Source organism: Mirounga angustirostris, unplaced genomic scaffold (assembly GCF_029215605.1).
Source record: "Mirounga angustirostris isolate CCGP_5_RB_7025 unplaced genomic scaffold, mMirAng1.0.hap1 SCAF_4, whole genome shotgun sequence".
In the NCBI taxonomy this organism is placed as follows: Eukaryota; Metazoa; Chordata; class Mammalia; order Carnivora; family Phocidae; genus Mirounga; species Mirounga angustirostris.
Genome location: NW_026991712.1, coordinates 145174189 through 145288888, shown reverse-complemented (window position 1 = coordinate 145288888; position 114700 = coordinate 145174189). Strand labels below are relative to the sequence as shown.

Genomic DNA, 114700 nt, shown 5'->3' with positions numbered 1-114700 from the left:
AGATGTCTCCTCAAGTGCCTTCCTGTTTTCTCAAATACATAGAACATGAACAGCTGCAAGTTGGCTTGGAAAACCAGTGACCCTCTTTTTTAGACTCCATGATGGAAGATAGGTTAAGAACAATCTTCTTAGGTTGGGTGCCATTATGACAGTCAAGTAATTTCCTTGGTTTCCAACCAGGCCAATTCAGTGTTAGGAATCAAGTAGTACAAATATTTATTTTGGTTCAAGAGTCTTTTTCTGTCTAAGGTATAATCATTACTCTGGAATTTTCTGTTCTTGTTGAGCTCCTTGAAGTATTGTTTTTGTTAGGTTGGTTTTATTTTTTGTTGCTGCTTTCCAGTTTTGAGATATAATTGACATACAGCACTGTGTAAGTTTAAGGTATTCAGCATAATGATTTGACTTACATGTATCGTGAAATAGTTACCACAGTAAGCTTAGTTAATATTTATCATCTCATAAAGATGGCAAAAAAAAAAAGAAAGTTTTCCTTGTGATGAGAACTCTTAGGATTTTCTTTAATAACTTTCAAATACACCATACAGCAGTGTTAACTGTAGTCATCATTGCATCCCTAGTACTTCTTATCTTATAACTGGAAGTCTGTACCTTCCACCACCTTCATCCAATTCCTTCTCCTCCCACCTCCAGCCTCTGGTAACCACAAATCTGATCTCTTTTTCTATGGCTGTTTTCTTGATTGTTTTTTTACATTTCATATAGAAGTGAGATCATACAGTATTTTTTTTCCTCTCATTTATTTCACTCAGCCTAAAGCCCTCAAGGTACATCCAGGTTGTTACAAATGGCAGAATTTCCTCCTTTTCCATGGCTAGATAATATTCCATTGTACATATATTCCACACCTTCTTCACCCATTGATGACACTTAGGTTGTTTCCACGTCTTGGCTATTGTAAACATTGTGGCTCAAGACGAAACCCAAGAGGGAGACAAACCATAAGAGACTCTTAATCTCAGGAAACAAACTGAGGGTTGCTGGAGTGGTGGGGAGTGGGAGGGATGGGGTGGCTGGGTGATGAACATTGGGGAGGGTAGGTACTATGGTGAGCGCTGCGAATTGTAAGACTGATGAATCACAGACCTGTACCCCTGAAACAACTGTTAATAAAAAAATTAAAAAACAAACAAAAACCACTGTGGCAGTGACATGAGGGTGCAGATATCTCTTTGACATAGAGTTTTTGCTTCCTTCAGATATCTTCCCAGAAATGGAATTGCTGGATCATATGGTATTTCTATTTTTAATTTTCTGAGGAACCTCCATACTGTTTTCCACCGTGGTTGCACCAGTTTGCATTCCCACCAACAGTGTAAGAGGGCTCCTCTTCCTCCACATCCTCACCAGTGTTATCTCTTGTCTTTCTGATGCCATCCTAACAGGTGTAAGGTGATATCTCACTGTGGTTTTGGTTTGCACTTCCCTGATGATTAGTGATGCGGAGCATCTTTTCATAGACCTGTTGGCCATTCATATATCTTCTTTGGAAAAATGTCTAGTCAGGTCCTTCGGTGTTTTTTTTTTTTTAATTTAATTTTGTTAATGTTAATCACCATACATTACATCATTAGTTTTTGATGTAGTGTTCCATGATTCATTGTTTGCGTATAACACCCAGTGCTCCATTCAATATGTGCCCTCTTTAATACCCATCACCAGGCTAACCCATGCCCCCACCCCCCTCCCCTAGAACCCTCAGTTTGTTTCTCAGAGTCCATAGTCTCTCATGGTTCGTCTCCCCCTCTGATTTCTGCCCCCTTCATTTTTCCCTTCCTACTTTTTTTTTTTTTTAACAAGCTGGGTTATTTGGTTTTTTACTGTTGACTTGTGTGAGTTCTTTATATATTTTAAATATTAACCCCTTATCAGATATAGGATTTGCAAATATTTTTTCCCATTCCATTGGTTGTTTTTTCATTTTGTTGATCATTTCTTTCGCTGTGAGTTTTGCCTATTTTGAACTTCCTAAAAATGAACTCACACAGTGCATATTCTGATGGGCCTGGTTTCATTCACTCTATAGTCTTTCTGTGAAATTCACCCATATTGCTGTTCATAATGGGGGGTTGTTCATTTTCATTGTTAAGTAGTGTTCCTCATGTGACTATTTAATTATCTACTTGATTGTTGATGAGAATTTGAGTTGTCTCCAGTCTTAGATCGTGCATCTGTAAGCAATTTTGTACATGTCTTTTGGTGAGCATACATACATCCTTCTGTTGGTATATATTTAGGAGAGGAATTTCTGGGGGATAGGGTATGTGTATTACTGGCTTTAGTAGATACTGCCAACATTTTCCAAAATGGTTGTGCCAATTTACCTCCACACTTGCAGTGCATGAGAGTTCTAGTTTTCATGTCTTCACCACGTTGTACTATCAGGTTGCTTTTTTTTTTTTTAAAGTTAGAAAAGGAGGTCACAAGTATGTAGTGATATCTCATTGTGATTTTAATGTACCTTTCCCCATGACTAACAGAGTTCAGCATGCTTTTATGTTTATCTCCCATTTGCATATCCTCCGTTATGAAGTTTTAAAAATGGGTTGTCTCTTTTTCTTTTTTTTTTTTTAAAGATTTATTTTTAGAGAGAGAGTGTGTGTGTGTATGCTTTTGTGCGCATGAGCACAAGTGTGGGGAGAGGGGGTAGGGGCAAAGGGAGGGGGAGAGAGAATCTTAAGCAGACTCCTTGCTAAGCACAGAGCCTGATGCAGGGCTCGATCCACAACCCTGAGATCATGACCTGAGCCAAAGCCAAGAGTCAGATGCCCAACCGACTGAGCCACCCAGGCGCCCCTCTTTTTCTTCTTCTTATCTACAAATTGTTTTGGTGTCAAAAGAAAACTACCAGGGCCTCCCTGTTACTAACATTCATCTGTCATTTCTGGGGCCATTCCTTCCACGTCTTCATTTAAAAAGAGATGTGGGGAATCCAATTGTGATTGTGTGCACGCAAGTGTTTTTGAACACTTTGCAAAGGGCTGTTAAAGGCCTGATTATCATCATTGGAAGGGTTCTCACAGAAGCTGTTTTTTTTTTTGTTTGTTTTTTTAGGATTGGATGTTTTAGAAGGGATGCTTATACGAGGTGGGGAGAGGGTCCACATGAAGGGCCTCAAAGTCTTTCTGATTCATTCATGTTCGCAGAACGCTTTATACAGGTCCCTCCGTCCCCTATCACACCACCATCATTATTTGCTACTCATTTGTCTCTTCTAGACCTGCATTTGGCAGGGCTCTTCATTTTGTTGAGGCAGGGAGTGATGCAAACAGGCTTTGGCCCAGGGGAGCTTCCTACCCTCAGGACAGGTCCTCCTACTGACACCTCTCATAGCTTCCTCGACTTTCTTCATAACATTCACTCATCTTGGGGTGTATGGATGTCTCTGTCGTTGGAGCGTCCGATTCTTGATTTCGGCTCAGGTCATGATATCAAGGGCATGAGATCGAGTCCCGCTCAGGCTTCATGCTGGGTGTGGAGCCTGCTTAAGATTCTCTCTCTTCCCCTCCCTCTGCCCCCCACCCCACTCTCTCTCTCTAAAAAACAAAACCACTCACTTGTCTTAGTTCTTAATTACAAATGTGTCTGATTATTTGATTTTATAAATTCTCCTCTAGCCTATAAACCTCTTAAACCTGAGATCCTGTTCCTTTAATCCACTACCCTACCTTCTGTTTGCTAGTGCTCAGCACACACTAGGTAATGAATACTAGTCGGTAAGTAATTGAGGTGGTTTGGATCTGCATTCGAGTTGCCTGTACGATGGCATGGCTCCACCTTTCCTTAAGTTTCCAGGAAATGGGGTTACTTCTTCTTGAGACCAGTTGAGTCTGTCAAGTGCTACTGGAAAGTTGTGATGGGAAGACTGGAGGATGAGCAGTATGGGGACACTTGGGTTTTGGTCTCCCAGCCCCTCCCCTAACTTGCTGTGTGTCCCCCTTCACCCTGCCCCCCACCCCCCGCCCCCAGTAAGTCATTTTGTCTGTCTGGACCTTTGTTCCCCTCGATTTGAAGGGGAAATTTGGACTCTGACCTCAAGGATCTTCCTGGCTGCATCCTGGAGCCCAACGAAACATTTCTGCTTACAGGAAAATGCTGGGCAAGTGCTAAGCTAGTATCAGGGCCTGAGCGGGCTTGTCTAGAAGTGAAGAGCAGGCTGACCCAGGTGGCAGGAGCTATGAGCCACACGGGCTTATTCCCATGGCCTGAAACCAAATGGAGTTTGCCTAGCTGGATTTTGAAATTGCTTGTTATCCAAGGCTCCTTTTTTTCCCTTCCATTTTCTCTTTTGAACAAGAATGTTTGTTATTCTACACCTGTCCCATCGCTGAATTTTGGGAACAGCCGACTTGTTTCACAGGCTCACATGGAGAATAATTATGCCTCAGATCGGATTAAACCCAGAACCTCATCCTTATCCGACTTAGATGATTTCGTTTCGATGATGAGATCTGAGACTCTGAAGTTAAGATTTAGGTAAGATTTTGGATCTGAATTGATGCTGTAATGTGTTGAAACTCTGTGGGATGTTGGGATCCAGTGAAAGTATTCTGCATGTGTGCTGGATGTGAACCTCTGGGGCCTGGAGGGTGAACTGTGGTAGGCAGCAGGATCTGCCCTCCCCACATGATGTCCATGTTTTGTTTTGTTTTGTTTTTTTAATTTTATTTATTTATTTGACAGAGAGACACAGTGAGAGAGGGAACACAAGCAGGGGGAGTGGGAGAGGGAGAAGCAGGCTTCCCGCTGAGCAGGGAGCCTGATGCGGGGCTCGATCCCAGGACCCTGGGATCAGGGATCATGACCTGAGCCGAAGGCAGATGCTTAACGACTGAGCCACCCAGGCGCCGCAAGATGTCCATGTTCTAATCCCTGGGGCCTATGCATCTGCTATGCAACATGCCAAGGGGGAATTAAGGAGCAGAGGGAATGAAGGTTGCCAATCAGCTGACCTTAACACAGGTAGAGAATCCTTGGCTATCCAGGTAGGCCCAACGTAATCACCAGGGCCTAAATGGGGGAGAGGTGGCAGAAGCAGAGAATCAGAGAGGCAGAGTGAGCAGGACGTGGCCCAATGCTGCTGCCTTTGAAGATGGAGAAAGCAGGCCACAAACCAAGGATGCAGATGGGTCTCGAGACGCTGGAAAAGACCAGGAAACAGCCTCTGCCCTAGAGCCTCCCGAACTGTCAGATACTAAAGTCTATGCTGTTTTAAGCTACTACGTTTGTGGTAACTTGTTACAGCAGCAATAGGAAATGAATACAAGGCCCGGCCAGCAACTGACTCCTCCAGGATCTCAAACAAGTCATTTCATCTTTGCATTGCTGCGTAGTCCTCATTTCTCAAAATAAGAACTGCCGATGAAGGGGAGATTTCCAGCTTCCCGGCTTCTCCCAGGCTGGGCCAACACAGGGACAGAAAGCAAGGGCCGACTGCCATCCTCCCTGGAACGCCCTCCACCCTCCTTCCTTTGGTGTATAAAGGGCTCCCTTGGGAGCTCCCCAAGCACACCTTATCTGGAGTACTGCTCCTTATCTGCCTTTGGGGGACCCACAGCTCCTCCCTCCTCGACAAAACCCCTTTAGAATACAAAAGCTCTTTAGAACTGCAGGAGACAGAGCAGAGCCGGAGCCTCTCTGGGCAAACAGGCTTTCAGAGATGAAAGAGCCGCCCAGACAGCCATGGCGATCCATGGCCACCATATTTCCCACTGGAAGGATCGGTGGTGCCCTGAGGTAAGGCTGGCCCATTCAAAGACCTCAGATCGCCCACAGTCCCCCTTCCTCCCACCACACACCTGACACAGCACATCCCTCGAACATTCTAGGATTACAACTCCTTCATTAGTTGTGTTATGAGCTTTTATTTAAAAAGCACATTTAATACAAGGATAGTTTCGCAGATACAAGTTTTCACTTTGTATTCTACAAAAGTCTTTGAATATTATTCTCTTTACAAAAAATGGGAACCTTACAAAAATACTGACACTTTAATGTTTTCATACAGTTTTCTCTAGTTGCAGTTATTTCTTTCACTGTAAAACAAGGTCTACCACGGAACTACAATATTTTAGTTGATATTAAAAAAAATTAACTCAATGCTTTTTTAAGCAGCTAATGTAAATAACACAGGTCGAGACACAGTTTATAATCATAGTGGATATAGCTAAAATTGTTTCAGAAATAATATCTTACATAGTTAACTTTTAATGTTTTATACATTATTTATATAATATTTATATATAAAAATCATAGCTTGCTAGGAGTTGAAATGAAAGGACGACTTCTGTAGTGAGGATGTGCATGTGGTTGATCCATGTGGTTACATTTAGCCCTCTGAAAGGTCTGCATCCGCCATCGGAAAGCCTTTTTTCCTTCCTCCTTTCCTCGAAGGTTCAGTAGAAAGGATCCCTGTCTACTGCCTAGAGTGGGGCCTTGCTTAGAAGGACACTTATGGAGAGAGGATGAGAAAAACTCTACGGAGATTTAACCCATGTGTTCTGCCCAGCAGAACCTACCAAGAACTGCCCTAGAGATCAACCCCAAGACAACAGTGCTTTACACAGCTTAGCAAGAGCAGCCCCCACGGAGACCCTCGTCAGCTCCGAGATCTGGAAGGGTAGCCTGTCAGGCATGAGACCGTCTGCTACTCTGGCTCATTCTGACTTCGAGTAGCCAAAAGGCTGGTTGAGTTTTTCATTCTTGCCCCTTCGCCCCCACGTCTCTTGGGTGTAAGGCTACTTTCCATCAGCTGGTGGCAGAGCACGCCTTCGCTCTGTCGGGACCCTCCCAGGAAACCCTGGTGGGCACACAGCAAGGGCTTCGAGGGAGCAGCAGTGAGCGAAGCTAACTGTTACCGAAAGTGTGCAGGTGCTGGGTGACTGGTGAACACAACCGCGGCATCCCGCAGCTGACGTCCCCCCCATCACCGCGTGATGCGGCCAGAGAAGACCAGGGAGGGCCAGCACCCTCGATCTCTTCTGAAATGGTGCTGTTTGTGAAATTCACTCATCCACAAAGAGTCTCCTAACCACTAAAGTGAGGGGCTGTGGTTGCTGGCCTGTGGGCCGCGGGAGTGAGGGCCGAGGCCTCAGGACTAGGAGCTTGCACTCAGGATCGAATCACCTGGCTTAGAAAACTTGCTCCTTCCTTGTATTTAGGTTCCTGAACCGAAGTCACAGTACAGAACAGAGTGGGGTGGACGGAGGGACACGAGAGAGGAGCCCCCCAATGGCTATTCTCTTGATTCAGGGCTATTTCTGCCGTTGCGTGCTACGAAGTGAATCTGAGCTTTTCTCACAGGCCTGGGATTCCTCGGGTCACAAGGCTGACTGGCAGACTCTACGCAAATCATTTTAGTGTTTGTTCCAGAACAAGCCCGTGTTCACTAGAACATGAACACTTAAAACCAATTGCACATCCAGGATTTCGGCACTTGGTGTTAGTTTGCTGCTGTTTCCACATAGGTGAACGCTACCTATTTTGGAAGGCCACAGAGTAAGACTTTTTTTTTTTTTTTCCTTTTTAAAATTGGTTGGGCAAAAAGTTTTTCCCTACATTCTACTGTCTGATGAGATTGGAGAGCAGCAAGAACTTGCTGTCAGCAGTCATTTTATAAAACAGCTCAGGAGGTGGGCGGCACCTACACCATGTTGTGGTGATTGTTCCTGTCAATAATGTCCACAGGTGAAAGAATTTCCTTCCGGAGAGCCGGGGGAGGCAGGGACAGTGTCGTCTTGGTCTTGAAGAGGTCGGACACAAAGAAAACCTAGAAGCACAAAATCAGACATCCAAATCAACAGCCGACATCGGGGGTCTGGGGATAGGCAAAGGGAAGGTCATAGGAGCATGGACTTTGGGAAAAGGGGACCCTAAACCATAGATCTTTGAATAGGGAAGGATCACATAAGGATCATGTATATATATATATATATATATATATATATTCCAACTTGTGTTATACAGATAGGGAAACTAGAGCCCAGGGAAGGATGGTGACATGCCCCACGTTGCACAGCCGTGGTAAGAGTAGAACTCAGTTCTCTGGACTCTCAGTCCAGTGCTCCATATCCGAAACCCTACTTCCTTTATTTCTCAAGGCAAAAGAATAGCGATGAAAAATAAGTTCCTAAACAAGGAAGCAAGTCATAATTAGTCACACTCATTAATCCACTATACTTTCCTTTTCCTCATAAAGAAATCTAGGGTGTGACCACAAGAGATCAGCTGACATGAATTCCTATCAGCAGGACTGGAGAAGGAAGCAGTTGCGACCACGTTTTCCTGAAACCCAGGGAGCTCAACAATTTGATGGGGGTGAAGAAGCCGGGGTTTTGTGGCTGAGGGAGTCAGCAACTAACCCGGAGGAGAGGTCAAAGAAAACTCCTATCGCTCCTTCCCAAAGTCCTTCCTCCTCGTGAGCATGAGACCTCACCCAATCTTAGAATCACTGAGGAACATTTACTGAACACCCGACCTGCAAGGCTACGGGGATGGCTCGCGCGTATAGTTCCCGTCTCAATTAGCTGACGATGACAGATTCAAGAACTTGATGAGTTGGCGGAGTAAGAAAAATTTGTGCTTTGTATTAGATGGCAAAGTAAACATGCAGACATCCATTTGAGCCACTCAGCAACAGGAGTTTGTATTGAGTAAACCATAATAAGAGGCAGCTATCAGTCGTGTCTTTTAATAGGAAACACATGGCTGGAATGGAGACTAGAACGCAATTCCAAATTTCCTCATGTCTAGCAGCTTTCTGGATTGAACAGTCCTTGTCCCACAGTGGGTCATGCGCTCACTAATAATGACGGTACTTTGACTTCATTCTGGACACAGTATAGGCTAGCAAGCGAGGTTCTTAATTTAGTAAGACTTTGCCAACACCAAGGCTTGAGGCAGCCAAGGCCCAGCTGTAGTAGGGACTTGGATCACCTGTTGAACCAATTTCCAAAATGCCCTTTCTGTAGAAATAGAGCAATCAACAAAAGGACCACAAAAATCACAGCAAGAAGCTGGCGATGCTGGTTACTCAGGAGCTGCAGTGACTAGAAGACAAACGGGAAACAGAGACTTACCAGCCACTACGGAACCGTGACACCTTTTGCATTTTGTTCCCGTGCCACAGATCATCTACTCAAACATTTGCAGTCCAAGCTCTACTGAATATGCCATTTTACAAAGGAAAAAAATTAGGCCTTCTGTCCCTTTCTTTTCCAAGGAGGTATAAACAGTGAAATAACTGAGAGCCAAAGCAAGGAAAGATTTGTTCCCAACCCTGCTGGGGAGTGCCAGGCCCCCTGGCCGGGAATCCTTTATACACGCTGGAGAAGAGGCTTTCGAGTGCTCCCGGGATAAGGAAATACTAATGAACATGATTAAAGTTAAACGTGGAGACAATTAAACTTTTCAAGTCTTGCCTGACAGGTGCAGAGCCAGCGTCCCCACCTCTACCTGGAAACCACCCTCCCCTTCCCCCTTAACTTTATATCGGACGAAGGCTTCCATCAAGCCCTCCATGGCTGGCTCTCAGCTGCACTTATTCCTGCCCAGCAGCTGCCCGCACCAAATAAGGGCTCTTACTGCTCTCGTTTCTCAGAGATCTTTCTCCCAGCTTTATCCCACCTGCCGAAGACAAATATAGCAGGGGACAGGCCCCCAGCCCCCAACAAACATCTTCCCTTCAAGATTCTGACACCACCTTAATCTATTGGCTTATTTCCCAGTTTAATTTTCTGAGCTCATATCTACTGCATATTAGGGTTTCCGTTTCCCAGCTGCAAGATAGGGATGATATCGAGGTTCAAGGCAATAATGTACTTGAGGAGACCTAAACCTGCGTCTGGAACATACTTCAATAAAAAACGTTCCTTTCTGTGATGCTCTGGGCCCCGAAGGAATGACCTAACAGGCCTTGAGCAAGCCACGCTCCTCATGTGTCCCAAACCTTGCTTGTCAGCTTTTCTTCCTAGATGGGAGGCCTCTTGGGGATGGAATCCGGGCCCTAATGATCCTACATCACCCACAACACTTAGCATTGAGCCTTGCCCACACGAGGGGCTCAGTAAGTGTTTGTTGTTGAATTTCTAAACTCCTCTCTACTGGAAGCAAGCACTCTAGCCTTCGATCTTATCGGCACAGGCAAATCCCCCGGACTTGAGGGGAACCACGTGCTCATACCCTGCATGTGCACGACTGGGCGGTGGGATGAAAAGTTGAGTGAGGTCCAGCAGAATCCCCCTTTAAGCTGCATTTCGCTTTCAGCATGAGCTTGAGCTTACACAAACACTTTTTTGGGATCATGAAACCCGATCCTGTCAGGACTCAACAGGGCTCAGTTTTTCTAACGCTTGAACAGCAAAACACAAAAAGGACTAGCAAAAGTGAAAACTTCGCTCGGAGCAGCTCCGTTTCCTGCAGAAGGTGATCTCCACCCAAAAAGAAAACCCAGAGGCCCAGGCGGGGAAGGGTCTCTACAAATGAGGTAGCTATCTGATGTCTAGGGGACTGCTCCCAGCCTGCAGCCCCGCGTCCACAGATCTCTGTGTAGGAAAGCGCACAGTAGATAATAAACAACAGTGTCGGCAAGCCAGACATCTATACCCTATGCAGCAAGAACAGTTCTTGTTTGCACTGCCCGAAGCATTTGCCTTCAATTCCATTTCTCCGGTTCTTTGCATTTTATAAACTGCTTTTTCACAATGAACATCTGCTCTGTGCCAAGCCCTGAGATTATAAAGATTAAGTATATGTAAGAGTCCTTTGCCCTCCAAAGGAGCTCACAGGGCAATGAGGGAGAGATCCAGGCAAACAGACAGCTACAATGCAGTGTTAAAGATCATGATAGAGGGGGGCACCTGGGTGGCTCAGCTGGTTAAGCGACTGCCTTCGGCTCAGGTCATGATCCTGGAGTCCCAGGATCGAGTCCCACATCGGGCTCCCTGCTTAGCAGGGAGTCTGCTTCTCCCTCTGACTCTCCCCCGTCTTGTGCTCTCTCTCTCATTCTCTCTCTCTCAAATAAACAAATAAAATCTTAAAAAAAAAAAAAAAAAAAAAAAAAAAAAAAAGATCATGATAGAGGGAAGCCAGGGTGTTCAAGCAGCCCAGAGAATGTGGCACCTAACCCAGACTGAAGGGGACAGGAGGGGCTTTAGAAGGCTTCCCCCCAAGGAGGTCTATTAGATGAGCTCAATAAGGGTAAGTGGGAGTTAGCCAGGTGGTGAATGCCAGGAATGTTGTTCGAGGCAGAGGGGCGCAGGAGTGAGGGAGGACGGCACGTTCAGGAGCTGCGGGAAGGAAGCTCAGTCTGACTTGGGCCAAGCAGTCCATAAGGCTGGAGAGGAGAGCGCCAGATCTTGAGAAGCCTCCCAGGACACGTTAAGGAATTTGGACCTTACCCTCATGGGCCTCAGGAACCACTGTCAAGGCTGTCATAGGGAAGCAGCCTGTTGAGAAGACCGTATCTAAGAGGCAGAAGGAGTCGAAAAGGGAGCGGGGAACCCGAAGGCAAGGGCGCCAGGTAGGACCTGCAGCATCTAGGGGAGGGTGAGTCCACCGCATGGCTCTAGCACAAGGGAAGACAACACGGATTTCTGAACCACTGAGAACGGACTGCGGTCAACAGAGGTGCTGTGTATGTGTGTGGGTGGTTATGTGTGCAGGGGAGGCCATGCTTTCCTTTCCAGTTCTGCATTTAACTCTAGAAATCTGTGCACTTGTTCCCACCAAAACTCTTAAGGTTTGGGTAACCACACCAGCGGAAGAAAATCCTAGCTCTGCTTTCCTCTGCCTTCTACTATTTGGGGTCCCTCTAGCAGTACCGAGGACCCAAGCCCTCAGGACAGTGGAATCCTTCGACCGAGAGCAAGACTACGCGCAAACAAGGCAATTCTAGGCGAGAAATCCCGTTCACGGTTATGAGAAGGTAAGAAGCCTACAGATAGTCCCCTTGCAAACGGTGACTATCCTTACTGGACCACTGTGTACTGGCAACCAGCTTTGCCCCTAGAGCAACACAGACTGGTCTTCAAATCCAAGCTTTGCCATCTTTAGTAAAATACCTAAAAGAGGGACACAGTACCCACCTCCGAGCATTCCTCTAAGGATGTGTTGTAACAAAAGGCACATGCGTGACAATGTGCCTGGGGCCCAGTAAGAGATTAAGAAATGGGATCCACTGTCACTGGCTCGTGTGTTCAGTGCCCACCTATACAAAGTCACTTCTCTTCTCCCGCCCCTTGTGGGGGAAGGCAAGAAACAAGAGAAGGAGCTAGAAAAAAAGAAAAGGACAGAGAAGGGGAAAGAAGAATGATTCAGAATTATAAGCCAACAGGTAGAAGTCAAGCCAGACAGGAAGACCATATGCAGGTGGGAGTTTTCCACAAGACAGATAGAATCTGATCTCGAAGTCCTGTAATTTCTGAGGCTATTTCGGGGAATGAGTCAGCATAATCAAAAAGGAAGACGCCTCTGATATCCTGTCGCCGGCGCTCTCCGGCTCGAGACACGAGCCCCCCGGAGCCCACACAGCCCAGCGCCGCTGGGGTGCTGCGTGGCTGGGGCTCACCAAGAACCAAGCCAGCCAGGAGCAAGCATTCTGGTCTGTCGCCAGGTTTCCACTCCCGTTGCTGGGAATGGCCAACTCAGCGAATTCTGAGGGTCATGTTGTTAAGGGTAGATTATGATGACAAAATTGTTCTTCACATGTTTCTGGAGTCCTTGAGTGTGTCAACTTCTGAGAATGTGTAAGTGAACACCTTGAAAAGAGGAATCGCATCCTCATACATTGAGATTTTTATAAGCACCAACCACCCCCCGGCCCTGAGCTTAGATGCCAGCACAGGGTGGATAAATATAAAAGGAGAAGAATGTTGGAATCCTACAACCAGAAGAAAACGGCAAGTTGTCCATTCTAGTATTTCTCAGAGGGCCATCCTCAGATCATCTATTTCAGAATCAGCTGGGGGCCTCTTGATAGAGCAGAGGCCTGGGCCCCCTGAGATCTACTGGAAGCGTGGCCTGGAGTCTGCCTTCAACAGCCCTATAGGTGTCTGCCCTGCAGACTCAAGTGAGGAGAACCATCAGAGGCCACTCTGTACACATGAACAGATGGGCTCAGATCCTACATCTGCTGCTTAATGGCTGAAGGTCTTATACATCTTGTCATTGCTTTGAGAGTAGCTCCTTTATCTGAACCCTGGATTTCGTGATACCTTCCTCAAGCTGCCCGTATTTTCTCTTTGCTACCCACACAACTTTCAATGACCTCCCGTCTTAGCCCTAGGCATAGGCTTTCAGGCATAATGCTACACGATATTTCCACTTTAGACTATGACCTACTCAAGCCCATGAACTACTCAGAGCCCAGAAACTGTAGCCCTCAATATATTCGAATCCACCCCACGTGAGGATAGAGACCATGTGCTGGGTTTTTTTTTTTTTTTTTAGGACTTTATTTTTAAGTAATCTCTACCCAACATGGGTCTTGAACCTAAAACCCCGAGATTTAAGAGTCACATGCTCCACCGACTGAGCCAGCCAGGCGCCCCTGTGTTGCTGCTTTTGCAGATATCCCCATGCGTTGGCCCCTGGATTTCCTTTTGGCATCCTGCTCTATCATAATAAACAATCTCATAGATTAAAGGAATCATTTGCTTTGCAGGAGAAAGCCTTGGGACCTGGCTCAACCTCATGCCCAAGTGTAAGTGCTGTCTAAAGAAAAGCCATCCTTGGCAGCCCTGTCTTTTGACTAAATGAGAGTGACCCAATTGCAATCATCACTTTTTGACCTCAAAAAGGGCCTCCAGTGGCTTTTGGTACTGGGAACTTGCCAGCGTCTCTGTTGAATGATTTCCTGGTCTATATGCGAGGGAACTTGACGGGGTGGAAAGAGTGTCACGCTTGGAGTCAGACAGAAGGATCTGGTCCCCAAACTGCTCCTGCTGTGTCACCCAGGCCAAGCCACACTCTCGTTGGGGCTTGAATTTATCCAAAGCTAAGAGGTTTGTGACTTCAGATGATCGATTTGCCTTGTACTTCTGTGCAAACATTATTTAAAAATTCACCTTCACATAGTTACTGTCAGGCTTCCATGGAAGAATTTATGTGAAAACACTTTCTACCCATAAAGGGTCATTCATATGCTGCCTCAGTTACCATGGTTCACGCCCATCCCTGCTCCTGAGGGATGTGGAGGAAGTTAGTCCCACAAAAATAAGGAGGGCTCGGAGCAACAGAGGAGAGGCAGTGGGCGCCGTTCTGGAGGAGGAGAGGGATCTGTGGCTGCCCAGGGGCCTTCCAGGAAGACACTTCTAGGTTATGATGAAGGAGGGTTTCCGGGAAGGGTTGCACTGGGCGGACAGCTCTGCTAGTTGGGCACTCGATCCAGGAGGAGCCGGGGTTCACGAACACCGTACAGAGACACATGACAGAGGCTGGAAAGAAGCAGGGGCCCTCACTTCCAGAAGTCCTACCTTTTGAAGCTTCCTAGGATCAGAAGACACACTGGATTCTCACTGTTCTCATCCATCCCTGTGTCTCTGCAACATTCCTTCTCCTTTGTAGCTCATAGAAAATGTCCCCTGGTCAAGGTTCCGTCTCCTCGAAGAATTCTCTCTAGCCTTCCAACACCCCCAGGAAGAACTATCCCCCCTCTTGTGTGTCCCCGCTGTCCCCACTAGGTCAGTGTTTTTCAAACTGCATGTCACAAGTCATTAGTAAGTTACAAAATCCATTGACTGGGTGGTCACTACCAGCATTTTTAAAGGTTGAATAAAAAATATTAGAATGTATCACACACAGTAAGGGTAAGTCTTATCTGGTGAAATGTTTCAGTTATGTGTGGGTGTCTCTATTGGATTGTGATGGAAAATGTTCTTATCATGGATCATGGTCAACTCTGGGGAAGCTCCTGCATGAAAGCTCTTTAAGAACCAACTCTTCTTAGCTCCAAATCTTTAAGACAAAATATAGTACTTCCCCTTGACACATTCCATCTCTGTTGCACGTGCCAAGCATGAGCATCTTTTATTCATTGAATCCTCAATCCAAAGATCGTGGGAGGTATGATTATCCCCACATCACACAATGGGGAAAGGTGGCTGAGAGGAGGTGACATGCACAATATGCCTAATTAACAGATGGCTAGTGAGACTTCCCTTTTGGAGTCTCTGCCTCATCATTCATCCCATTCATCTCAGCAGTGCAAAGAGAAAGGAGATTTGAGAAGGACACTGCAGAGAGTGGAGGATACAGTCATCATCTGTTGGGGCCAAAGCTTGTCTCCACTTTAGCTTCCTTCTCTCACCCATATCCACGGTCCTGGCACCCCTACCCACCTGAGAGTGGGCGCCCTGAGGAAGCAAGGTCTCAGCCCCAGGGCCCACTGGGCAAAGAGCTAGACTCTTGCTGGGCCAGAAGAGACCTGCAAGGTCATTTCATCCATTTCCCTTTGCCCAGGCTGCAGTGGGATAAATCCAATGCGAAGAGATGGGAATCTTCCATTAGAGAAGGAGATCTCACAGATTCTTGGCATAGACCAAGCATGTTTGGAGTTCACAGTCTTAGTCCTGTGAGAGAGAATTAAGAGGGCCGGGATCTGGTCCCAACTCTGCACTGTGTGTCCTCGGGCATGTCACACCCTCTCTGTACCCATTTCCTCTCGAGGGGTGTCACCACGGAGCTCTTCTTCACACTCTTGTTCTGCTTGTCTCTTCTCCCAAGGTCACCTCACTGGGGCAGAGACAAAGAACACCCTCGCCCTCGCCTACATCCTGGAGGAAGACAGCAGCAGACAGAAGAGCAACTGCTAGCGGGGCTACACCCCCAGGGAAGAGGAAAACCAGGGAAGTCTCTGCTGTGTGTTTATGACATTCGAGCGCAGCTGCTTCCTCTGCCGACCCAACAGCGATGGCGCCCTGGCCCTGCCCTGCCCCGTAATTTGCCATCTGCCAGGGGGTCAGGGAGGAGGTGACCAGATAGGCAAGTTGTCACCAGACAGGAAATGAACTGATGTTTGTTGCCTCATCTGAGTCCCTGGGTTACTCCAGGCGTGGGTCTGGTAAGCTCAGCTGTAGAGCTCCTGTGTTGGTAGGGATGTAGGGATGACTGGGGGGGAGCGGGGGGGCAGGAGGGGGACCGTTAAGGGTCAGTATGTGCCTGTGTTTGCATTGGCTCGTCTGCCTGTGTGTGTCTGTGCTTCTCAGTGCTGGGGAGAGAGAGAGAGAGGATGGCCGTCTACGAGTCTGGGTGCTACTGGGTCTGTCCATGTGCCTCTGGGTCTCCCTACCTCCATCCACATGTATGAAGAAGTACATCAGTGCGCAGGCCTATCCGACCCTACGTGCCCACGTTTCTGTTCAGTCCCTGACGCCACAGAGGCTTTCTGTTTGTGACAAGTGCCATCATCTTTCCTCTCTGGAAAGGGTTCAACGAGAGAGCAGTTGGCAGGGAGGAAACTGAATCGGTTCCTGCTTGGCACGTGGTTTTTGTCTAGACACATTTGCTTGCCGGGACAGGACTTACTCTGCACAGACCTAGGTGAAAGTGCTAAGCTGTCGTGGCCTGTTGCCCAAGGCTCTGCAGTGACTCAGCCAACATTCTAGGGTGATGCACTGCACCCACCGGGGACTTACAGACAAGTCCCCATCCCTGTGTAGAGGCCCCCTTCACGGGCACTGCAGGGAGACGGTTCCATCTGAGAAGGGAGGTCGAGCTTAGTCACTACAAAGTCAGCTACACCTTTGAACTTCTGTGGGAGAAGGTCCCAGAGCTACGGGGCCTGCAACATCCATTTGCCGGATGAAGAAACTAGGCTCGGAGGGGAACTGTCTGGCCTGAGGTCACAAGCTCATTCATCACTCATTCTTTAACCAAGGCTCAGCAAGCGCCTATTGTGCCGGCCGCTGCACTAAGCGTGAGAACGAATCACCAGAAGGTGAAGCCATGGGTTCTGCTATTAAGACGCTGGCCGTCTAGCTGGGGAGATGGACATTTGGGCAGTCAACCACAATAAAACCAGGCTGAAGGCCACAGCAGGAAGACCATGCAAAGGGCCATGGGAGCAGGAGGAGAAAGTCAGACAATTCTGTCTTCAGGGAAGAGGGAAGGGAAGGTGTGGCAGGTGAACAATGGTCCCCCGAAGATGACTGTGTCCTAATCCCCAGGACCTGCTAATATGTCACCTTCCATGGCCAAACAGACTTTGCAGATGTGATGAAGTTAAAGACCTCAAGATGGGCAGATTCTCCTGGATTCACCAGGCAGACCCAGTGAGTCACCAGAGCCCTAAGAGGGAGGCAGAGAGTCGGAATCTCAGAAGATGTGGTGATGGAAGCAGAGGCCAGAGAAAATGAAAGATCTGAAAAGGGAGGAAGGTGCCATTGGCTAAAGAATGCAGGCAGCCTCCAGAAGCTGGGAAAGTCAAGGAAACAAATTCTCCCTCGAGCCAACAGAAGGAACACAGCTTGCCAACACCTTAATCTTAGCCCGGTGAGACCTATTTTGTAATTCCAAACTCAAGAACTGCAAGAAAGTAAATCTGTGTTGTTTTAAGCCACTAGGTTGGAGGTAATTTGTTTCAGCAACAACATGGGAAACACGGAAAGTTCCACCAGCGATGGGGTGAAACCGAAGCCATGCTCCATCAAAGGGGGACCGCCATCCAAAACAGGAGCTCAGGGTGTGGGAAATGTTGAGAAGTCTGGAGTGCCTGGAGGTGAGGGGTGTCAAGTGGAGGAGACCAGGCCCTTGGGTCTCACAAAACTGGCTCTGTCGACCACCTGCGGGCAACCCTGGCTTCTCTACCTTCTCTCTGTGGTACTCGATCCTTCACGTCCCTTCCTCTTTAGAGAGGATGATCACGGGTACAGGGTAGAACGGCATTTTCAGGGGACTGCGGATGATCTGTGAAAAGCGCTTATCATCACGGCTGGCACACGGAGCTCTCCATACGTGTTTGCAAATGTTACTTCTCTGTTAAGGTGATGGGGAGTCCAGTGAAGGCCGCTCAGGTGATCAGGCAGAGGGGGAAATGGATTCTGGGGTTCTTGGCACCGGGGCAGTGGCCTTGTACCATCCTGTGCTGCCTCATCCAGCTGCTCGTCACCAACCCCAGGAGACGCCCCTGTGCTCTGTGTTTCAAGATCCATTCCCTACAGCCACATTCAGAGAGGAGTGCTTGGCTTTTCCTGGGATTCGCTGGGACAGCCAGCCCTGGTTCTCGAGGGGGAGTTTCTGCCACAAGACACAAATAGAGGAGAGGCCGCGGGCTCTGGCCTAGGCCACGAACACCACCACTGCGCAGCTCCAGGAGAGCACTGAGGCACTGTGCCACCTGTGTGGCCGCGGCCCGCCACCCGGCCCCTCCCCCGGCGACCACAGGGTGCTCACATGGCCTCTGGGTTGCCCAGACCCATCTCCAGCTCAGGCCGGGGTTGAGCTTTGCTGGTCCTCCTCACACTCAAAGCCAGGATGACACAGCTCTTGTGATGAGCAATCGCCCACTGCCTTCTCTCCTCCACGCCGAGCACTCTTGGGCTCTTGGGCTGACTAGCCACAGCGTCTTGCCCTGGCCTCTCTGATGGCGTCCGTGAAGTGGATCGCCCCGTGTTGTGATGCCAAGCCTGTCAGGACCACGAGCTCCTGAGTACCAGGCCGGGTGTTAGGCATTTGGAGAAAAATAGTAAATAAGACCAAACCTCTGCCCTCATGTGTCCACAGCTAAGTAGGCCAAAAACAGGGAAAGATATTTATCATCCCTTTCCAAACCGTCTTTACATTGTCAAACAGGCTTTTAAACTCGAAGTAATGGGGGCGCCTAGGTGGCTCAGTCGGTTAAGTTTCTGACTTCGGCTCAGGTCATGATCCCAGGATCCTGGTTCACATCAGCCCCACACTGGGCTCCCTGCTCAGTGGGGAATCTGCTTGTCCCTCACCCTCTACCGCTCCCCCGCTTGTTCTCTCTCTCTCTGTGTCAAATAAATATATAAAATCTTAAAACAAACAAACAAAAACCCCCAAAAACTCAAAGCAATGACCAGATCAGCCCAAAGGGTAGGGAAGGGCCCTGTGACACCCTTAAATGATGCTCCTTAGGCAGCTGTCTATGCTGTTCTGCCTCAGGTTAACCCTGGCTGGCCTTCAGCTCCAGCGACCACCCTTCCTTGCCCAGTGCACAGGGCAAAGCTCTGGAGTCAGGGGGTATGTGGGGACAGCCATCGACCAGTTCTGACCTTGGATGCCTTGGTTCATCTCTCTGGAGTCTCAGTTACCTCATCTATAAAATGGCTCCATGTGTCTAAAAGGAGCCAACGGGTAAACGATCTAGAATGGTGCCAGCACCGAGTCAGGGCTTTACAAACGCTAGTACCAAATTCCTATCCCAAATTACAGTCAGCCAGAGCCAAACAGGATAGAAGTCAGACCCCTCACTTCCCTCCTTGAAAACAAACCGGGTCCTCCCGGACACCGTCTCACTGCACATGGCGAGTGCTCTAGGATATGCAAGAGGACGGCTACGAAGGACTCCCTGCACCTCTTTAAGTTGGGGGTGCAGGAGACTAACGAAGGCAGCACAGCATGGAGAAGGAAACACAGCAGTGGGCCAGGGGGCCGTCGGCCTGCCGAGAGCACAGCTCAGAAGGGCCCAGTCCGCAAAGGGTGACCTCCGCCTGCAAACACCGGACCCCTGCTGTCACCACGCGTTAAAGGGCCAGTGACAGCTGCCCCCATGAATGGTCTGCTCCCACAATTTCGCTCCCCTCTGGCCTTGACTGGAACAGGAAGGAAGGAAGGAAGGAAGGAAGGAAGGAAGGAAGGAAGGAAGGAAGGAAGGAAGGAAGGAAGGAAGAAATGAATAAAGCCATCGAAACAGGCAGTGCCTTGGCAAGCCGCTCAGACGCGATTTTCTCCGTGGCACCCGCTCTGATGGCCCCGGCCCCCCGCCCCCTCCCTTGCCTCCGCAGCCCGCACCCGACCCCGTCTGCAGCCGACGTGCACTGCGTTCCAAGTGTTGTGCTGGCCGGCCGTGCGAGCAACCAGACTGGGATGTCCTCGGGAGCAAGGGCCCTGCCTTACTCATCCCTCTGCCTTCAAGAGAATGTCCCTTGCAGTGTTCTCAAGGAAGGCAGCCACCCACTGATTCTCGATTTTTGTTGATTAAAACACACATTTACTTACTCTGAGCTAGATTCCCTGAGAGGCGCTGGTGAGACAGGGAGAGCAACACATATGTCACCTATGGTCCCTGTCCCTGGGGAACTTTACAGTCAGTCTCAAGGGAGACACACATCTGCAACGTCAGCACAGGGTGACAAATGCCATTAGAAGGAGTGCAAGAAGCTATCGTCGGGAGACACGGGGCCGCAGTTAGGCTTAGAAGGGAGGAAAGGCCGAGGGCGTGTCTAGATCTCTGGATTGTTCACGAGTCCTACAGTCGGTGGGACGAGGATTATACAAACAACACAACCCGTGTGCGTGGTGCCTAAACATCCAGCCGTTACTGTGCTCTGGGATTCCCACGGGCCTGGCGTGAGCGCCCTTGAGTGGGGCCCAGGAAGGCACAGGATCAGAGCAGGTGCTCCTCACGGTTACTGAATAAGCCCCTCAGAACCTTTCATAGGCAAGTAAAACAGAGATTCTTTAGGAGATGGAGGCTCAGGGAGGTGAGATGCCTTACGCCGCACTCACTGAGAGTCAGGGATGAAGTGTGAGAAAAGGGTAACCCGGTCACCTGGGGCAAATGAGAACCTGGCATCCCAAGGCCATTCTCTAGGCTCTTCTCTTGATGAACAAGGCCCTTCGGGCTAGCCAGGAGATGGCTTAGCCTTGACCTAACCCCCTCTTTTCTAGCCAACACCAGGTTTAGAGTCTGACCAAGTCACCCTAAAGGTCACAGTGGGAAGGGTAGAAGTTTCCCAAGAAGCTAAGTTCTAGTGAATTTAAGTGTCCGCCATATCAGCATGTGAGCACCAGATGAGTCAGGGACGAGACTCTGCTAGTCACTTGACATGTGACCTGGGGCAAATTTCTTCCCCTCTCAAACCCTAAATGTCCTCATCAGTAAAGTGAGCAAGGTGGACATCTAAGATCTCTTCCAGCTGCAATGTTTTATGAGCCGTGATTAGACAGAAGACAACTTTTCTGCTGAAGGAAAACTCACAGGCTGGAAGGAAACAGAAAGTACTGTCCTTTTACTGAAGGGGTCCTAGGGTGGGGTGACTTTTGGTACACTGGGCAGAGAAAAAGATCGAGAGCTCGCTAGCTTTGGTTGCTGAGCTGGAAACATGCAACAAGCAAGCCGTCTGGGGCGTCCGGGGCTTTGCTTACGGACTGAGAAAAAGCTGTTACTCACTATGCAGCAGGCCACCAGGGCTCCTTGAGCAAATCCTGCCAGCACATCGCTGGGATGGTGCTTGTGGTCGGACACGCGCGACAGTCCCGTGTAGAAGGCCATCATGATCAGGGTGAACTGCAGGAGGGGCCGGAGCAGGCGGGCCCCTCGCCAAGTGAAGCGGGCCTGCAGGTACAGCTGGAGAGAGGAGAGAAAAGGAACAGAAACTAAGTGCATTAGAACACCAGGTCCACCCACACTCCATTTCCACTAAATGGAACCATCTGGACCGTCGGTGGCATGGTGCACAAAGAGCATTCAACCTGGATATGACCTCAGCTCAGTTACTTACACCTGGAGCCTTAGTCCCCATACTAAAATAAATAAATAAATAAATAAATAAATAAGGAAAATGAGAAGAGCTGAGGAATGCCTTAGAGCGCACTGCCTGGCACATTCGAGACACTTCATAAACGTGCGTTCCCTTTTATCTTCTTCATGATTGAAACAAATGAAAGCGTAGTAACCAGGGGAGTAAAGGTTTCTTTTCTGCAATCCATGACAACTCATGCACTGCATTTGTGTGCTTCCCTGGAGATCAGGGCAGCACCATCCCTACACTACGTGCTGCTTAGGACCTTCTTAGAAATAAAATGCAGGATCGATAGGAGAGGTTCTCGTGATAGTCACAAGGGGATGTTTCTGCTTCAACAGAAAGCACCTCTACCAAACAACAAGTTTCTAAGTCACCACTCCCAACTATGGATTTTTGTGCTCGAATATAAGGAAACACATAAACCAACCAGACAATGCTGGAGAGCTTTCACATACAGGCTGACAGACACTGGGCTGGGTGGAGTAGAAGAGTAACCTGAAGAAAAATGGAAGAAAAAAAAAAAAAACACCTCTGGCCGAAGCAAAGAAGTTGAAATGACGTCAACTGAGCATTGTCCCTCAGAGTTATCTTGCTGCAGTTTCCGTTCTAACCTCTGGGCACAACCTACTTCCCAGGTTCCTGTGGGAACTTGGGAAAGGAGGGGGAAAAGGCAACTGGACAAGGGGAACTTCCGATGACCAATCAAAGGCAGGCACTGGGGGTGACCAGGAGAAAGGGGAAGAGAGCGGAGGGGAGGAGCTGATGGCTCGAAGATAGACCTGGGACAGAGGCAGAGGCAGGCCTCAGCCCTTCCTGAGACAAAGGGACACCTTCCTCTGGGGGACAGGAAGGAGCAAGCCAGTGACTGGTCCTGAGGCAAAAGACAAGTGGAAGTTTCTGGAGCCACCCTTGCTAGTGGGGGAAGACAGCCTAGCACTGACTCCTCAAACTCCCTGGAAGACGATTTCCAAACCCAGGCCTACACAACAGCAGACAACTTTATAATCATTATGAAAGTCTATGAATGCATTCTCGGGCAATCTAAGAATAACAAATGAAAAATAATAATAAAGAATGCACTGATGCTGGCTGCTAAACAGCGATAAAGGTCAGCAGTTTCTCCTATGTAAAACAACCAGTTAAAAATCTGTAAGAAGAGGTAAAACCCTCACAGCAGCCAACGTGATTCTATAAACAGTAATTAGCTTACCAAGAACTACATAGGACCCTGTATGAAGTAAGGGACATAAAGGACAAGTTGAATAGACAGCTAGAATTTTTATTTATAAACACTCAACTTAAAAGCTCTTAAAGTTGATACGTAAATCCCATCAGATTCCTAGGGACATCCTAAAAAGATCTGGAGGAAAAGACTTGAAAGAAATTATGCTAAAAATAATCTAAAAGGCCAAAACTGTACAACTAGCCAGAAAACCAACCAACAAACAAATAAGCCAGGCACTCCAACAGATGCTAAGGACACAGAAATGGGAAGCTGTAATTCCTGCCCTACAGAGTGTTCGTTCATTGGGGGAATCCATGAAAACAAGCAAGGGCACTTACTGGTTTCCTAGGAATTACGAAGAAAATTGGGGAGCCAAGGTCAGTTACAGGGGAACGGGCACTTGACTTGAGTCCTAAAGATGAATCTGCATTTGCTAGGAGTTGAGGGGACAGCGGTGAGGGGTGTGTATTCCAGGCAGAGCAATGGCCTAGAAAGAAGCCAGAGTTCTGGAGAACCTCACAGCTTTCAGTACAGCTCTTCAGGGTGCGGGTGGGGGTACTGATAACCACAGGGCTACAGAGGCAAAGTGGGGCTCAGGAAGGGTGTGAATATCAAACTAAGGAACCTGGTTTTTACTTAGTAGGTCAGTCTTTCTCAAACCATACTCCGTGGAGTACTAACGATCTTTTAACCAAAGATGGTAAATGCTCTATAGGAAATCCTTAATTTTACTACTGACAATACTTACTGACGTTTACAGAGTATCTATTGAATCACAATTGGGAAATGTTACTGTAAGCAAATGCTGAAAAATTAAATGATTTTAAGCAAGGCCCTCAGTACCATAAAAAATAACCTGGAGGTCAAAGGCTACCCCTCGTTTGCACAGAAATGAGCCAGCAGTGGATTCTGCAATCGTGAATCAAAAGATCCTTTCCTTCCAGGAGTGGGGATGGGATGACACTGGGGTAGCTCCCACTTAACACAAGTCTCGGGGCAAAAGCAACAGTCTGTTTGCATTGTGCCTCCCGTTATCTGGCCTTCCTCCAGCATTTTGGCAGTAGACAAGGGCCGGGTCAGGGACAGAAAGAACACCGGGGGCTCATCAGAAAAATCTCACCGAGCCTTAGGTTTTCTCACAAATAAAATAATCTGCAGACCCTCAGAAAAGGCTTGTTTAAAATCCTCCAACTCGGGGCGCCTGGGTGGCTCAGTCATTAAGCGTCTGCCTTCGGCTCAGGTCATGATCCCAGGGTCCTGGGATCGAGCCCCGCATTGGGCTCCCTGCTCGGCCAGGAGCCTGCTTCTCCCTCTCCCACTCCCCCTGCTTGTGTTCCCTCTCTAGCTGTCTCTCTCTCTCTCTGTCAAATAAATAAAATAAAATCTTAAAAAAAAAAAAAAAAAATCCTCCAACTCCTCCCTGCCCCTCCGTGCAGAGTTTAGGTCATGGGCCTTGGAAATCAGGGTGGGGCAGAGGAAGGGTGGGTTTCCCAACCGGACATGGCACACATCTCCCCTTCCACTGACTCAGATACTAAAGGCTGGAGCTTAAGTAAAGAAAAAATAAATAAATAAATACAGGAGAGGAACTTGAGGAGAGAGGAAGAGACCAGTAACCAGGAGAGCTTCAGGAAGGGAGTGCTTATGAATGAGAACAGAGCAGGGGCCACGGACAAAGAATGCCCTGCAGAAGCAGTCAGATGTGGAATGGCCAGCAGCACGCTGAAGCTTGCTTCTCGCTATCCATCCGTAACCAACACATTGATCCAGGTCAAGGTCTCAGGACTGACCTTGACGTCTGCAGCTGGGGCTTCAGGGGGAAGTAGAGAAGCAAGAGTAGCGTGAACTTGAGGGGTGAAGCAGCCCTGACTCTATCACTTCCTAAGTGGATGGTCCCTCAACTTCTCATCTGGGAAACAGGTACAAGAGTATCTCTTTCTCCCGGTTGCCAGGATCAAATGAGACACACAGGACCGGGCACTCAAGGTGCTCTTCAGAAATCTGCATCACCCTTTGCCTTGTTGAATGAGATTTCCTCATTGACTGTGGTTGATTTCACCAAAACAAGATGATTACTAAAGCAAAAGATTGCACAATGACCTTCCACATCGTGCCTACTTCATATCTGAGAAGCTGGTCGCAATAGGCTTTGAGGTTGACCAAAGGATCTGGTAAGTTCTTCCGTGCCCCACCAATCCTACTGCTAAATGGATTGGCTTTTGCTGGTTCATAGCCCAGTTCTTGGGAGGCTCTCCGTACCAGAGGCTTGGGCCTCACCGTGACCAGAGAGAACTTTCTGGAGCACCCTGCTCCCTTGGAAACCTGCACCTGGGGACAGGACAAGGGGCAGGAGACTGCATTCATTCCCACTGCACAGGAGGAAGTCACACTCCGGACCACAACGATACTGTGGTCCTTGTCCTGGACCAAATAATAAGGAGACTTGTATGGAATTGGAATTTCTGCAGGGCCTCAGGAAAAGTCCTAGGCATCCTGCAAAAGAGTGGTTAGGAAAGAGCTAAGCAGAGCTGGACAAAACCAGAAAGGCTGAATCGCCTTGACCTCTCACAGAGGTCAACAGCCCTGAGGTCCTGATTTACCTGTCTTTACTTCCCCATCTGCCTGAAGGTCTCTGGGCTGGCAGAATCCACTTCTAAGCGTCAGTGTAACATTGCAGAAAAGGGTCTGATTTGCAATCAGAGCAAAACCAAATTTGAATCTTTGCTCTGCTCTATGCCATCTGTAGAATGTCACTCTGCTTCTCTGAAGTTCTGCTTTCTCTTATGTAATGAGATTCGTTCATTTCAAAAGTAAACACAGGGGCGCCTGAGTGGCTCAGTCGTTGGGCATCTGCCTTCGGCTCAGGTCATGATCTCAGGGTCCTGGGATCAAGCCCCACATCGAGCTCCCTGCTCCGCAGGAAGGCTGCTTCTCCCTCTCCCACTCCCTCTGCTTGTGTTCCCTCTTTCACTGTGTCTCCCTGTCAAATAAATAAATAAAATCTTAAAAAAATAATAATAATAAAAAATAAACACCTGTCGCGAGCATCTATTCTGCTCAAAATTGTGAAAGACACACTTATAAAGTTAACTCCCTCCCTGAAAAAAAAAGAATATCAAAATTAAAAATGAAGTCTCGTTCTTATACTAAGATGTTTCTTCCAATTGCTAAAATAAAACGGCTGACTATAGACAGGAATGAAAGTTGCGTGTCCCCCCGCGAGCCCCGATCCCCAAAAGGATGTTATGTGAAAGTCCCCAGCACACCGAATGCACTCCATAAATGGAGTTCTCTCCTCCTTCCGGGTCCTAGCTTCAAAACTGGGGTCCTGTGGAATTCCAACAAAACCTCTTTGGAGAGGTCTGGCTGAACTCAGGCCGGCTCCTCTGGTCTGAACCGGCAGAGTCAGATGTGGGGTGAGTCACACCGGGTTCTTGCTAAGTCATTTGTGTTTCATTACATGATTTGCATACTGGCGAAACAGGTCCCTACTGTCCTCTTACTGCATTTCCATTGCTCCTGGGACTGCTCTGCTCAGAGTGAAAAGGAGGCTTTTGTCCTTCCTTATGTCCCTGCCTGCTCTCTCCCTGGAAGTCTGTCCAGATCACTGACACCCACAGGGAGAAACTTTCTCCCTTTTCTCATCTCCGCCATGGCTCGCGCTTGGCTCTGGTTCATGTGCCTGGTGATTCGTCTATGTGGGGCAGAACTGTGATTTCTCTCTAGTAAGTTATTCAACTGCTTTCAGGACAAAAGAAGAATTTTTAGCACTTTTCTCCTCCTTCAGGAGGGAATCGGCTCTTGTTTTCTGTCATGATCAGGGGGAGAAAAAGAAACTCCCCCTCAACAAACCAGTTTGCTGAGCACTGTTCCAGACACTGTTCTAGGCGCTTTACATGACCTTACCTGCAATTACCACAACCATCCTGTTGGGTAGACACCACTGTGCCCATTTTAGAGATGAAAAGGTCAAGGCCAAAAGGCCATGTCACTTGCTCAAGGTGAGAGAGAGCCATGTTTTACACTGAGTAAGATGTGTCTTTTTCTAAGTCCAAGCTCTAATCACAGAACCTGGCTTCCTTTAGAGGGAATTAGTGCTCTGCACACGAAGTTTTGGTCTTACTGGTATTCTGTCTGAGGAGAAAAGCAATGTGAGGGGACTACGGGGCTGTCGTGGACTAAAGGACAGCCTATAGGGAATGTCTGGATGCACGTGCTCCTGGAATTCATCTGCCACATACTTTTATAAGGCCCACGTCTAAAATGCAAGTGTGTAGCTTTTCTAAGAGTGAGAGCGTTAGAATCTCTGCCCTGATTATAAGCTAAGGAGAACCTGTGAACTGTGCAGTCAGTACCCCTCAGAGTGGAGTTAGCAGCCCTCCCCCCGGGGCCCTGTGCCTTAGTCCACCTGAGTCGGAGACCTCATCCACCTGTTCTGAGACTATGTACTTTTCAGGCTTTCCACGACAAATAGGAGGTTGTTTGGTGTCCCCAGGTGCTCACACAAGGGCTGGCTCAGAAACTGCCGGATGGACAGACAGATGGGTGGACGGATGATGGATGGATATAGGTGAGGGGAAAGACAAGGGAAAACATCTACATCTGATATGGTGGTTTATTCCCCATAGAAACCAATCTTGTCCCAGGGGGTTTCACCAGACACTCCCAGGATCTGTGGGCGAGTCTCGTGGGCATACCAACCCCACCGCTCCAGGATTCTAAACATGCTGAACAAAACCTCAATGACTAACAACCACAGGCCAGGGAACATGGCTGTCAGAGGACAGCCACATCCCTGTTTCCTTGGTATCCGACAAACCCTTTGACACATAAACGGTTCCCACGGGCACCCCAGTAAAGAGTCAATACGTCAACAGGACGACAAAGAGGCGGCAAAGGCCTTCCCTACACCACCCAGGTCCTTTCCCATCGATCAATTCAGGGATGAGGGGATGAACGCAATTCTGACTAGAATGGGAAGGAGCATGGCTTGGGGATGTAGAAGGCCTGCAATTGAGTCACTCATTCATTCATTCACTCATCAAATATTCACTGCATACTTAACTAAGTGTCAGACCCTGTTTGGGGCGGTGGGATACAGTGGTGAATCAAGAGACAAAAGCATCCCCCTCGTGAAGCTTACAATTTATCTGGTAGAGAAATGAATGTAGACATCAGACGGTGAGAAACTGGGTGGGGGGCAGGAATAAGGCTGCAAAGGGAGTTAGGGAGTATCGCAGGAGGGGCCGGGGAAGGCTTCTCTGACAAAGCACCCTGAAGAAGGCAAGGGGGCAAGGTGCTCGTTCGGGTAGGGAGGCATGGTGGCAAAGGAAAGGCCTGGTGGCTGTTGCCTGATCTGAGCTGCAGGAGGAGGGGCTGGGGCAGCTGGTCCTGAAAGTCCTCTCAGCTCTCACTGCACCCTCCATCCCTTGCTTCCTACCGGCCACCACAGCTGGACTAAACTGAAAACCTGCAGCTTGCAAATCACCGCCCTCCTTTTCACCTGCACACAGGCAGTTCTTCCGATCCGCCCATCTTCACCCTACTGGCAGCCTTCCCCAGCTTCCGCCACCCTCCACTCCAGGCTGGCTTAGGTGTCACGACTCTTAAGTTTCCATAAGGACCTACACCTGCGCCCCCCGCCCCCGGCACAGTGTACCAAACTGCTGTCATCGTCTACTTGCTCCCCTAGACTGAGCACCCCAAGGCCTGTGCCCATGACTTCCCAATGTCTACATCCCCACCCCTGGCGTGCTGCTTGGGCTATCACAGGCTCCCATTAAATACGTGCTGATATTCCGAGTTTTGAACCCACGTTGAGCTCCTTGAGGGCCAGGCCCAGGTCTGATTCACATTAGTAGCCCTGCGAGGTAGCAGAGCGCCTGGCACAACAGACACCAGGTAGGCCCACAGATCGGGGCCTGCTCGGGTGTTGGCATTTTACCCAGAAAGCCAGTCATCCTCCATCCCTGACTGTGGAGGGCCAAGGCCGGTCCAGATGTGGTTCTCTGGGGCTTAGGCCAGGACTCAGGGTTAGAAAAGCATCATGCATGCTTTATCTGCTGTGGATTTTTCTTATTAGAATCTGTATTAATCGCTAACATGCCTTAGCCTCATCTGTAAGCGTCTATGCCCGGAGAGAATTCGGTGTTTGGGGCATGGTTTTTCCAAGCTAACCATTTTACAAATCAAAACCTAACGTGGAGTGTCCTTCAGAGACACGGGAGGCCTCAGATGGCAGATGTTGCCGACAGGCCTGGAGTAGAGGGGGCTGGTGCTTCCTGCCCCCCCACCCTGGAACGCCAACATATTGAGGGCATAAGTTTGTCGCTGACGGCTGCCCATCTTTTCTTGTACCGCTTGGGGTAGTTCAAACTTCTCTCAAATAGAACCGCAGAGATTGAGACATAAGTAGGTACCATCTAACTCCACTCTTTCATTTGACAGATGAAGAAAGTGGGGTCTAGAGATGAAAAGTAGCAACGATCCTGCAAAAGAGACATGACTGTCTCCACTTTACAGAGGAGTACACTGAGGCGGGAAAGCTAAGTAAGCAACCCCAGGTTCCAGAGCTAGTCATGAGGTGGCGGAATCATCCAGGTCTGCCAGACCCTGGGGACAAATGCCATCAATGCTACACCCAACTGGTTCAAAGGTGATTTTCCTCAAGGCCCCCAGGGAAGCGGCACTGGGGGAGGCCAGGGTCTCCTCTGCCCACCTCCACTTCCTGAAGCTCCACAGAGAAGCACTGGGGGATGGGCCGGGGGCTGCTCTGAGTGCAGCATTTCCCACGGACCCTGACAAGCAGCAATGGTGCTCTAAAAAAGCTTTGCACATTGGACACTCAGAGGGTTGAGATCTCTGCGTAGCATCAGTAGAAGCAAGCCTGCCGAAGAGCACTGTCCTCCTTGGAATTTAGCCTCAGGGGTTGTTTCAGGGCAAGATAACCTGAGAGCTAAAAATGGAGCCCTATGTTTATATGTTGTATAATGGGTATCCGTGAGTTGTGCATGATGAAATGCATGCATTTGCAAGGCTTCTCTAGTGTATGGTGTGTGCACGGCTGTGTGTGCGTGTGCAGTAAGATGCTAGGGCCATGGAGGACTAAGGAGGCTCTTCTCTTCCTCCCACCCTCTTCCCCTGCCTCCTTCCCTTCCTTCTTTCCAGAAACATACAGGCACTATAATTTTTTCCTCCCTCAAAGATGCGAACAGACGTTCGGTCCGAATATACCCCTCATTCCTCACCCCTGCAGAGGAGGTCTCTGGCTGTAATCACCGCTGGTAGGAAGTGGTCATGGGGGTGGGGGCGAGGGGGCAGGTCCTCCATTAAAGCAGATCTGAAGAAAGGCGGGTTGCCATTAGGGGAAATGGAAATTAGAGTTGGGAACTTATATTCTGTTTTTTTTGTTTTTTTTTTTTAAGATTTTATTTATTTGACACACAGAGGGAGAGGGAGAGTGAGTATGAGCAGGGGGAGCAACAAGCAGAGGGAGAAGCAGGCTCCCCGCTGAGCAGGGAGCCCGATGCAGGGGCTCAATCCCAGGACTCCAGCTTGACCAACTGAGCCACCCCGGCACCCTGGGAACTTATATTCTTTAAGTTTATCCTGGTGGGGTTGTTTTTGTGTTTTGAAGAGCAGTACCACAAAAAGAACAGACAGTGATCCTGGTGTCATCAAGACGAGCCTTCAAATCCATTTTCTCCCTTTTATAGGAGATGGAACCTTTATTACCAAAATTCTTAAGATTCGGGTTGGTTGGCTGGTTTCCAGCTGAAAACGAGGTAATCAAGATGCATCTCATCGAGTTACTGAGAGAACCGAATGCTGTGGTGTGAGCTTGCCCCAGTGCCTGGTACACAGAAGGCACCAGAAACAGGTCAGCACCTTTATCTTTTCGGCGGCTGTAGAGCATATACAGTGCAGAGTTGGTTTCAAAATTACCCAGTATTTTTCTCTTGGAAGAAAATGAAGGAATGGGAGAAAAATGAACACAGACCCACTCCTCCAAGCACCTTTGCAAAACACTGAAATTACATTTGTAAAATTGCTTCCAGACCCAGGTAAAGTATAAAAAAATGAAATAGGAAACTAAGTATCTTCATTAAATTAGCTTTCTAAAAGCAAAGCAAAAGCAAAACAACAACAAATGAAGAAGGGAGGGGCACGCGATTCGTGAATAAATAAAATCCCCGCTTGAGGCTTGTCGGGGCCCACCTTTGGGCTCTGGATCCCAGGTAATGGGAAGCTCGGAGGCCTCCGGGCTTGGAAAGCATTGCAAGGGAAAACAAAACAAAACAAAACCCTTCTGCTAGGTTTTCCAAATCCTAATTATGTTTTTTAAGTAAGTCAAAATCAAAACATTCTCTCTGCAAACAGCTTATGATCCCCTGAGCTACGTCTGACCTCTCAGCGCCTTCTTGCTCTTCATCAAAGGGGCCGAAAGCAGGAAGTGCCTTGGCACAGGGACCTCATTCAAGGGGAGAGGAAAGGCAGGGGACCGTATGTAACTCACAAAGAGAAACAGACCAGCCGCCCTCTGTGCTGCAGCTGGAGAGGTGGATCTGCACTGTCCCAGTGCCTCTGGGAAGTCAGAGCAGACGTGGCCATGGGAGGGGTGACACAGGGGTTCAGATTATGGCCCCACCACTAGCTGAGGAACCCCACCCCCACCCCCATCACACTGCTTAGGCTCCCGGGGCCTTGGTCTCTGGATCCCAGCAGCAGGGATACACATGTCATGCCTCACCATGTTATTATGAGATCACGTGTGCTCACGGAGGCAGAATTATTCTGTCACACTTGAAATCACTCTAAGTCATCAGATAATGATAATTTTTTTTTTGAAGATTTTATTTATTTATTTGAGAGAGAGAGAATGAGAGAGAGCGAGTACATGAGAGGGGGGAGGGTCAGAGGGAGAAGCAGACTCCCCGCCGAGCAGGGAGCCCGATGCGGGACTCGATCCCGGGACTCCAGGATCATGACCTGAGCCGAAGGCAGTCGCTTAACCAACTGAGCCACCCAGGCGCCCAGATAATGATAATTTTTAAAGCCTTTCCCTCATTAGGGGATGGAGGAGGGCTGGCATGGCCCACAAGGAATCTGATGACAGGGCTTGGATGTGAGCAATAGTGCTAGTGTCTGTGTAAATTCTGACAGTTCACGTGAACTCTCCGAGCCTTACTCAGCAATCCTCTCCCACAAAAGAGACAATATTCCTTATAACCTAGGGTGCCTGGAAGGGTCAACTGAGTTAAAGGGATGTTCAGAAAACAGGGCTTGTTACCATAAAGCGTGATATGAGTGTCTTCGTCACCTTTTAACTTCAAAATGGGTGCACAATCCTTATCAAACAGCCACAATAAATATTAATTTTATCTGAAAGATGGGAAACACCTAGAAAATAAAACAACTTCTCACTGATGCTGTGGCAGAGCTCAAAACAGAACCTCATTTCTCTAGCTAACTTCTCTTTCAAGGATTTCACAATGAAGTCTATCCCTAACCATCCCAAGGGCTCTCTGCACAGAAGAGATTTAAGCTGGGGCTGGATGCTGCACTCCACTGGAATCAGAAGGAAGGTACTTACCACCAGATACAGCATAGTATACATGGAGAAGGAGGCGTGGCCAGAGAAGAAGGACTTCCTGCAAGAGCAAGAGAGGGCCATGAAAGGGCCATATTCACATGCCTGACACATGTTTGCCTGTCTGTCTTCCCTCCCTAGACTGTGACCTTGAGAGGAGCACCATCCTGTGTGGTTTTGCATCCTTTGTCGTGCTTTGGACACAGTCTAGAACCTAGCAGGCACCCATGGATGCGTGAGTAAGCAAAAGAATGGATGAATGGACGGATGGATGGATGGATAGACGGGTGGACTTACCAGTGTTCTACCATAACTACTTATTTATCTATGTATCTAAATCATTTGACCCTGAGTTCCTTAAGAATGGGGACTATGCCTTATTCACCCCTTGAAACCAAAGCCCAGCGCTGAGCTTGGCACCTCATGCAGTGTTCCCTGAACTGCCTGTATCCGGAGCATGCACACTGTGACCATGGTAGGCGGTGACTCACCTGGCCTCCTGGACTTTGCTGTCGTCACCTCTGCATTTGTAGTTTTCGATGTAGCCCTCGGAGCAGTTGATCTGGCTGAAATCGGGGTTGCAGACATTCAGGAAGTGAGGACGCAGGCGCCCTATGGAGACTTTGGCAATGTCTGTGAAGGACTGGCTGATGGCACAGCCGAAGAGGAAGCAGCCCACCTGCTTATAGAGGGCGGCCACATAGGGGTTCTGAATCGTCGACCGGGACTTCTCCTTCAGGTAGTAGATGCGGTAGAACTCCCCAGTGATGATCTGAAAGGAAACCAACAGGGGAATTAGGCAGAATCGAGGCCTGTCATCAAAGTGGAGGTGGTAAAGGCTATTCAGTGACATAAGAGAATATTCAGCATATAATGGCAGGCTATAATCTAGAAAATCTCAATTTGCAGCATGCCTGGGTGGCTCAGTCGGGTAAGCATCTGCCTTCTTCGGCTCAGGTCATGATTCTGGAGTCGCGGGACTGAGCCCCAAATTGGCTCCCTGCTCAGCGGGGAGCCTGCTTCTCCCTCTCCCTCTGCCCCTCCCCCTCCTCGTGTACACGCTCACTCTGTCTCTCAAATAAATAAATAAAATCTTAAAAAAAAAAGGAAAATCTCAATTTTCTATTTCAGAAATATATGGACAGAAATATGCATGGAACGAAATATAGGAGTGCTAACACAGTCATTTTTCCCTTTTTGAAAAAGTCCCACATGGCCATATGGTACCTTTGTAACAACAAAAATATACAATCAAAAATATTTATACATAAACATATATAATATTATATATATATATATGTGTGTGTGTGTGTGTGTGTTGGGGCTCCTGGGTGGCTCAGTTGGTTGTGGCTCGGGTCATGATCTCAGGGTCCTGGGATTGAGTCCTGCGTCAGGCTCCCTGCTCAGGAGCCTGCTTCTCCCTCTCCCACTCTCCCTGCTTGTACTCTCTCTCTCTGTCAAATAAATAAATAAAATCTTTAAACTATATATATATATATATATATATGTATGTTATATATAACAGTTATATGTATTATTTTTAACAAGGAAAGAGACAAATAAAGACCCAGATATAGAAAAAAAGATTAGATGAACAATCAAGGACATGGTTAAGGCTTGGTGGCCAGAAAGTCAGAGGATCTGAGCCAATCTCAGGATACTGGGCTTCAGAGTCAGGGATTGCCAGCCTTGTGTCAACACTGAGCCATGGTAGGGGTTTCTGTAGGAAGGTGAATGCCCAAGACCATGTCTTGGGTTTGAGTCCCGGCTCTGCCACCAGCCTGGTGTCGCTTAGCCATGACAACCTCTCCAAGCTTCAGTTTCCCTCTCCATGAAAGGAGGCTGCACACGCCCTTGCCAAGTCGTTGGTTTAAATCTAGTAACATGGATGAGAAATGACCTGGGTCACAGACAGTGATTCTTTCGTTTTCCTTCTGAGAAGAATGCTGTGATGAGAACACTGGCCTACAAACCAAGGAACTTGTAACACCATGCCCTTCGGTGTTTGCAAATTTCCAAGCCTGCAGCCATTGTCTCCCACCTCCTCAATCCTAGAGGACAGCCAGTGAGTCTTGGCTTTCATACCCTTCCTCCATCCCAACATGTTTACTCCTAACACTTAGGGGAGGCTTCTCAAGCCTGGGAAAAGAAAAGTCACCAGTTACTGATTACCCACTGCATACTGGGGATCGCTCCCATAGGCTTTATTTCATGAAATCCTGACAACAGCCATGAGACCGGTGTGGCTGAAGCTCAGACAGGGGAAGCAGCCCAACCCAAACTGCCCGGTTTTACGGTAAGACCGGGGGTCCAGCTTGTTCTCCGTAAGGCCACTGCCTGTGATGCCTACACAGCAGAGGACTCTGGTCACGCCCAACCACACAGCCTGCTGCTCTTGTCTTAACTCCATCGCACAGCCCCGGCCACTTCCTGATGGCAACCACAGTCCAGGGACAACAGCAGTCAACTCATCATGCACCACAGAGCTCCTTTTACAGTTTCTCACAGGGCAGGGTGATGAGCCACACTTGCTCTTTCAGGGAGCACAGATCATGTTCCCAACCGCAAGGGAAGTAATAGACGGACATATCCGGGCACTCCCTTTCAAAGTCTCCCGTTACTGTTTTACAGCTGGGGAAGGGGTCGAGGCATGGGGTCTGGTCCAAGTTCTCAAGGGCTCCCAAGTGCAGCGGGGGGATGGCCAGGTGGAAGGGAGATGCCAGCTGGGCCCAGGGGGCCAGCAGGTGTGGGAGTGAGAACAGCCACCAGCACTGCTAACGTTTGTGCAGCAATTCTGTGCTTAAAAATGCCTGATTATTTCTAAGTGCCACACTCTGGCTCCCAGATTGCAGTGAGTGTGATCCTACGTTACAGAGAGATGGTCAAAGGCCAGTCCAGCGCAGTCCTGGCTTAGCCATTCTCTGGGAGAGCACCTGATCTCACAGATGTGCTCAGGCATTACTGGTTGAATGAATGAATGAATGAATGAATGAATGAAAGCAGGACCGTAGTCTTCATAGTTGTTTTATTACAAAACTGGAAATATCCTCTAAATACTACCAAAAGTCCTTTGATAACATGTTGCAGAGATTAAAACCTGAGAAGCATAGCACGTCAGAAATGAAAGGGTCCATTATACATGGAAGAAACTGAGGTCCAAATTAACTCGCAAGGAAAGATTGGACCCAGGTGTTCCAGCTCCCCACCCAGCATTCTTTCCTACCATTGCTGGCCTAATACCCCTTTGAACCTGTTTATACTTTTACCCTGTGTAACCTTGCAGGCTAACAGGTTCCAGATGTTCACTACCACCATTATGCTCTTTCTTCTTTATTTATAAATCATGCTCACATGACTTTGGAGGCAGGGAGATGGCCACTCAATAGAAGGCAGTGGCCAGAGTTCAAGTCCCTACTCACTGAGTGAATCTGAGATAAGCCAGTGTCTCCATTTGCAAAATGAGGGTGCTTGACTCTGTAATTTATCACTTCATAATTGCAATGACATTCATTTTCAACTCTCCTGTGCCAAGTCCACCACTGGCCTCCCCACCAAGAAGGTAATAAGGAACAGCAGAGGACGGTACTTCCTCAGAGACGATGCCACGGCTATGGGACAGAACCAAGGCCCCACGCACGTCCCTGACCTTGGATGGTTCTTGAGTCCCTTGACGTGTCACAGCCACAAATTAAGAAACTCTAAACTGACTTGGCTTGAGCCTGACTTCCTATTTGATGCTGAAAAAGAACACATGGCATTTCACTGCCAACCAGCATCTCGTATGTGAATTTACTGATTAATCTCAGGCGAGTCACCTCTCTGCTTCAGCCACTTCAGGGAGGAAGGTTTGGATTACAACTCAAGGACACCTTTCGGGTGCCTGGGTGGCTCAGATGGTTAAGCGTCTGCCTTCGGCTCAGGTCATGATCCCAGGGTCCTGGGATCGAGTCCCGCATCGGGCTCCCCGCTCAGCGGGGAGCCTGCCTCTCTCTCTCTGTCTCTTATGAATAAATAAATAAAATCTTTTTTAAAAAAGGACACCTTTCAGCTCTAACATCCCTTCATTCTAAAACTTTGGTTTCAGTGTCACAGGCCTGCACCCGGCAAACCACCAGTTAAAATGCTTCCTGCTCTCACGGGAGGAGAAAGAGGTAAAGAAGGCATTTCATGGCATCTCAAATTCCTAATAGCAAAGCTGTTAACAGCAGTAACCTTGTACATTTCTTTTGTACTTTACAGTTTCATGTGATCCGTGACTCTGTGAAGAACTCATACCCATTGTACAGCTGGATGGTAAGGCACTGAGGGACAGGCACTTAGCTGAAGGAATTGAGGCTTCTAAGTGACAGAGCTGAAGTAGAGCCCAGATAGTTCACACACAACAGACTATATCGACAGAATTTTTTGTTACAGATCTTCCTCGACTTACGGTGGGGTTACATCCTGATAAATGCATCCTAAGCGGAAAGTATCCTGAGTCAAAGATGCACTGAATACGCCTAACCTCCTGAACATCACAGCTTCGCCTAGCCTGCCTTAAACATGCTCAGAACACTGACATTAGCCTACAGTTGGGCACAATCAACACCATAAAGCCTGTTTTATAATTAAGTGTACAATAGCGCATGTAATTTATTGGATACTGCACTGAAGGTGAAAAAGAGAATGGTTGCATGGGTACAGAAAGGCTGTTTACCCTCACGATCGCAAGGCTTGACTGGGAGGTGAGGCTCACTGCTGTTGCCCAGCATCACGAGAAAGCACGGTACCATGGATCCTTAGCCCATGGAAAGAAAATCAAAATGGAAAATCTAAGTATGGCTTCTACTGAATGCATATTGCTTGCACACCATCGTAAAGTCAAAAAATCGTAACTCAAACCACCATAAATCGGGGATCAGCTGTATTTCTATCGTTATTAAAAACGATTTCCACTGCAGAACAGCAATTGCGTATTTTCAAGGACAGGGCCAGGCTGAAGCCATTTAGCAGACACATGACTCCAGGACCACATGGCTTCTAGGGCAGCCCTGACAGATCTCGCAGTTAATGAGCAACAAATTATGTATTTTCTCTATCCCCTTGTACAGAAGGGTCGGGGAGTCGACAACACAGCCATAAATCATCATTATGAACCAGCCGGACTTGGCTTCTTGTAATCCTAACCCTTAAAAGACCATTGAATGAGATTCAGGCTGCGAGAGGGGGCCCAAATACCTCACCTCTGCAGAAGAGGCAAAGGTTTAAATTGTTCTCTGACACGTTACACACCTAACGCCGGAGTTCCAGATTTACTGCTTTCGGACCTTATTCATTACTCACAATGTTTTTATTCCTGGGTAATAAAATCAGCTCTTCCCTCCCCCTACAAAGGCTCAGGCCCCACCCGGGACTCCCGCCCCTCCCTCCCCCCCCCAGCCCTCATTTCTGCTACAGTCAGCAAGGTTGTGATATGTAAATTTCACTACCCAGAAGAATGCCTTCGATGTTGATCCCTTTCTGAAACAGCGAGCAAGTGAGCAACAGATTCTGGGGCGAATGGCAAGCTGCCAGGCAGCAGAGGAGAATTCTCCCCGACCTGCCTTTTAAAGCACTTGGCACAGAAATCTGGAAACTAATAAAGTGGGAAAGCATTGCAATTAAGCTCCGAGGGGACAGAAAGGGATCGTTCCTTGCCTGAGAACGGTTAACGGTTTGTCCCCATCTCCAAGAGAGCCCTTCTCTGCCTATCCTTTCTGGTGTCAAAGAGCTCCACTGCCCACATGTTCACAAATATCAAAGTGTTCTGGGGAGGAAATTTGGAGATCATTGACTTTTTGGGAAGGAGAGAGCACGGGGTGGTCAAAGAGGCACTGATTTTGGAAATAGAAAAACCTCAGTCTGAATCCCATCTCTTACCTTAGGCAAGTGGCTTCACCTCTCTGGGCTTAGGTCTCCTCATCAATAAAAATAAAATGAATACCATCCACCTGGTGGGATTGCCAAGGGATGCAAGGAGGGGATATGCCAAATGCCTGGCCCCCAGCAGAAGACCCCTCCAAAAGTTAATTTTTTTCTCTTTCCCTTAGAGAAGAGGAAACAAAAAATGAACACACACACTTGTAGAATTTATCTTTTCTAAGATCCTTCCAAAAGTTCCTTGGAAAAGAACATTCCAAATTGAACAGTTTGGAAGTACCGCCTCTCTAGAGTAGGACCAGAAAATATGTGTATGGATACATTGGTTTTGACCATTGTATCTACAGGATGTCTTCCTTAGGGAACAAAGCAGAAGAGAAGTCTAAACCCCAGGCAGCAAGAGAAGGCCTACGGTACTGTTTATGTCATTTGTCACATTCCCCTCTATAAATGATCCCAAGAAAAGTTAAGACTTTTGCACAGCGTCCCAACAATCCCTCTTTGAGAGATTGCTGAGCTCGAAAGACAAACTTCCCTGTTTTCTGATCTGCTTGAATAATAATATTTGCGTAGCACTTTACAACTTACAAAGCATTTTCACATCCATTGCATTATCTGCTTCTCACAACACCCTAGGAATTACTAAATTATTGTCACCACTTTATAAGTGAGTATGGGGAAGGCCAGAGAGGCCGGTGAATCAGCCTTGATCAGAAATTCGGTGATGACAGGGCTGTTACTGCAGTGTGGACCCCACTCCAGTCCTTGTGCCTTGTCCCACGGCATGAAGCCGGCTCTCTCTGCCAAGTCCTGGCAGGCAGCAGGATCTGTGTTTCCAGGGAGACAGATGCTCCTAGAGGACCTGGTAAGGTCACATACTCGTCATGCACTTGCATACCTCAGTCCCTGCTAGCCACAGAGCACCAAGCTGTTCTTTTACATCTCAGTTATGCATATTAATGAACTTCTTTCCATCCAGAACAGACTCATTCACTCAACAAACCCTGGATGATGGACAACAAAGAAGGGAGAATCATTTTTCTCAGTCCCAAGCGAAAGGAAAAATATATTTGGGTCCTGCTTCTAAGGATGGAGCCAGGAGTGTAACTGTATTTTCTCTGAAGCTGGATGCTCCATCTAGTACAACAAGATGCAGTATCTTTAGTGACCAGAAAGAATTGATGAGAAATTTAATCTTCGTTTCTTCTCCCACTTGGTTGTCTTCAGCCTCTTGGCAGGGGATCAGTGCCCTGCAGACGGGGGCACACGGGGAAAGGCGAGGAGGACAGAGCTCTGTGCAAGGCCACCAGTGGAGTTTCTGGGCCCTGTGGGTCAGTGAAAACTCCAATATCTAGAATATAGACAGCAAAGAGGCCAGAGAGAGGCCACAGAAGCTAGTTAGGACTGAAATCAGTGGTGGTTGCCCAAAGCTCATACGCTTTATGAAGAAGGCAGCCTGGAGCATGAAGCATCATTTTCCTAAAGGTCGGGGACTCAGAACCACGGGTCTCCTAGATGACAGCCCTGCCTGCCCTTGCAAGGGGGTCCTGAATGGGTTTTCTGTAGCACTGCCTGCTGCCCATCTCTTACTCTGTTTTGACCCCAAATTCCCTAAACTTTCTGAGGATCGCACCACGGTGCTTTTCTTCCTATTTCTCAAACACCTTTCTCCTTCCAGTGGCTCCGCCCTTCAGGGTTCTATCAGATAAATGTGGGTCCTCCTGGGGCTGAAGCCATGCCTTTCTGCTGTGATCTCTGCTGCTTCAACAGTTTGAATTATTACCTCTGGGAAGATGACCACCCAAAGGACATCTCTCTCTCTCTCTCTCGTTTCAGCTCACCCCTTATTCCAATCAGTCCTCTTCCAATCTTCTGCCACATCTCCCAACTAGCTATCACCGATAACATCAGCATGCCAACCTATATGATCACACTCATTCCAACTTCCATCCCAAACCTCACTGCTCTTCCCTTCATCTCTGTTCAAGTCACCACCATACAGGTGGTGCAAAGACATGACCCTGCAGACCTCACCTCCTTATCCCACTGTCATCCAATTCTGGTCATCCTACTTCTGCAAGCTGTCTCCCATCCATCTCTTCCTCTCTCTTCCCCTTGCATTGTCTCTACCATGGTCCAGGCCTCATCCTCACCTTGGCTGCAAAACTGACGAAGCTAGCTTCAAACACTTTCATCAGTCTCTAGCTCATTAATTCGTGTAGAAACTCCTTGACATTCAAGGCATTTCACAATCTCACTGTGCTCTTTTTCTACCTTATCTCTATCTACTCCCTGATGCTCTATTTCTCGGGCCAAACAGGTTTGTTTTACATTTCCTGAAAACACTCCACTGTCTGAGCTTCTCATCCCTGAAGCAATCCCTTCTGCCTGGAAGGCCAGGCTCTCTGATGAAAGTCCCACCTGCCCTTCAAAATAGAGCTCCAGTGTCAACTCACAGATGGGGTTAGAGTTCTGGCTCTTCTAACTCAGGGGTCTTGGACGACTGAGTGCTCTAACTCTCAGTTCCCTTATGTGTAAAATGGGGACGATGCCAGTACAAAGAGCTCCAGGGCCACTGTGATAATTAAGTGGGACTAGGGCTCCATGGACGATGATAATGGCAATGATGATGGAGTCTTCAGCGATGAAAATGAGTGATCCTCCTCTGAATTCCCATAGCAGCACTTTCCTCAGCCCTCACACCATCTACTGCCTTTGGCCTCTTTTGTCCTTGAAGCTCTCAGCTCTGGGGCCCACCACCAGCAGAGAGTGCTCTGGCTCCCCTCATGTTCTCTGACCAGCTCCTCAGTCTCCCCGAGAGTAACAGTGCAGTCGGTCTTCTCCTTGCCCGGCTTCCCCTTTGGACCATCGGCTCCTGGGGGTAGTATCTGCGTCTCGTACACCAGCTGCAGGCAGAGGTGTCTCCCACAATGCCTGCTTGTTCTAAGGGAGGTCTCACCAAGCATCCACCTACAGCAGGCTACTGCCTCCTGCAAAAACCACTTCATACAGAACACTACTGCACACTGTCGGTCTTAGGATCTTATGCAGTCAGCTGCCCAGTGGTCTACATGTGTTGCCTTCCTCCATATATTGAGCTCTCCAAGCAAGCCCAGAAGCTACGCGTTTTTATGGCTCATGGAATAAAGAGCACTCTGCATAGCACCTAGCACAGAGTAGGCGTTCCATAAATGTCAGTTCAAGCACTGGGCTTTGAAGCCAGAGAGACTTGGGTTTTAATTCCTGCTCCCTCATTCACTAAACAGAGAGGAACCATGCATAGCAGCCTCTCCCTCGTAAACCTCATCCCCTGCCCTATTTGTAAAAGAGGGTAATTAATACCTACCTCATCTAACTGTTGAAGAGCATTTAAGATAAGGCATTAGTCCCCCCACCATTGGATAGCTTGTAAATGGTATCAGATTCTCCACCCCATTCCCTAACATATACCCACTGACTCACAGAAGGGATTTCTCAGCCTTCAGAGCATTATCACTTAAAATGGATAAATTAAAAACCACTTTCATACTGGATACATTTTCCAAGTAGTCATTAACCCCTAAGAGCTACAGAGAACGAAGGAAGAACTGCTGCAACTCTCACTTCTGCCAGGGGCTGGATGTGTGGTGTGTGTGTGTGTGTGTGTGTGCGCGCGTGTATATGTGTGTACAAACTAAATTCTAATCCCAATGCCTGTGTCTGTTAAATGGCAAATAGATGCCCCATCCCACCAGTCCCTCAGGGATAAGAAGGTCTCAGAAGAACTCTGTAGCCATCTGATCAGGGAACAAACCAGTTGAAGGATTCATGTGGCCACTCTCCGTGGGTGGTCCTGGTAACTGCACAGATGTAGTGGATTGTAAACTGGAGGACCGGGTCTCCTACCAAGGCACCGCTGGGCCAGCCCAACTTCACTGTTTTCAGAGTTGAAAACTTGCCCTAACCTTTAATGAGAAGGCAATCTTGGGGAACCTTGTTTTCTTGGCAGTGGTCTCTCAGATAAAGCGGGCTGGGGGATGGGGAGGAAGTAATGAAGTCCAGATGTGGGCACACTGAAGCCCGATCCTGAGTAAACAAGTCTTGGAGGTATTAAGCTCTTCTTCTTGTCTCTCCAGCGAGAAATCTGCGTGTCCTACAGAGCCTGTTCCCATGTGCATCATGGCCGTATTTAAGATTTTAGGGAAGCAGATGGGATACTTTTCCCTTCTGCATAGGTCCTCTGACAGCTCCTGGCCTAATGCTTTTGATTTTCTGCCCAAAATATATGGCTTGTGATTTCTACAAACACATACTGAGCACCACAGTCTGTGCCCTGCACGAGCAGTTCAAAACCAGACCAGGCCGGTCCCTGTACCTGCTGCAGCTCACAGGGTAACCGAAAAATAAACAAGTAAACACACAGGACAGTTCCACACAGTAACTGCAAAGTCAGAGGCCAGCCCAGGGAATCTCTGGGACCTTTGGAAGGTGGGGGAGGAGGCAATCAAGGAAATGTTTCTTGGAGAGAGAGAAAGATGTCTGCCTGGAGCTTATTTAGTACCTACATGGGCAAGAGGGAAAGCCTGGTCTTGGCCTTCTAGGAACCTGTTATCTAGCTGGGGAGACAAGACCCGGACACAGATCATATTAGTAGGACAGAAGTATGGAAGGTGCTATTTGTCTGTCTGAGATGCAACTAGGGCAGAGGTGTACCACTGGGTCCCCAGCACCTGCTACCTTGGGGGTGCCTGAGAAGTAGCTGTGGAGGGTAGGCAGGCAGGCTTTACAAAGCAGCAGTTGGTGCCATTATTTAGGGAAAAGATAAAAAAAGAAAAGAAAGAAAAAGGTGCCTTTGAATCAGAGGACCCCTGGTCTGGCCCTGCCACTAATGAGTTATGGGAAAATCACTTAATATCCTTGATCCCCAGTTGCCTTAGCTGTAACAATCCACCTCCCAGGACCACCACCAGGTGCAAATCAGGGAATGTGCACATAATGTGCACTTGGTTAACTGTAGGACACTACGGAAATGAAAAGGATGATTCTCGCTGATGACACACATAATGTCACTTGATTTGACCTCCAGAAAAACCCTACGGAGTTGGTGAACTACTGTTACCAATTTACAGAAAAGGAAGGTATAGTTCTTTTCCAAAGGGGTCTGATAATGAATAAGCACAAAAGTTAGGACGCGAACCTAAACCAGATGATGCCAAAGTCTGAGCTTCTTCTCCAGTGAGGAATATTACAGAAGTCACATTCAACAGGATCTTTGAGGAAAAGTAGAATTTATATGGCCAGAGGGAGAAGGGGATGCACCCATGACTCATCCATGCTTCAACTCCTAGATATTAAGAATCTATACAAACCACTTTCAGGTTCTGACCAAGGCACGCACTGAGCCCGTGTTTATTTGAAATGAATCCTGAGCATTTTTTCCATATTAAAATCTTCGCCCGTAATACTCTTCACAGTGTAGAGCAAGGCAAACTGAGAGGAGGCTAGGTAGGGGGTGATACTTCACTGGTTTTGCTCCTAATCTCACGGCCGCTGGAGTCATTAAACCTTTACAAGGCAGGGACAAGAACCACCGCTTTGTGGATTTGGAAAGAATTCCTATTATGCTATAATTCCAGAATCTGAGATACGTCTGAAAAAGAAGTCAAAACGACTAGATTTTTCCATATCTCCTGCCATAAAAAGGTGTCTGCTTTCTCTGTAACTGCTGATGATCTGCATGCCCACATCACACTCTAAACTGCACAGGCCCCCCACTCCTTTGTTGTGGGCACACTCAAACTGGAGCAAGGGCATCCAAAGCAGTCAAGGCTTCTCTTGTTGTTTTAAACAAACTCGAGGTCAGCAGGAGAAGGCCCCGGGCAGCAAGTTGCAGGATGATTAGATTTCCAGCCCTGGGTCCCCCTCCACCCTCCCCAACTGTCATTCACGCCCCCTGATCAGAAGCAGATCCTGGATGGAGCCAGCCAGGCTCTATGACCAGTCATAATGGGAAAGGGGGAAATGTGTTGTTGTTGTTGAATTTAGGCCGTATATAGCTTTTCCAGAATTGAGTATACTAAAGTGAATTACTCATTTTTCCTCTGAGGTCTCTGCTTCAGCTTGTTTCCATGAGGACTCTAGTACCTAATGGCAGGTTAAGTTGGTAAGCAGACCTCATGATGAGCCCACATCTCACACGTGCGTCCAGCTGAAGCGCAGGGGTAGCTGGACCCGGAGGTAAAGTCCTCCTGCAAAGAGCACTGGAGGGCGAGTCCAGAGAGCTGTGTTTTAGTGAATTAACTACAAGGGAAGAGCGGGAGACAGGATGGGTCCCAAGGCTGGAGCTCCTTCCCTGATTCTATGTTTATTAGACATGAGGTCTTGGCAAAGTCACTTCACCACTTTTTGACTGTTTACTCATCTACAAAGAAAACAGTTAACATTTATTGCGTATACTATAGGTGCCAGGCACTGAGTTACTTTACATACATCATCTCCCTTTAATAGATGAGCCTACTGAAGCTCACCGGGGTTAAGTAGCTTGCTACACATTCCACAGCAGGAGCTCAGATACGCTCGTACGTTCAACCCCTACGCTAAACGGAGGGAGACCTTTAAGATTACCTAGCTGTTGGGGCTTCTGCAAGGCTGAAATGCTTAAACATGGTTCACAGGTTTCTACGGCACATAACAGCCCCTAACAAAGGCCCATCCTACATCCAAGGCCGTGGCACGTGACTTCCTGTTTCAAGGAAACCTGAGAGGTCAAGGAGCACTTTAATTAAAACACCAACATGACATGAGGAGAAAAGCAAGCCAAACTAAACTCCTCGAAGCAGATCTTTCTCAGAAATGCTAGCATTTCAAGAGGAAGAAGGGGCTGGTCTTGGCCAACAGCAGGGAAAGAGCTGCTGAGCAGGAGTTTTGCTTGAAGAAGGAAGCATTGGAGAGAGGGGCAGCCCTTAGCGAAGCTTCTTTAGCACCCTGCGTTTGAGTCTCAAAGCCGACCCCAGGAGTGAATGCAAACACAGATGAGGAAAATGAGGGCTGCAGAGAGCGGCGGTTCACCAGGTTCACGTGCCTCTGAGGAGCGCCGCTGTCCACGGCACCGGGCCTGGGAGCTGTCCCACCAGGCAAGCCCATGCTAACTGCATGCAGAGAGAGCAAAGGGCACGTGACACCCCGTCCCCATGCTATTCTTATCTTAACCACTCCTGGGTTATAGTCGGCTTCCTAGAAGCACTCAATTAACTGATCCTCCAAGTGTCAAAAACACCTGTTCAAACCTTAGTACAAGATATTGCACAATTATTTGCCTTCCGTGACAAACTTCTTTTCCACGAAAAGCCATTCTTCCTACAGAACTCACCCCCACACTGTCAATTTGGAGCAAATAGTAAAATTAGATTTTATATCTCTCAGTTTCTGAACACAAAGATCCTCAGTCCACCTTTAAGAAACTACTAGAGTTGCCAAATGGACTGTTTTTATTTTAAAGGTCGGAAAGAATTCTACTAGTCCCCATCCCCCTTCCCAATTTCAAACTGTTGATTGTGTGCCTGGTTTACGATGTTATTAAAAAACAAAGAGGGGTCTCAAAGTTTACAACCAACCCCCAGAGTGGGGAAGTCAAAAGAAAAACTTCATGAAGTGCGGTTCAGTACCATCAGCAGCTTGCATTTGATCCAGAATAGGCAAGAGTAGCCAACTGCCTATCTCTTGAGCAGTTAATTTGGATAGGACAGCCACTCTCAGTTTGAAATCAAGTCTGTAAAATGGAAAGAGGGCTATCAAATAAGCTAGGGATAGGCTTGAGCCCCAATTTTTATTTGCTGTAGACTTTGAGCGTATCATTTAACCCCTTTTGAGCTTCTGGTTTTCCAGTTGTATAATGGAGATATTAGCGCTTAACTGGCATGTAGTATTCTTAACTTTAGCTTCCTTCCTTCTTGGCTTCTAATACAGGTCAAAGATAAGCTTCCAGGTTCTGGCTAATATAAACATGACTCAAGGATCTGAGAGGAAGAATTTATGACCTTGGTGGACAGACGCCTGTCCCTTATATGCCCACACGGCTGGGGTTCAAGGGCAGAGAACAAACAGAAAATTCTGGAGGTGGAGCATGGACAGCTGTGAAAATGTAGGACTCACAAATTACAAGACCGGATCACCATCAGATTACCACCGGATTACTCTCCCCACCCCTGCCCCAAATGGGCACATCTAAAACAGGGTGGCCATACCCCAATTGCCACGAGGTGACCATTGCTCAAAATAATTCTGGAGTTGGTCCCAAAGTCTGTGGTACATTTCTGCATCCTCAATGAGGACTTCATCCTTTAAGGGAAGATCTATATATTTACACTTGCACGTGAGTAACCTGTTCGGCAATTGAGAGTTTGCAAAGTATTTCAACATTCATGACCTCTCTTACTCTTCATCGTAATAGTATGAAGCAAGATGGTCATTCCTGGTTTTAAGAATGTACAGCCTGTCAGTGGAGTGCCAGGTCCAGAACCTCGGTCTCTCGATTTCAAGTCCCATTTTATCTTCACTTTGCCACCTGGATGTGAGAAGGGAACGATACGCCAGAGAACACCAGTGGCATGACCACTGTTCCAGCAGCACAGCCATGGTGTGAAGACAGCCCAGAAAATGCCTGTGACATCTGATGGCATCTCCTCCCCCCTCTTCTGGGGCTCAGCATCATGGCTCAGAGCTCAGACTCTGAGCTAAGGGGCACCTGGGTTCAAATCATAACTCTGCCGTTCCAAGTGAACTTGAGCGAATTATTTTTACTCCTGCAGACCTCAGTTTCTTAACTTGTAGAATAAAGATAAGAACAGTATCTAGACTTCACCAGATGGTTGTGAGGATCATGCAGGCCAAGTATTTTAAGGGGGACTTTGCGTACTTTCATGATACTTTTAGTATATACGTGCATATATAGATTATACTTCTGGTGTATACGTATATACATATATATTTAGTATTTGAAAATACTTTTTTTTTTAAAGATTTTATATATTTGTCAGAGAGAAAGAGCACGAGCTGGGGGAGGGGCAGGCAGAGGGAGAAGCAGGCTCCCTGCTGAGCAAGGACCACCCCCCCCCCCATTTGGGATTCGATCCCAGGACCCCGGGATCATGACCTGAGCCAAAGGCAGATGCTTAACCGACTGAGCCACCCAGGTGCCCTGGAAAATACTTTTACTAATAGCATTAACCACATGAAATAAACAGTATTAATCAAATCAAATTCTACTTCATCTGCCAACTGTGCTGGCTCAGATATTCTGAAATGGGATCCAGGGGTGGTGAGCAGGGTTGAGGACGGTGGCCCGGAAGCTTACCGCGAGGATGGCGATGACAATCCCCACGGCGCAGAGCACAGCATCGTTTATCGTCTCACCGGTTTTCGGGGGATACTTGATGCTCTCGTCATTGCAGTAAAACCCTCGGTGGTAAGGCTTGATGGTGCTTGTCTCAATGATGAGGAAGGGCAGGCCAGCTGCTCAAGACGGAGCCACCACAGGGACCAGGAAAAAAAAAGAGAGAAAGAGAGAGAAAGGGAAAACATCAATAAAAGGAGGCCAGAGAAGCACTGACCGACAGCAAAGACCACCCCGAACAACAGCATTGACAGGGATAGTAATTCCTTGCATTTGTAGCGACGTCAGGACCACAGAGAGCACTCAGGACATGCATGCCCTTCCTTTCTGGTCACCCCCAACAGGAGCACAGAATGACCCTCTTGTCTTGTCCAAGAGCGTGTGCTGTGGGAGGCAGAAGAGCTGGGGCAGGAGCTTTGCCCCTGCACACAACACCCTGCTAAAGTTAGACCCAATTTGTAATAATGACCAAAAGAGCCTCAAGTTTAATGACGTCTCGTTCTCCAAGTGCGACAGCCGTCACCATTCCCCCTTGGAAAAGCTCATCCCAAGGCTCTGCTGCTTGGAGCAGGGAAGGCCTTGGAGTCACAGAACCTGAAGTTGAATCTCAGATCCACCACTCCCTAGCAACGTGGCCTTTGGTTCTAATTCTGTCCTCCTGCGCCTCAGTTTCCTCACAAATGAGTTGTGGGGACGAGGACGGAAGATTGAAGCCCATAGGACTTCTAGCGTGGCGCCTGGTACATAGTAGCTGTTCAGTGGTGCCCTTTTCAACCTCTTTCTTCCACTGAAGAATCACTAACAAGACTATGCGAGCTGAGTGGGGCCCTGCCGCACCAGGTCGCCCTCGCAGCTGCTGCCAGTTTATCAGTGTTAGCTCAGATGCCGTTCTCTTAAAGGTCATGGCAAATGGATTCCATCACCTGCCAGGAAAAGCTCCTCATAACACTGAAGCAAAAAGCGAAGGCCTACAGTATCTCTTGTCTGATCATTGCAACGGCCTCCACATCGGTCTCCTGCCCTTCACTCTCTCTCACACGTATCTACCAGTTCACTTCCTGACCACGAGCATGTCACTGCCTTGCTTAAGTCTCTTCAATGGCTCCCCATTGCACAGGACGAGATAAAGTCCCGCAGTCTGACCTCTGGGGTTCCCTGTGACCTGGTCCTCCTCTCTCTTGACTCATGGTCTGCTGCCCTCCTGGACACGGCCTCCATGGAGACAGTACACAGAGACTGTGTTTTGGTTCATACTCTTCTCTCAGACTGGAAGACCTCTTCTTCCCCTACCACCCAAGTTCAACACCAAGCTGCCATGCCACTTCACAAAGTCAAAGGTGAGCCGCTAAATGTTAGGACTGGGGAAGACCAAGAAAAATATCTTGTTAACAGCCAGCACTGACGGAACAGCTAACACCAGCAATGTGGAAGGTACTTTATACCCATTTTTGCATTGAATCTTCCAACAACCTGAAGCGGTCACATTAAATCATCATGTAAGCACCCGTCGTTCATCTTCAAGCGAAGAGAACAGAGACTAAGAATATTTTGCTCATTCAGAGTCTCTCAGTCTACCCCCAAATGCCCGAATCCCCTAATTTAACTTTGCAAGTTGGTTTCATCCAACTGTGAATTTCAATAGCTGAAAAATCCCAAGATAAGCGGTTGTTTAAAAGATAAAATTCCATTTTCATGTTTCTCAAAAAGGAATTAAATTCACGTCACATTGCTCGCAGCCCCAGACTGCCTCTTAAAAAAAAAATGTACCATGAACTCCACAATTTTTCAATTACTTTGGTCCAGACCACCAGCGATAAAAATGCTCACTTTCTAAAAAGTGTATTTAGGTATCACTGTGCATACACACATGGATTTATTTGGTTTTATTCTTTGGATTTATTTGAATTCTACGGCTATTTATTTTGTGACCCCTAACTGCTTCCTGCTAGAACAACAATTTACTTTATCAAATTCATACTGGTGCTTTGAAAAGAAAGAAACAGCAAACACACCACAGCATTGTGCCTGACCTTCTCAAAGTAAACACAGAGGGGCCCTGGAAGGCAGTAACCATTAGCTCTTGAGACTCTGTCTCTGCGAAGGAGTGAAGCGGGCAAGGGGGGGCACTGGGTAAGCATGGTGGCATAGAAATGACAAGAGTAGGCAGCCAATCTTCGGGGGTAGGGGGGCTGGGAGAGAAAAAATATCATATGGGCCTGAACCATCTTCATTCTACTACTCAGCGTTTTGAAATGTGGCCAAGTTGGCTATGAAAAGTAGCTGAGAAGCCAGCAGTATGATATTAATAGTCCACTTTTAAAGTTTCACACATTGTGATAAAACGTCGAGCTCCACGTCTGAGCCTGGCCATAGCCTCTGTGGTGCCTGGGAGCCAAAGCGTTGCTAATAAACTCAGGAAGGGAAAAGACCCTGAGTGCCTTACATTTGTGCTACGCTCTTAGGCCCCAGCTTCTATTTTTAATAGCGTTCACATGATAGGCCTGTAAAACATATGTTTCTAAGGACAATAAAACACATATAAAAGAGCTGTGGAGTTAGACAGAACTGGGTTAATGATCTCAACTCTGCTCCCTGCTACTTGAGCACGTTAGTTCACATCTCCCCAACGCCCTTCTCATCTGTGCAATGGGAAGAACGAGATCTAGTCTGGGGATTGCCAGGATGATGTAATATGCCACTATCCTGACCCATTCATTTATTCAACAAATATTTATTCAGTCTTCACTATGTGCATGGAAGTACAAGCAATACAAAGACGGCATAAATCCTGCCCTCAGGGAGCTTACCGTCTAGTACGGGAAGACGTGATGGAATAAAATCAGCACAGGAAGTTGCTTTAGTTAAAAGAAATCAAGCAACAGCACTGGGTAAAATCAGCATGGCATCCGGCGCACGCTATGGACACTCAGTAGATGTTAAAAGGATGAAGTGGTGGGGGGCAATCCCACAGAGAAGGCTAGTAAAGAAAATCTGTTTATTCCGTTCCTTTGCCCTCTCTTAACCTGGGAACAATCCAAATCCTTTCTCCTCCTCCTTTGCCTAAGGCTCGGGGAGTTTCCGGTTCTGATTATATGGATGATGACCACAAACAGACAAGAAGTTGGCTCTGAATGTGTTCTGTTTAGTTTCTTGAAAAGCATGGAGATAGCATTTAGAAAACCCAATGGCTTTTTCTGTCTCCCCTACAAACTTGTGGTATGATTGGGGGGGATGCCAGTCAAGTCTTGACTTTGCTCCAGAAGAGAGTAACCTCAGATTCCATTCAGTTGATGGGAAAAGCAGAAACATTTTCTCAACGGGGCAGCTAGTCCTCAAACGACAGAGCATCATGCCTTGCCTCTCCAGGACACAGGGAAGAGGCTGTTCTTTTCCAGAGCAGGATCTCCATTTCCAACACTGGCACCATCTTTATTACCAACCACTATGGTCCCCAATCCCTTCATTTCAAAAAAATTCCCAGTGCTGGTGCCTGGGAATCTTGAGGTGAACACATCATACATAGTACCTACCCTCAATAGGCTCATGGTATTTTAAGAAAATTACAAAAACAAGTGCATTAAAATATTTCTAAATGTGAGGACTGACATATAGAGTACAGGGAGGGCCCAGCAAGACTACTCTACCAGGAACACCAAAGATGGCTCATGGAGGATGAGAGGCTTGAGGGAATCCTCATGTGAGTAGGAGGTGTTTTGGATCCAGAGACTAAGTACACTCAAGAAACTCCATGTAGTTTAGGGATTTCAGTAAGGCAGTCATTAAAACTGATGGCCATTATAAGAATACGATTTTAAACTTGGCTACAGAGCTGGAAGAGACACACAAGTAGACAATGAAAGGAAGAAACTGAAAGCTGGCACAGACGCAACGATAGTAGCTAATACTTACTCAACGACTATTATGTGCCCAAACCGTGCTGAGGAACCCCACATGAACGTCTGCCATTTGACAAACCTGGATGCCTACTATGTCCTCAGCACTGACCGGGCCACTGTGCTGACGGAAGCCCCAGCCTTCAAGTGGCCCAAGGGCTAATGGGAGAACAGTCATAAAAATGAACACATTCAGTCCACCCTAAGATTCAAGGGGATTGAAGTGACTTACCAGAGACACGAGGACTTCTGAGTGCTTTCTAAAGTCAGTGAGTCACTTAAAACAGAGAAGGAAGCCCCTATGAGTATTGATAAATTAGCTACAGCTCAGCAAATTTCATGGCCTCTGAAGAAAAAGAGGCTTTCTATGGAACCGTCAAGGCAATAAATAGCATGGGTGATTATTCACTGAATATTTACCATGTACCAAACATGGGCTCAGTATCTAATTTAACCAACACTCTGAAGTCAATATCCTGGACTTTAGATTTATCTGTAATGAAAGGTAATTACAAGTTTTTGCAAAGCAAAACCAAAAAGTGTGTGTGTGTGTACATACCATCTGGTGATTCTAGACCCCAACTCAAAGCACTTCCCCTCCTTTTAATCAAGGATCAATTAACTTCCTATACCTCCAGGGACCTCTTGGCTTATGTAGGCTGCAGAGGAGGCGAAATACGAACTCACTGACAAACACTTAATGGGCAGAAAATCAAAGCATGAAGAAAGGCCCCTGTGTTGGGTTCGGGCCTTTGAAACTTCTTGGGCTTTGAAAAACTAACACTTGAGCAGGTTGGGTGGTTTGGGGGTGGGGTGTAAAAAAACACAGGGTAAGTTTCTGTGGCCCACCCATTGATAAAGTCATGTGGGAAGTGTTACCAAAGTGACCCAGCCCCAGAACCCTGCCCCCTTCAGCCCCAGCTTCACGTTTGCACAAAATTAAACACAGCCTCCTGCTCTCAAAGTGCTTTTTAGAAAGCCCGCGGTGTGCGTCAGGGAAAGAGTGGGGGTGGGAGAGTGAATAAGAAATCTCCACACTTTGGCAGGACCCAACTCAGAGCATCAAGGAGGGGCTGCCCATGGCTCCAATAGACCAAGGCCTTCGAGTGCTTTCTCAGAGTTGTCCGGCTTTCTACTTCATCCAATCTGTAGTTACCGTAAAATAAGCAAAATCCAGGATCTGTAATAATTAAACAATAATTACACAAACACCTACCCACAGAAGAGTCGGTGCAGAATCCTTGTATGGTATCAAGCGCAGACTCACTGCTCCAATCAGTGAACTCCACGACAGCACTTTAAGATTTTATTTTTATTTATTTATTTGAGAGAGAGAATGAGATAGAGCGAGCATGAGAGGGGAGAGGGGAGAGGGTCAGAGGGAGAAGCAGACTCCCTGCCGAGCAGGGAGCCCGATGCGGGACTCGATCCCGGGACTCCAGGATCATGACCTGAGCCAAAGGCAGTCGCTTAACCGACTGAGCCACCCAGGCGCCCCAACACTTTAGACATCAGTACAGTATAGACTCTACTGTTCTGCTCGTTTTACAAATGATAGACTGAGGCTCCGAAAATTTAAGCAGCTCATCCAAAGTGCAAAGCTAGCAAAGGGTGCCAATACGGACCAGGTGGTAGAAATACAAATGGGAGGCATGGGGCTTCTGATTTCAAACTTAGAGTCCAATTAGGAATTAATGTATCTGAACTTCCCCAAGAGCTGTGAAAAGGTACGTTATTATTTTCATTTGTAGCCACCAGAAAGCTGAGGCCAGAAGTTTTGTAACGTGGCCAGGGTTCCCACGTGAGTCAGGTGGTCCCTGGGATTTGAACCCAGGTCTGTCTGTCTTTTGGTTCATGTCTTCTTACTCCATGACCTGACCCTCCCTTTCTTTATAAATGTATTCCCTGTTAAAATATGACCAACTGCTTTTTTTTTTAATCACTTAAGGCTAGAATGGTCAACCCAACTACTACTTAGAGGTTCAAAATACAAATATTTATGTTGCTTGTAAGTGACAGGGTTTCTATTTAAAGTAATTAATTGCTACTGGTCTTAGAAGTGTGCAAACTTTCTTCGGTTTACGATATTTGTCCAGATTTTTATACTGGACACAATCCAGATGAGACAAAACTAAGTTTACTATGAAGGCGTTTCCCACCTTTCAAACGGGCTGCCATGAAAAACACTTGTTGTTGGCTGGTGTGAACAGGCAATATTCTGGGTCTAGGGGTTTTCTCTGACAAATGCTCATTCTTCAAAACTGCAAAGTCCAGTCCCTTTCTTCACAAAAAGAAGATTGTCAGAACCGAAAGCAACTCCGTGGTAGAAGTGAAGAAATTAGTGGCTGATCTAGTCCTGGTGCCTGGGTTTCCCGAGCCCAAGTCCAGGGCCCTCAGTGTAATTCCACAAACATGTAGGACAGTTCCTGAGTATGGGGCACTATTAGGTGCTGGGGACACACAATGTCAAGATCCTGCACCGTTTCTGAGTTTCTCAACTTTGGAAAGTCTCAGGTTCCATGACAAAGGGACACCTGTCTTTAGTCTAATCATAGGTGTCAGAAAGAACTTTGGATGGCCTTCCTTATTGGAAAGTGCTTAAGGAGAAAACATTTTATTCTCCAAAATAATATGGGCCACCTCAAAACTCTTAGCTCTGTTTTGGGCCTTTTCAGTTGGGATTTTGAAAGGGTTGTCAGATCCACTAGGGACTTAAAAAACAAACTCACCAACAGCGCATGATTCAGACCTTTTCACGAAGAGAGCCCCCACCCTCTTTTGTAGACCTGATAATACACAAGTACCAGAGCTAACAGACTTACAACTCCTCTATCCCAGGTCAAACTGGGTTACCTCCTTCCTCTTTGGACCCCTCTTTTAAATAAGGATTAGAGTAAATTTGCATTCATTGGGTACCTACTATGTGCCAGGAGCTCTGGATACATCAACTGATGTAACTCAAAACAATCCTCTAAAATAATTATTAGCATACAGCCAAAGAATTGAGAATCAGAGAGATTATATTTCACCACTATTTGGTAAGAGCAGTGTAACCAGGATATATAATAGAATACTGAGACCTTTGAAGTTCATTCAGAGATGGGGCCAGTTAGCCTTTTTTGCTAAGTACACATAGGAACTAGGTCTATATACAGACATTGGGAAAGCTACAAAGCTCTGGAAAAGTGTATGCTGACCTTGAGCAGGGATAAAAAGCAAGGCTCTTCCTTAGATGATGCTGAGATGGATTTATATAGATCCAGCTACTCTCCTGCCTCAGTCTCCCTGATGACCCAAATGTGTTTATTTCCAATATGGCTGCCCAGAGCTAGGACATAAGAATCCCAATGTGTGCATGGGGTTTAATAGCTCTTACATAAATAATCACATTTGATCTTCCTAACAACCCCATGAAATAATGTCTTAACATCTAGATTAAAGTACCCCTGGAAAACTCCTACATGTCTTTCAAGACTTAAATATCTCTTCTACAAAGGATTCACTGAGCCATGTTAGCCACTCTGGCAGAGTTACTTTATCCAATTTATCCATGAACTTCAGAGTCAGGCAGACAGGATTTTACATCCTACTTCTATTACCCGCTGTGCTTACCGTATGACCTTGGGCAAGTCACTTTACCTCTCTGGGCTTCATCAATGTACAATAGGACTTTGTACAATAATTCCCAATGTACAGAGTTGATTGTGAGGACTGAGATGACACAGTTTATAAAATATCCAATTGCCTGGCTCCATAAATGTTAGCTTCTGCTCCTGCATGTGACAGGAAGCCACTGAAAGCTTTTAAGCAGGTATAAGATGTGATCAGAGTTCAGTCAAAAGCTCCCTCAAGCCGCTGGGGTCTGCCAACTCCTTCCCAAATGCAATCTGATCCCACGGGAAAAGCACGCTCATAAAATCCTCTAATTCCAGGGACTTCTTGGGATTGTACATAGAAGGGGCTTCGACAGTGGTTAGCAGGACCTGGCACCCTGATGCAGAGAAGAAATGTCGCGGCAGGAACCCTGCCACGCACTGTCAAAAGATCATACAAGGCTGAATGGGAGGTAAGCCTATAAAGGTGAAAAAAATTCCCTTTTCATTTTCCCAAAGAGTTAAAACACACATTCGTCAGCATGCACACTCCCACCCAAGCTATGCTGCCCAGGTGTACACAAAGCACCAGGTTTACGTGGAAGTAAGATAAACAACCCGTGGACTGGCAGGACATCAGACACCTGGGAGGGCCAAAGTTCGAGACAGTCCAAAGGCAAGACTGGAGCCAGACGCATTGCCAAAAGTGAGGAGTCGGAGCACTATTGGAGACGCTGTGAGAACCAAATGAGGCTGGTGGGCAATCCAAGGCCACCAGGGCACCGAGCTGCCTGGGCCAATCTAGGTCAAAGGTCACATGCTGGCAGCCCAGCACCGAGTGGGACGCACAGAGATGTTCTGTTTGGTCACCCACGGCTTACATTTCTCAACATCGGTTGTTACCATTTCATGACAGCGGGTCTCACGCGACATCCAGAGTGCCAGCTATAACCGTGGCTGTATGTGCCCTCTGCCATTCCTACCGTCTCCCTGACATCCAGGCTGCCGGTCAGTCGTCACTGTCCCTGAGCATGAACTGTCGATTCTCCTACGCCTGGTCTGCGTCCGTCATTTATGTTACCCACCCGGCCCCTGTAGACATTTTGCTTTTTCCACTGCTGCTCTTGAAAATATGAAGTTCTTGGATGAACCCATAAAAATACAAGTAACTAACTCTTGGTTCAACCATGCCCTCCATGGTAGGTAATGGCCTCATGAGACAAGTGTGTATGTGTAGGAATATATATATCTGTTTTATATATGATATAAACTCATATGCATGAGTTTATATATCTATTTTAACCTGAAGCCTATCTGTGTTCAATTATAAACCCAGTATGATTTATCCAGCATACTCTAGCATGGCAATTATTCCTTTTTCTGTAAGTCCCCTGCACTAGCTGAGAGTTTCTTCAGAAAAGGGTCCATATTTTATTCATCTCTATATGCCCAGCACAAAGAGTAATTCCTAGTACTAAGTGGGTGCTTCACAGATGGATACTGGATAAATGTATACAGGACACAAACTAAAATCCAGACAATGTGGCTCTGCCCCAAATACAGTGTATAGCTTATAGATCCCTTTTTCCCCCACCTTTCTGAATTTTCATCTGAACTCTCTCACATCTCAACTCCTGTTTTTCTAACACGATCCCCCAAAACAACACACCACCAGACGTCCTCATGAAGAGCAGAGAAATCCGTGAAGAATTATTTACGGGGCACCTGACCAGTTTCAAGTCTCAGATGTGTGGCTATTGGGCTGGATGACTGCTAAGACCCTGAATTTTCGGTTTCCCAGTCTGTCATGTAGTGAAACTATCAGGAAATACTTTGTAGGGTACCCCCAGGTAAGCTGAGCAGGCTGCTCAGTGGCCCCACTCCACCCTGCCCAGTTGTCCCAGGGGCCTAGAGATCCATTTCGGCGCACCCCTGGCCCACTTCCTGTGATCCTCCTGGGAATGGCTGCCCAGGAGAAAGCTCCCAGTAGAGGAAGAGCACAAATCTCAAGAAAGCAGCTCCGATCTGGGTTTGAAAACCCAGTTTTGCCACTTAAAAACATTTATGCAACCATGAGCAAGCTGCTTCACTTCCTCAGAGCCCCCACTGGAAAAAGAGGATGCCGATACCCATTTTAAAGAGCTATGAGGATGACCCATCCCAGGGCAGGGATTTAACGAAGGTGAGTTCTCTGCCCTCCCAGCCTGAAAATCTACTCTCCAGCTGTTTACATGATGCCAATCAGCCTGCCTGACCGGTTTCCTCTGGTTTCCTCAAGAAGGTGGCCAGACTAAGCTGGACAAGGCTGTATCAGCTCCGACAAGGACTGTCACTCCAGTCAAGTGATGCTGGAGCCATTCCAGGGTGCCAGGGATAAGACAACCCTCGCGCCAGGAGCACACTCCCCACTCCCAGCCTGTCAACGTCCCTTCTGTAGAACCCAGAAACCTTTTTCCAATCTGACAGCTCCCACCTGCACAAGTAATTCCCCGATGCAATTTTGTAACTGAATACAAGCCCTGAAAGCTGGAAAGTTTGAAGTCCAAAATAATCTCTCTGACCTTCTGCCTAAACACTCACTAATCACTTTTTAATTTGTCGTTTATTTCCTCTCTCGGTGCTGTATTCACGGGCTACATTTTTGTTTTAGAAGTATCCGGGGAGGGAATGGTGTTACAGGACACCTGATTAAAGTACCAGTCAAACTTCTCTTCTCTACATCCGAGGCCTGGTGTATGCCCCATCAGGATTTCCAGAATGCACTGGGTGGCCAGAAAGTGAAGGAGAAAAAAGGTGCTTTGAAGCAGAGTCCTCACTGGGAGAATTATGGGCTACAGGAATTAATAGGATGTGGTCCCTGCCCTCTAAAAATGCAGACTCTCGGGACAGCTACCCATGATGCAGTGGGACAGGACCCACCAGGGAGGCCTTTCTAAATTGCCCAGGGAGCACGGAGGCATGACTGGGCTGCCAGCAGGGATGTAATACCAGTTTACTGACTAACCCAGTAAATGCATTTCAAAGATTCCTTGCCGTCATTTGAATGCCAACAACAGAGTTAAGGCTATACAAAAAAATTTTTAAATAAAAGTAATTAAAAAAGAAAATCCAGAACTGGAAAGATTCCCCCCCAAAACAGTTAACAAAACTGCTGTCGTAACCCAGCCTCATCCCCTACCCAACTTTTAACCCCGAGGAAAAATGAGAAAAGGAGTTTGAGGGAGGCCATCTAATTCCTAAAACACAGATGCTGAAAAGATGCTAAAAAGGAAACACTGGCAGCTAAAAATGTTGCTCACTCCAGAAGAAATGTCTTACTTGGAGACAAAGGTTTCTAGTTTAATCATCACTAGGATTACTACAAACTGAAATAAGTTGAATCCAAATAGATGGACTAGGGTCATTCCACATTGTATGTTTATCCTAGCGAATTAGGCAACCTTTCACCGACTGAATAATGAAGTCTCAAGTAGTCAGAGCTGGGTCAGCTCAGCCAATGTCTTGGAGAAGAAAATGATTTCCACACTAGTTTCTGATTCAGTGAAGAGATGCCTGCTATCCATAAGAAGACAACACAAGTGAGTTTGGGAGTATTAGTTAAGTTTCTCTTGGCAAGGCGACCTCAAAAAACAAATACCAACCCACACTAACTGACGATGCTAATGACTCGTCTTCATCAGTGTTAGTGAGGCTATCTATATAGTCACACTTCTGCTCTCTCAGGCTGTGTTTCTTCACGTGCAAAATGAAAGGGACGATTTTATCAGGTGTCTTAGGGACATTTCTAATTCAGGAGTTTTCGCCTTTAGCCTAGATGTTTTATAAACAAACTGCAAGTTTCCTTCCCGTGGCATCCTTACGGGGCAGATGGATGGGCATCGCCACTTGCCCGCTATGCCCGCTGGGGTAACAGGGGCACACTACGTTCTTTTAAGTCTGGGAAGACACACTGGCTGAGCAGCGCCCTCCAGAATTCAAAGGTGCTCATTTATAAAAGAACAGCTCCAGCAAACATCCCCGAATCTGCAGACCTTCAGATGCAAACTGAATTCATGACTGGCAGCTCTTGGCTCTGTCAAAGGAGGAGGTTAAGAGCAAAAATGCCCTGTGGGTTGGAGGCAGATGGGAATGAGCATCAGCTCCTGCAGCAGACTGGGTACTATTGTAGGCGCTTGAGAGCGGGGCCTCCTTCATTCCTCCTAGTCATCCTTTCCAGGGAAGTAGCACCAACTAGGTTTTGCAAAGGCCCAGACTGAAGATCAGAAACAAGGTCGTGGAGCAGCAGGGCAGAAATGCCACTGGGCCAGGCTGGCTCTCCACAGCTCTGGGCAGCCAGCGCTTGTCCTATCTGTAGGTGCTCTTGCCCAGACCAAGAAGGGGTGCCTCTGGCAAACTGGCTGGTTCCCCGGAGTTAGAAATTCCTGTGCTCTGGGGCTACCCTCAGCTGCTCCGGCAGCCCTCCCCTTCCCCCCCACCAGGATGGGGATAACAAAATGTGGGCATTCAGATACAGGAGAACGGGCTGCAGTAAAAACCCCCTGTGGTTTGCTATAGGAACCCTATTGTTCCAGAGGGAAGCTCTTTTGCCAAAACTCTCCAGGAAGCCACGCTCTGTGATGCATTTTTCAGCTGTTGAGAGAAAAGGGTAGTTCCTGGGATGTTTCTTCAATGGTACTGGAAGCCAGGCCCTTAATCCTTGAAAAGCAACAAGGAGCCAGCTTCCCTCAGAGGGACAGAATGTCTAGTGTCCTTCTTCCAAATAAAAACATAAAAACTCCTCATCTTCCCCCTTACAACCTCCCCAAATGTGTGAATCAGGCAGAGGGACAGAAGAAGGTAGTGAAGCCCAAGGGGGGGTGGCGGTTCAGGCCTTCTCTGCACCCCTCCTCCCCTCATGGCCCTGCCCACCTGACCTCCCTATAGCAGTAAATTACAAAGCCCCCACTGTTCTCTCTGCCCATCCTCCCCATACCTCCCTAACCACCCCCCCCCCCACACACACATACATTTTTTTTAAGGGCGAAATGCCAAATAACATTATTCCCCTTCACCATGGTATTGCCATGAGAGCTGCCTGGTATGTTTGCCTGAAAATTGGAAGGTTTTCATGGAAATCTCGGCCTCCACTACAGCTCTCCCTTTGTGGAAGTGGACTTGGAAAGAAATGGAAGGCCCCTAACTGGAACCTAATTGGGCAGAGAAGAGCAGAGAGCAAGGCCCCTGGGATTGCTCAGAGGCCAGAGGGGTACCCGACCGTGCCGTTGGCAGCCTGGAACGGGCCCCTTGTGCCGCAGCTCGTCCCTCTGCACAATGTGGCTCTCTGTACTGGGCAGCCTCCCCTCAGACCAGGGACCCTATTATGCAACTGCAGGGGGCAGGGGAGCACAGGCAGCGCATATATTACCACCCAAGGGTGCAACACAGGTATCCCCGGCGCATGGAGGTCAACGGCAGGAAACGGTTTCACAGACCATCTGAATCAGCGGAGCGCCAAGAAAAATCGAAAATGGTTTTCTGAGTTTGGTCAGGTTTTGTGACCCTCTGGAAGGAGCAGACCTCGCACGAGTCCCTCCCTTCTCTCGTTGTGGCAGTGTGACCCCGGACCAGAGAATTCTCAGGACCTCCGCGTCAGGCCGCAGGGAAGAGGGGCCGTGAGGATCTCCCAAGCTGGGATGTATGGAGGGTCACACAGCTGGGCACGCACGCAGCGCACGCACTCGGGGTCTCCCTCCCCCGCCACAACACGAGGCGGGGGCGGGGGGGGCAGGCTGCCGGGCGCAGGACCGGATCCGTGAGAAATCATCTCTCCTCTCCTGCTCCCTGTACCACTGAGAGCAAAACTGTGGATGTGGGCTCCTGCTTGTCCATCAAGATGACAGAATGGGTCTCGGGCAATTCATTATTCAACAAACTGGCCCTTCACAAATCCCATCCAAAGGAATGGTTTGATGCCTTTCATTACACTGACTATACAAAATACTGAAAGACCAGCGCACTTCAAAAGCCTCACAAAAACCCAGGCCTGGGTTTGGCAGGAGTTCCTCAGCCACTGGGTTTTTCTGTGTGTGGTTTATAATAACATGCAAGCCTGATGCCAACTCCTAATCTATTAAGGGACTGCCAATTAGCAGGGGGCTTAGAGCTGCAGGTTTGAGAACTGGGGAGCAGGTCTAATTAGGGTTCCAAGTCATTTCTCTCTATCACCCCCTCTCAATCTGACACCAGGTATACTGGCCTATTGTTCTGCCTAGAACCTTTCTGTATTTCTCAGCACGCTTTGTTTGTTTCAAGGTTCCAGGCCTGAAGGCTAGTGCTGATTTTCACATCTGTCTTGCAGGGTAAAATTGGGCATTGAACGAGGTTATTCTCTGGATAGTGACTTTCAGATTTGGCCAATCATCAAAATCACCAGGGACACTCAATTAAAAAACACATACCAGGCACTACCCAGACCTGCTTAATAACTCAATCAGAATTCCCAGGACAAGGGCCTGAGAAGTTGAGCTTAATAACTCAATCAGAATTCCCAGGACAAGGGCCTGAGGAGTCTCAACTGTCACAAGCCTTTGAAATGATTCTATTCCCAGGTGATTTGGGAGTCATTGCTCTAAAAAGTAAAAACAATTTCATTTTGAATTCAAGGGCTTTTAGAAAAATGGATGCATAATATACATAAAATGAAACTTTTATATGCATACACCAAATAAACACAATTTTAAACCACAATGAATATCAAATGTTTGGAGTGCCTGTGGGGGGGGGGTGGCTCAGTCCATTAAGTGTCTGCCTTCTGCTCAGGTCTTGATCCCAGGGTCCTGGGATCAAGCCCCGCATCAGGCTCCCTGCTCAGCGGGGAGCCTGCTTCCCCCTCTCTCTCTGCTGCTCCCCCTGCTTGTGCTCTCTTTCTGTCAAATAAATAAATAAAACCTTTAAAAATATATACCAAATGTCTGCCATTGCACCTATGTGTGCTGGAGCCAGGAAATACTGAGATGAATAAAACAGGTTTCCCACCCTCAGAAGAGCTCCCTGTCTAGGGACGCAGCAACATCCCAGCAGAAGAACCAGTCTTTCTTACCTAGGGATCCTGTGAGATTGCAAACCTGCAGCTCTTCCTTCCTCCTTTCTCTTCTGCCTCATGGTGGACTTCGCTTTCCAGTATCTTTGCCAAATGGCACCAAAAAGGAAACAGAATGATTTCAGACACCCAACTTCAGAGGCCTATCTTAGAAGGGCAGAAAAAGGGCGCCTGGGTGGCTCAGATGGTTGGGCGTCTGCCTTCGGCTCAGGTCACGATCCTGGAGTCCCGGGATCGAGTCCCGCATCGGGCTCCCGGCTCAGCGGGGAGCCTGCTTCTCCCTCTGACCCTCTCCCCTCTCATGCTGTTTCTCTCTCGCTCGCTCTCTAAAAAATAAATAAAATCTTAAAAAAAAAAAAAAAAAAAGAAGGGCAGAAAAAGCCGGAGAAACATATGGGTTCAAGAGACAGGAGAAATATGGGCCTTACGACGGCCTAGGCTGAAGACCGAAAGAGAGTGGGTCCCTGCCAGCAGACGAAGCCCTGGGCTGGGTTTTGGAGCCCAAGCCTGGATAACTTTCTCCACTGAGAGTCCCTGCTCTTCACTGAGCCTCCTTAGCTATAAAAGAGAGGAAACTGGGACTGGGTGGTCATATCCCAAAGCATGTGTAGTATGAGCCTTTTCCCTGGAGTCTTCACGCAAGTTCACTGCTGAGTCTCAAAGGGAGATGTACAAACTCGAAGAACCGGAACTCTCCAGAACACTCTCTCAAGAAAAGTGAGCCTAACCGATCTCTCACTGGCTCTAAAATCATGTTTCATGTATATGGCTTTCAAACAAGACGCGCTTCTCAGCTGGCAGAAACAGTGTTTTGTATTTACCCTCTGCAGTGCTGGATGCGCAGCAGAGACTCGACGTTAATCCATCTAGGCTAGACAGGGTCACGGCCAGACTGCTTTACAAAGATGACTCTGGCAGCCGTGTGGAGGACAGCCTGGATCACAGGGTCCTCAGAACTCAAGCTCCCTGCTAACTGAGGCGTGACCAACCACCTTCCCGAGGAAAAGCCTTCTGCATTTCGTAGACACATCCCCATCAACCCCGAACGCGATGTAGGAAGGCCTCCCACAGCCTTGACGCCATGCTAGGTCCTGGCCAGCACAACTCAAATAAACACTGCCTGCTCTCCAGGAGAGTCTGAGGCTACTTCCCTTCTTGCTTTAAACACCTCTCTGGAACCGACTGCTACAGCCGCCCTGTTCAGACTCTCGGGTTATCTTAATACACAGCACTCTTCGGGAGCATACCTCGGTGCAGGTTAGAAGCAAACAGCTCGAGAGGGCAACCCATCTATTGGCAACTGAAGTACAACAGCTTGGTGTGGCTCTAAGCATGGGGACTTTGGAGTCAGACACTGCTGGGTCTCGTCTCCACCTTCACCACGTCGGTTCCCCTCACAGGGATGTGAGAGGAATGAGAGCCTAGGAGCAAAGATGCTAAGACAATGCCTGGCACCCAGGAATGCTCGGTAACTGTTACTATGACAACGGTGGGATGGTGTGTCTTCTGCAGCAAGGACAGAGAGAGGTGTTATCTTGGCCCACAAAGAAACCCATTGTTTACCTCATGCGCAGTTACTGAATAGGTACCATGAAAGTCACCAAGCCTTTGGCTTTTTTGTGAGACACGAGTGAGAGACACTATAGATTATCAGGGAAAAAAACGCAGGCTTGGGGGGTCAATTCCATTTGCATTTGAACCTCGGATCTGTCTCTTTTTAGTCCTGTGACATCGCACGAGCTGGCGTCTCGAAGGCCATCTGTGGAATGGGGCTAGCTGAGCCCATCTTAAGGGGTTCCTGTGAAATTGAGAGACACAGTACGACATATAAAGTGCACTCAATTCATGGGAGTGGTTGCTGTTGCTCATGGTCTTCCCCACAAAAGACATCAGCATGAAGGAAGGCGCTTAGGGCAGCCCTTTGCCCCCACGTGGGAGCTCTTCACGTCCTTTAAAGCAGCCAAGGGCAACAATAAATGTAGAGTTTTCTAAAATACCAGTGTCTTTTCAATGTTTGATTATTTCCAGCCAAAGGAAAATAACTGGGGATTTTCGTAGCATTTCTTGCTGGTCTGAATGGAATGTCCCTCGGGACTTCCTTGGACCTTCACTTCATATTGATAAGTCTCCATCTCCATGGAGACTATTTGTTCACTTTCTCTTCATTCACTTTTTTCCAATAAATATTTATGATGCGCCCACAATGAACAAAGGACAGATGTGAGAGCAACTGGGGAATATGCAGCGATTAGAGGTCAAACCCTTTTTTTAAATTCCTGCGAGGGGGCACCTGGGTGGCTCAGTCACTGGGCGTCTGCCTTCGGCTCAGGTCATGATCCCAGGGTCCTGGGATCGAGCCCTGCATCAGGCTCTCTGCTCGGTGGGAAGCCTGCTTCTCCCTCTCCCACTCCCCCTGCTTGTGTTCCCTCTCTCGCTGTCTGTCATATACATAAATAAAAAATCTTAAAAAAATAAAATAAATTCCTGTGAGGAAGTTAAGAAAAACAGTAGGGGGCGGTGGGGCACCTGGGTGGCTCAGTTGGTTAAGCGACTGCCTTCGGCTCAGGTCATGATCCTGGAGTCCCGGGATCTAGTCCCGCATGGGGCTTCTTGCTCGACAGGGAGTCTGCTTCTCCCTCTGACCCTCCCCCCTCTCATGCTTTCTCTCATTCTCTCTCTAATAAAATAAAATCCTAAAAAAAAAAGAGTAGGGGTCGGCCCGAGTGCGCTCAGTGAAAAAGAGACACAGGGATCTACGTACTGCACAACGCCAGAAGTCACTACTTCCAGGCTTCGGTTCCAGCCAGGACTGAAACTCAGTGCCATTCCCACTCCTGCTTCACAGAGAAGGCTGAGCAGGCCCCATACAACCTCCTCTGCTCAAGAGCTGCACCGGGGACCTTGTATTTCTTGTGCACATCCCACCCTACGCACCACGGCCCGGCTGACTGCGTTAGCTGGGTATTGTTATACTGGTTCTGGCCTTCCCTGGGGTCTACTGGTGTGTATGTGGCATCCACGCCAAACTTATCGCACTGAATTAGCAATAAGGAAACAGAAACACCCGAAGTGTGGGACATACTGTAAAATAATTGGCCAGAACACTTCAAGAAACGCCATGTTATATATATATATATACATAAAAGATGAGAATCTGTTGCAGGTAAAGGAGACTAAAGAGACTGTATCAAATATGAGTGAAACCTGATTAGATCTTGGATCCAAAAAAAATCTATAAAAGAGATATTGGGACAACTGTACAATTTTGCATATGAACCTTATATTAGATATTACTGAATAAATGTTACTTTTCTTGTAAAAAAAATGTGCATGGGGGGGTGTAGTTGGCACACGTGTGTGTATACGTAGCTTGCCATAATCCCTCAGGAGAATAACAAAAAACTAAAGGGAAGCTACATAAAGGATAAGGAAACAAGATGAAAACTGATGAGCCATATGCAATATTGGCTGGTTTTACAATGAAACGTGATCCAACTGCCAGGGAATCATTGGGATGCCCCAGAGCCTATGGGGTGCTGTATTCCCCGGTACTTCCAATAAGAATGGGACAATCTGTGCAACAGGCTTAGCAAACACTTTAGAACAATGAGAAGTTTTAACAAAGCATGGTGTACTGTACTTAACTTCATTTTTAAGTAACATGATTACACTGGTTTCAGCTGGTCAAACAGTTAAATTTAGCAATTAATAACCATCATCAAACATTGTCTCACACTAATCAAATTCAAATCAAGGAAGTCATTTTTTTTCTTCATTCACGGTATTTTCAATTCATGGGTAGAAAACAGGATGTGATGATAATGCACATTTCAGAGTCACAGAAGCCTAAATTCAAATCTCAAACTACCTGCCTGGGGCCTCATTTTCCTTGCATATAAATGGAGGGGTGCTATGGCTTGGAGTGTCCCCTCCCCCCCAAAAAAATTCATAGTCAAAGTCCTAGCCCCAGGACCTCAAGGGTGTGACCTGATTTGGAAATGGGGTCTTTACAGAGGTAGTTAAGTTACAATGATGTCATTAGAGTAGATTCTAATCCAATATGACAAGTGACCTGCAAAAATGGGGATATTTGGACGTAGAGACACCCGCACAGGGCCTACAGGGAGGATGCCATATTCACATGAAGACCACCATCTTCGGCCAAGAAGAGAGACATGGAACACCTCTTCCCTCACAACCTTCAGAAGGAACCACCTTGCATCACTTTGATCTTGAACTCGTAGCCACCAGAGTTGTAAGATAATAATTTCTGCCATTTCAGCCACTCAGTTCATGGTACTTTGTTACAGTAGCCCTAGCAAGCAGGGGCAATAGGACCTACCCCAGAGAGTTTTAATTTGGGGGAGGAAGGCAAGGAAAGCAAAAGGGAATGAAGAGAAATCTGTGTGATTAAAGGGTAATCCTTAATTCTGAATGACTGTAAAGAGAAATAACTTTAATTATGGCAATTAGTAGCAACACAGAAAATCGTATGAATATATATGTATGTATATATACCTACTAAATAACTGAAAGAAAATCAAATAAAAATGACTAAAAGGAAATATGCCAAATGGTACTTGCATTAGGTAGTAGATTATGGGTGATTTTCTCCCTTCTCCCAAATTTTGGGTAGTTTAAAACATCAGTGATGAAAAACAAAGTCATAGATTTAAAAAAAAAAAGGCTAAAAATGTATGCTAGTGTCAAAATACTTGGGTTTTTCCATTTTTTCAATTTTTACTGAACAACGTCTAATATGTATCAGGCCCCGAGTTAGGCACCAGGAATATGGAAGTAAAAAGAAGAACATCCCTGCCTCAGATTTCACTGTCAGGGTTCTACATAAACCAATATTTATCCTTTCCACCTCTCCAAATACGTATAGGCATGCAATATTTCCTCCAAATTTCAATCTCCTGTGCAAAATGCTCTAATTCAAAGAGGGAAAGAAAAGTTGCCTGTGTGGTCCAGATACCGATAAACACATCAGAAACTCTTCTTCTAAATGTCGTTGTTCAATAAACCAATCAGCTGTTATCACTTCTCTGATTAAGTCCAGTTGTCAAAAACACCACCTGCAAGCGGGAATCAAAAGAGGGAGACAGCTGTCCCTGCATCTCATGACAACATCTAACTGATGTTAGGGTAACCTAACCTGTCTGCAGATTCAAGGCCCTGGCCCCTCTGAATTCAAGTGTGCTTGCATTTGCTGGTTGAGCAGCCCATCCGTAAAACTATGTAGGAACAATAGCAGTTAACTGCCACATAAACAATGCTAACAGGTAGAGGCTGGATACCCTTAGATCTTGACTCTCAAAAGCCACCCAGCATGGGCTACATTCTTGATGCACGTGGGGGGCAAAGAGTACGCATTTAAGATCACTCATCTATGACAAACTGTCCCTTCTTGCTCACAGCTCGGAGCCCCATCTGTTCCAGAAAACTCAAGTTTTCCAAATGTGTGCCCCAAAGTCACTGCACCTCTTCTAGGTGATGGTCCCAGCTGACCCAGGCCCTCCCAGGCTCAGTTCTGTGGTCAGTGGTTCTGCCAAACCCTCTCATTTCCTTCTGTTGTCCCCATTGTTCTATTTCACCCCCCACCCCGTCCTCTCCCCCAATCTTACCCAGCAGTTGACAGGAAGTGGGTCTTTACTGCTCATGGAAGTGTTTGCTTAGCAGGTACAGTTTAGATACATAAAAATGAAGAACAGGGGAAAAAAAATGGAGAATAGAACCCGCCAGAACTTATTTTCTCCTCCTTGAGTTATATCCCTGAGTCTTCTCCATGTTTATCACTCTTCTCTAACTGACCTGTGCCCGCAGGGCTCCATCTATTGGGTTGGTTTGCTGCTGTTAATCTGTGAAGATGAGTATTAGAAGCGTGACTTCAGGGAAGGTCAAATTTAAAAACCTGTTTGGGGGGGGTTGGTGCGGGGAGGAGGGTCATGCGTACGTGAACACAGCGGTGGGTACTTATGAAGAAGGGCAGTCTCCTTCCCTTCAAACCTTCAAGTTTGAGCTCCTTGAACAGGAACCATACCCTTTCAACTCCACAGCTCCTAGCAGAGAGCAGGTGATCAGTAAATGTTGCACGAATACACGGGTGAGTAAGTGAATTCGTGAGCATAGCTGCTTTGGGTCTTGAAAGAAAACCTTTGGTCTCAGGTCAGACAGCCTTGCTAGAATGGTCATGTCTGTGTGTACCTTCATGGATCATTTCCCTCTTCTGCGAAAAGACATACAAAGAGCGGTAAGTCCATATTCTACAGGCATGTTGATTAAGCGGAGAGAGGAAAGATAACAGCTTCTGAAACCAACTTTTGAGGGTTTTGCAATAAACTCTCACTGTATGGAGAAAGTTTATACTTCCTCCATCGATCTCATAGTCCCTCTCCTCCTCGGCAAGTCCCGGGGCGCTGTTCCAATCCCACACTGCTCTGTGCTGAGGCCAAAGCCCCGTTTCCTGCCTCAAAAGGCCCTTTGTTTGGGCTCTCTTTCCAAATCAGCGTATCCTGAGCTTGAACCCTCCTGCTTTTGAGAACTCAGATGCCTTGGCAGCAGAAGGCCTTGCCAGCAGGTTTGTAGTCCTAACAGCTTTCAAAAACCTCAATGTGAAGGCATGTCCAAAGCTAAGAAACTCTTTTCATGGGAGGGGGGGAGACAGAGTATTATTTTAAGAGTTGCAAAAACAACTTCAAATTGACTCTTTAGTCTTTAATTGCTACCAGAAGACTGAGAACTTCTTGTTCTCTTGTATTTAATTAAGATATAGTTTTAATCAACTTTAAATGATATTGGTTAATATGCTCGGCTTAATCTCTCAGGCAAGTTTTGCCTCAGGACACTGGAATGCATTAAAGATGAACTCCCAGCGTGCACTCTCCCAACCGGAAAACATCTCCCTTCAGCGAGAGCCGATGGAAAGGTAGCTGCATGGTGCAGCTGCTAAAGGATTCTCTGGAAGGACTCCAGAGCTACTTTTCAAAGATCAGGTAAGTTATGTCTAATCCATGCTTTGTATACTACACGTGCTGTAAATCCAGGTGGCACTCTCTTACACGCTTATTTGTTCTGAAGCTTGCCAATTATCTCGGACAGGTAACAGTTCCTGAACAAAAAGTTTTGAGGGAGCAGGGCAGAGATTAATGCAGAAGAGCCTATGGCCTGCCAGGCATCTTCCAATCTTGGGACAACCTCTAAGATAGGAATTACTGTCCCCATTTGCCAGACGAGGAAACTGAATTTCAGAGAGATTACGACCCTTGCCTTGGCTTGTAGCTAGCAAAATGGTGGAACCAAGATTTGAGCCCAGAATAGCCCCAAGACACATCCTTTTTCCATTCTTAGAGTGGAACACTTTAGGCAAGACTTAAGTTGGGGGAACTTGGTAGGTGAACCTCTTCATCTCTCCTCTTATGTTGAAATCCTGTGACAGGATTCAGGCATTCAATACAGCCAAGACTCCCAACTAAGCACTGTGCGAGGTGCAGCCTTTTGTATTTTATGGCCATAAGCAGATCTTAAAGACCATCTAATTAAACGGCCCAATTATTTAGGTGAGGAGTATTAGACCAACAGAGCATAAGTGATCTGCTTAAGGTCGCTAACTAGTGCCAGAGCGGAGATGACTTGAGATGGGCGGGGGGATGGAAGTACCCCAAGGCAGACATAGTGAGGGAGTGGGATAAGCAGAAACTAGCCATAACGGATTCTCTCTCCCACAGGCAGAGAGGAAGAAGAGGGTGCTCTGAAGAGGGAAGACATGATCAAAGGCCAGAAGGCAGACATCTGTGGGGTGTGTCTAGGAAACAATGAGAGCAACATGGCTCAAGGTGGATGTCAATGAGAATATCTGTGCCTTCAGAATAAGGCTGGCAGGAACTCAAAACTGTTAACAGTAGATGCCTCTGGGGATTAGAATTTAGAGGGCTGACGGGTGAGAGGGTTATTCCCTTTAAGCATAATCGTATTTTTGGAATTTTTTTACTATTTTATTACTATAAGAATATATTACTACACTTTGGGATGTTGCGTTAAGGTTTAAAAGGCTTTGTAGATTACTGACACATGGGGCCAATATCTGGTTTGCAGAATAACCAAATCCATAGTATACAGGGATGCTTTAAAATATGGTACTTACTGGATTTAAACTTGAACTTGCACAAGATAAGGGTTTCATTTCTCCTGGATTTTACCCATTTTCCAAGATAGTTAACTTCTCTGAGCCTAGTTTTCCCATCCATAAAATAGGGGTAGGCAGGGGAAAAACTTGATGGTCAGGCCCCCCCACCTCCTGCATTCTAAGATTTTTCTAAAGCATGGTCGTCAGTACTGGTCAGAGCTGAGACAGAAGAACCACTCTGCTGGTGGAATGCCTTATTGGACAACGGTACCAAACGGCATTCTCCCGATAAACCATCCGAACGACTGTGATATTACTACCCTCAGCCCCCAAAATCAATTCTGCTACCTCTGTACGATGTCCGTGCTGTACTTCTAGAGTTGGATCTACCAATGTCTACTCTAGAATACTCACGGGCAGGGACCACATCCAATTCATCATTAGATCCCGACGCCAAGCACAGTACCTGGTACATTAAAGATGCTCAAGGAATATTTGTTGAAATGACACATCATGACCACTTATTCTGGGGCTTTTAATGATAAAACTAATTAATATTATTAATAATGATAATAATTACTTGAAGACACAGTACCAAACAGAATTGATGCTGCGTTATAATTATAGGAAGACAGATTTCATATTAATATACTCTTTTGAGGCCAACAGTCACAGGCAGGGAAAGCTACCTGGCTAAGGTGACTCAGTAAGTTAGAGAGTAAGGCAGAGAAAGTTAGGACAGAAACCCAGATTTCTTATTCCCAGTTTGGGCAACTTTCTTCTGCAGAAGGCTTCTGCTCTCTCCCTGAAGAACCTCACCTGAGGCAGGACCAGATGAGAAAAACCTCTCACTCTAAAAACAGCCCTAGCTTTTAAGGTAAGTTAAACTTTTTTTTTTTTTTCCCTAATGGCAGCTATCATCCTTAGTACAAATTCAGTCTGCTGACCAAGTTCAAAACACTGTACGAATACAAAGTTGAACTCAAAATATCTAACTGCATTTCATTTTGTTACATAACCAAGTCTCTCAAGTTAGTTAGTACTTGATGGGCTGATACAAACTCTAGCAGCAAAGGGTTTTGTTTTGTTTGTTTTTTTTTTCCATTTCATCACACTGCCTCGCAGGAAGTATGTGTTAAGTATCCACTGTTTAGCTTTATAATTATACTTAATAATTATGTAGCTATTTATAGAAAGAAGACATACTGTGCCAGGCTACCTTACCATTGTGGTTGTAGAGGTAGCAAAAGTGTTGTTTTTCTTCTTGCTTCTTGTCTCTATTTTCTAAAGTAACTTTTTCTTGACATTTTCTTTAATTAAAAAAATTTTTTGAAAGCATCTTTCTTTTTTTTAAAAAAATGTTTTATTTCAATTTGATCTGGTTAACGGATAGTATACTATTAGTTTCAGAGGTAGAATTTAGTGATTCATCAGTTGCATATAACACCCAGTGCTCATCACATCAAGTGCCCTCCTTAATGCCCATCACCCAGTTACCCCATCCCCCCACCTCTCCCATTTTCTTTAATAAAAATTTTTAAGCATCTGTTATATACCAGGAAGTCATACCCTATTAAGATGGAACTGTATAAAACAGAAAACAAACCAAAGACTCCACCTAAGAAAGATCAATACAAAGGGCCCAAAGAAGGTCTAATTCTGCCCAGAGGAAATCAGGAAAGGCTCCACAGAAGGGGCTGCACTTGAACTGACTGAGTATCATGAGGTAAGTAGCACATATCGAATGAAGAGAAATGACAGTGGGAAAGCACGTGGATTGGCCACAAGATGGAGATGTCTGGGACAAGAGTATGGAGCAGCGGAGTGGGGGGGATGGGAATGAGGAGCAGGAAAGGTTGGCTGGGGTCTGATTCTGAAGGGTCTCAAATATATTTAAAGGTTTATTTTGTAGTCAATGTAGTCATAAAACTCCTGGTCTTAAGAGAAGGACCTATGTGATCAGAATTGTAGTTTTAAGAAACGACTCTGTATGCTTAATGCATAAAGTATATATGGGGGAGAGCAGACACTATCACTCTAGAAATAAACCTCTAAAGAAATATTTTCAGCCACAGGTATGTGACAGCATGCACCTAAAATGAGAAACAGAGAGAATGCAGAGAACGAATTCAGAAGATAAAATATATATATTCATTGCACAACACAGATACGGCTTTACAGCCTAAAGCATTTTCCTATATATTTGTGACACCACACCCTTGGGTCTCAATAGCTGTATAAGGCAGGGAGGGAATGAATCGTCACCCCCACTGTATCATTCCTAAAGTAGCAATAATTTGCCAGGGGTCCCCCAGCCAATACAGCAAAGCAGGGAACAGAGCCCAAGATCAGCACAGAGCTGCCTCCTAGACTCCATACTGGAAGTTTTTCATTTAATTTTCCACGACCTGGCTTTGTTTTCTCCATCAACTGACTGTGTGTCTTATCTCCTCATCTTCTCACCTGCCCCTTAAGGGCAGGATCCACCTCTTGTAAAAAAAAAAAAAAAAAAAAAAAAAGCCTTTGCATTTATCTCAATAAATACTGAAGGATATATCAGATAGACAACAGGGTCCCAGGAATGTTCTCATCTGCAGTTTTGGTCAACAGCCAAGAATGCACTTTGCCATTGGTCTTGTGGGCATCTCCCATCCATCACTGACTGGTCCACAGTAGAGAAGCAGCCCTCGCTTTGACTCTATGATCTGAGGGGCCTCTTGCCAGATGCTTTGCCTCTCTGCACTCTAAGTGCGAAGGAGCTGTACAAAATGGGTCTGCTCTGAGTCCTAGCTAACTTTTCCATGGGTCTGTGTTTGTCAAAGCTTCATGCCAACTCTGTCAGAAAAAGAAACGCCACAAAACTTCTTTTAGGAAAAGGAGAAAAAGACCTACTTTATGCACTTGCTCTCATGCTAATCACACCACCATTCAAATCCCAGATGAATAGGACACCTACAATAGCCTGGGAAATACACAGAGCCTGTAACCAAAGCGTAGGCTACTTCACTCAAAATGTTGCATCTCCCCGCCTTTTTAACTCCTTTGGAGAAGACTGGTAAGAGGAAGGGTCAACAGAATGTGAAGCTGCCATCCCTCCCCAGAAAAAGTCGATCCATTTCTGTATGAAATCGGCAAAATATTCTCCTGCCCTGGCCTGTCCTTCTCTAATGCTCTACAGAAGCGGAGCTTCTCCCACATATTTTCAATAAAAGTGGCTGCATGGCATGAGTGACCTGCTCCAAGCAGATTCCAGCAAAGCACTTCCCCCAGAATCTTAGTAAATGATCTCTGCTAGTGATTAACTAGTTGAATTATTAATACAGCGTGTCACCACCCACCAAAAGGAGTTGAGACAGGCATTGCTGACTAGGTTCAGAGAAAACTAAAATGAACTCCAACCTCCTCCTTCATAGGGTTGTTGTGAAATTCAAGTCAGTTAATAATGCCTGTAAAGTCCCTTGCATTAGTGCCTGCCAGAGAAGGATTCGCCGGAGTGCATGCCCTTCCCCCCTTCCAGCCTGAAGGTTGTCAGTCTAATCTCCGTCCTCCAGGAATTTTACAAACAGGCAAAACTAAAATGGGCAAAAGGCTTTAAATCCCAAATCACACTTGGAACACTTTACAAGGCCTGATAATTTCATTTCAAAACTTTCTGGCTGACTTGCTTGCTTCATAAGCTTATTATTGAAAATAGAAGTCAGTGCAAATTCCAACGCCAGTCTTCACTGCTGGAGGAAAGAGCAAAGGTGTTGACTGGTTCTTATCCCAGGCACTCGACCACTTTTCCAGTTGCAGGATCCCCAGCAAGCCACTCGACCTCTCCAAAGGGCAACTGCTTCATCTGTAAAAATCAGCTCTAGCAGTATCTCCCCTTTGGCATTATACTATTTGGTGGTGCTCAAAAGCATTCTTTTCCTAGCCTTTTTCCAGGTGGCATTTGGAGAACGACATCCTGGGCATAGTGTGGTATTTGTGTTTTGTTAGCTTTCAGGGTTTAGGCAGCTAGAGATCTAGAATGAGAGAAATTGAGGCAAAAAAGGATATTTACACTCTAATTCTCAGACGCATACTTTATCATTTGATGGAACTATTCACTGAAAGAGATTATTAATTAATAATAACTGGATTTCACAGCTGAGGCCAGCAGACCCGCAAACATCCAATTTAAGGCAAAATCATAATTAAAGGTTCTTCAACCATCAATGGCCCTAGGAAAATTAAACCAAAAATCAAGATGGCTTATTTCCCTCATGGGATTGAAAGCATCCAGTATTTTTAATGTTTTGACCCAAGAAGTATATTTTAATTTCCCAGCGAGCCCCTGGGAGTCATGCATTCACCCAATGCCTATGATGCAGATCTTCCAAAGCAATGATTTACTAGGATGAGTGGAGTCCATCATCCCTCCTGCCTAGGCATTGGAGTTACTCTCTCCAAAGAGATTTAAGCAAGAAGCCCACTAAACAAAAGACTCAGGTAAGGTGGTAACACCCTTGGAAATATTTTTAAAAATCTCAGCCTGCTAGAAGTTCTTCCCTATAATCACAGTATGTGCAGTTGCCTCAAAAGACAACACTCCGTATTTAATCAAAATGTCCATCAAGGCCAAGATGACAGCAAGACAAACGCAATGATGAGAACTAACGTAGTTGGCCGTTCTTCCCCAGAAACCTATGGAGGCCAAATTGACCAAAACAGCCACTTTGGGCAAGTGTCTAATGAAATCCACCGTGTGGCTGACAAGCATTTCTGCCACCTCCTGTTAGCGGTTGCAAACTCCACAACAATGTGGGTCATTTGTGGGGAAGAGGCTACTAGCAGAAGTCCTATTCACCACATTTAATGAAGGTGCTGCACCCACAGCCACTAACCAGAGCTCACAATTTCTCAATGTGACTCAAAGGTTACAACAAACAACAAGGACAGCAGATCAAGCCCACCGTACAAAAAAGGTCACTAACAGAACAACCCATTACTGCTGCCTGATGTGAGTGACAAAGGCCTAGTTCAAGCCCCTCTTCCCATGACACGGTGTCTTCCTCTCCTCTAAATTCACAGAGCGGCGTATCTATTCTAGGATGTCCAAACTTTTCACCACCAAAGACACCTGCCACTTCCTTCTTGACCCTCTGTGACGTCAGGAAGATGTCTTCATTTACCAAGGAAACTGTATTTTAAATCACTTCTCTCCTTTTGTTAATCAAAGCATAGAAAGTGGTAAGCCCACCTCCTGATTAGTGGAAATAACCAGCAAGACCAGAGTGAGTTGACAGGTGTCCTTCCACATTCAAATCATAGCACAGAATGCCAGTGCTTGGACTAGTCGAGGCAGAAGCTGATGCTCTGAGTTAGTCTAGACTAGCTGCACACTGGTAAATGTGTTAGTACGGGTTAGCTATTTTTGAAGTGCTGAAAATAGCATAAGGTGCCCCATAATTGCCCTAATACACCTTTACAGGTCCAGAGAGCCCAGGGTGAGAATCCCAAGTCTAACTCAATTTGGACAAATCATCATGTGTCACCAATGCGAGAGTCAGCACGGAGGGGTGCAGACAAAGGGGGCTTCAGAAGCCCCGGAGAACAAAAGCAGTAGAGCCCAGTGGTGAAGGATGGCCCAAAGGGTCAGACGGCTTAGGTCTGACCCCAATATTGCAAAAGTCACTTGCCACAGAACCTCTCTGAGAAGTGATTTTTTAACTCTCTGAACCTTATTTCTATAAAACGGTGATAAGAGGAATAAGGACTCCACAGACTCAGTGGGGGGATTAAATGAGAGAATGAGTGCACCCTGCTCCAACCAGGGAGAGGCACAGAGTGGGTACTTGACAAATGTCAGCAATTGCCATTATTTTGGCAGGCCTAAGTCCCCGCCCAGCCCCCACACACATTACCTGTGTGAACCTGGGCAAATCATTTACCCTCTCTGAGTTGCAAAACCAGGTGACTGACATCTACCTTATTCTGTTATTGGAAAGATGAAGCAAGACAGTGTCTAATGCTCCTGATAATAAAGGTGTCTTTTCCTCACCCTTTTGTCATATTGGTGGTTTCATTTTTTAAGCACTTACAGTTTAATTTTTAGAGTAACATCCAACGTGATGCTTCTACTAATTCCTAAAGATGTGTGTCTGGGTCTTAACAGTCTTTACAATCTCCAGCATCTAGCACATGAGTCCAAAAGATACACGGTAATTCTGACTTCTGAGTTGATCATTATGTACACAGCCATACATCTAGCAGGGAAAAGAGTGAATGATCAACCTCATCAGAAACTACAGTTCTACTTCATGGTCTTAAAAAATACTGTAAAACAGATCCGAGGAACATGAAGGTCTTAACAGTAGGATCTGTACTTTTAACTGTTTTTGAGAGACTCTGAAGAGCTGAGGCTTGTTTTCATTTTGCTGAGGCAGGAATCTGCTTGTGACACCCCCAGGTCTGTGGAAGTATGTTACTCAGCGGGTGAGCGGGTCTAGCTGACCACCCAGCATCTTTTTCTCAGTCAGCTTCATTGTTCTCTGCTCACTCATCTTAAACCCAGTGACAGTAGTGAACTGATTAAAAACTTTGCTTCTTTGTGGAAAATGGCTCAAAGAACAAAGTGACACTAGAGTGGTTTCATGAATATGTTGATTCCAAAGGTCTTTGGTAAAACTTTTGTGTTTTCTCTTTACATATTTTAATTAATCTTAGGCTATTTCTAAAATGGCGCAGCCACTATGCAGAACAGTTTGGCAGTTTCCTCAAGAAGTTAAACACAGAGTTACCACGTGATCTGGCAATTCCACTCCTAGGCATAGATACCCAAGAGAACTGAAAATGTGTGCACACATAAAAAATCTGTACATGGATGTTCGTAGCAGCATTATTCATAATGGCCAGAAAGTGGAAAACACTAGATGTCTGTCAACTGATAAGTGTATAAAATAAATGTGGTATGCCCATACAAGGGAATATTATTTGGCAATAAAAGTCAATGAAGTACTAATACATGCTCAAAAAACATGCCGTACATAACGTGATACAGTATGGATGAACCTCACAAATGTTATCTCGAGTGAAAGAAGCCATTCACAAAGACCACATATTATATGATTTCATTTACATGAAATGTGGAGACTAGGCAAATGTACAGACCCGAAGAGTTGATCAGTGGTTGCCATGGGATGGCGGGACCAGAGGGTAAATGGAGACTGACTGCTAACAGGTTCGAGTTTCTTTCTGCAGCGATGAAAATGTTCTAAAATTGATAATGGTGATGGCTGCCCAACTCTGTAGAATATACCGAAAGCCTGTGAACTGTACATTTTATATATATAATATATATAGATATATTTTTTATATAATTCAGGTATTATATCTCAACAACACTGTTTTAAAAACACCATTACAACCCAAGAAAAACTGTTTCTCTAAACCAGGAGGATTTCCAATGGCCCATTTATTTTAAGATTTTAAGGGGCGTTTGAGGAACAAAGAAATTCCAGAGTGGGGGTAGAAAGAGAACTTCTACCTTCATCTGCCTAGTAAGGCTATGACCATGAAGCATTTCAGTAATCCTACAAGATGGATTTCATTAAGCCTGCTATAAACACTGCATTGAAAGTGTTTGTGAAGGGAATGGGGCAGCACCACCGTTCAGAGGCTCCCACCTAGGAGATCAGGAGCTACCTGTCATCCTTCTTACTCACCCTTCTCTTCTCTGTCTCCAGCGCTTATGGTCCAGCTCTGCCTCCCTGTTACTGGTCCCCCTCCTCTCTCTCCCATTTCCCTCTCCTCAAACCCTGCAGATCTCAAACACAACTCACAGCAGATTAATCCTCTCTTCAAAACTATTCATGAATATGCTAATTCCAAATGTTGTCTATAAAACTTTTCATTTTTTCCCTTACATATTTTAACTAATGTCACGCTATTTCTAAAATAAGGTGCAGCCGCTATGGAAAAACCATTTGGCAGTTCCTCAAAAAGTGAAACACGGAGTTACCATATGACCTAGCAAATCCACGCCTATATGCGGTGTTTGGTTTCTATATGACATTTTCCATAGTAAAAAGGAAAACGAAAACAAAAATAAAATTTCATTGGCTCGGCTGGTCCTCCAAAACAAAGTTCCAGTTCCTCGGCTGCCTGCCTTTTACAGCCCCCCTTCATAATCTGGCTCCAACTATACCTCTCCAGCCTCATCTCCAACACCCTCCTTCCGTCGCGCAATACGAACACACAAAGCCGTACCACACTGCAGCCTCCCATACTCACCCTTCCCAGACTCATTCACGTGTGCCCTGCTCAGCACCTGTTGCCCCCTTTGCTGGATTACCCTCTCCCCTCTCTTGGCACGTGAGCTAGGATTTCTCTTGTAGGACCCAGCGCCATGCCCTCAGGCAAAGTTCCCCACCCTTCACTCGGCTGCTAAAGCTTCTCCTCCACCACCCCACATCAGCAACTTAGTGTGTTTAATTCCCAAGTCTGTTTCCCACTCGCCACCCTGAGAATTCGTAAATGTCAAGGAACCCTGAGGGCCCAGCACACAGTAGGTGCTCAAGAAACAACCACGGGGGCGCCTGGGTGGCTCAGTTGGTTAAGCGACTGCCTTCGGCTCAGGTCATGATCCTGGAGTCCCTGGATCGAGTCCCGCATCGGGCTCCCTGCTCGGCAGGGAGTCTGCTTCTCCCTCTGGCCCTCCCCCTCTCATGTGCTCTCTCTCATTCTCTCTCTCTCAAATAAATAAATAAAATCTTTAAAAAAAAAAAAAAAAAGAAACAACCACGGAAGACAGGACGGATACTTGAAAGACAGGTACAGACCTAGACTTAATTAAATAGGCTCTCTAGAAATTACACTGATTGATACCGCAAACTAATTTGGGGGCCAGATATAAAGAAACCATCAATGAGAACTGCTTCCTTCGCGTCATTATAATTATGTGTATTATGTGCTTTGGGGGTACATAAACAGGAACCAAAGCATACTGCTTATTATGACAAGGCGCTTATGCTGATTTGCATTTCTCTGCGGAACTCTAGTGGCATATAATTTTGTTAATTTGTGACAAACCTCAAAAATGCACTTACCACCAATATTCTGATTGCAATGTATACTTTCAAAGCACGCAGAAATCAACAAGTTCCTTTCAAAAGTTTCCAACTGGATCCTATGTGTGTTGTTTGGTTTGGTTTTAAATTGGGGAATTTCAATGCAGATTCTGATTTATATCTAAAAGGATGGTTCCACAAGGATGTTTGAGAACCTGACCTAGCTTTCTTTTGAATGTTGGCCCCACCAATTAATGCCTGACCTTGAGAAAATTATTTAATCTGAGACTCCGTTTCCTCCTTGGTCAAGTGAGAATAGTTTCTACCTCAAGAGGCTTTTAAAAAGCAAAAACTTCGAAAACTTGGGTTTCTCTTTCTTCTCTCCTGTGATACATCATTTGCAAAAGCGGGCGCCTATTCAGGCTCAAATCAGTCAGCAGTGATCTTGGGTAATAAGCACTTTCTAGAACAAGCGCCAGTTGGAAGAACAGTGGTATCCCAAAACTGCCCTGTCCTTCAGATTTGCCTCATGTCTCTTTGGCCTCACTCGACTATTACCCAACGAATCAGGATTAAAAGTTAACCTGTTTGTCTTGTCCCCCCCCTCCTTTTTTTTTTTAAGATTTTATTTTTTTGTCAGAGAGGGTAGAGAGCCCGATGCAGGGCTCGATCCCAGGACCCCGGGATCATGACCCGAGCCGAAGGCAAACGTTTAACTGACTGAGCCACCCAGGTGTCCCATCTTGTTCCTTTTTTTAAGGGACACAGGCAAGAGAAAGAAGACAGGACCTTCTCCGGCTGGAGAACCCGACCTCCCGGACAATACCAATCTCAAACTGATAGTAAACACCAACAGAAAAGCAAAATGGTATAAAGGCAAGACATGGGTTGTAGGCCCTGATCTTTCAGCATCACCGGACCACTGCAGCCTCTCATACTCACCCTTCCCAGACTCGTTCACGTGCACCCCCACTCCCACCTCCTGCCCTGGCCTGCCCCAAGAGGCCTGTGTTTCTGATGGAAATAAAAAATGACCTTGATGTTGCTGATAATGACAACTCTTAAGAGCTACTGTCAAATTTTGAAGATTCCATAAATCTAGGCAGTGAAGAACTGTTCCAACAGCATTTTCGTTATTTACGCTGTCCACAGCAACACACTCTGAGCTGTTTCGCAATTATTTATCTATACCTAGCTCCTCACTGCCCAATGAGATCCTCAAGACTCATATTTGTGTCAGGGCGCCTGGGAGGCTCAGTGGGTTCAGTGTCCGACTCTTGATTTCGACTCACATCACGATCTCAGGCTCATGAGGTCAAGCCCCGCACCTGGTGCGAAGTCCGCTTGAGATTCTCTCTCTCCCTCTCCCTCTGCCACTCCCCACCCCCATGCTTATGCACTCGCTCGCTCTCTCTCAAATAAATAAATCTTTAAAAAAAAAAAGACTCCTGTTTGTGTCCTAGATTGGGCCCTGTAAAGCATCGTACACATTCCAACTCAATAAAATTGAAATTAATAAAAAGGAAGGAACTAGAAAAGCGCAAGTCTTCGCTGCACTAACTACATTGAAAAGTGGGCAGCAAGACAGATTAAAGGTGACAAGAGCCCTGGAAAACCGAATGACTACTGACCAGCTGGGGCCTGTGGGCAAGTCCCTAAACCTCCCTGAGCTATGAAAGGAGTCCGGTACCAATACCACATGGCTGGCCTGAATAATCAATATGATAACAAACACAGCTACTCCCTCCCTTTCTCCAGAAATGTGGACAGGGCCCTAGATGACGAGCATTTTCGTCACTTTCAATCCTGACTGTTCTCTTCAGTTAGATTTTTCCTGGGGCTGTCAAAAGACACAGAGAAGAGTTGACCCGAAGACAGGCCATTTGTCCCAATTCCCTCCCAGCTCTCCTAAGGTGCATCTGTCCTTCTCTTAAGATGATATGGCCATGTCCCTTCCAAAGGGGAAGAAGAAAGCAACCACCGAAGACTACCGAGGTCCCTGCATTGTGACTTTCCCAGATGGGGTCATCTCTCCTCCACTGCTTTTCTTCAGCTAACCGAAAACATTTGTGTTCCCTCTGCCTGGTTTTTGCTTAGGATTCTCTTCACAATTTCCACTCCCTAATATATTTCAGGAAACTTTGCTGCCAAATAAATGAGCAGATTTCACAGCACCACTGAGGAGTAAGAACACTGGGAAGGAAGGGAAAACACTACAATTACTATGAGTAATAACAGCAACATGAGACCTGATAATCATGATAAAGTGCTTTTCTAACTTCCTAAAGTGCTTTCAGAGTCACGACTTCATCAGAGCTTCACCGTATCAGGGTGTCATTGGGTCTCTTGCTTCTTTTCCAGATGAGGACACCTTTCCGCCTGGAAAGGTGAAATACTTTTCGCCCAAGTCGCACCCAGATTGGAGGGAATCCAAAGCTGGTATTGTTTCCACAATACTTTGCCAAGCTAACTTTGATCTTTTTAAGGGCTCTATTCCGAATCTCGTTTATTCATTTCACTTTTCACTCAGACACAAACTTCAGTATCTCAAAAGAAAAAATGAGTTAACACCTCATTTTTCCAAAGTGGTCACTAGGCCGGCAATTTCCACTACACAGAGCTCAGTTTAGGACGCAGAAACAAGTAAAAATCCCAGCCTCTCAACAATTAGGAGACACCACCAAGTCCCTACACTAAAAAAATCACCGGAGACCTTCAGGCCTGCACCCAGAGGTAATTTTTCCTTTTGAACGAATTCTAACAAGTTTCATTATCTTTGCTGTAAAGATAGGTGTGCTGGCCACAAATGAAAAAAACCTAACAATGTGAAAAGTGCCAGAACATTCAGTCCAGGGACAAAAAGCCCCGGACGTAGCCACTTGCCCTAAGACACCAGCTGTTAAACAACACAGTGATTCTCTGATTGGTCTGATGAGAATCACCAGAAGTTTTTAAAAAATACAGACTCCCAGGCCTTGGTCCAAAGCCTGCTGAATTTGAATCTCCTGAGAAGGAGCCTGAGAATCTCTATTTCGCACCAGATGGGTTTCCTTATTAGGTGAGTCTGTGAGATGTTGATGTCGTCGACATCCCCCAAATGAGTGATTACTCCTCCAATAATATGTACTGGTTGAACTCACCCACTCGGTAGGGCGTCTCCATAAATATAACTGCCTACACAGGGAAGAAGTCCTTGACTATGACTACGGTCTCATTAGCAACATGCTTTGACCAACCGGGCTTGCCAGCCCAGACAACTGCACAGGAAGGGGAAAGAAAGAATCCAAAACTGACAGGAAATCAAAAAGGGCTCAAAGTGGAAAAGGCCACCAACTCCGGCCTTAACAGTCTCCCACAAAGACAGCTATACCCCCATGGTGTATCTTGTAAGTATGCAAGAAAGCTAGGGAAAAAACCCCAAAAAACCAAAAAGCAAAAACAAAAGACCCTAACCATTCAGGATAATGAGGAAATAGAGGTTTTCAACCATTCTGGAAAAGGCAGCGTGGCTTACCTTCAAAATGGAGGTTCCCTTCTTTATTTCAACCCATGCAAGATGCTTGGCCGGACAGTTGGCCAGTTGATTAATGAAAATCTGTTTCTATATTCTGTGGTTCACATGGTAGATTAAGTTATCAAAACCTACTGAGTTATTAAAAACACATACTTAGTGAATATAATAAGAATAACAACAAAAAAAAAAAAGGGGGAAAGTTACCTGTGCTTGTGATTACAGCTTACACTTGAACACAGATGTGAACCACACGGGTCCACTTACACACAGATTTTTTTCAATACAGGACAGTACTGTAAACGCATTCTCTCTTCCTTATGATTTTCCTAAGAACATTTTCTTTTCTCTAGCTCACTTTATTGTAAGGACACAGCTTATAATACATATAACACACAAAATATGTGATAACTGGATGTTTATGTTAATGGGAAGATTTCCGGTCAACTGGAGGCTGTTAGGTTTTTGGGAAGTCAAGTCATATGCATTGTTCAAGGGTCAACTGTCCTATAAATTTCAGGAGGCAGGTTAAAGGACACATCTGGCCAAGGAAAAATCTAGCTGGTTTCTCAGCGTATTGGGTTAACTTTAGTAAGAAGTGCTTCCTTTCCCTCCAGAATGGACACCAATATAAGCTAATTGTCAGCATTAAGTCTTTGGTTAAAAAATGTAACAATTCAATTGATGATGAATACTCTTAACAGAAGGAATGACGGAATGACTGGGTTTCTACATCACAGTATGTATCTACCAGTACAGAATCCTAAAATTGTTAGTGCTAGAAGAGGTCTGAGAAGATGATCTAGGCCCTTCCCTCCATTTGTAATAATGAAGAAACTCAGGCCCGGAAAAGTCAAGTGCATTTCTCTGAAATTACATAGCACTGAAGCAGCAGTCCAAGGCCAGAACTCCTATTTCGAGGCTCGTCGCTGAGGTAATGTACAATGAAGACCTAAGCAAAATGCATGCATGAGGGAGACATTCAACAAATGGGTCATTCCTCTCAGAGAGAAATCGGTCACAGAACGCTGCATGGCAGCTTTATGCGTTAGATGTGATCCTGCCCATTTTACCAATGGAAAAAAAAAACAAACCCTGAGATCCACAGAACACCAACTTGTCCACACCACACAACTGGATGGTGGCGTTGGCCAGCCTGGAACCTGAAGCTTCTAGGTCTAAGTCTCTTGTTCCCTTCGCTATACCACACTGCCTCTCTTCTAGGATGAAAAGTGAGTACTTTAATAATAACACAAGATGATGTTACGTAGCCCATACATGGAACCAGTTCTAGGAATTTCATCTCAACCGTTTAACTGAAAATCAAAAAAGGCCAAGAACATTCTGGAACCGCTAAATTACACAGCATAGTTGCTGAGCATCCAAATTCTAATTTTTTACCTGTTTGAGCTTCTTTCCCTTTGCTTCATGATGCTCCACCCTTTGACTGCATTTCCTAGTGGGGACTGGCACAGGAGTCCGGCCTTTCAGACTAAACCTGACCAAGCACCTGCTTCTTCAAACGCCTCCCACCCCTCCTGGTATAAGTTCAGCTCACCTACCTTCTGGTATCAAAAGCCAAATGAGGAACAGTTTTTGTTTGAACAAAAGAACCTTCTCTAAAGAGGGCTCAGGGTACGCTGTGAAGATCAGTTGGCTCAAGAGTTCTGCTCAGTTTTAGAGGCTGCCTTCTCAGCTTAAGTTTCGAGTCAAAATGAATGGCAATCATCTGTCGTCAACTTACTGGGCAAATAAGAAGTTCCCCTATTTGAAGTGCAGCTTTATGATCTTCACTGTAATATTATTGAGTATTTATTTCATGATCTCATCTACCTATGATTCTGAGACATGTATGAAGACAACCACAAAGCCTTCGTCCAGGGCTCCAGATTACAAATCTGCATTTGCCCTTGCGTTTGCCCAAGTCTTGAGAGATTAAAAAAAACCTGTCACATTCAAGATTTCTTCTGATCCTTACAGCAACATAATTAAGTGGCCATTTTGCTCACCGTTTTGCAGATGAACTAACTGAACTCAAAGGATGAAGGGCCTTGAGCAGAGTCCATGCAGAAAAAGCTGGACCTGTCTAAAACTGCCGAGCCCTCCAAGTGCATGGGTTGGAAGGAGGCGCTCAGTAAATAGGTGGGATGAGGGACAGGAGAGAGGGAAAGCAGGGGCACAGACACTCAGCATGGATTTACCGAATCTCTGCATTTTGCTCCAGCCACGTACTGCTGGTGTCCTTTCTGGGGAACCACGGTCTCGTGGGGTAAAAAGGTGCCCTCAAAAATCTGTGAACTACTTAGTCTCGGAACCAGCTCCAAATCCAAACAAGGCCGTGGAGCAACAAGACAGTATCACTGACCAGAAGAGTCCAGCCACCTCTCTCCACTTGCTTTGGTGCAAATGGGTAACTTGGAAATGGGGAGAGGCAGGGCTTTCTGCAAACAGCTTCAGGTTTTTCTGATAAGAACCCTGAGTCTGAAAGGGAGATGGACTCCAGTCATGCCACTGAAAATCAGGCATCCACCCAAATCGACTTCAGCGTTCATCTCAGAACTTCCACGTGGTTTTCTCACCTATGAAATGGAGATAAGCTCTTCATGAAGGTTACAGTGAAGAGTACACACATTTATATTGAGAAGAGGCTAACAAAGCTTAGAAAGAAAGATGCTGGGCGCCTGGGTGGCTCAGTTGGTTAAGCGACTGCCTTCGGCTCGGGTCATGATCCTGGAGTCCCGGGATCGAGTCCCACATCGGGCTCCCTGCTCAGCAGGGGGTCTGCTTCTCCCTCTGCCCTCTTCCCTCTCGTGCTCTCTCTCTCGCTCATTCTCTCACAAATAAATAAATAAAATCTTAAAAAAAAAAAAAAAGAAAGAAAGAAAGATGCTCCTCCCTTCTTGCCTGGGAACGGCCTCCACCGCTCTCCTGTCACCTGGTACACCAGAACCAATGCTCGGAAAACAGGAGGTGGGACATATCATGTAACCGAAAGGAAAACAAAATCAATTTCAGAAAGACTAGAGCACAAAGATTCTTAACTGTATTTATAAAAGCAATCAGTTGGCAAAGACAGCTGTTCAATGGGAGGTAAACTCCCTTCAGAGTTCTCGGACACCAGATTCTTTTGGCCTTCAAACAAGAGGGGACTTCTGTTTTTTGCTAAGAATTTCACATTCCAAGAAGGTATGTGAAACAAGCTCAACTGCTCACATATTTCCACTCACATAACACTTATGTAGCACATCAGCTTTTATTTTTTCCAGATAAAAGGAGATTAAGCTTGGTATATATTCCTGTGAGAGAATAAACAGAAAACTATGTTTCTCTTTTTTTACTATATTAGTGCCCTGTAATCCAGACCATATGATCCATAAACTATATAAAAATTAAACCATACTGACAATCTTAGGCAAAAAGTGAACCAAGAAGAAATAATTTTTTTTTAGGGCTGTGTGTAGGGGATATTAAAATCACATGTTGTGTTATTAATTTTCTTTTGGAAGCCAAACAGAGTTCTCCTGCATAAATTTCTCAAGTATGTACCTTACAGTTTTTCCTATTAAAGGCAGGTGAGGCATTAAATTAGTGATGTGATATTTTGGTCTATGCATAGGGGAGACATGGATAAGTCACTCTGAAAATGACTTTGTTGGCATGTTTGTTTTTTCTTTTTTTTAATAGCAAGGCAAATACTCCTTAAATAGATAGCTATGTGCCTCAGAATAAAATGCAGGCTCCAGTTATCACCTTTTTGAGGTAAACAAAATCATTTATTCCAACAGACCAACGTGAGTAAACATAATCAACAGCTAGGTAGAGAATATTAGCTTTCGGGGGACACAGGGAGAGTTGGGGCAGATGAAGTGAAATGTGCAAACATCCACCTTACTTGCACTGTTAATGCACAACACTGTCCCTGGCTAAACTGCAGCTGATAGGTGTGTCTTCCTGCAAATTCCTTCACGCTTCTTTCCCCTTTAATAAGAATGCACCATCTATCAGGACTGCCTTCTGAAATCAGAAGACTGGAAGAGGGGACGAGAACAATGAAACTCTACAAAGGCTGTCAGGCATGTTTCTAGCTTTGCTTTCCTAATCAAAGTAGGAGGTAGGAGGGTACTCAGCACAGGCCGTCTGGGAAGAGTTTACCTTACCACCAACAAAACACACCAGTAAACACTGGGAAGCCCCAGACAAGTTTACAGCAAACAGTTTCAATGTGTTTAGTGTTCTCCTTGTACTCCCCCAGGACCAGGGAGGGCCTTTTAAAAATTCAATAGCTGGCAGCGGACTTTAAATACTAATCTTCCCACTGTGCAGGATAATAAGCCCGCGCAGCCCACAGGAAGGCAGGCCCCCCAGTGACAATTCCTTTACACAGCATCTTAACGTCCAATTTCTATGAAGAGGTGGGAAGGGAATTTGCCACCTGAACTAGTCACCTCTCTTGCCTTCCACAGAGCACAATTTTACCCACAGCTGTCTCCCAGTACCCAAAGGGGACAATTCTTATGTTTTAATAATTCCAAGTGTCCCATCTTCCTTTGACTCCCAAACGTACTACGGACAGTCAAGCCAAGGGCAGACCGACCTCAGTGAGGACCTTGCTGCAGAAAAGACTCATGAAACACGAGAGAAGTGTAACTCCAGCCCACTAAGTCTCTGGTTTGCACAGTCTGCACGGACAAATCCATTTCAAAGGGGACTTACGTCTCCGTGCAGGAGTTCTATTTTAAGGGAACTGAATTGGGAACACAGATGTTTCTTCAGTTAGCAGAGTTGGCAGAACTGCTCCTGGACCAAATCCGAGTTCTTAATGCAGGAAAGGGCCTTAGGAGAGCATCTAATTCAACCCACTCACTCAACTGATGAGGAAACCGAGGCCCAGGAGGCAAGGAGGTGGCACGCCCAGCAAGTGGCAGAGTAGCAGTGTTCTGATGACAAGTCCTGTGCGCTTTCCATTACACCATGAATCGCTTTAAAAAAAAATATTCTACTCTGACTTCAACCCTGCAACTCCTGTAGATTCACGTCAATAGCTTTCTCCCCGCCCCCGCCAAGTTCATGAATCCTCCTCACTCCCCGCTCAATTTTTTTTGAGCGCCCACAGCTCTTCGGGCTGGGGCATCCAACTAGTGTGGAAAACAGAAATGGACCATCGCCTTAACTTTCTGAGACTGCAGTTAATCGTGGTCCCCAAACACGATCCTGATCTTGGATTGCTTTCCCGGTGCCTCAGTTTCCTACTCGGTGAAATGGGGCTCCTCACCCAACCCGCATGGAGTCGGGGCGAGGGCTGGTTGAAACGAAGTCGGTGACACCTCCTACCGCCGGCACACAGTAGGCGCCTAACAAGTGGTAGCTGAATGGGTGCCCGCATCAAGCCCGCGGGGCGCAGCTTCCAGCCCTCCCCCCCCCGGGGGGGCGGGGGGGACGTGCGGTGTGTGCAGGGGGAAGCCAGGGAAAGGCCAGCTCGAGTCCGGCCGGCCGAGGCGGCGGGAGCGGAAGGGCTGGGTGTTTACCCACAGCCAGCGAGGAGGCTGCGCGGCTGCAGGCAGGGGCCCCGCGCCCCAGGAGATCCAGCTTACTCGGATCGGGGGCACCAAGCTCCGCGCGGGCTCGGGGTCACGGTCCCGCCCACCGCCCTGCGCTACGAGGCCGAACCCACACCTTCCGCGGGAGCCTGCCTGCGCCTGCGGCCGGAGGCGGCTTCCAAGGGGCCGGGCTCCAGCGGCCCGGGAGAGCCTGAGCGCGCCCCACGCCCGCTTCCAGGCCGGGAAGTCGGCGGCCCGGGGAAGGGCGGGCGCGGGTGCTCGGGGCGGCGCGAGGGCTCCGGGGCAGGGCTGGCAGGGGGTGGGGGGGCCCGGGGCTGACGGCGCGGGGGCGCGGGGCGGGGGCCAGGCTCACCCATGAAGAGGCAGAAGAGGTCGAGGCAGACGAGCAGCACCCGCTTACTGCCGCCCTTCCTCGGGTTGCTGTTGAGCGCCGGGCTGCCGCCGTTCTTGCTCTCCGGGGCGATCGCCTTGTCGTACTTGTAGTTCTGCATGGCGCTGGCTGCGGCGCGAGCCTCCGGCCCCGCGAGGACGCCCAGCGGCGGCAGCCACACACCCGCGCGCGCGGCCCGCCTCCCGGCCGCGGCTGCTCGGGGACGCGGAGGGTCGGGCCCCGGCTCGCGGCGCGGCGCGGCGGCGGCGGCGACGGTGCAGCCCGCCGCGCGCTTCCCACTGCAGCCCGGGCTGTCTTCTGCTCCCCGCTGCTCCTCTGCGCTCCTCTCTCGGCCCCAAACCGTCCGCAGGTCCAGGGGGAGGAGAGCCGGCTGCCGAGCAGACCCTGCTGCAGAGCTGTGCTGCTCGGGGCGCGCTGGGCGGGCGCGGGTCCGGCTGCGCGAGCGGGGGAGTGGGCAGCGCGGGCGCCCGGCCACCTTCCTCGGCTGCTGCGTACTTAATGAATGGGAGCCGCTCCGAGCCCCGCCGCCCCGGAGCGCCTGCCCCAACTCCAACTTTTCCTCCTCCTCTTCCTCCTCCTCCCGCTGCCGCCGCGGCTGCTGTTGTGGTCGCCTGGGTTTGTTTCTGCACTTTTATCGCACGAGGTCCTTTTAAAAAAGAGAGAGAGGGACAGAGGGAAAGAGAGGGACCTCCTTACTTGGCTCTGGAGAGATCCCGAAAGCACAGCCCCTTCCTTAAGCTGCCTAAGACGTAGGATAATTAAGGCCACATTTTCCCCCACCCCCTTCAAAAAAAAAAAAAAAAATCCTAAAAGGAAAAGTTACTCTCAAACCAGAGAATCCGGGAGCCCCTAGCGTTCAGAAACACCAAGTTGTCACAAAAAGAAAACTATATAAATAAAAAGAAACATTTTCTTCCTGGCCTTGGGTCGGGCAAAAGTTGAGGCTGTAGAGCGAACACGCATTGCATTTCTCCTCCTTTATAGATTTGGGGCTTTCAAGTATTTGTTTCGCTTTGAATCGTATTATCCTGAAAATACTCAGGGAAAAACGCTCAGCACCCGATACTGGGCTGGAGTCTGAGAATTTGAACTTGAGACACGACTCTGGAGCCAGACCTTGTAGATTTGAGTTCTGGCTGTGGCTCTGTGCCTCAGTTTCCCTATATGTAAATGGAGATATTAACTGTTTCTCCCAAATACAGTAATTGTGAAGACTGAATTAGTTAATACCTGTAAGCATTTAGAACAGTTCCAGGTACATACAAGTGCTATATAAGGGTTAGCCGTGACCTTTATACCTGTTTCTGAGGTGAAGGCGTCCCAAGCCCTCAAGCCTCTCTGCTGGTTCAGCTGGCCTCAAGCCTGCCCATACCACTATTTTGGGGGTTGAGGGGAGCCCGGGACAGCAGGAGTGCTCTCTGGAGGTATCATCTTTAGCTTGAGTTCTGGGGCAATCTAATGCTTTGCTTTAGAAGCTGTAATATTATTTCACATTATTTTGTGTGAGTTCGTCTTTCTTCCAGACAGAATGCTATATAAACATTCCCAGGGCATGGGTCTTTCCCTATATCTTCTATATACCTAGCAGAGCACTGGGCACCCAATGGACGATAAATGGATATTTATTCCAGGTGTCTCTTTTTGTGCATCCAGAAATAGAAATAGCTGTAGCTTTTTGATACATTTACACTGACTTGTGATGGGGTTCGGTAACCACTATATCCAGCCACAATCAACCACTTGTCCTTTCTGGAACACTCCTTTCAACACTTCACATCCCTGCCCTCCTACTCCCTCTGCTTATGATGCACCTCTATCCCTTCTCTAGCTAGCAAAATGCTTCTCTTGCTCTAGAGTCCCCTGAAATGCCATATTCTCTCTGAGCCCTTTCTTGACCCTCAGACAGAGTTAACTTTACCTTCAACACTTTGTTTATAACACTTTTGTGGCACTTATCACAGTCTGATTTGGCGTTATAGTTAGTAAGACCAGTCAGCTCTGTGGATTATCAGCTCCACAGCATCTCCCCAGTACCCAGCACAGGGTTTGCTGTCTGTTGAATTAAGTTCAGGTCCAGACTGGACAACAGATGGGGCTGCCAAAGAAAGGCAAAATCGCTGTCTTCTGGAATCTCCAAGACAATTCTGGAGGTGGGGCATCAGATGCCTGTCAGACACCGCACTCTCAATTCAAATAGCGTCAGGTAGAACTAAGCCAGGATAACTAAGAGAACAAATTCCTTAGATAGCTTTTTTGTGACAAACACCTCTTGAAATGTTAAAATAGCAGGAACAATACAATGTGATTATTGACATTTTGAAAGGAATTCAGGGATTCCAGTGTCTTTCCCTTGCCCACCCAACCCTCTTTGTAATTATAATCATCCTTGAAGTTCTAAGTCACCAAACCCTATCTTCGGAATTCTAAGCAAAGCTAAAAGCAAATGCAAGCCTTCTTGAAACTGCGGACCCCTCTCATCTCCCCCCCTCCTTGGGCACCTGTGCCACTCAGGTGGCTGCGTATATTCCATGATATACTACTCTGTTCTATCATTAGAATTTTAGCATTTCCTCCCTTTACATTTCCTGTCTGCTTTTCCTTATCTGTGAAATGACTTCTATTAATTTAAGAATAAACATTTTTAAAAGCCAGGCTTTTACCCTAGCTAAATGGTATTACAACTCCTCAATCTAGTTGGTCCCTAAAGCCATTGGGTAAGACTGTTAACTTTGGGGCGCCTGGGTGGCTCAGTTGGTTAAGCGACTGCCTTCGGCTCAGGTCATGATCCTGGAGTCCCGGGATCGAGTCCCGCATCGGGCTCCCTGCTCAGCAGGGAGTCTGCTTCTCCCTCTGACCCTCCCCCCTCTCATGTGCTCTCTCTCATTCTCTCTCTCTCAAATAAATAAATAAAATCTTAAAAAAAAAAAAAAAAGACTGTTAACTTTGGCTGGCACTAGATTGAATGCTAGGAACCTAATATTCAGGTCCTCCGGATTGAACTCAGCCACTTAATAAGAAGGCTAAAGTCTGGTGTTCCAGGAGCAGATAAGGGGGAAAATTAATGGATGTTTAAATAAGTTTTATATTTCCATTCACAGGGCTCTGTGGGCTATTGTTTTTTCAGAACAAAAAGATCATGTTAATTGATGCATGTAGTTGTAGGCGAACAAGTATTATATTTGGATTATTCTTCAAGGGAACAGAATACTACAGATACTCATTAAAATTGACTTGAACAAGTCATAAGCACAGTGTCAATATCATTCTTCAGATAATAGGAAGTTAAACCATCTAACCAGACACGTAAACTGGAAGGCCTCTTTGCTTTAACCCTAAAATGGAACAATCTAAGTTAATGCAATGGAACAGACTTCCGTCGTTTAGAATGGTGTCATTTCAAAGTAATTAAGTAATTAAAATTCCTGGTACACATAGTTGACCAAAATTCACACCTGAAAATGGCATCCAGGTCACTAAACTAGTCTGTAGAAAAACCGTAACATCAGCAGGGGTAAATGCCCTTTTAAGATTAACTTATTATGTGTGGTAACAACAGTGCATCGTTTTTAAACAACTGATGCTTCCCAAGAGATTTAAACGGCTTTCATTTCTCAGATCTCTTGTTACCTCATAATTTTATTTCTCTTCCTCTTTAACCCCTAACATTTAAGAATTAATCATTTTTTATTTTTTGAAAAGGCCTGAATTGGCTCTGGAAATATTTAGGGGAAAGATAACTGAGTGCCTTTCTGGGAGAGTGTATAGTCCAAAGGTCAAAGCAAACCGTTGAAAGTCACATAAAAAGACAGATAAGTTTTGGCTCTGAAGTACCCATTTATCCAGTTACCTTAAAACCCATTCGCTCCACCTCGGTTATGCTAAACAAAAATTGCTAGCTTGCTTTTTTAAGTGCCGGCTGCAGCATCAGGAATGCTGCATAGGAGCGAAGAGAAGCCTCCACAGTGACGCACCTAAGAAAAGACAGGAAGGAGCAGGGAATTTGAGGTCTGAGCATCTTGGATCATGCTGTTTGACCCAGGCAAGCTGAGCAACCTCTCTGAATCTCAGTTTTCTCAACTTTTAATTTCAATTTTCATTAAATTTCAATTTAATTTCAATTTCTCTCTGGTTTTGAGGACTAAAACATTAAAAATGAAAGAATACATTTTTAAAATACTTGCTACAAAATAGGCAGTTGACGAGTGTTAGCTGAGTGTTAAGATTTTAAGCGAAGACATTTATCTCTACAATACACCTAGTTTAAATGCAGATATTCAAGAAGTGTTTATCAACTAACTCTGCATATTTAATTTTATTTATCCTTCCCTAAATGCAATGATACCTTGAGCTTCTTTATTCCTATCTTTTTTTTAAATGTGCGATTTACTGAGATTCTGAAGTAAATCAAATATGCTTATTTTTTTTAAAAACTAGTTACATATTGCTTCCTTCAGGGTTGTTTGTGAAACTCAAGAAAAGTTTTTTTCTTGCTTAACAAGAAAGTTTTTTTCTTGCTTAACAAGGGGTACAGCAATGAACAAAGCAGACAAAAAATGCTTTTCTTGCATTTGCTTAAACTAATAATCTTGTACAAGTGAGAGTATGTTCATTTTAAATGCTCTTTCACATCTATTATCTTATTTTATCCTTACAACTCACCAAAGTAGGTGGGGTTGCCTTCATTAGCCCATTTTATAGATGAGAAAACTGAGGCAAGCCCATTTAACTGGCTAGAACTGGTTTTCCCCGTTGGTAAAATGGAAATGATTCTAACCTTAGCTCATAAGGTATAAAATAGAGTCCTTTACAGTTTCTAAAGGTATTACATTCACTGATCTCATTTCAAGTAGGTAAGGCAGAGATTGTTATCTTTGTTTTAGAAATAAAGATACTGAATTCTGGAAAGAAAGGTACTTAGCTTAAAGGTGGAAGTAAGGAGATTCCTGAAGCACCACTGGAATGCCAGGTCTCTTCATTTCTAAACCAAGATTCTTTTCTTTCCACCACAAGGTCTCACCCTCAAAGGTGCCCAGAAATTTCTGCTTCTCAACAGTGGTTTCACAGAGTAAGTTAGAAGGACTGCAGAATTAGCGTCTTGTCTTTGTTTAGAAAGCAGAGAAGTTTGATTTTGTTTTGTCTTTTCTTAATAGACTTGGAAAGGAACAACATTGTTGCACCTTGTGTAGCAGAAATGGAAGAGGGCTGCTCATTATTTGCCAAGCAGTTATTTGTTACAAAGCCGGAGCTTTAAGAACACAAAAACAGGGGTGGTACCGTAAGGCAGCCTGGATTAATGTCAGTATTTTTACCTATTTACAAGCAGTCATCTTTTCTTTAGCTAGAAATTAGGGCAGTTAAGAGCTAACCTTATAATAATTCGGTTAATGTTGTTACTTAAAATAACAGAGTCTAGAATGGATGGAGGAACTTGCAAAGGGAGAAGGTGCAGGGTTTGTCTCTAGAACCTGCAAAACTGGTGCGGCTGATGGTTCAAAAGGAGACTGATGCTGCCACCTTGTGTCACTGTTGAAAACTGCTATGATTCCCAAGGAGTGAAAGTGTCATCAATGGGGGATGGGAAATGGCTGGAAAGGGAATGTAGAGATTTTACAGAGCTTTTCCCTGATCCAGGGATTGGTGATTCATGCAGCAGATGTGTTTAATGAGTATCTACTATGTACCAAACACTCTTCTAGGAAATAGGGGTACAGCAATGGACAAAGCAGACAAAAATTCCTGTCCTCATTGAGCTTTTTAGACCTCTGATTATTTTATATGTATGCACTCATTTAATATTCTAAACAACTCTACGAGGAAGGCTTTCCCATTTTATGGATGAGGTTACTGGGGCACGGGAAGATGAAGTAACTGGTCTAAGATTACGCAGCTACTGGGTGATAGAGCTTGGATTTGAACAGAGGCAGTCTAATACAAGAGTCCCCAGGACTTTAATCATGAATCTTTACCGTGTAAACTTTTCCTCTGAGTAACATACACAGAGATTAGTGGTTGCCCAAGAGGTACTTTAGCTTGTGTGTCTGGGAGGGAGAGGTAGAAGGTTGTATGTGTGTGTGTATGCACACATATGTACATTCATGCATGTTATTCACTGAACTCATATATGTACGTATTCTGTATACATAAGCACTGTATGAATATATGTGTATTTGTTTACTGTATATATATGACTATTTATTCACTCATTTAATCACCCATCAAATTTTCATTAGCACCTATTCTATACTAGAGTTCATGTGAGGTGCTAGAGATAACCAAGTTAAAGCCTATGGTTCCTCTCTTCAAATGACTCAATTTTAGTAGGAGAAAAACATAAACAAATACTTGCAATATTATCATGGCACTTACCATTTTATTGTAGGGACTTAGTTGTTTTTCAAAAGACTATAATCTCCTTCAGACAAAAGCCAACGCTTTGTCTAGCATGGTACATAATAAGCCTTTTAAAAGTAGTTGTTGAGTGAGTGACTAGCTGACGGGTGTAAGCTCCACATTCGGCCATCAGGGAGAGTTTCACGGAGCAGAGAAGTCATAGCTGCATGATAAAGTTGGAAAAGGTCTATGATAACTCGAATACGTAGAAACAAAAGCGTAAAGTCTCTACTTCACATCACACACAAAACATAATCTTAGATGGATCATTGACATAAAAGTGAATGATAAAATGCAGCTTTTGGGATAAAACAAAGGAGAGCATATTCAGGAACTTGGGACAGGCAAAGATTTCTTATACAGGAATAAAAAGCATTAATGACAAAAAAAAGGGATATAAATGGAAACTCATGAAAATTAAGAACTTATATGCGTAAAATACATCTGAGGTCACCAAATTATGGCCAACGTACTGAATTTATTCTGCTGCATGGCTTTGTACAGCCTGTGTGCTCAAAATGGTTTTTACATTTTCCCATGGTTGAAAAAGAGTCAAAGGAAGGCTCCTATGTAATGATATGTGAAATGTACATGAAATTCAAAATTTCAGTGTCCATAAGTAAAGTTTTATTGGAATACAGCCATGCTTGCTCATTTCAGGTACGCTGTCTACAGCTGATTTTGTGCCTCAGTGGCAGAGTTGAGTACCAGCAGTAGACATCACCAAGGCCTGCAAAGTCTAAAATAATTGCCATCTGGCCCTCTGTAGAAAAAGTTTGCTGCAATTAGGGCAGATTAGGAAAAGACATATATTTACAGAGAGCTCCTATCCAGGATATATAAAAAACTATAAATCAGTTGGAAAAATACAGACAACCCCAATTGTTTTTAAAGTGCGGGGGGAGGGGCACCTGGGTGGCTCAGCCGGTTAAGTATCTGACTCTTAATCTCAGCTCAGGTCTTGATATCTGGGTCATGAGTTCAAGCTCCGTGTTGGGCTCCATGCTGGGCATGGAGCCTACTTAAAAAAAAAAAAAAAATAGTTGGGGGGAGGAAGAAAAAGCCTTCAATAAGCACTTTGCAAGAGGATATGCAAGTGGCCAATAAGCATAGGACAAAATACTCAATGTCATTAGTGATTAGGGAAATGCAAATTAAGACCCAATGAAATACCACTATCTACCTATCAGAATAACTACAATGAAAAATCCTGACACTGTCAAGTGTTGGTGAGGATGTGGACTAGCTGGAGTGAAAATTGGTATAGCTACTTTGGAATAGTCTTTGGCAATATCTGCTAACACTAAACATATGCCTATCCTGTGGCCCAGCAATTCTACTCCTAGGGATGTGCCCAACAAAGACAAGGGCATATATCCACCAAAAGACTTGCGCAAGATGATTCCTAGCAGTTTTATTCATGATAACTCACAAATGTCAGTAACACAAGCACCCATCCAAAACAGAATGACTAAATTATACACAGTGGAATACTATGCAGCCATAAAAAAGAACGAACTGCCTCTACACCAAGAAGCATGGAGGAATCTCTCAAACATAATGTTTAAAAAAAGAAATTGACACAAAAATGCCTACTATATTGCTTTATAAGAAGTATGCCAACAGGTAACTAGTCTATGATGATAGAACTCAGAATAGTGGTCACCTTTGGGGATGGGTTATTAACTGGGCAGAGGTATGTGAAAGCTTTCTGGGTGCTTGATTTGGGTAGTGCTTATATGCATATAAACATATGTAAAATTTAATAGTGTGAAATCAATATGTGGACATAAATTTGTATACTTCATTGCTTGTTTGTTATGCCATAATAGAGACTTAAACTGTAAAAGGGTACCCAAAGTAGGAGTGAAATATGACTCAGGAAGGGAACAGATCTGTATGGTATGGATGGGAAAAGGGAGAAATGGAAGAATTTCTTCAATTTTCCAGACTTTATCATTGACTAAATTTATCTATTTGATAGTTGGCCAACAGGTAATTAATAATTCTTCTGAAAATTTAACTTACCTAGTCATTCCAACTCCAAAACAGATGCTAGTCTCACCTTGTCCTTGGACCACATTAATGGCTATGGCCATATGAACATCTCTCCCTCTGCTAATTCTTAGTCATCTACCTCACTTAGTCCTGCATAGGCATTGCCTTCCCAAAACACACACCTATAAAACAATCTTTCAACCTGAAGAAAAAAAGATGGGGAATGTGAGGGAGTCCATAACGAGGGCAAAGTAGAACTAAGACACCTTCACTGAGTATAGTGGACCGAATGGTCACCTCTCAAAAGATATGTTTATGTCCTAATTGTCAGAAACTCTGAATGTGACCTTATTTGAAGGAAGGGTCTTTGCAGATGTAATTAAGGATCTTAAGATGAGGGGCGCCTGGGTGGCTCAGTCGTTGAGCGTCTGCCTTCGGTTCAGGTCATTATCCCAGGGTCTGGGGATCGAGTCCCGCATCGGGCGCCCTGCTGAGCAGGGAGCCTGCTTCTCCCTCTCCCTCTCCCCCTGCTTGTGCATGCGAGCTCTGACAAGTCAATAAATAAAATCTTTTTTAAAAAAGGATCTTGAATATGAGATCATCCTGAATTATGCAGGTGGGACCTGAATCCAATGACAAGTGTCCTTATAGGACACCAAAGAGGAGACATGGGCACACACAGGAGAAGACCCCATGACGATGGAGGCAGAGATGGCAAACACGGAGGCAGCCACCGGAAGCTGGAAGAGGCGACAAAGGGACTCTCTTCAGAAGCACCCACAGGGAGCACTGTCTGCTGGATTTTGAATTCCTGGCCTCCAAAACTGTGAGAGAACACATTTTTGTTGTTTTAAGCCACCCAGTTTGTAGTAATTTGTTGAAGTAGCCCTTACAAATTCATACACTGTCGTTCATGTACCCATTTGGTGACATTGGGTTGCTTCCACTTCTTAGTTGTTATGAATGATGCTGCTATAAACATTTGAAGGGACTTTAACTTTGACAAGAAGGAACATGAAAGTCAATTTTAGAGCTGGGGTCAGAGGAGTGGTGACCTGACTTAAGTGTTAAAAGAATCATTCTGGTTGTTTTGAGAATAGACTGGGCGTGGACACAGGTAGAAGCAGTCTGGTTTGGAGACCATTGCAGTAATCTGGGAGAGGGACAGGGGTGGACTGATTTAAGGTGGTGGTGCTAGAGAAGGTGGTGAGAGACAGCAGATTCTGGAGATATTTTGAAGGTAAAACCAATCAGATTTGTTGATAAAATGGATATGTGGTGGGAGAAAGACATCAATAATGACTCCAAGGATTTTAGCCTGAGTAACTGGACAGATAACAGTGCTATCAATAGAAAGAAAAGGGGCGCCTGGGTGGCTCAGTCGGTTAAGTGTCTGTCTGCCTTCGGCTCAGGTCATGATCCCACGGTCCTGGGATTGAGTCCCGCATTGGGCTCCTTATTCGGCGGGGAGCCTGCTTCTCCCTCTCCCTCTGCTGCTCCCCCTGCTTGTGCCCTGTCTCTCTCTCTCTCTGACAAATAAATAAATAAAATCTTTAAAAAAATTTTTTTTTTTAAATGGAAAAGAGAAAGACAGAGTGAAGCATACCTGTGGAGGGAAGATCAGGAGCTCAGTTTTAGACATGTAAAATTCAAAATATCTATTAGTTATTGAGGATGCTAAGTAGACACATAAGCACATATTATAATTTTATTACATCAAATAGCATATTATTAATTTAATTTTTGCATTTATTCAGTAAATAATTAGTGAATGCCTATTATATGTCAGGCACTGTGGAGAGCCAATGAAGATAATCTAACACTGTTTATGTCTCAGACAGTATTCTACATATTGCCAGTAATCAGCGAAAGCAGTGTGGAGTCCAGAGGCATGAATATTAGTTCTGTCTCTGTTCCAACTGGTTACCTGATCTTGGGCAAGTATCTTCACTCATCTGTGCCTCAGTTTCTTCGACTTTGAAGTGGGGGGTTGTGCAAGATGATAGTCAAGATGCCCCCACCCAGCCTTAAAAATTTTTCAGTTCGCTCATCTGAACTGAAGTCTATTTTTCCTCAGGTGATATCATTTCCTTGAAACTTTGCTGGGGAAGGCAGCTATTTTTCCTTCTTCCGATAATTCACTGGACAAAGAAAAAGTTGGTTTATATACAGACAGTCCCAACTTACAATGGTTCAACTTTATGATTTTCCAACTTCACGCTGGGTTGAGAGTGATAGGGGTTCAGTAGAAACCATAGTTCAAATTTTGAATTTTGATCTTTTCCTGGGCTAGCTGTACGTGGTACGATGCGTACTCGTGATGCTGGGCAGGGGCGGTGAGCCACAGGTCCCGGTCAGCCCTGGGATCACGAGGATGAAAACCTAATACTCTTACAACCATTCCGTACCTATATAACCATGCTATTTTTCCTTTCTGTATGGTATTCAATAAATTACATGAGATATTCAACACTTTATTTATAAATTAGGCTTCATGTTAGATGATTGTCCAGCTGTAGGCTGGTGTAAGAGTCTGAGCATGTTGAAGATAGGCAAGGCTAAGCTATGGTGTTCGGTAGGTTAGGTGTATTAAATGCATTTTTAAAAGAGATTTTATTTATTTATTTAAGAGAGAGAGGGAGAGAGAGAGCACAAGCAGGGGGAGTGGCAGGCAGAGGGAAAAGCAGACTCCCTGCTGAGGAGGGACTCGATCCTGGGACTCCGGGATCATGACCTGAGCCAAAGGCAGACGCTTAACCAACTGAGCCACCCAGGTGCCCCTTAAATGCATTTTCGACCTGCAATTTTTCATTTTACAAAGAGTGGTCAGGGTGTAATCCTGTCGTAAATTGTGGAAGACCTGTATTTCTGACTTACCATGGCCCACTTCCATACCTTTGTTTCTCTTCCATAAATGTAATGCTCTCTCTTCTTCAAAAATTAAATGAATCTTTTAAAATTATTATTTTAAGACTAATATGTATTTAATGTAGACAAAAATGAAAATTATGTTGCCTCTGCTAATTTCTCATAACCCTATACTCACGTGTCAGCGATGGCATTTGTAACATCCTGCCCTTATAATTATTTGTGTCCTTAGAGATGATATATTTTAGGAGGTCAGTAATTGTGTCCTACTCATTTTTACAGTTCTCATAGTGTTCATTTCAGTGCCTCATCAATAACAGACACCCCAGAAATGTATACTGAATTAATGAGTGAGTCAACAAACCATCTATAATAAATTTTTAAAAATCTAATATACAAAACAATAAAATAAAATTTCCTTTCTGGTGTCTGTGGGTGATTTTCCTGCTCTTTTGAGCTTTTATGTAATATTGTTTATGCATTGTTTATGTGATACCCCCTTTGATTTTATACACATATATAAGGTCATTGAATTCTCTCTGGCACGGCAAGATATTTCTGATTTTTTAAAAAAGTAGATAGTGGAAATATTATAGCATTTAGAATCAAGAGTTTTGAACCCCGAGTCTGTCACACAATTATGTATGTCCTTTTGGTCAAGGTGCTCTGTCTCCCTAAACCTCAGTTCCAAATTTGATACAGTAAGAATCGCAGACCTTATACCCTGGGTTGGTATGGGATAGTGAATGTGGAAATTCTTTGTAGATTGAAATGACTCTATTTATTTTATTTTACTTTTTTTTTTTTTAAAGATTTTATTTATTTGAGAGAGAGAATGTGTTCATGAGAGCGGGGAGGATCAGAGGGAGAAGCAGACTCCCCATTGAGCAGGGAGCCTGATGGGGGGGCTTGACCCTGAGACTCTAGGATCATGACCTGAGATAAAGGCAGACACTTAACGGACTGAGCCACTCAGGCGCCCCGAAAGATTTATTTATTTATTTGAGAGAAAGAGAGAGAGAAAGGGGGAGGGGCAGAAGGAAAGGGAGAGAATCAAGTGGACTCAGTGCTGAACGTGGAGCCAACACAGGGCTTGGGGCTCGATCCCAGGACCCTGAGATCATAACCTGAGATGAAATCAAGAGTCAGAGGCTCAACCAACTGAGCCACCCAGGCACCCCTGAAATGACTCTATTAAAAAATCATCTTTAAAAAAATTCTGAGAAGATATGGGGCACCTGGGTGGCTCAGTCAGTTACGCGTCTGCCTTTGGCTCAAGTCATGACCTTGGGGTCATGGGATCAAGCCCTGCACTGGGCTCCCTGCTCACTGGGGAGCCTGTTTCTCCCTCTCCCTCTGCTGCTCCCCCTGCTTGTGCTCTCTCCCCCTCTCTCTCAAATAAATAAATAAAATCTTTTTTTTTTAATTCCGAGAAGATATACTATTATTATTACATTATTTTTACTGTTAAAATGATCAAAATTCTTCAGTGGAAGAGTTTAGCAGACTCCTAGTTCAATGCTAAGACTTGATAGGGATTTGACTTGAGAGGCATGCTCTGCCGTTTCCAAAGAAGCCAGAGAAATATGCTGGTAAAACTTTTGGAAATGTATGTAATCTTAGGGCCACTATGTGTGGCTACACAATTCCAGGATCTCCATTCACATGGGTATCTGTGAAGCCCCCGGCCCTATATAGCGGGGTGGCCGTGGTCCACCATGCAGTTACAAAATGAATGGAAAGCCTAACTATGGAACACCTAATAAGTTCTGTGAGTGTTTTAGGAGAAATATTTATAATGAATTCTTAAGCTGTATATGTCACTCTTTATCATTACTAATAGGAAAAACATAAAGAAAAAGTGTTGAGACAAATACAAGACATTACGTTGAGAGGATAGAGCCTACCAGAGATAAAGAGTTATGGGTTTAGATACAATGCATCCCTCCTTGGCCTAAGTGCTTCCCATCATTTTATTAATGTGAGTCTGGATTTCATTCTTCAATAAGAAGTGTTTCAGAACAAAAGTACAGTTATACTTTGTTAAAAATTGTATATCCCCCTGCTGTACTTTTCATCTCCACGACTTACTTATTTTGTAACTGGAAGTTTGTATCTCTTAATCCCCTCTCTATCTATTTCACCCATCTCCCCACCCATCTCCCTTCTGGTAACCAGAAGTTTGTTCTCTGTATTTAAGTCTGTTTTTGTTGTTGTCTCTTTTTTCTCTTCATTTGTTCATTTGTTTTTTTTCTTAAACTCCATATATGAGTGAAATCATATTGTATTTGTCTTTCTCTGTCTGACTTACTTCACTTAGCATAATGCCCTCTAGGTCCATCCATGTTGTTGCGAATGGCCAGATCTCATTAAGATTGCGATAAAGTTGTTTGGCGTCAGACGGTGACTGCACTTATTGTGGTGAGCCCTGAGTAATGCATAGATTTGTTGAATCATTATGTTTATACCTGAAACTAACCTAACATTGTATATTAATTATACTTCAATAAAAATTATATATCCCAATAAAATCATAATATCTAAAAAATACATGCAAATAGATTACATAGGTACTTTTAAATACATAAATACTGCATTACACATTTTTTCTTATGTACCATAACTGTTATGCTTACTTAATAGCTTTGTCTCACCAATGTAGCCATTCATGGAAATAAGCATCAATTGACTGTTGACTCCTCTTAAGTCCTAAGAAAAAAAACTGTCCTCAAGATGCTCACAGATATTCACTGTGGATCCTAAAGCTCCCAAGAAAGCATGAAGTAAACTGTAAATGGGATTATGTGGAACCCAGCATGTGGGTGTTTAAGCCTCAAAAATAAGAAAAAGGGAGAGAGAAGAAAGAAAAGTAGAAAGAAAGAAGAAAGAAGAAAGAAAGAGAAAGAAAGAAAGAAAGAAAGAAAGGAAGGAAGGAAGGAAGGAAGGAAGGAAGGAAGGAAGGAAGGAAGGAAGGAAGGAAGAAAGAAAGAAAGAAAGAAAGAAAGAAAGAAAGAAAGAAAGAAAGAAAAGGAAGGAAGGAAGGAAGGAAGGAAGGAAGGAAGGAAGGAAGGAGAAAGGAAGAAAGATCATCCCTAATTACATGGGGTAAAATCATCTTCAGGTAGTACAGAATTAAGGCACATGAGTCAATTTGGGGCTTAAGCTGATCTTTCCACAAGAGGAATTGTTTCAAGTAGGACTTTGACTCACTATCAAATGTGTTTCATTCCAGCCAATAGGGAAGAATTCATAAAGCTCTTTGTGAGCCAAATACAAAGCTATGGCTGCTAGAAAGAGAGACCCATTTCCATTCCCGGGCATAGCCAGTGGTATCAGGAGGGGATGAAGCAGCAGTTTGGGAATGAGCCCAGCAAAGTGCCAAAGCACTGGGGGACACCTGTAGCCACAGTACCACTGAGAAAAAAAACTTCATCCTGGAGCCTATGGAAACAGGTGTACACTTGGGGGCTTGGGATCCTAGTGACTTTACTAAGAAAAGATAATAATATGAAAAGTACTCCCATAGTAACAAGAAGAAACGGTCACACAAAGGGACTTTGTTGTCCTTCAATCTCTTACAAGAATGATAAGCCTATTTGCCTTAATAAAATAAAAGGTCTTCCTTTTTAATATTATTTAAACTCAATTTTTCCACTTTTTTAACCCAGCTGGTATGATAGTAATAAAGAAGGCATTATTTTGTAGTTGAATCTGGGCAAAGTATTTTGTCTGATGCCCTAAACTTTGGGTTGGAGTGGAGATAACTATCCTGAGGTAATCACACATAAAAGTTTATGTATGCCCTTGAACATTCTTTCTTGGTCATTCTCCTAGGATAATTAGTAGTTATTCAGATTCTAGGATTTGATATAGAAACTCTCTCTTAGAATAGGGAAGGAAACACAGGACAAAATATTAGGGCTAATGTCTGAGGAAGTTTCTTAACCCCTAATAGGCATGTCTCTGAATTTTTAATTTTGGAGGAAAGTGGTTGTCTTCCTTGAATTGCATTTGATACTGTGATTGGGGAGTCAGATAGGCTGTACCACTTGCTAGTTTGTGTGATCATTGTCAAATTACCTCAGCTCCCTGTCCTTGACTTTCCTGATCTGCAAAATAAGGAGAATTAGGTCTGTTTTATAGTGTTATGGCACAGAATAAATAAAGAACGTACACTGAAATAAAATGCTCCATTCATGGTAACTGTTTTACAGTTCAGTGATAGAATGAGACTACTCCTTATAAACTGCATTCTGTTATGGAGGATTCATGTTTCATGTTTGGTAACTAACTGAAATACTCAAATTTCTAAAATGTATAGACAAATGAGGAAAAGACATTTATTATTCTGTATCAGGCAAATAGATACTTCCAAACAAAAAGAGTGAAAGACAAAAACACAACACTCAGCGCTCATGTAAGCCAGTAAAAATCTTCATCTGAAAAAGCTTAGGAGCCTGTCTAAATTCTCCCTAGGCTTTGTCATCTGACCTCTAGATCATTTGATTGCATCTAAACAGGAGGAAGGGTGATAGAATCTAAACCCCTCCCCTTTGTAACGTACAAGTTGCAAAACTGGTCTGAGGCCTGGGATTGGGAGGCCATACACACAAGGACAATGGAATTAGCTATTTGCTATGAAGTTGTATCTTACAGATCCTCTGTCTTACAGAGGGATAATGAAAAACTGAGGGCAATTAACAATAGAAAATTCACTATGAAGACCAGAGAGCCTATTTGGTATCCTAGAGGTCCCTTTTCTCTTGTAGTGAGAAGCAGAAACAAGCTTCAACCAAATTCAGAATTGAATAGAGTTTCTAGCTTCAAAGGCAATTGAACACATAACCCAAGAAGATCTATTATGCCAACGTCAAGGCCCTGGATAGGAAACCCAGGAATCCTGACACATAGGATAAGGATATCTGCATATTTCTTGAAGATTTTTGTTTCATAGACTTACTTAAATCCTCAGAGCCTGCAAAGGTGATGTATTCCTCCTCACTAAGAGTAATACTGTCTTCATAGAGGAAGATACTCTAGAGACCTCTGCTCCACAGTGCAACTGGGCCCAAACCACCAAGTTAATAGGCATGTGGAATGACAGCCAGGGTCATGTTGAGCCTGATAAGGGAGGACAGGACCTGTACCCCACAGAATCTGTGGGAGTTAGTCAGCATTTTCCACAAGGAACCAGGAGGTACCTGAGGGACTGGATCTTGAGAACATTTTATCAAAGGGGCTGAAACTTAAGACTGAATAAGGTAGAGTTTATTGACTTGGGGGAACTCTCTCTCTCTCTCTCTCTCTCTCTTTTTTAAGATTTTATTTATTTATCTGACAGAGAGAGCATGCACAAGCAGGGGAAGCGGCAGGCAGAGGGAGAAACAGGCTCTCCACTCAGCAGAGAGCCCCATGCGGGACTCCATCCCAGGACCCTGGGATCATGACCTGAGCCAAAGGTAGATGCTTAACCAACTGAGCCACTCAGGCGTCCCTTGGAGGAACTCTCTTGAGATACTAGGTTTAGAACCCTTCCAAGAAACTCAGGGAACATAAAAACTCAATGCAAGAGTGGCTGAAGAAAGCAATGGCTATGCTGAGCTAAGTTGAAATGCTCGAGTTTTTGTAGCATATGATGAACAGAAAGAATAAAAAGCTCAGGCAATGAGCACACTTGAGTGGACATATCCTGTGAGGCTGAAAACCCCATCAGAGGATTTTGTTCCATGGAAGTCCCATAGATCATGCGATTTACCCCGGCCATCAGGTATATGCCAGTGAGAAGCATCACATCACCAAGAAGTCTAGGGGTGGCTCTCATCTGACAGTAGTAGAGTAGGAGAACTTGGCCCATTGATAGGAGGGCATGAAGACAAATGGTAGCGCCTAACCAATGGTTCACAACGATCATCATGATGGGCAAAGGTGATGTGGCATCCAAGAGGACTTGACCTGCAGGGTTGTAGAGATGGTTAGTAAAACACACTGTTCCAAAGGGCAAAATAGATAGGCAAAAAAGAAGTGCTGCTTTATGTCTCTAATCAAAAGAAAGCAAGAATGGATATGGGGCACTGGGGTGGCTCGGTCGATTAAGTATCCAACTCTTGATTTCAGTTCAAGTCATAATCTCAGGGTCATGAGATCGAGCCCCGTGTTAGGCTCTGCACTCAGCACAGAGTCTGCTTGAGATTCTCTCTCTCCCTCTCCCTCTGCCCCTCCCCTGGCTCACACATTCTCCTTCTCCAAATAAATAAATAAATAAATAAATAAATATCTTTAAAAAATAGAAGAAAGCAAGAATGAAAAAACAGAGGGCTGCAGAAAGTAGTCTTAATAAAAATTCAGGATTCCTGGGTGCCTGGGTGGCTCAGTTGGTTAAGCGACTGCCTTCGGCTCAGGTCATGATCCTGGAGTCCCGGGATTGAGTCCCACATCGGGCTCCCTGCTCAGCAGGGAGTCTGCTTCTCCCTCTGACCCTCCTCCCTCTCATGCTCTCTGTCTCTCATTCTCTCTGTCTCAAATAAAAAAAAAATAATAAAAAAAAATAAAGATTTAAAAATTCAGGATTCCTTGCTCAGTTTCTGGACCTGTGCCAGGTACAAAATTTGGAGTCCATTTTAATATAGGTCCAATCAGAAGATAGAAACTCCACTGTGATTTAAACAAGGGAAGGTCAATGTAAAAAGTTATCAAGCTATGATAGAAGAGTAACTATAAGCTATAAAGAGATCTTGGGGCTGAGGGAGAGTAACCAAGCCAGGACAAACATGGACAGGAATTCAGACCTTACTGGAGAAGGTGTAGTTGTAGTCCACTGGATGGTGAAAAATTCTCTGACTTTCAGACCAAGATGGTCTACAGTCACCAGGAAAGCAGGAAGCAGCCCTTTGGGTCACAAGCAAGCTACAACCAGTAGGTGTATGCAGGGTATAAGAGAAAGCTGCTTCCATAATGGAGCTGAAAATTAATGTGCTTCAGTGTATCTTTTTTCTTTTTTTTCTCTATAAGTGCTGAAGTGCTTTCAAGAGGATCCATCCCATGCCACAGTCCTTATAGACAGCCATAATTGTCAAACACCATAGCCACCTAAGTTCCAAAGGCACTTGCGTTATCTGGTACTTCATCACAATCAGCCACAATTTGATTAATTGTGGTGCCATTGCATGCAATGAGTTACTAGTCTCCTGCTTCCCATTAGCAATGTGCTCAGCACTGCACTGAAGACCAGGGGATGACCAATCTAATTCCCAAATCCTAACCTTCTGGGGCCATTCCCATTCTGTATCAGTCTGGATCCAATCAAGAGACAGAAACCACACCATGATTTTTTTTTTTAATGTTATATTTGCCTCCCACTAATAAACCTTTATTTCACTCAAACTGAGCAATAAATCTTCCACACTGAAGTATCTTCCTTGCCCAATTAATCCAAAGGAAAAAAACTGAAATGATTAGTAAAGAAAAATGTAGGGACTAACACACCCTTTTAATATGTTTTTAAATATTTTTAAGGTTTAAAAAGTGTTTAAAGTTTGTAATTCCTGGTAGGAAAACATTATCTGAATGAATACCCTAATGGCAAGCCACTATAGAATGTTCCAGTTGCATGTGGGGCAGAGGGGTAGGGATTCTCTTCAGAGCACCCCAGCTTTCTTCATGAGAAGGTCAGAGGTACACTGGTTTGTATTATTGTGACATCCATTAGGTGATCGTTGCTTTTCCTTCAGCAAGGGCTTTATTTATCAGAAGGGCATTATACTTGATCTCCAAATTTGGCTGACAATTTACTGATGAGATTCATAACCTTTGGATTGCTCTGATATTTTGACATATTCGCTGGGTTCTGGGCCACATCCTGGAAGGCCACCATAACTTCTGGATCCTGCATGGCTGCGAGAACCTCTGGATCACTAAGAATTTCATTGAGCCCAGGCATTCCTGCCATTCCAGGCATCCCCCCTGCCATTCCAGGCATTCCTCCAGGAAAATTACCAGGCATTCCCCCAGGAAAGCCACCGGGGAAAGAGCCATACTGAGCTCCTGATTGTTGTCTGGCTTCTTCCTCCCTCTGGGCTCTCTCATGTTCTTCCCGAGCCTTCTTAACGCTTTCTATTCTTTCTTTGATCTCTCGCTCTTCACGTTTTTGCTCATACTTTCTCTGATGTTCAGCAATTTTCTGGGCCCTCGGTTGAACTTCTTTCAGCACTGCACTAGCATCTTCATCATAATCCAGTTTACAAGCAAGGGCAAGATCATGTGCTGCTTCTTCCCAATGGCCCAGAAGTCTGTGTGCTTTCCCTCGCCACTTATAAGGCTGGGCTGAATCAGGATTTATTTCAATAGCTCTGTCACAGTCTCGAATGGCAGCATTTGGCTTCTGTAATTTGATGAAGACACTGGCTCTCTTGGCATACGGAATGGCCAAGCGAGGATTCAGTTTGATGGCATCTGTGAACAAGTCAATGGCTTTCTGTAGTTCACCATCATTTAGGGCATCAATGGCAGCCACTTTTTTTTTTTAATTTTTTATTGTTATGTTAATCCCCATACATTACATCATTAGTTTTAGATGAAGTGTTCCATGATTCATTGTTTGTGCATAACACCCAGTACTCCATGCAGAATGTGCCCTCCTCAATACCCACCACCAGGCTAACCCATCCTCCCACCCCCCTCCCCTCTAGAACCCTCAGTTTGTTTTTCAGAGTCCATCGTCTCTCATGGTTCGTCCACCCCTCCGATTTCCCCCGCTTCATTCTTCCCCTCCCGCTACCTTCTTCTTCTTCTTTTTTTCTTAACATATATTGCATTATTTGTTTCAGAGGTACAGATCTGAGATTCAACAGTCTTGCACAATTCTGGCAGCCACTTTTTTATCATTTGCCTGATCCATCATTTCCTCGGTTATCTCTACATTTTCATCTCCCATTTCTTGAGGGGCATCAGTATCGGGTTCAATCACACCTTCATTGTCAATTTCTAGATCACTTTCCTTACTTGATGGTTCCTCTGTCTTTATGTTTTCCTCCGCCTTCTTACTATCTGTTTTTTCTTCCTGATATTGTCCTCTGATTTAGTTTTATGAGTGGCAGGTGGTATTTTACCTCCCATGCTCTCCACCCACTCCCGCAGGAAGCGCATTTCCTTGGTGTGCAGAACGCTTGGATCCTGCTTACACATTTTCATGAAGGCCCAAAGCTCGTTCACTTTGCGGGGGTCCATGGACCAGAGGCGGTGGCAGGTGGCAAGCATGGCTGAGGTTGCGGCCCAATTCCAGTCCCGGGTACTAGCTCAGTGTGACTGTGTGGAAGGGAGCGACTGCCGCGAGGCCAAAACCACACCATGATTTAAGAAGAGTAAGTACAGTATTAAGAATAGTTAGGCTAGGGTGCCTGGGTGGCTCAGTCGGTTAAGCATCTGCCTTCAACTCAGGTCATGATCCCAGGGTCCTGTAATCAAGCCCTGCATCAGGCTCCCTGCTCAGTGGGAAGCCTACTTCTCTCTCTCCCACTCCCCCTGCTTGTGCTCTCTCTCTCTCTCTCTGTCAAATAAATAAAATATTTTTTAAAAAGAATAATTAGGCTATGATAAAAGAGTAAGTTTAAGATATAAAGTTACCCTAGGGCTGGGGGAAAATATCCAAGGAAGGAAGGACAAACTTCTATTGAGGGAGTTCTCCTCCAAGGCTGGGGTTCAGACCTTACTGGAGAAGGTATGGTTACAACCCACTGAATGACAAAGAAATGTGCTGGTTTTCCCAGGCCAGAGCTGCTCTAGTTTCTGAACAAGCAGGGAGACAATCATTGTAGGGGAGGGTTGCCCACAGTGGCCAGCGCAGATGGGACACCTGAAGAGCACAGTGTCTATGTTAGGAAGGCTGCACCATCGTCAGGGATGTAGGAGACAAACCTCTGGGGGAGAGGTAGCGGCCAGCAGAAGGAGGTGGGGTTGTCTTCGACCCCAGCCGCAGCAACTTCTTCCTAGAAACATCACCAAAGGCAAGGGAAGCAAGGGCAAAAATGAACTATTGGGACTTCATCAAGATAAAAAGCTTTTGCACAGCAAAGGAAACAGTCAACAAAACCAAAAGAGAACCGACAGAATGGGAGAAGATATTTGCAAATGACATATCAGATAAAGGGCTAGTATCCAAAATCTATAAAGAACTTATCAAACTCAACACCCAAAGAACAAAGAATCCAATCAAGAAATGGGCAGAAGACATGAACAGACATTTTTCCAAAGAAGACATCCAAATGGCCAAGAGACACATGAAAAAGTGCTCAACATCACTCAGCATCAAGGAAATCCAAATCAAAACCTCAGTGAGATACCAACTCACACCAGTCAGAATGGCTAAAATTAACAAGTCAGGAAACTACAGATGTTGGCGAGGATGCGGAGAAAGGGGAGCCCTCCTACACTGTTGGTGGGAATGCAAGCTGGTGCAGCCACTCTGGAAAACAGTATGGAGGTTCCTCAAAAAGTTGAAAATAGAGCTACCCTACGACCCAGCAATTGCACTACTGGGTATTTACCCCAAAGATACAAATGTAGTGATCCAAAGGGGTAGGTGCACCCCAATGTTTATAGCAGCAATGTCCACAACAGCCAAACTATGGAAGGAGCCAAGATGTTCATCAATGGATGAATGGATAAAGAAGATGTGGTATATATAACAATGGAATATTATGCAGCCATCCAAAAAAACACAAAATCTTGCCATTTGCAACGACGTGGATGGAACTAGAGGGCGTTATGCTAAGTGAAATAAGTCAATCAAAGAAAGACGTGTATCATATGATCTCACTGATATGAGGAATTCTTAATCTCAGGAAACAAACAGGGTTGCTGGAGTGGTGGGGGGTGGGAGGGATGGGGTGGCTGGGTGATAGACATTGGGGAGGGTATGTGCTATGGTGAGTGCTGTGAATTGTGTAAGACTGATGAATCACAGACCTGTACCCCTGAAGCAAATAATACATTATATGTTAAAAAAAAAAAAAGAAGATAGTAGGAAAGGAAAAATGAAGAGGGGGGATATTGGAGGGGGAGACAAACCATGAAAAACTATGGACTCTGAGAAACAAACTGAGGGTTCTAGGGGGGAGGGGAGTGGGGGGATGGGTTAGCCTGGTGATGGGTATTACAGAGGGCATGTACTGCATGGAGAACTGGGTGTTATATGCAAACAATGAATCATGGAACACTACATCTAAAACTAATGATGTAATGTATGGTGATTAACATAACATAATAAAATAAAATAATATAAAATACAAAAAGATGAGATTGTAGGGCTTGGAGGGCACAATATCTGTATTGAGAGGGCTATAGGAAGATTGTTGGGCTAGGCTGGGAGCATTCTGGGAACAAGGCTAGGTTAGCACCACTGACCACATCACTGACTGACAGCACAGCAGCCAGAAGGAGTGGAAGAAGCTCCTTCCTCCTGTAATATTCCTCTAGCACCTGCCATTGAGAAAGCTTAGCATTTTGCTCACTGTAAAGGATAAATCCTTAGAAGAATTTCATCCATTATCATAGAGTAAGTACTGAAGGGTAAATTTGGAGCTGCGAGGTAATAAATTCATAACTAGGGCACCACTGAATAAAGAGGTGGTTTGTCTCCAGGAAGAAGGACCCTGAAATACCCTAGCAAACATATACTCAATTCTCCTTGTTCTTTCCCAAGGGACGAATGGCCATTGGCTTGGGTGACTCTACAATGGGGAAAGAGAAATACCACTACATTTTGAAAACTATTGGAACAGGGTCTAATATTTGACATTGATACTGTGAGGGTTAATTTCATGTGTCAGCTTGGCTAGGCTATGGTGCCCAGATATTTGGTGCAATACCAGTCTAGATGGTATGGTGAAGATATTTTTCAGATGTGGCTAACATTTAAATAAGTAGACTTTGAGTCCAGCAGATTACCCTCCATAATTCTGAGTGGGCCTCATCCAATCAGTTGAAGGGCTTAAGAATGAAGACTGAGGTCCTCTTTAAGGAAAAGGAATTCTGTCTCCAGATTGCCTTTGGACCTGAATTACAATATCAACTCTTCCCTGGGTCTCCAGCCTGCCAGCCTTCCTTGCAGATGTGCCAGTTCCTTAAAATCTCTCTTTCCATACACACACACATACACACACACACACTATTATTTTGTTTCCCTGAAAAACCTCAACAAATACAGATACCTAGAAGCCCAGTGCCATCATAATCCTCTGTAGAGTGGATGCAAAAGTGAACCAGGCAATAAAGAGATTTGTGGCCAAAGTATGGCTTAAAATCAATATACTAGGTCTGTGCAGACCCTGTGGTTCCCGCCACCCCAATTCCTGAATCTATAATTGAGTTTGAATTACTTGGCATTTGGAGTAACCCTTGGCCTGCAGGGGTAAGAAATATGATAGTAGCTAGGCCAAGTAAAAACCTCTGAATCTGCCCCATCCTCATCCCTAATAAAGATAGAAGCAACATTGTATCCAAGGGAGGATGGAATGTATTAGTATTAGCCTTAAGGATCTCAAGGATCAGGGATGGTGGCCACTACCATATCTCCATGTTTCCAGCCAGTCCAGACTCTATAGAAACCAGATGCTAGATTCTAGAGAATGACAGTAGACTACTGCAGGTTCAACCAGGTAATATCCCCAATTGCAGCTAACATGCTAAACATGGTATCTTTTTTCTTTTTAGTAGGCTCCACACCCAATGTGGCGCCCAATGTGGGGTCCAAATTCACAACCCCAAGATCAAGACGTGAGCTGAGATCAAGAGTCAGATGTTGAACCGACTGAACCACCCAGGTGCCCCCTCAACATGGTATCTTACTTAGATTAATTATGGTCTTAAGTACATGGTATATGGCCATTAATATAAAGGATATATTCTTTTCTATCCCAATCAAGATAAAGGACCAGAATCAGTTTACATGAAATGGACCACTATGTACATTCACAATTTTGTCATTGTGCTATGTTAACTCTTCTGCTATCTGACAGTAATACAGTCCAAAGAGATCTGAACTTCCTGGATGTTCCACAAAACATCACATTAAATCATTACAGCGACAACATCATTCTGATTTGGCAGGATGAGCAAGCATTGGCTAGCACACTGGAAGACTTGATAAAGCACGTGCTTGTAAGTAGACAATGTATCCTGTGATAATTCAGGGGCCTGCCACTTCAGTCATGTTTTTAGAGCTCCATGGTCAGGCAAATCCCAGAACATCTCCTCCAAACCAAAAGACAAATTGATGCATCTTGCATCTTTCCATTTTCAGTGCCTTCAGAATCACTTCAGTTTAACTGAAACCTTACTCTTTCCAGGCAATCCTAAGCCAATGGCTAAGCACAGTGGATGTATGTTATGGATTAAATGTTTGTGTCCCCTCGCACCAATTTATATATTGAAGCCCTAACCCCTAAGGTGATGGTGCTATGGTCTGAGTATTTGTGTCCCTGCCAGATTCATCTGTTCAAATACTAATGCCCAATGGGATGGTAGTATGTAGGGCCTTTGAGAGGTCATGAAGGGGAGGTATTTAGGTCATGAGTGTGGAACTCTCACAAATGGAATTCGTGCTCTTATAAAAGAGAGCCCACAGAATTCTCTGGCCCTTTCTGTCACGTGAGGACACAGCATGAGGTCTGTGACCCAGAAGAGGGTCCTCATCCGACCATACCAGCACCCTGATCGCAGGCTTCCAGCCACCAGAACTGGGAGAGAAAGATAAATTTCTGTTGTTTATAAGCCATCCAGTCTGTGGTATTTTGTGATAGCAGTCTGCACAGACTAAGACAGATGATAATTGGAGATGGGGACTTTGACGCTAATTAGGGTTAGATCAGGTCATGACCATGGGGCCCTGATAATGTGATTAGTGGCCTTCCGAGAAGAGGAAGAGAGAGATCTCTCTTTTTCTCCTCATGAACATAGAGGAAAGGCCATGTGAGGACACAGAGAGAAGGCAGCCACCTGCAAGCCAGAAAGGAGTTCTTACCAGGAACTGGACGCTGTCAGACTTGGATCCTGGACCTTTGAGAGGTCTCCAAAACTGTGAGAAAAGTAAGTGTCTGTTGTTCAAGCCCCCCAGTCTACGACAGTGTGTTACAGCAACCCGAACAGACGAAATCAGTGTACTGGCCATGAATAATACCCAACCAGAATGCTTAGTCTTTGCCCTGGAGTTCCTCATTAGGCTGATGAAGACTTAGTCAGATCTGCATTGCCATCTGATGCCCTCCCTTTATTGGTAACCATTCAACATATCTGTGGTTTGTCATTTTGTTTTTTTTTTAATATAAGCAAATATGCATAAATACTTGAATCCTATCCTCCCTTTCTTAGATAAATGGTAACATACTATATATGCTTTCTCCTCCTTGCTTTTTACACTTAATAGTATATTCTAAAGATAACTCCATCATAATATATAGAAA

At 45.6% G+C, this 114700-nt stretch overlaps 1 protein-coding gene and 1 pseudogene across 1 annotated transcript; both read right to left on the bottom strand.

Annotated features, from left to right (window-relative positions):
• Nucleotides 1–5865: 5865 nt before the first annotated feature.
• On the bottom strand, nt 5866–89716 carry PLPP3 (phospholipid phosphatase 3). Its single transcript, XM_045897606.3, has 6 exons — nt 88953–89716; nt 47769–47926; nt 33031–33311; nt 32543–32600; nt 21371–21547; nt 5866–7789 (listed from the first exon to the last, which is right to left on the bottom strand). Exons 1-6 carry the CDS (start codon nt 89089–89091, stop codon nt 7664–7666), a joined length of 939 nt encoding a protein of 312 aa, XP_045753562.1. The 5' UTR covers nt 89092–89716; the 3' UTR covers nt 5866–7663.
• Nucleotides 89717–107832: 18116 nt separating this feature from the next.
• LOC135364005 (hsc70-interacting protein-like) lies at nt 107833–109469 on the bottom strand (annotated as a pseudogene).
• Between the last annotated feature and the right edge of the window lie 5231 nt (nt 109470–114700).

Excerpts from the sequence above, each read along its gene's own strand:
- PLPP3 (XM_045897606.3), bottom strand. The coding sequence starts at position 89,091 with ATGCAGAACTACAAGTACGACAAGGCGATCGCCCCGGAGAGCAAGAAC. Across the intron at positions 47,927-88,952 it reads CCTCTTCTGCCTCTTCATGG|CTGGCCTGCCCTTCCTCATC; the intron begins GTGAGCCTGGCC and ends CGTCTTGAGCAG. Across the intron at positions 33,312-47,768 it reads TTGTCATCGCCATCCTCGCG|ATCATCACTGGGGAGTTCTA; the intron begins GTAAGCTTCCGG and ends GTTTCCTTTCAG.